This window comes from Lithobates pipiens, unplaced genomic scaffold, assembly GCF_037356315.1.
Source record: "Lithobates pipiens isolate NorthernLeopardFrog02 unplaced genomic scaffold, aLitPip1_a1.2 Scaffold_30, whole genome shotgun sequence".
Taxonomy (NCBI): domain Eukaryota; kingdom Metazoa; phylum Chordata; class Amphibia; order Anura; family Ranidae; genus Lithobates; species Lithobates pipiens.
In genome coordinates, this window is record NW_027507791.1 from 48,611,734 (window position 1) to 48,735,055 (window position 123,322).

At 44.6% G+C, this 123,322-nt stretch overlaps 2 protein-coding genes across 5 annotated transcripts; one reads left to right on the top strand and one right to left on the bottom strand.

Annotated features, from left to right (window-relative positions):
* Positions 1–14,237: 14,237 nt before the first annotated feature.
* Positions 14,238–32,213, top strand: HAPLN2 (hyaluronan and proteoglycan link protein 2). Of its 2 annotated transcripts, none has more exons than XM_077464189.1 (6): positions 14,238–14,418; positions 22,804–22,921; positions 23,795–24,148; positions 28,645–28,761; positions 28,851–29,033; positions 30,668–32,213. In XM_077464189.1, the coding sequence occupies exons 2-6, from the start codon at positions 22,831–22,833 to the stop codon at positions 30,949–30,951; spliced, it is 1,029 nt and encodes a 342-aa protein (XP_077320315.1). In that variant the 5' UTR covers positions 14,238–14,418; positions 22,804–22,830; the 3' UTR covers positions 30,952–32,213. The 2 variants fall into 2 exon arrangements, with proteins under 2 accessions (XP_077320315.1, XP_077320314.1); XM_077464188.1 differs by having other exon boundaries at positions 14,239–14,455.
* Positions 32,214–37,863: 5,650 nt separating this feature from the next.
* Positions 37,864–121,046, bottom strand: BCAN (brevican). 3 transcript variants are annotated; one of them, XM_077464191.1, is made up of 14 exons: positions 120,377–121,046; positions 93,236–93,314; positions 90,435–90,821; positions 77,701–77,875; positions 75,516–75,643; positions 72,643–72,936; positions 72,122–72,511; positions 70,542–71,729; positions 67,284–67,394; positions 61,290–61,448; positions 46,809–46,891; positions 42,502–42,646; positions 41,871–42,053; positions 37,864–41,237 (listed from the first exon to the last, which is right to left on the bottom strand). In XM_077464191.1, exons 2-14 carry the CDS (start codon positions 93,306–93,308, stop codon positions 41,227–41,229), a joined length of 3,327 nt encoding a protein of 1,108 aa, XP_077320317.1. In that variant the 5' UTR covers positions 93,309–93,314; positions 120,377–121,046; the 3' UTR covers positions 37,864–41,226. The 3 variants fall into 3 exon arrangements, with proteins under 3 accessions (XP_077320317.1, XP_077320316.1, XP_077320318.1); XM_077464190.1 differs by having other exon boundaries at positions 93,227–93,314; positions 120,377–121,045; XM_077464192.1 differs by having other exon boundaries at positions 71,661–71,729; positions 93,227–93,314; positions 120,377–121,041.
* Between the last annotated feature and the right edge of the window lie 2,276 nt (positions 121,047–123,322).

Here is a 123,322-nt window from a genome sequence, read left to right on the forward strand (position 1 = left end):
CAGCAGACTGTAACGCACTCAGGCCTATGTACCGTAGCACCCTATACCAAGTTACCAGTCCTTATAAGAACTTTTGTGGACCAAGCAGGTTGTGTGTTAGTGATTAGCAGACTGTACGTCAGTCCCTATACCAATGAAGGACTGCTGCAGTATAGGGCAGCGGTCAGCAGTAGTGCACGGCAACCCTATGTATTGTGGACCGATAGCGGTCCTTACAGAACAGCAGACTGTAACGCACTCAGGCCTATGTACCGTAGCACCCTATACCAAGTTACCAGTCCTTATAAGAACTTTTGTGGACCAAGCAGGTTGTGTGTTAGTGATTAGCAGACTGTACGTCAGTCCCTATACCAATGAAGGACTGCTGCAGTATAGGGCAGCGGTCAGCAGTAGTGCACGGCAACCCTATGTATTGTGGACCGATAGCGGTCCTTACAGAACAGCAGACTGTAACGCACTCAGGCCTATGTACCGTAGCACCCTATACCAAGTTACCAGTCCTTATAAGAACTTTTGTGGAACAAGCAGGTTGTGTGTTAGTGATTAGCAGACTGTACGTCAGTCCCTATACCGCTGAAGGACTGCTGCAGTATAGGTGAGCGGTCAGCAGTGGTGCACGTCAACCCTATCTATTGTGGACCGATAGCGGTCCTTACAGAACAGCAGACTGTACCGCACTCAAGCCTATGTACCGTAGCACCCTATACCAAGTTACCAGTCCTTATAAGAACTTTTGTGGACCAAGCAGGTTGTGTATTAGTGTTTAGCAGACTGTACGTCAGTCCCTATACCGCTGAAGGACTGCTGCAGTATAGGGCAGCGGTCAGCAGTAGTGCACGGCAACCCTATGTATTGTGGACCGATAGCGGTCCTTACAGAACAGCAGACTGTAACGCACTCAGGCCTATGTACCGTAGCACCCTATACCAAGTTACCAGTCCTTATAAGAACTTTTGTGGACCAAGCAGGTTGTGTGTTAGTGATTAGCAGACTGTACGTCAGTCCCTATACCAATGAAGGACTGCTGCAGTATAGGGCAGCGGTCAGCAGTAGTGCACGGCAACCCTATGTATTGTGGACCGATAGCGGTCCTTACAGAACAGCAGACTGTACTGCACTCAGGCCTATGTACCGTAGCACCCTATACCAAGTTACCAGTCCTTATAAAAACTTTTGTGGACCAAGCAGGTTGTGTGTTAGTGTTTAGCAGACTGTGCGTCAGTCCCTATACCGCTGAAGGACTGCTGCAGTATAGGGCAGCGGTCAGCAGTAGTGCACGGCAACCCTATGTATTGTGGACCGATAGCGGTCCTTACAGAACAGCAGACTGTAACGCACTCAGGCCTATGTACCGTAGCACCCTATACCAAGTTACCAGTCCTTATAAGAACTTTTGTGGACCAAGCAGGTTGTGTGTTAGTGATTAGCAGACTGTACGTCAGTCCCTATACCAATGAAGGACTGCTGCAGTATAGGGCAGCGGTCAGCAGTAGTGCACGGCAACCCTATGTATTGTGGACCGATAGCGGTCCTTACAGAACAGCAGACTGTAACGCACTCAGGCCTATGTACCGTAGCACCCTATACCAAGTTACCAGTCCTTATAAGAACTTTTGTGGACCAAGCAGGTTGTGTGTTAGTGATTAGCAGACTGTACGTCAGTCCCTATACCAATGAAGGACTGCTGCAGTATAGGGCAGCGGTCAGCAGTAGTGCACGGCAACCCTATGTATTGTGGACCGATAGCGGTCCTTACAGAACAGCAGACTGTACTGCACTCAGGCCTATGTACCGTAGCACCCTATACCAAGTTACCAGTCCTTATAAAAACTTTTGTGGACCAAGCAGGTTGTGTGTTAGTGTTTAGCAGACTGTGCGTCAGTCCCTATACCGCTGAAGGACTGCTGCAGTATAGGGCAGCGGTCAGCAGTAGTGCACGGCAACCCTATGTATTGTGGACCGATAGCGGTCCTTACAGAACAGCAGACTGTAACGCACTCAGGCCTATGTACCGTAGCACCCTATACCAAGTTACCAGTCCTTATAAGAACTTTTGTGGACCAAGCAGGTTGTGTGTTAGTGATTAGCAGACTGTACGTCAGTCCCTATACCAATGAAGGACTGCTGCAGTATAGGGCAGCGGTCAGCAGTAGTGCACGGCAACCCTATGTATTGTGGACCGATAGCGGTCCTTACAGAACAGCAGACTGTACTGCACTCAGGCCTATGTACCGTAGCACCCTATACCAAGTTACCAGTCCTTATAAGAACTTTTGTGGACCAAGCAGGTTGTGTGTTAGTGATTAGCAGACTGTACGTCAGTCCCTATACCAATGAAGGACTGCTGCAGTATAGGGCAGCGGTCAGCAGTAGTGCACGGCAACCCTATGTATTGTGGACCGATAGCGGTCCTTACAGAACAGCAGACTGTACTGCACTCAGGCCTATGTACCGTAGCACCCTATACCAAGTTACCAGTCCTTATAAGAACTTTTGTGGACCAAGCAGGTTGTGTATTAGTGTTTAGCAGACTGTGCGTCAGTCCCTATACCGCTGAAGGACTGCTGCAGTATAGGGCAGCGGTCAGCAGTAGTGCACGGCAACCCTATGTATTGTGGACCGATAGCGGTCCTTACAGAACAGCAGACTGTACCGCACCCAAGCCTATGTACCGTAGCACCCTAGACAGACCAAGTTACCAGTCCTGATAAAGAGCTTTGTGGAACAAGTGAGTTGTGAATGATTAGCAGACTGCAGCAGAAGGGCAGCAGTCAAGTATAATATTCTTTCTATATTTGGAAGAAAGAATATTATACGTGTACAAGCCTATTACCGTACCACTGATACCAGTCCTGAAAAGAACCTTTGTGGAACTAATAGTAACAGCAAGTCTTTAAAATTATCCTCACTGCCTGACACACTGCTTCCTGCCTGTCCCTATACAAATTGGCAAAAAAGAGTAGGCTGGAACGATTAGCTGGAACAGCTCTTTTGTGGACCTGATAGTAACAGCTAATGATGATGATGATGATGATGATGAAGAAAGACTAATCTGGCTGAGCTGTCCCTAAAATAGCAGCATACAGCGCTCTGTCCCTTTATCTAAACTGACAAAAGAAACTCAGGCTGCTGACCTAACACCTATACCAGTCCTGAAAAGAACTTTTGTGTACCAAATAGCTAGCGTTTTCTCTGTCCCTACTCCACACAGGATCCTTTCCCTACAGTGACAGAAGAAAGAATGTAAAATGGCCACCGGATCGGGTGTATTTATAGGTTAGGGGGAATGTCCAAGTGTCCATGAGCTGTCATGTCTCAATTGGTTGTCCTGTAACACATGATAAACGTGTCACGAAAGGTTAAAGTTCTTGTATACATTAAACACGTAAGTCCGCCGGGGCGAACGACGGAAAAAGGCGTTCGAACCCGCGGACGGCGAAAGTCGGAAATTCGCCGCGAAACGACCGCCGGGCGAACCGTTCGGCCATCACTATATACAGATGTATACTGTGCTGTGCTGGAAGCACACACAACTTCCAATAACTCCAGCAGATGCCAATCGGGCCCAAATACAGAACAGCTATGTAGGTGGATAATAGCGGTATGTACTGGGTACAGAGCAGGCACACAGCACGCACTATCTCCTGAGTGACACTGCTGACTGCAAGCTCTATTGTTAAAGATGGACCACTAGCTATATAGGTGAGGTGAATATCACGGTGTATACTGCGGTCAGGGCACGCAGACAATAACAAGAAAACAGCAGAGTTAAAGGGGTATATACAGCTGTATACTGTGCTGTGCTGGAGGCACACACAACTTCCAATAACTCCAGCAGATGTCAATCGGGCCCAAATAGAGAACAGCTATGTAGGTGGATAATAGCGGTATGTACTGGGTACAGAGCAGGCACACAGCACGCACTATCTCCTGAGTGACACTGCTGACTGCAAGCTCTATTGTTAAAGATGGACCACTAGCTATATAGGTGAGGTGAATATCACGGTGTATACTGCGGTCAGGGCACGCAGACAATAACAAGAAAACAGCAGAGTTAAAGGGGCATATACAGCTGTATACTGTGCTGTGCTGGAGGCACACACAACTTCCAATAACTCCAGCAAATGACAATCGGGCTCAAATAGAGAACAGCTATGTAGGTGTATATAGTGGTATGTACTGGGTACAGAGCACGCAGACAGCACGCACTAACACTACTGACTGCAAGCTCTATTATTAAAGCTAGATCACTAGCTATATAGGTGAGGTGAATATAGTGGTGTATACTGCGGTCAGGGCACAGACAGTAACCACTACACAAGAGCAAAATAGTAAATCAGCCAAAAACGATTGGTGTGTAACTGTGTTGAAGGTACACAGAACACCCACTGCTTCAGATGCTAACAAACACTACACGAGGCCGCCTGAAAGGCAGCTTTATATAGTGTGGGGCGTGCACTACACTGTCTGAGCTATGATTGGCCACAGGCAGGATGCCTGTGACCAACCATTGCTCTTCCCGCTACTGGCGCTGCGATTGGCCAAGCATGCGGGGTCACAGTGCATGCTTGGCCAATCGTGAGACAGCAATGCATTGCGCCATCGCAGTGCATTGTGGGCCACACGAATTTTGCCGCGAACGGCCCAAACGTTCGGAATTCGGCGAACGCACGAACGACCGATGTTCGAGTCGAACATGCGTTCGACTCGAACATGAAGCTCATCCCTACTCATGATCCACCAGCGGCAACCAAAAATCAGATGTCCATTTCATCCACCTTCTTTTTCAAACTTTTATTGCTTCAGTGTCCAAGGGAGAGAATGATAGGGGTACCCAAAACCAGCAACAAAAGTCCCCACCCCTCGAATCTTTGTTTATGTCACAGGCACATAACTAAGACCACCAGAATCTACCTTGAAATATCTTCAGCCCATCTCACAGACTAGTAGTGGACCTTTGGCCGAGACTAGCAATGGACTGAGCAGAACTTTTCTGAATGTGCTTTCTGACATTCTCCCCAGGCAAGCCCCTCTAGAAGGTCTCCCTAAAAATGTATCTCTTTCCCCATTTCATATCAAATGCATAAAAATCTCAGTGATCGGCCAGCGTGAAATAAAAGTATGTCTGTACATCTGTGCACAAAGTGAGCACATGGTTTGACCAGATGTTGTGGAGGAACTCAAGTTGCTCTGACCTCAACTCTATTGAACACCTTTGGGATGAATTGAATACAGATTGATCGCCAAGTCTTCTCATCCAACATCAGTACCTGACCTTATATATGGTGGCCAACTCCATGAAGACATGTTTTGATGAATTTGGTGTGGAGGAATTCAAGTGGACTCCATAGAGTCCTGACCTCAACCCTACTGAACATATTCATACAGAAAAGATCATAAGGAAAAGTGTCCTGACTCCATGGCAATTGCTAGAATTTATGGGCCTTTCCATCTGTGATTTGGCCTACAGCTACCCCAAAACACTCACCATACACGAGCAGCAACCAAAAGCCAGATATACATTCCATTCCCCTTCTTCTTCAAAGTGTTATAGCTTCAGTGTCAATGGGAGAGTAGGATAGGGGTAAATCATACCAAAAAATAGCAACACAAGTTCCTTCCTACAAATCTTTGCCTTTGCCACAGATATAAAACTGGGTAGACCAGATGGACAACTACCTTAAAATATCTTTGGTCCCACAGTAGAAGTAGAAGTGGACCTTTAATTTGAGACTGGCAATGGACTGGGCAGGACTGTGCTGAATTTTCTCACCTTTTGTAGACATATTCCTGTTTTCTCAGGCCCTGGCATAGGCCAACTTACATTCCTTGAGCTGTTGGCTTTGGAGTAGGCCTGGGAAGCTATGGCTGGATCCCTCTCACACATACACATTTTCCCCTGGCAAAGCCCCTCTAGAAGATCTTTCCAAAAATGTTCCAAGCTCCCCATCTCACATCAAAGGCATTACCCCTCAGTGATTGGCCAGGGTGAAATAAATATTCATAACATGTATGTTCTTGCTGTACCTACTGGAGAATAGTGATGAACAGTTGCTGGCTCTGTGTTCAAATTCTGCTGATTCGGAGGTTCAGCAAATGGCCAAACAAAATTGGTGTTCTGCCGAACTGAATCTCCAGTGACAGTGGGAAGTGATACTTTTAGCAGTGGTATTACAACCATTGCTAAATGAGATAGCTTCCCTTCTGGCTGGTTGTTAGGAAGCCTCTAGGGCAGTGATGGCGAACCTTGGCACCCCTGATGTTTTGGAACTACATTTCCCATGATGCTCAAGGACTCTGCAGTGTGGTGGAGCATCATGGGAAATGTAGTTCCAACACATCTGGAGTGCCAAGGTTCGCCATCACTGCTCTAGGGTAAGGATTTGTAAATAAATAAAAAAAATGGTGGTGCCACCCCCAATATTCATACCAAACCCTGGTCCAAGTATGCAGCCTGGCTGTACGGGAAAGGATGGGGCGAGTATGTGCCCACCATTGCCCCTAAACCATACCAGGTCATCAGTGCAGGACTTAGGGTGGTGGGGGCCCCTGGGCTTGAGTCACTTTCGGGCCCTACCTTCTATACACTACCGTATTTATCAGCATATAACACGCGTCGGCGTATAACACGCACCCCAAGTTTAGGAGGGAATAAGACATATGTTGCAAATAGCAGCGGTGCGATCTGATGCACTCGTCTCAAAAAAGGCCCACACCAAAGAACTTTTAGAATAACGTGCAGAGGCAGCGCCCTGCACAGGCGGAGCTCTGCGGTGTGATTCAGTCGGTGTGCTGCCCCTAAGCTGGCCCCCGGACGGCATCCTGCCTCATTGGACATGTGCCTCCTCCTCCTCTCTCCTACCAGGCACCCACGTGGAGTCAGTGCCCTCATCATCCCCTCCCTCTTCATCGCTGTAGCAAACCTGGCAGTATGCTGCAGCTTGTGGAACATGACTGCCAGATTGCGGTCCTTCTTGAGCATCCCCTCTCTCTGCATTCACGCTACTGCCTTCCTCTAGCTGAGTGTCATCATCAGAGCCTACAAAACACTGGGCATCCTCCTGGAGCATGTACCCAACACTGTGCTCAAAGAGTTCAGGAGACTCCTCAGGAGGACGTGGTGGGTCTAGGGAATGAGTCACTGATGATGACATTGAGAGGAGGGAAGACGATGTGTTGGCAGCTGCTTTGCTAGTACCCTGAGACTGGGTGAGAGAGGATGAGGAGGATGAAGAGGGCTTGGTCATCCACTCTACCAAGTCGTTGGCATGTTGCGGCTCAACATGTCCAGCTGCCGAAAAGAAGGACAAGCGTGTCCCATGGCCACCTGCTGATGACAATGCACCGCGTCCACGACCAGCACTGTTGTCTCTAGACACAGAGCCTGATTGCCCTCTTTTATCGGCTCGCGCCTGTCTGCCTCTCCTTGCTGGCCTTCCAGACATGGTAATGGCCTGAGGGGAGTTGGGTAAAACAGCAGTTGGGTAGTGTATATTGTGCTGGAGACACACAACACCCACTAACTCCTGCTGATGCCTTTATTATAGAACACCAGAGATAAAGGGGTATACTGTACTGGAGGCACACAACACCCACTAAGCCCTGCAGATGGCTCTATTAGAGAACAGCAATAAAGGGTAGATACAGGTGTATATTGTGCTGGAGGCACACAACACCCATTAACTCCTGCAGATGCCTTTATTATAGAACACCAGAGATAAAGGGGTATACTGTACTGGAGGCACACAACACCCACTAAGCCCTGCAGATGGCTCTATTAGAGAACAGCAATAAAGGGTAGATACAGGTGTATATTGTGCTGGAGGCACACAACACCCATTAACTCCTGCAGATAAAGGGTAGATACAGGTGTATATTGTGCTGGAGGCACAAAACACCCACTAACTGCTGCAGATGCCTTTATTATAGAACACCAGAGATAAAGAGGTATATACAGATGTATACTGTGCTGTGCTGGAGGCACACACAACTTCCAATAACTCCTGCAGATGGCTCAAATAGAGAAGAGCTATGTAGGTGGATATAGCGGTATGTACTGGGTACAGAGCACGCAGACAGCACGCACAAGCTCCTAACACTACTGACTGCAAGCTCTATTATAAAAGATAGATCACTAGCTATATAGGTGAGGTGAATATAGCGGTGTATACTGCGGTCAGGGCACGCAGACAACAACCACTACAGAAGAGCAAGATCGAAAATCGGCCGATAACGATCGGTGTATACTGTGTTGAAGGTACACAGAACACCCACTAACTGCTTCAGACGCCTACACACTACACAAGGCTTCCGCGCTGGCGGCCTTATATAGTGTGGGGCGTGTACTACACAGCCTGAGCTATGATTGGCCACAGGCATCCTGCCTGTGGCCAATCATGGCTCTCCTCGCTGCTGGCGCTGTGATTGGCCAAGCATGCGGGGTCACAGTGCATGCTTGGCCAATCATGAGCCAGCAATGCACTGCGCCATCGCAGTGCATTGTGGGCCGTGAGCGCCACACGAATTTGGCGCGAACGGCCCATAACGTTCGGAATTCGCCGAACGGGCGAACAGCCGATGTTCGAGTCGAACGTATGTTCGACTCGAACACGAAGCTCATCCCTAGTCAGCATCTGCATTGGATTTTCATAGAGGTATAACAATGAATCTTGCAGGGCTATTAACCACTTGCCGCCCGCCCTATAGGCAATTGACGGTGGCAAAGTGGTTTCATAATCCTGATCGGACATCATATGACGTCCTCAGGATTATGAGCCGCTGCGCGCCCCCGGGGGCGCGCATCGCGGCGATCGTTGTTGCGGGGTGTCAGTCTGACACCCGGCAACTACGATCTCGGTAAAGAGTCTCCAACGGAGACTCTTTACCACGTGATCAGCCGTGTCCAATCACGGCTGATCACAGTGTAAATGGGAAGAGCCGGTGATTGGCTTTTCCTCACTCGCGTCTGACAGCACAGCCCCCCCGAGGATGCCCACACTGGACCACCAGGGACGCCACCAGACCACCAGGGAAAAGGTAATCCTCCCTAGACCACCAGGGATGCCAGTCAGCACAATGGATGCCAATCAGTGCCCATAATGGATGCCAATTAGTGCCCACAATGGGCATCACTGATTGGCATGCATTATTGTTTGGCACTGATTGGCATCCATTAGTACAGTATAAAACCAATGCCGCCTATGAATGCCCACCTGTGCCCCCTATGAGTGCCCACCTGTGCCGCCTATGAGTGCCCACCTGTGCCGCCTATTAGTGCCCACCTGTGCCGCCTATCAGTGCCCATCTGTGCCGCCTATCCATGCCCATCTGTGCCGCCTATCCATGCCCATCTGTGCCGCCCATCCATGCCAATCCGTGCCAGCTATCAGTGCCAATTTGTGCCACCTATCAGTGTCCATCCGTGTTGCCCATCCGTGTCGCCCATCCGTATCGCCCATCCGTGCCGCCTATCAGCGCCGCCTATCAGTGCCACATATCAGTGTCCATCAATGCCACCTCATCAGTGCCACTTCATTGGTGCCACATCATTGGTGCCCATCAGTGCCGCCTTATCAGTGCCCATCAGTGTAGCCCCATCAGTGCCCATCAGTGAAGGAGAAAACGTACTTATTTACAAAGTTTTGAAACTGAAACAAAAAATTTTTTTTTTTTTCAAAATTTTCGGTATTTTTTTATTTGTAGCGCAAAAAATAAAAACCGTAGAGGTGATCAAATACCACCAAAAGAAAGCTCTATTTGTGGGAAAAAAATGATAAAAATTTCATTTGGGTACAGTGTAGCATGACCGCGCAATTGTCATTCAAAGTGCGACAGCGCTGAAAGCTCAAAATTGGTCTGGGCAGGAAGGTGTTTAAGTGCCCTGTATTAAAGTGGTTAAGGTAAAAGTGGCCTGCTGTTCATTTCCCATATAAGTTTGTGCTTTGAAAGCCTTAGCACAGGTTTTCTTTAAGAGTGGGTGGCCGTCAAGGTTCTAATCTACTGCATCACATAGTTCTGCCAGTGTGGAGAGGTGTAGGCAGCTTGCAGGAGGACAGCACAGGTAGGTCCTCAGCAGTGTGAGCATGCTCAATAAATGTCCAATGAGGGGATGAACACTGAGGGCTGACAGAGAAAGCTGCAGTGTGGCAGAGGTGCCTGGATCACAAGGCTAGCTGGACAGAACTGCAAAACCTCCAGCAGGTAAAGCATCTCTCCTATCTGTATTTCAACTGTGCAGCCTTTTTGGCCTGGAGTTCCTCTTTAAGGTATCTTGCAGCATAACCGAGATTGTGGCATTTGCAAATTTCAGCAATGTGACTGTAATGCAGCAGAATGAGTCAGCTGTGTCTATCAGCGTGTTTGTGAGAACAGCTGAATGGAAACATTATTTGAGGAGAAAAAATACAAAATCTGCAAAAAAAAAAAAAAAGCCTAAATGCTTTGCTCCATCTATTAATAAGAAAAAGAAAAATACGCATTTGTTATAATGCACATTGCTAGAACACACAATGTAATTTTTCTACATTAGGATAAAATGAAAAATATTTTAAATTATTATATTTATTATAATTGTATTTTTCTTTAAATTATTCTAATTAAAAATAAAAACGTAAAGTAAAAATGAAATATTTAATACGCTGTACCTATTTCACATTTACCATCTCTAGCAAGCAGGGGGAGCTATAGTCAGCCAATTGCTCCCTGATGGCTCTTATTCAGGGATGTTCCTCCAAGAAAAGGTCAAAAAGACTCAGAGGAATAACATTCTCCTCTCTGACTTTTCTAGAAGAAATTGGAAAGGAGACCGTCCACACTGTTCCGCTGCGGTAATAGACGGGGCCGATTCACACTGGGCGAGGCCAATTCACACTGTTCTGCAGCGGTAATGGGCAGGGTCGGTTCCAGGGGCAGACTGACCATTCAGCCACTCAGGCACTGCCCGAGGGCCCCCGGGCCACTAGGGGGCCCCATCAGGGTTGCCAGCCTCAGTAAAACCAGGGACAGTATGTAAAAAAATCTGTGATTTTTTTTACATCTGTCTCTGAAATGTCCCTTACCGACATCCTTTTGGTCTAAAAATCCTGAGATTATAGCTCCCCCACCTCTCCAGTACCTTCTCAGCCAATAGGAACATATCTGTGTATACTGTGTGTACATGTATGTGTAACCTGTGTGATTGTATACTGTGTGTGTGTTTGTGTATACTGTGTGGCCCCATAATCTCTGCTTGCCTGGGGGCCCCATAATCTCCTATTGCCCGGGGGCCCCATGAGTTGTCAGTCCGCCCCTGGTCGGTTCACACTGTTCTCCTGTGGTAATGGGTGAGGTCGATTTACACTGGGCAGGACCGATTCACACTGTTCTGCTGCGGTAATGGGTGGGGCCGGTTCACACTGTCCTGCTGCGGTAATGGACAGGGCCGGTTCACACCGTTGTTCTTCTGCGGTAATGGGTGGGGGTGGTTTACACTGTTCTGCTGGGGTTATAAGCAAGGCCATTTGCAGTAAGCAGGGGAGCTATAGTCAGCTGATTGCTTCCTGATGGCTCTTATTTGGGGATGTTGCCCAACGAAAGGGTCAGAATGACTCAGAAAAATAACATTTCCCCCTCTGATTTTTCCTAAAGAAATGGGAAACCTTTCCAGAAGAAATGGGAAACGGGATGGTTCACATTGTTCTACTGCGGTAATGAGCAGGGTCGGTTCACACTGTTCTGCTGTGGTAATGGGTGGGGCAAATTTACAATGGGCAGGGCCGATTCACACTATTCTTCTGCGGCAATGGGCGTGGCCGATCCACACCGTTCTACTGCGGTAATGGGTGGGTCCGGTACACACTGCTGTTCTGCTGCGGTAATGAGCAGGGCCGGGTCACATTGTTCTGCTGTGGTAATGGGCAGGGCCAGTTCACACTGTTCTACTGTGGTAATAGCCGGGGCCAGTTCACAACGTATTTGTTGTGGTTATAGGCAAGGCCAGTTCACATTGTTCTGCTGTTGTAATGGGCTGCGCCAGTTCACACTGTTCTACTGCGGTAATGGGCGGGGCGGTTCACACTGTTCTGCTGTGATAATGGGTGGGGCCGGTTCACACTCTATTTGTTGTTGGTATAGGAAAGGCCGGTTCACATTGTTCTGTTTCGGTAATGGGTGGGGCCGGTTCACATTGTTCTGCTGTGGTAAAGGGCGGTGCCAATTAACACTGCCCTGCTGCGGTAATGGGTGGACCAGTTCACACTGTTCTGCTGCGGTAATGGGTGGGGCCGGTTAACATTATTCTTCTGCGGTAATGGGTGGGCCGGCTCACATGGTTCTGTTGTGGTAATGGGTGGGGCTGTTTCACATTGTTCTGCTGTGGTAATGGGAGAGGCCTGTTGGGACTGTTCTGCTATGGTTATTGGCAAGGCTATTTGCAACAAGCAGGGGGTTCTATAATCTCCCGATTGCTTCATGATGGCTCTTATTTAGGGAGGTTGCCCCAAGAAAAGGTCCGAAGGACTCGGAGGGATAACATTCTCCCCTCTGACTTTTCTAGAAGAATTGGGAAAGGGGACGGCTCACGCTGTTCTGTTGGGGTAATGGGAGGGGCCAGTCCACACTGTTCTGCTGCGGTAATGGGTGGGGCCAGTTCACACTGTTCTGCTGTGGTAATGGGCCGGCCAGGTCACACTGTCCTGCTGCAGTAATGGGCAAGGCTAGTTCACACTGTTCTGCTGCAGTAACAGGTGGAATACCTGATTCCGAGCATCAGAGGTCAGCCAGGTAGCTAGCATTTTCAGAAGGTGGCAACCTACATGTTCAGTCCTTACATTTGTCCTTTTGTTAGTCAGTTGACAGATATGGCCCAAAAGAATGCAGGTAGTGATGGGCTTTTTGGATTTTTTTCCAAATAGAATGTCATCGACGTATCCTCTACTAAATCAATATTTTATTAAATAAATAAATTGTACAAGTATTTAAAAAAAATTATATTCATTTATTTATATATGTGAAAAACAAAATAGAATGGACAACAAAAGTTTCCTTTTATAATGAACCTGTGGTTTAAAAATTAATGACAGAGCAAGGGGTACTTTTGTTTGCCTTACCCCACCCCCAAGCTGCTTATACTCCCATTTATTGCATTGGTATAATTCACAGTATTTCCAGATATGGGGGAGCGTGCGATCCTTTCCTCCCATTAGACATCGCTGCCTGAGAAGCCTATCACCACACCCAATTGCTGGTACATGGGGCGGGGCCTGAGTCCTTAGCCCTGTGTAAGCTCCAACCAAACATACATGAAGCTTACACAGGGTTCCACCAGACTAACATGAAGCTTACACAGAGTTTCTTCTCATTACTTTTACAGGTGAACAAAGTGATGGTGAATATAAGTAGGGATGGGGGTGGATTCAGCAATAAAGTGAACCGCTTGCTTTGAGGATCTGCCCTTAGTTACTCAAAGTCTACCATAAATTGATTCCTGATGGTGTCTGAAGGTAGCAGAACATTAAAGCCCAACTGAACCTTCAGATTGGGGCATTAAGTCTTTCTTCAGAAAGCAGTCACGGCCTGAGTAGGAAAGCCTATCACCTGCCAGCATCTTGCAAAGAGGGACCCTTGCTCTCTGTATGGAAGCAGTGGTCTCTCTGCAGAGGTCTGATTAGCCCTCTGCTGAGTCAGAGCTAGAGCGTTCCAATCAGCAAGCAGCATTATATGTTCTGATTTCAGAGCGCTAGCCCTGTGCTGGCAAGGGACAGGCTTTTCTTCTCAGGCTGTGAATGCTTTAGTCAGAAAATTACTTTGCACACCTTTGCTTTGATGTACCTGGGGTCTATTTCATTGACTTAAACTGAAAGTTCAGTTGGGCTTTAACAAATAATAATAGGAGCTAATTGCTTTCATCGGGTGGCTAAGTTGCTGACCGATGCATTTTGAAATGACACGATTGTTGCCAGTTCCAAGTAGGTGGGCACATCTCGCAGGTGCCTACAATAAATTATAGCCTCGGAAAATGAGAGTCACAGTGCTTCGTGAAGACCGGGTTTGTTTTCGTCTGGTGGTGTGGGACAGAAAGTTGGACCAGAGCTAAATCCCCAGAGGTGTCTCGATCTTCCATCCACATGTTGACATTTTCTTCCCATTGCTTTGCGTCTGCTTTAGCCGGGTTCAGACAGACAAGGCATTGACAAGACGTCCCCGCCGCAGAACAATGGCGCATTGTGTCCCCGGCCATTCTTGTCAGTTCAGAGGGGAAGTGACCGACAGGCACACAAACTGTTTACTGACTTCGCGGCAGAAGGGCACCCAGAGTACCAGACCTCGCTATCTGGGGGCAAGAGGTGTCACCTCCCGTCGGACTGACAGGACCAGGCCAGGGCCGAGGCGACGGCGGAGATGGCCATGGAAGTTTGAGGGTGGCCGCTGCTTCATGGCGATGTAAGTGGAGGTCAGGAATTGGGTTCCGTCTCTGAAGGTGAGATCACCCATGCATCATAATGGATAGATAGATAGATAGATAGATAGATAGATAGATAGATAGATAGATAGATAGATAGATAGATAGATAGATAGATAGATAGAGATTGATGTGTTATGCGTAAGACATATGCTGCCCCTGCTTTACAATACTAACATTAGTAGAAGTTATGCTTTATTATGCAATTGTTTCCTTAACTTTTATCATAGATAGAATGATAGATAGATAGATAGATAGATAGATAGATAGATAGATAGATAGATAGATAGATAGATAGATAGATAGATAGATAGATAGATCATACCTCCCAACATTTTGAAATGGGAATGAGGGACACCTACTAGCAAATGTATGTAGGCATAGGACACACCCCATGTCATGCCCCTTAAAGGGGAAAAAACCCACCAAAAAAGGTTAATTAAATCCACAAGTGCTTTTATTACCAATAATATTCCTTTATATAGGCTTTTAAAATTGACAAATGCAGCAATTTAGATCTTGGATGAAAGGTTTAGCTCTGGGAAACACTTTCACAAACTATATAGGTCAGACCAAAATGAGGGACAAATGAGGAAAAAGGGACAGAGGGACATTGCTCCATATCAGGGACAGTCCCTCAAAATCTGGGACAGTTGGGAGCTATGGATAGATAGATAGATAGATAGATAGATAGATAGATAGATAGATAGATAGATAGATAGATAGATAGATAGATAGATACAGTAGATATAAAGGCTCTACAATACTAACATATTCTACGTCATCATCATAAAATAATATTCAACGCTCAAACCTACGACCAAAATAATATTACAAATCTGAATTGAACAAAAATAAAACAAGTAAAGGGTTAATCAACCCTGCAGTAATAATATCACCAACGTGAAAATACAGTGTTCAGTAAGTGATAGACATGTGCATTCGTTTTCGTCCGAATGCATTTTCGTCCGAATTTCAGCTATTTTCGTTTTCGTTTTGACAAACGATAACGAAAGCACAAAATCCGAAAAACGAAAGATCCGACATAAATAAATGCTTTATTTTCGTTTTCATTGTTACAACAGTTCGATATAGAATAGGAGATTCGACATGACTCTGACGATAACAATCTGTCTATAGAACCTGTGGTCGAATGTGCTTAACCTTACCTCTATTAGTCCAAGATTATATAGAGAAAATATTCGACAGAGAGAAAAGATTCTGCAAGTTACTGTCCTAAAAAGTGTTTGGGGACCCGTGTCCTGCCCCAGGGGACATGTATCAATGCAAAAAAAAGTTTTAAAAACGGCCGTTTTTTCGGGAGCAGTGATTTTAATAATGATTAAAGTGAAACAATAAAAGTGTAATATTCCTTTAAATTTCGTAGGGGGGGGTTGTCTATAGTATGCCTGTGAAGGGGCGCATGTTTCCCGTGCTTAGAATTGTCCCTGCACAAAGTGTCATTTATGCAGGAAAAAAAGTCCTTTAAAATCACTCGCAGCTATAATGAATTGTCGGCTCCCGTAATACAGAGAACACTCATTGAAAGTCATTGATAAAAAAATAAATAAATAAATAAAAAAAAAAGCGTGGGGGTCCCCCAAATTCAATTTCCAGGCCCTTCAGGTCTGGTATGGATATTAAGGGGAACCCTGCCTCAAATTTAAGAAAAAATTTGACGTGGGGTTCCCCCTAAATATCCATAACCAGACCCTTCAGGTCTGGTATGGATATTAAGGGGAACCCCGCATCAAATTTAAAAAAAATTTGACATGGGGTTCCCCCTAAAAATCCATACCAGACCCTTTATCCGAGCACGCAACCTGGCAGGCCGCAGGAAAAGAGGGGGGGACGAGAGAGCGGCCCCCCCTCCCTCCTGAACCGTACCAGGCCACATGCCCTCAACATTGGGAGGATGCTTTGGGGGTCCGTGACCCCTCAAAGCACCTTGTCCCCATGTTGATGAGGACAAGGGCCTCATCCCCACAACCCTGGCCGGTGGTTGTGGAGGTCTACGGGCGGGGGCTTATCAGAATCTGGAAGCCCCCTTTAACAAGGGGACCCCCAGATCCCGGCCCCCCCCTGTTTGAAATGGTAAGGGGGTACAAAAGTACCCCTACCATTTCACAAAGAAAGTGTAAAAAATGGTTAAATAAAACAAACACACTTTTGAAAAATTCCTTTATTAAAAATAAAAAAAAGATTCCAGCGGCGGTAATCCACTCTTGCTATCCAGCGACGGACGGTCAGCTCTCCATCGATGTCTAATGTCATCCAGCGCAGAGCAGCATCCTTCTTCTGTCTCCGTGGAGGAGACACTACAGACATTCCGGCGGCTTGACGTTTCTTATATAGGGTGGGCGGGGCCACCCGTCACCTGACCCCGCCCCCCTCTGACGCAAGGGGAAACCCGGGGTTCCCTGTGACGTAGGGGTGACCCGCACCCCTCTGATGTAACACAGGCAGGTTTCCGTTACATCAGAGGGGGGCGGGGTCACCCATACGTCACGGGGAACCCCGGGTTTCCCCTTGCGTCAGAGGGGGCGGGGTCAGGTGACGGGTGGCCCCGCCCTCCGTATATAAGAAACGTCAGCGCCGGAATGCCTCCAGTGTCTCCGTGGAGGAGACAGAAGAAGGATGCTGCGCTGCGCTGGATGACATTAGACATCGATGGAGAGCTGACCGTCCGTCGCTGGATAGCAAGAGTGGATTACCGCCGCTGGAATCTTTTTTTATTTTTAATAAAGGAATTTTTAAAAAGTGTGTTTGTTTTATTTAAACATTTTTTACACTTTCTTTGTGAAATGGTAGGGGTACATTTGTACCCCCTTACCATTTCAAACAGGGGGGGGGCCGGGATCTGGGGGTCCCCTTGTTAAAGGGGGCTTCCAGATTCTGATAAGCCCCCCGCCCGCAGACCTCCACAACCACCGGCCAGGGTTGTGGGGATGAGGCCCTTGTCCTCATCAACATGGGGACAAGGTGCTTTGAGGGGTCACGGACCCCCAAAGCATCCTCCCAATGTTGAGGGCATGTGGCCTGGTACGGTTCAGGAGGGAGGGGGGGCCGCTTTCTCGTCCCCCCCTCTTTTCCTGCGGCCTGCCAGGTTGCGTGCTCGGATAAAGGGTCTGGTATGGATTTTTAGGGGGAACCCCACGTCAATTTTTTTTTTAATTTGACGCGGGGTTCCCCTTAATATCCATACCAGACCTGAAGGGTCTGGTTATGGATATTTAGGGGGAACCCCACGTCAAATTTTTTCTTAAATTTGAGGCAGGGTTCTCCTTAATATCCATACCAGACCTGAAGGGCCTGGTAATTGAATTTGGGGGACCCCCACGCTTTTTTTTTTATTTATTTATTTATTTATTTTTTTATCAATGACTTTCAATGAGTGTTCTCTGTATTACGGGAGCCGACAATTCATTATAGCTGCGAGTGATTTTAAAGGACTTTTTTTCCTGCATAAATGACACTTTGTGCAGGGACAATTCTAAGCACGGGAAACATGCGCCCCTTCACAGGCATACTATAGACAACCCCCCCCCTACGAAATTTAAAGGAATATTACACTTTTATTGTTTCACTTTAATCATTATTAAAATCACTGCTCCCGAAAAAACGGCCGTTTTTAAAACTTTTTTTTGCATTGATACATGTCCCCTGGGGCAGGACCCGGGTCCCCAAACACTTTTTAGGACAGTAACTTGCAAATTAGCCTTTAAAATTAGCACTTTAGATTTTGAACGTTGGAGTCCCATAGACTTTAATAGGGTTCTAAAGTATGCTATATAGTTAGCTCCGTCGAATCTTCTTTATACATTCGACAGACACCATAAGCCTTCCAAGACAGATTCGACCGTAATTCATGTGGATTTTCGGACGAATGCAATTTTTGAACGAAAAACGAAATAAATAAAAACGAATTTCGGGAGTAACTAAATAAATTAAGTTTTCAGACGAAAACGAAATTCCGAAACAAAATATTTTACTCTGCACATGTCTAGTAAGTGAATACAAAGCAAATCATGTGCTAGACATAAAGGTCCTGTGATAAAAGCAAACAAGAATCCATAAAATATTGTTAATGAAAGTGCAAAGATCAGCTGAATGATTCCCACTGAAAACACACTGGAAAACCGCTGAAGATATATATTGCAATCAACCACCGCCACCGACTGTGCAGAGGCTTACCGGAATCGGAATGTATGGACTTAAAGGGGTATACACCTCTTAAGTCCTAAAGGCTTGTGGTGTTGAACACCGTATCCACGGGGATGTGACATCTATGATCTTTAGCCCGGATCAAGATCGAACACTCCTCCTCAACGAATTCCCAATATGATGTACAGAAATATATTCCATAGGTGGAGAGAGGACCACAACGAATCTCGGCATTCACGTGGTGTAACCAAAAATTAAGAAAAGGTTCCACATAGTTGGATATCGTTGGTAAAATTTAATTTATTTAAATGAAGTAAAAACAGAAATACACTCGCACTTCATCTGTCGATGAAATGCGTGCACAAGGATGATAAGAATTGGCGTAATGGCGTTAGCAGGACTCGACCCTACATGCTATTTTGAAAGTAATGTCTTTCTTCTGGCCACTCTGCCATAAAGCCCAACTCTATGGAGCGTACGGCTTATTGTCGTCCTATGTACAGATACTCCAGTCTCTGCTGTGGAACTCTGCAGCTCCTCCAGGGTTACCTTAGGTCTCTGTGCTGCCTCTCTGATTAATGCCCTCCTTGCCCGGTCCATACGTTTTGGCATGCGGCTGTCTCTCGGCAGGTTTGCTGTGGTGCCATGTTCCAATTGGTTATGATAGATTTGATGGAGCTCCTAGGGATCATCAAAGATTTGGATATTTTTTTTTATAACCTAACCCTGACTTGTACTTCTCAACAGCAATGTCCCTTACTTGTTTGGGGAGTTCCTTGGTTTTCATGGCAGTGTTTGGTTAGTGGTGCCTCTTGCTTAGGTGTTGCAGCCTCTGGGGCCTTTCAGAAAGGTGTGTCTATGTAATGACAGATCATGTGACACTGAAGCCCCATACACACTCATCAGTTTTTCTGCTGAGTTTTTCCTTCAGGTTTACCAAAACCATGTAGTGCAAGGGCCTGCCTGATTGCATACAAATTGAAACTCCTAAGGTTTGACCTCATATGATATGGTTTTGGTAACTCTGAAGGAAAAACTTAGCAGAAAAACTGATAGTGTGTATGGGGCTTTAGATTGCACACAGGTGGACAGCATTTCACTAATTATGTGGCTTATGGAGGTAATTGGTTGCACCAGAGCTTTTTATGGGCTTCATAACAAAGGGGGTGAATACATACGCACATGCCAATTATCTGTTTTTTTTTTATTTCTGAAAAATAGTTTTATGTATATATTTTTCAAATTTTACTTCACCAACTTAGACTATTGTGTTCTGATCCATCACTTATCATTCCGATTTAAAAAAAAACCATTGAACTAAAGGCTGTAATGTAACAAAATAGGTAAAAAGCCAAGGGGGGGGGGGGGGGGGGGTGAATACTTTTGCAAGGAGGCACTGTACCCCTTTAAGTCCATACATTCCGGTAAGCCCCAGCACAGTCGGTGGTTGATTGCAATATATATCTTCGCCGGTTTTCCAGTGTGTTTTCAATGGAATCATTCAGCTGATCTTTGCACTTTCATCGACAATATTTTATGGATTCTTGTTTCCTTTTATCACAGGACCTTTATGTCTAGCACATGATTTGCTTTGTATTCACTTACTGCACTCTGTATTTACATGTTGGTGATATTATTACCGCAGGGTTGAGTAACCCTTTACTTGTTTTATTTTTGGTCATTCAGATTTGTAATATTATTTTGGTCATTTGTTTGAGCGCTGCATATTGTTTTATGATTCGTTGTTCACAAATTGTCCTTTGTTGTCCTGGCTCCTCTGCATACCATTTTTTGAGCGTCAGCGCGGTATAATTTTTTTAAATTATTCTATGCTTTAAGACTTTAATTAAGTTGAATTTACCTTGAGATCGATAGATAGAAAGATAGATAGCTAGATAGATTATGGATATACAGTAAAACCTTGGTTTGAGAGCGTTTTGCAAGACAAGCAACATTTTTTAATACATTTTGACTTGATATACAAGCGATGTCTTGATATACAAGTAGCGTCACGTCACAACTGAGTATAAAAGAGAAGAGAGGCGCCTCTAAGCCCTTGTACACTCGGTCAGAGATTCCGACAACCAAATCTGTCGGATTTTGTCCGAAACTGTTGCATACGCACGGTCGGACAAAGTTGTCGGAAAATCCGATGTGATGACGTTATTTCGTTGTTCACCCTAGTAACCAATAGCTTTGGTGTAGGAATTTGATCTGAGCATGCGTGGCACTTTGTCCGATCGGAATTCTCTACACATGATCGGAGTATGTCCGATCGGAGCATTTTGTCGGAAAATTTTACCAACAAGTTGGAAAACTTGGTCCGTCGGATACTCCAACGGAAACAGTCCGATGTAGACCACACACAGTCGGAATATCCGACAAAACGGTCCGATCGGACACATTCCGTCGGAATCTCCGACTGTGTATACAAGGGCTAAGTGTAGCAATATGGTTACATTCCATGAAGGTGCAACATTTAGCAACATATTGCTACACTAGTGCCCCGTACACACGATCGGACATTGATCGGACACTACGACAACAAAATCAATGGTAATTTTTTTCCGATGGATTTTGGCTCAAACTTGTCTTGCATACACACGGTCACACAAATCTTGTTTGAAATTCCGAACGTCAAGAACGCAATGACGTACAACACGTACGACGAGCCGAGCCGAGAAAAAATGGAAGTCCACTAGTTCGGTGCTGCTCTTCTGCTTGATTCCGAGCATGTGTGGCACTTTGTACGTCGGAATTGTGTACATGCGATCCAAATTTGCGCGAACGGATTTTGTTGTCGGAAAATTTGAGAACCAGATCTCAAATTTTGTGCGGCGGAAATTCCGATGCAAACTGTCCGGTAGGAATTTCTGACAACAAGCTCCGATCGCACACTTTACGCCGGAAAGTCCGATGGTGTGTACGGGGCATTGGAGTTATTATGGGAAAAAGGTACCTCTGCTGATGATTTATCAACAATCCTTGTTTCCAAAACAACCCAAAATTTTCAAAATCCAATGGTCATAGGGACAGAAAGTGAGGTGAAATCTTCTGAACAGGGGCACAGACAGAAAAACAAACATTACAGGGGTGTTAACCCTTCCCCAGGGGTGGACTGACAACTCATGGGGCCCCCGGGCAATAGGAGAAGATTATGGGGCCCCCAGGCAATAGGAGATTATGGGTCCCCCAGGCAATAGATTATAGGGCCACACAGTATACACACACACACACACACACACACACACACACACACACACACATATATACAGTATACACACACAGACACACAATATACACACACAAACACAGAATACACATACACACACTGAAAAGGTACTGGAGAAGCGGAGCAGCCATAACTTTGGGATTTAAAAAAAAAAACACAGATTCTTACATACTGGTTTTATTGAGGCTAGCAACCCTGATGGGGCCCCTTAGTGGCACGGGGTGTCCTCTGGCATTGCCCGAGTGCCTGAATGGTCAGTCCACCCCTGCCCTTCCCTATGTTATCCAAAAAGCTTAAAATCTTTTTTTTTTTTTGGGCTGGAGCTACACTTACAAAATGTACCTGTTCCGACAAACAGATTCAACTTAAGAACAAACCTCAAGTCCCTATCTTGTTTGTAACCCGGGGACCGCCTGTATTGATAAATAGATAGATAATGGATAGATAGACAGACAGACATGATATAGATAGAAAGGCTCTACAATATTAACATATTCTATGCTTTAAGACTTTATTAAGTTGAATTTACCTTGAAACAGATAGATTAGAGAGATAGATAGATAGATAGATAGATAGATAGATAGATAGATAGATAGATAGATAGATAGATAGATTGGTCAATTATTATTATTATTATACAGGATTTATATAGCATCAACAGATTATAATGGATATATAGATATATTGATAGATAGATAGATAGATAGATAGATAGATAGATAGATAGATAGATAGATAGATAGATAGATAGATAGATAGATAGATACCATAGATACCATAGATGGATAAATAATATAGACAATTATACTACACAAATAAATTGTTGGTAAAGCTCTTTGGATGGATATCTAGATGTCTGGTGTCTATGGGTGAGGTAAATGTCATGTATGAGGTCATTGTGGAAAGTCAGTGTAAAATCTTATGTCATTGGTAATTTCTGCACTGACTGAGTCCTTCTTGTGTCTCCCAGACAGATCACCAGCTGTTCTATCCAAAGATGAAAGGAATCGTCCTTCTTCTGCTTTTGTTGTTCTCTTCCGTCTCCATTGAAGATCCTGCGGTCTATCGCAACGCGGACCGGAATCAAGGTCTACCAAATTGCGGGGTTATGAGTTGGCGGCACAGAAAAAAATTCCCATGATATGAGTGAAATAATATGGGCATATCTGTTTTAAACAGAATGTAATTCATACAGGGTCAAAGGTTGTGTGTTTGGATACAAATCTCCTACCCACAGTTCTGCCCCTTTGGTTCCATGAAACACAATCGTACTTTAGAGCTGCTGTAAATTAATTAGAACAAGACCAGATCTTGTGGCAAAGGGCAGGTGGGAGTGGCGGGCCAACTTCGTCTTCCAAAAATCTAAATTTGCATATTGGGGCACTCAAGCAGATATTTCAATATTTTCAGTAAGCAGTGGGTATGTCAGTGTAGTTCTCCTGGTTGATCAAAATATGTCTTCAATGCAAATAATCAACCTTGGCTTCTGGAGCCGCATTGGGTGACATGGTAACCCTGCCGGTAGAGAGGCACCTTGGGTTGCATAGGATATACAGGAAGACTAGAGGTTTCCTGTGCTGGTTGTCAGAATTGAGCATCATGTAAGACAGCACCACATAACTTCCCCTTTAAGGGGAAGCCATAGGACTTTTACAATTGAGAGCCTCTGGATCTCTTACTGGGCGATGCCAAGATCTTAGGACAGACCCTGGACAGAGAATACAGTAACACTTTCCCCATCCATGGACAACCAACCGAAGAAACCCTTTCACCTTCTGATATGTAGCCCATGCCTTCCCAAGGTGCGCCTCCAATGGCAGGGCCATGGATACAACGTCCCACATGCAGCTCTAGAAGCCAATGTTCACTATATGCAATGGGGACAACCAAGAAAATGACACAAGTGCCATAACCTACAGCTGTATACTAAGATGTAATCAAACTTCTTTTCCCCTTTTCAGATCACAGCCATGGCTCCCATTACCTCCTGGATCCCATTCACAATGTGATTCAAAGCACCAGAGGCGCCAACGTCACTCTACCTTGTATCATGAGACTTCGGCCCAGGAGCTACAAGGTGAAATGGAGTAAGATCAACCCTTTAGACCCCATGGAGAACCTCATCATCATCACCAACGGCAAGTACCACAAGAATTACGACAAGCTGAAAGGACGGGCCAGAATGAGGAGAAGCCACCGACTTGATGCCTCTCTGGTCATCACCAATGTAACACTGGAGGATGAGGGTCGGTACAAGTGTGAGCTGGTGAACGGCCTGGAGGACCAGAGCCTGACGTTGTCCCTACAGCTAGAAGGTAATTTAATACAATATTAGAGTAAGTTTCTAATTAAGTGTCTGTGTTGGGTTGAATGTGTATATGTAATGGCTAGTAGCATGGAACACAGAGATGATATTGAAGAGCGAACCAGTTTTCATGACTCTAGTTTGGCCTGGAGCATGTTGCTTTGCTTGGTAATTATTAATGATAATCTGAAACTTTAGAAGGCTTCAAAAGCTCTGCAACATCTTCAGTTCCAGGTGTACAAGCATCTTTAAAGGGCTCTTGATGGGCAAATCTTTTGAGGTCCCTCAACCAAAAATCCAAAAGATCTGCAATCCAGCATTGACATGAACTGGTAAAAAGGTCCTAAGCTTTGGTCAATGAGTAAATAGGTACAGATGTACACCAAATATATTAAAATGGTGTAATGTAGAACCTAAGGGATCATTTAAACCATGCTTCAAAATGTGGCATTGGACACACTTATTTTTAAAGAACTCTGAATGCCAACCAAAGCTCCTGTCACTAAATAAAATGATTACCCTACAGTCCTGTTAAAACTATGTGTATTCTTAGCTTCAAAAATGATACACCATGTGCTTCAAAGTGTCTCCAAAGCCTCCATAGAAGTCTATGACAATGCTCCAGGGGCATTGCTAGGTCTACAGAAGATCTGGGGCTAGAGCCCATAGCAGCCTAGTAAAGAAAGTCATATGCTTAGGCGGGCATACAGATGTATATAATATACGTGTGTGTGTATATATCCCCAGAGAGCTTCCCCCTTAAATCAGGGTCCCCAGGGAGCCTCTCCCTTAAATCAGGGTCCCCAGAGAGCCTCCCCCTTAAATCAAGGTCCCAGAGAGCCTCCCCTCCCCTTGGTGACCCCTGCAGAGACTCGGGGCTATGGGCCCCAGATTCGGGGCTATAGCCCCAAAAGCCACCCCCTAGCGACGCCACTGCAATTCTCGCTTATAGCTCCAGCAGCTTTTGAGGGGCTTTTATTCAGTGTTAGCTTTGCTGTGTTTTTTCTGAGGTATAGCAGGTATGAGATATCCCAGAAGGCATGGGAAACCAACAACTGAACCAGGAAGACGTCACATCAGTAGTCCCTTCCGGGCTATGTGTATATATTCTGGGAGTGCCTGGTGCAGACGTCACATCTGGTTGTACATGTGTGCAATGCGCTGCACACGTGGAACAGCAGGAAGGCAGGTGGCGTCTGGACTGGAATGGAGCATCTAGCAGACGACACACATGGTGTGCAACATGGGAACGCTATCGTAGAAGGTGGGCAGGTAGAGGAGAGAGAGGACCGAGCGGCAGAGGATCAAAGAAGCTGGGGGACCGGAGCAGGAGAAACTAGCACTATCACTTGTGGTGTGCAGCATGGAAGCAATATAGTGGGAGGTGAGCGGGGACCAGAGAGAGGGGAGGATCAGCAAACCAAAGGATTATCAGAGCTGGGGGTTACTACTAAGTGGGGGATCATTGGAGCTAGGAGTATTACTGAGTGGGGGATCAGAAGAGCGAGGGGTACTACTGAATGGGGGATCAGCAGAGCTGGGAGTACTATCGAGTGAGGGATCACAAGAGCTGGTGGTACTACCAAGTGGGAGATCAGCAGAGCTGGGGGTAGTACTGAGCAGAGGATCGGCAGAGCTGGAGGTTACTACTAAGATGGGGGTTACTACTGAGCAGGGGATTGGCAAACTGGGGGCACTACTGATAAGGTGATCTGCTGAACGAGGGTACTAATAAGTTGGGGGATCTGCTGAGCTCCTTTAAAACAAATAAAAAATGAACACATACACACACAGGGCATTTGCCATGCTTCATTAAAGCTTCAAAAAAGCATCACAGAAGCATCAAAAACACATAAAAAAGCACACTGAAGTGGTAGGCGCTTTAATGTGTGTTAAATTGGAAGTGAGTGTAAATGAGCCCTTATGGATGTGCTGCATCCCAAAGTTGTACTCTCTTTATTTGGACCACACGGGGGCCTAATATAGACCAAACAAGGTCATTATGATGGAGTGAAAGTTCTCCAAAACCAAAATTAGATTGGTAAGGTATCTAAAGGCCCATATCAAGGAGGAGCTTGGTCTCCCCATAGCGAAATGACCGCTGAAGGTCAACCAAATCCAAGACCAATCCAGGGTTATGTGGATCGTCAGCTTGGACCTGCCGCCATATTGTATAAGAACATACAGGACACCTTTTATACTGTAAATACATCATTTATATATACCTCTTCCCTGGGCCAGTAGTTGATAACCTCCCATGGCTTCCAATACCACCTCTACGCCGATGACACCCAGATCTATCTCTTCACTCCTCAACTTCCCCCCTCCATCTCCTCACGGATCTCAAACTTATTAAATGACATTTCGGTATGGATGTCCCACCACTTTCTCAAACTCAATCTTTCTAAAATTGAGCTTGTTAGATTTCCTTCTTCCCGGTCCCCCCCCCCATGACTTTTCCATTAAGATCAACAGTAGGGATGGGCTGTGTGTTCGGCTTGAACATTTGCTGTTCGCCCGTTCGCCGAATAGCGAACAATTTGGGGTGTCCGTGACAAATTCATTCGAAAGCCGCAGAACACCCTTTAAAAGTCTATGGGAGAAATCAAAAGTGCTAATTTTAAAGGCTAATATGCAAGTTATCGTCATAAAAAGTGTTTGGGGACCTGGGTCCTGCCCCAGGGGACATGTATCAATGCAAAAAATTTTTTTTTCGGGACCAGTGATTTTAATAATGCTTAAAGTGAAACAATAAAAGTGAAATATTCCTTAAAATTTCGTACCTGTGAGGTGTCTATAGTATGCCTGTAATGTGGCGCATGTTTCCACATGTTTAGAAAAGTCCCTGCACAAAATGTAATTTCTAAAGGAAAAAAAAGTAATTTAAAAGTACTTGCGGCCATAATGAATTGTCGGGTCTTGGCAATGCAGATGAAAGTCATTGAAAAAAAACGGCATAGGGATTCCTCCAAGTCCATTACCAGGCCCTTTGGGTCTGGTATGAATATTAAGGGGAACCCCGAACCAAAGTTTAAAAAAAAAAAATTGCGTGGGGGTCCCCCCAAATTCCATTACCAGGCCCTTTAGGTCTGGTATGAATATTAAGGGGAACCCTGCACCAATTTTTTAAAAAAAATGGCTTAGGGGTCCCCCTCAAAAGGGTCTGGTATGGATTTTAAAGTGGTTGTAAAACCTTAAAAACCACTTTGACCTACAGGTAAGCCTAGATTAAGGCTTACCTGTAGGTCCAAGAAATATCTCCTAAACCTATACGGTTTAGGAGATATTTGCCCGAAGACAGGCACCGTTGTCTACGGCGCATGCGCCGTAGACAGCGGCGCTCAGGCGCACTGAGCGCGGCATCGTCAATGACGAAGATGCGGCGCGATGCCGCGCGTGTCGGCTCCCGTGCGCATGCGCGGGAGTGGCGTCATCGCGGCTTCGTCGAATGATAGCGGCGGAGCTGCGAGACCCCACCGAGAAGATGGATGCGCCGGACTACAGGGGACAGCGGTGACATCGCTGGCTCCTGTGTCAGGTAAGTGACACATAATGGGCTACTATGCAATGCATTATTAAGCCATTATGCTTTGCCTTTGCAGGGAATGAAAGAGGAAGTAAACCCATCAGGGTTTACTTCCTCTTTAAGGGGAACCCTGTGCCAAAATTTGGCGTGGGGTTCCCCCGAAAAATCCATACCAGATCCTTATCCGAACCTGGCAGGCTGCAGGAAAAGAGGGGGGACGAGAGAGCGCCCGCCCCCCCCCCCACCTGAACCGTACCAGGCCACATGCTCTCAACATCGGGAGGGTGCTTTGAGGTAGCCCCCCCAAAAGCACCTTGTCCCCATGTTGATGGGGAGAAGGGCCTCATCCCCACAACCCTTGCCCGGTGGTTGTGGGGGTCTGCGGGCGGGGGGGCTTATCAGAATCTTGAAACCCTCTTTAACATGACGGACTCCCAGATACCACCCCCCTGTGTGAAATGGTACATTGTACTCTTTCCATTTCACCCAAAAAAAAGTGTTAAAGAAGGTAACAAAACACACACACAGCTTGGCACAAGTCCTTTAATAAAGACAAAACAAAAAAAAAATTCCAGCGATGCATCTATTACCTTTTGTACCACCACCCCTTCCCTTTAGAATGTAAGCTCTACGAGCCGGGCCCTCCTGTCCCTTCTGTGTTGAACTGTACTGTAATTGTGCTGTCCCCCCTCTACATTGTAAAGCACTGTGTAAACTGTTGGTGCTATATAAATCGTGTATAATAATAATAATAATAATAATAATAATTGATCACAGACCAGGTATTTCCTAGTTTCCAGAGTTTATTGCTAGCCGTCATAAATAAAAAAATGTTGTCAGACCACTTCCCACCCGCTACGCAAATAGCAGGTGTCAGGCAGGGTAAGTTTAATGGTCTGTAAGAGGCTAAGTGAATGAAGTAGATGGGAGGTAAGTGATGTCAAATGAAGTTTAATAGAACTTTCTTTCCTATGTTCTAGGAGTAGTGTTTCCATACCAGTCCAGAGAAGGGCGCTATCATTTTAATTACATTGCAGCACGACAAGCTTGTGAGGAACAAGATGGAAGACTGGCGACTTACGCCCAACTTTACCAAGGTGAGTCTACATTGTCCACTTATGAGATGTAATGCCATAGCACAACCTGAACCAGAAATACCCAATGCAGTCTCCCTCCTTATTGTCAGCTTGGACAGATGGCCTTGACTGGTGCAATGCCGGATGGCTCCTCGAGGGCGGAGTTCATTACCCAGTTATTGTCCCGCGGCATCCGTGCGGTGGGGACCTTCCTCCTGGAATACGAAGCTATGGTCCCAAAGATCAACTGAAGGACAAATTCGATGCCTTCTGCTTCACATCGGCTCTAAATGGTACTGTGATTATTATTATTATTATAAAAACAACAGTTGCTTGTGATCATTTCCACCATAATCATCATCAGTGCCAACTCTAAAGGAGCTTACAGTCCCTGGCCACAAAACATATACCCTTTAGGACAAAAATATCTCAAGGCTCCTTGTTTACCACGTGTACCTGACTATTATTAGCTGCTCTGTTGAAAAAAAAAAAAAAGTAAATTAGTTGGACCATGGGGAATGTGACCACTTAATAGGAACCTATTTTTTCTATACATTTCCTTCTTTATTATGGCCTGGGTAAAATAAAGAATAATTAAATTAAAAAATAATTGGGCAAATATGAAGTGTTACTTAATCGTATTAGTATTGTATATTTTGAAATCCTAATTAGATGGGGGATATATGCTTGTAGTACCTGTCTATTAGTAGCTGCTCTGCTGATTATTATATATTATTATATATTATATATTTAACATTTTTATTAGATGGGGGAATCTCAAGATGCCTTGTTTACCAGGTGTACCTGACTATTATTAGCTGCTCTGTTGTAAAAAAAAAAAAAGTAAATTAGTAGAACCTTGAAGTAGTACCTGTCTATTAGTAGCTGCTCTGCTGATTATATTTTAAAATCTATTTAGATGGGGGAATCTCACGAATCTCAAGATGCCTTGTTTACCAGGTGTATCTGACTATTATTAGCTGCTCTGTTGAAAAAAAAAGTAAATTAGTAGAACTTTGGGGCACGTAACCACTTAATGGTCAGCTCTCCCTTAGTCAGCTCTCAAAAGGCAAGACCCATAAAGCCGATGACATCTTAATTAGAACTTAAAAGTTCATATTGGAAAGTGCCAAAATGCGCCAGTCCGGGATACATTTTAATAAGAAGACAAGCACTATAAAAACACTTTACTTTTTTCTTGGAGACTACAGCAGGCCCAGGGCCAACTTTAACACAGGGCAAAATGGGAAGCTGCCCCGGGCCCAGTCATTGCTGCGGGGGCCCAAAGCAGCTGCCCCCTGAGCCAGCACTGCCCACAAATAGTTGATAAGTGAATTCGGGAGGGCCCAAGAAAATGTTTGCCCAGGGTCCAATCAATATTAAAGATGACCCTGAGGGGGCCTGTTTCTATGCGAAATCTAAAACTCCCTCTGTATTTACAGCATAGCCGGATGGCCTTGACTGGTGCAATGTCAGATGGCTCCTCAAGGGCGGGGCTCATTACCCAGTTATTGTCCTGCAGCTGGGGCCTTCTTCCAAGAATACAAAGCTATGGCCCCCCCCAAAGATCAACTGAAGGACTTAAAGTTATTCCTCAAAGATACATTTCAGTTTTGTTGTCCAGAATATACTTCCTTAATCAATACTAAGCCCTGATGAAGCGGGGACTCCTTTGAATGCCTGAAAAGCGTTGGCTATTTTTACTGTATATGTCTTCTGAATAAAATGTAGTTTGGGGATAAAGGTTGTGTGAGTGGACAGGTGACTATCCATTTTTGATGGGGGGGGGTATAGTTATCCTTTAAACTGTATTTTACACGTGTGGCACCAGGTTTTTGGGTGCGAGATGTGCCTTCAAGCTTTGAAGAACTAAGTTCTACCTCTTCTTTTTACTTATACAATTTAGTATGCTTCCTTTTTTTTCCAGGTCGAGTTTTCTTCATCCAAGGCCCAATGAACTTCACGGAAGCCCTGGACACCTGCCTGGTCCGCAAGGCCCAGTTGGCCAAGGTTGGCCACTTATACGCCGCATGGAGGTTTTTTGGCTTGGACCACTGCGATGGAGGCTGGTTGGTGGACGGCAGCGTCCGCTTTCCCATCACCGATCCTCGGGAGAGGTGTGGCGGTCTCCCCGACCCGGGCGTGAGGAGCTTTGGTTTCCCCGGGCATAAAGAACGACTTTATGGAGCGTATTGTTACGCCCCATTTTAGGGAGAGCGTCTGTCCATCATCGTCTTTGCGAAGAAGTCCGGACTTCAACAAGATGGAGTCTACTTACTGACCAAAGCAGGCAAGAGATAGGACTAAAGAAAAGGACTTGTAACTGAGTTCAGCCAGCATAGCCGGGTCGCTGACCGTACTTTCCTTAAGCAATACAACTTGGTCACCGACCCGCCCCCTAGCCTGGATAATGCAGGAGAGGCAGACCACCGATGACTTCCTTACTTTCCCCTTCTCCTTCCGAAAGCATGTTCAACACTTTTGACTGTGCACGGCGACAGAGCTCTGATTGGCTCCTAGTGTTGACCCTCCCCCAGTTAGTCTAAGAGCTCTGATTGGCTCCTAGTGTTGACCCATCCCCCAGTTAGTCTAAGAGCTCTGATTGGCTCCTAGTGTTGACCCATCCCCCAGTTAGTCTAAGAGCTCTGATTGGCTCCTAGTGTTGACCCATCCCCCAGTTAGTCTAAGAGCTCTGATTGGCTCCTAGTGTTGACCCATCCCCCAGTTAGTCTAAGAGCTCTGATTGGCTCCTAGTGTTGACCCTCCCCCAGTTAGTCTAAGAGCTCTGATTGGCTCCTAGTGTTGACCCTCCCCCAGTTAGTCTAAGAGCTGCAGTGCAGGGGGGGGGGGGGGGTTCCAGAACACATTCACATACTGTATGTCTTAACGTTTCTGAAAATTAACCCATAACGTTATTAAGTGTTGCTTTTTTTATAGGATGCCCGGAGTTACGCTTTAATGGAGAACTCCAGCAGATAACTTCATTTTAATATTTTCTTGTTTCCCCCAGTTAGAGAAGGCAAACATGGACCCTATGTGTGCCAGTGAGTGCTTCTTCCTTTCAGGAAATGATGATTGGCAGCATGTTGTTGCTGAGACTGTGATCCTTATCTCACCAATAACATTAGCTGCAGCACACACAGTAGTTTCTACCTATCCCAAGCAGGCAGGGGTTGGGGTAACTAGAACTACTGAACGTGTTGCCCCCCCCCCCCCCCTCCCCAGAGCATCATTGGACTTGATTTTCCTTCTTGTCACTACCCGGGAATGGGCAGAGGGGGGCAGCAGTCTCATATAATGTAAGTTTGAATTACTTTGATGAGTTGTGCAGATGTGGCCCCCGAATGTACAGTAATATTCAACTATTTAGTTGTTCATCACCATCAAATGCCTTATGTGTTAGTACACCCAGTGCATACAATACTGTAACTCTACAATAGGATCAACTATTTATTAAAATATTGTCAAATATGCTAGCTGTCTATTTCTCAAACATTCGTTGGTTTTATGTCAAACGCATTCATGCATGCTACATTCATTTTGGCTGTAATTTATCTATTAGAGCAATCCCTAGTATTGTTAGCTCCATCTAGTGGCCAAAATGTGGTATATATTCTCATTTCAGGATTTCAGAAAACTACACTGCATTTTGGCCACTGGATGGAGCTGGTGATCATAGGGATTACTCTACTGCATTGGTCTCAGAACAGAGGCTAGTGGGCTCTTTGTTAACCTTTATCTGTCCCCTGGGAGCTCTATTCCGTCCAAGGACACCAATGATAGGGCACTATTCCTCCCACTGACACCAATGATGGGGCACTATTCTTTCCACTGATACCAATGATGGGGCACTATTCCTTCCACTGATATCGATTGGGCACTATTCCTTCCACTGATATTGATGGGGCATTGTTCCTCCCACTGACACCAATGATGGGGCACTATTCCTCCCCCTGATACCAATGATGGGACACTATTCCTTCCACTGATACTAATGATGGGGCACTATTCCTCCCACTGACACCAATGATGGGGCACTATTCCTCCCTCTGATACCAATGGTGGGGCACTATTCCTCCCACTGACACCAATGGTGGGGCACTATTCATCCCACTGACACCAATGATGGGGCATTATTCCTCCCACTGATATCAATAATGGGGCACTATTCCTTGCACTGATACCAATAATGTGGCACTATTCCTCCCACTGATACCAATGATGGAGCAATATTCTTCCCACTGACACCAATGATGGGGCAAAATTGCTCCCACTGATACCAGTGATGGGGCACTATTCCTCCCCCTGATACCAATAATGTGGCACTATTCCTCCCACTGATACCAATGATGAGGCACTATTCTTCCCACTGGCACCAATGATGAGGCACTATTCTTCCCACTGGCACCAATGATGGGGCACTATTCTTCCCACTGGCACCAATGATGGGGCACTATTCCCCCCACTGACACCAATGAAGGGGCACTATTCCCCCCACTGATACCAATGATGAGGCACTATTCTTCCCACTGGCACCAATGATGGGGCACTATTCCCCCCACTGATACCAATGATGAGGCACTATTCTTCCCACTGGCACCAATGATGGGGCACTATTCCCCCCACTGACACCAATGAAGGGGCACTATTCCTCCCACTGATACCAATGATGGGGCACTATTCCTCCCACTGGCACCAATGATGGGGCACTATTCCTCCCACTGACACCAATGATGGGGCAATTCTTATGCCTTGTACACACGGTCAGACATTCCGACCACAAAATCCGTCTGATTTTTTTCCGATGGATTTTGTCCGAAACTTGTCTTGCATACACACGGTCGCACAAAGTTGTCGGAAAATCCGATCGTTCCGAACGAGGTGACATACAAAACGTACAACGGGACTATGTAGAGGCCAGTAGCCAATAGCTTTCGTCCCCAAATTTATTCTGAGCACGCGTGGCACTTTGTACGTTGGAATTCTATACACACGATCGGAAAAAGTCTGATCGGATTTTGTTGTCGGAAAATTTTAGGTCCTGCTCGGAAATTCTGACCGAAAAAGCCCGCTAGAGCCCACACACGATCGGATTTTACGACAACATGATCGGATCGGACTTTTCCCCATCTGAATTTACGACCGTGTGTACAAGAAATGACTCTGCAAAGATTTCCTGTCACTTCCTGTTGCATCTTCAGGACAGGAAGTGAAGGGAGATCTCCCCAGTGAACAGGGACATAGACAAGACAAAATATAATTACGAATAAAAAGTACAATGAGAGCATCAGACCAAAAAATAAAAATAAAAGAGTTCAAAGTCTTTTAACAATGGTGTTAGTTGGTTACAAGAAAACATGGATTCTTTGACACTCTCTTTTTTTTTTTTTTTATAATAAACAGCCATAGTAATTAGGAGTTGTAAAATTTTAATAAAATTGATTAACATAAGAATTTATGTTTGCAGCCATTTTTATATCTGTCTTACAGCCCTGAAGAAGAAACAGAGCTGTGAGCGACGAAACGCGTTGGTTATTTTGTGTTTTCTGGTTTTCTTAGATCTTTGGTCTGGCCCTCCCATATGACTTTTTTTCCAAACTCTGGGTCCCCTAGGTAAGGGGTACCTTGTTTTTCTTGAGAGCGTCCTCACATGTGGGGTTTGCCATGCACGCAAAGACTCGCAACAGGGAACTCAGGACAGAGTGAGACTGATGTTCTGCTTTAAATAATGAACTATCAATAAACTGATATCACGTACCGGGTGCTGGAAGTCAATGGAGAGAGGGCTTCCCCTTGCATCTAAGTTTGAGACTCCCCTGAAGGTGGAAACAGGAGGAGTCGGGCTCAAAGTAGCACAGGTTGCCTGTGAGGTTGCTTGCAGAAGGACTCTGGAATACGGCTGGAGTGCTGAGTGGTGGCTGCAGGCAGATGGCACCTATGAGACGTAACAGGTCTGTGGTACCACAGAGACAAGAGGATAGTCGGTTCAAAGCCAGGATCCAGAGCCAGGTGGGTAACAGAGCAGACAAGGTCAGGTGAGTAGCTGAGGTCAAACACTGGAGAGCAAGAGAGGAGATCCGTAAGACAAGCTGAGGTCAAGGTCAGGAGACGGTCGGTAGCGCCAGAATCACGGAAACAAGGAATCGCTGGAACACAGGTAGAAAGCTGAAGATCAATCAGCAACTTCAGCCATTGACTGGCTTTCTTATAAAGGTGCACCTGCGCACGCTCTTGTGCGCCAGCACGCCAATGTGCATATGCGCATTCCAGTGCCCATATAAAGTACTTGCAGGAGTGCCAGGTCTTCGAGCACCCTGGATGGTGCCCTGACAACTGAGTCCAGTGCCTTGGTTATAGACGTCTCAGCCAAAAATACTATGACGGGTTTTACTCTACTCTATTTTGAAATTTTAATAAAATTACTATAATTGGAGGCACCAAGGGAGAGATTCCTTCATTTACTGTCTGGTAAGCTGTACACTCACTACTTTACATTGTAGCAAAGTGTCATTTCTTCAGTGCTGTCACATTCTTACATACGTGTGAGGGGTGTACTCACTTTTGTGAGATTATATATATATATATATATATATATATATCCTATATTACCAAAAGTATTGGGACACCTGCCATTACATGCACATGAATTTTAAAGGCACCCCATTAGGATAGTGAGGTCAGGCACTGATGGTGGACAAGAAAGCCTGGCTCGCAGTCACTGCTCTAATTCATCCCAAAGATGTTCTATCGGGTTGAGGTCAGGACTCTGTGAAGGCCAGTCAAGTTCCTTCACCCAAAACGCGCTCATCCATGTTTTCATGTACCTTGCTTTGTGCACTGGTGTGCAGTCATGTTGGAACTGGAAGGGGCCATCCCCAAACTGTTCCCACAAAGCCGGGAGCATGAAATTGTCCAAAATGTCTTGGTCTGCTGACGCTTTAAGCCTTGTACACACGGTCGGAGATTCCGACAGAATGTGTCCGATCGGACCGTTTTGTCGGATATTCCGCCTGTGTGTGGTCTCCATCGGACTGTTTCTGTCAGAGTATCCGACGGACCAACTTTTCCAACTTGTTGGTAAAATTTTCCAACAAAATGCTCCGATCCGACATACTCTGATCATGTGTAGAGAATTCCGATCGGACAAAGTGCCACGCATGCTCAGATCAAATTCCTACATCAAAGCTATTGGCTACTAGCCTGAACATAGTCCCGTCGTAACGAAATAACGTCATCACATTCTGAACGATCGGACATTCCGACAACTTTGTCCGACCGTGTGTATGCAACAGTTTCTGACGAAATCCATCGGACAAAATCCGACGGATTTGGTTGTCGGAATGTCCGACCGTGTGTACAAGGACTAAGAGTTCCCTTCACTGGAACTAAGGGGTCAAGCCCAACCCCTGAAAAACAACCCCGTACCATAATTCCCCCTCCACCAAATGATTTGGACCAGTGCACAAAGCAAGGTCCATAAAGACATGGATGAGCGAGTTTGGGGTGGAGGAACTTGACCGGCTTGCAAAGAGTCCTGACCTCAAGCTGGTAGAAGAATGGTCTTCTGGAAGAATGGTCAAACATGCCCATACACACACTCCTAAACCTTGTGGATAGCCATCCTAGAAGAGTTGAAGCTGTTATAGCTGCAAAGGGTTGGCCAACTCAAGATTGAACCCTATGGACTAAGACTGGGATGCCATTAAAGTTCAAGTCGTATAAAGGCAGGTGTCCCAATACTTTTGGTATTATAGTGCATATGTATATATATATATATATATATATATATATATATATATATATGGTTGCTCCTCACAAATTTACTTGCCAGGAATAGCTATCCTGGTTGATTGTTAGAGATCTATTGATTTCTCCCTAAGTTTGGCCTTGTTGCATTTTTCTCTACCACCACTAGGTGGCCGGGTGCTTGGTGGTACTAGGTATGAGAAGGGCAATGGAAGGTCAGATTATGGGTATATGGGGTATCTCAGCCAATGAGCAGGTGTTTTATTGATCCCTTGGCCTGCTGGGAGAACCTCTATATTTGGATGGAGTCAGATGATCGATAGTCTGTGCCACCTGGACGGCTGTCTGGGTGGACATGTGTTGTACTGCCCGGGCTGCTAGGCCAGAGATTGGGCCTATTCCGGGCACATCAGCTGCTAGGCTGTCTGAGGGCCTATCCAGAAGCAAGAGAAGCAGCGCAGGGTTGGGATTGCAGCTTGCAGTCCAACCAACCAAGTGACGGTTCTGCTGACCTAAGAACCTGTCGTGGTCGGAGGTAAAGGGGAAGCTGTCGCCAGTAATGGACTCTCCGCCTAATTACCAGGGACACCAGTGAGTAACTGAAGCAAGTACCGGAGCAGTGTTCTCACCAACCGGGGACGGTGAAGAATCGGGAAACTTCAGTGGGTATCAAGCCAGGGATCCAGCCAGCAGAGGTGACGATTGCAGAGTAGACTTGTGTGTCAAGCCAGGGACTGAGCAGGCCAGTGGGGTGAAGCTTGAGAGGTATCTTGAGTGCCAAGCTAGGGACCCAGCAGAGAGACGGGGGTGACGCTTGAGGAAGATACCACCATGAAGATTGGAGGAGCTCAAGGAATTCTGTACAAGGAGTGATTGTGGTGGAAGTGAAAGAACTGTTACGTTTTGTGTTAGGAACTGTTAAAGACTGTTGCCGTAGGAGACAGCATCTCTGCACGTGCAGATGTGGCATCTTGCTGGATGGCCATCCTCCTATTGAAGTCTCAGACGTGCAACTACTTAAGGGTGTCCTGACCCTAACACTCTCTCCCCCAAAAAACTTGGTTAAGAGAAATAAAAATCTCTTTTGCATTCAAGAAGTGTCTGGCGCCCAATGACTTTAATCACTTTGCACCCACCATGCCTCACAACCCACTACAGAATGATGTCAGCTATTTCTGGCCTTGGAGGTTCTCATTCGACCGAAGGAGGCCTGGGACCTTGCTACATATGTATATTTATATATGTATATATACACACACATGCACATATATATATAATATGTAATATGGTGCCCCACGTATTTATCCCTAGGCAGCTGCCACTGCTGCCCAACCCTTTTTTTACTTCACTGGTAAACAAAATGCACCCAGCTTGCACTGCTTTTTATATAATTGGCTTTATTTCTTTATTTTACAGGCTTATAATCATCTGTAAAAGAAATGGTTCAAGTGTCAGAAGATTTATCATGTATAATTACTAATAATGTTATTCCCATGATGCACTGCACATTAAAAAAAAAAAAAACATAAAACACAACATAGCACCTATACAAAACTGGCAGAGAACATTATACCAAGTGATGACCAAGTGTGCCTCCCTAAATAAGAGAAGGCAGACATGTTTGGGGCTGAAAAGTCATTTATAAGAAGGCAGTCTAACTATTCATTGAGATTCAATGAATGCGTATATATAAATATATATAAATAGTATATATATATATAGATATATATATACACATAACAGGCACTCATAGGTTCTCCAAAGGAAAATGAAGATAGTTATACATTTGTTATATTAGATATGTGTTACCGATACTCTGTCTAATTTACAGAGTTTTAGATGATATTCTGATACTCCATAGCCCTTGTACACACGATCGGAGATTCCGGCAGAATGTTTCCGATCGGAGCGTTTTGTCGGATAATCCGACTGTGTGTGGTCTGCATCAGACTGTTTCCGTGGGAAAATATCCGTCGGACCAAATTTTCCAACTTGCCGGAAATATTTTCCGACAAAATGCTCCGATCGGACATACTCCGATCATGTGTAGAGAATTCCGATCGGACAAAGTGCCACGCATGCTCAGATCAAATTCCTAAATCAAAGCTATTGGCTACTAGCCTGAAATTAGTGCCGTCGTAACGAAATTACATCATCACGTTCTGAACGATCGGATTTTCCTACAACTTCGTCCGACCGTGTGTATGCAACAGTTTCGGACAAAATCCGTCGGACAAAATCCGACGGATTTGGTTGTCGGAATCTCTGATCGTGTGTACAAGGGCATACACTTCCAGAGTAACATATGAGGAACAAGACATGCTGGACTTTCTAGATGCTATCACCTTCCCTCAACGCCACAGATAGAAAAGCCCTTAACGCACTTATTACCCTAGAAACAGTGATGGCGAACCTCGGGAACCCCAGATGTTTTGGAACTACATTTCCCATGATGCTCATGCACTCTGCAGTGTGGTTCAGCATCATGGGGAAATGTAGTTCCAAAACATCTGGGGTGCCAAGGTTCCACCATCACTGCCCTAGAAGAACTAGAACTAGCGGTGTCGGCTTTTACCAACGCAAAGGCCCCTGGGAGCGATGGGCTTCCTGACAAAATATATAAAACTTTTGCTGAGGTTCTCCACCCAGGAACTACTCTCCACTATTTTGAAAGCCAAAGAACTGAGCAACCTCCCCTAATCTATGTACGAAGCTAAATTTTGTCGTTTTAGTGAAACCAGGAAAAGTCCTGACCATGGTGGACTCCTAAAGTCCTGGCTACATATCTGTCCGAGGTTTTATTAGACAAGTGTTTTGGCGGGTCAACGCTTTCTCATGGCCTTGGAAAAGGCCGGCTGTGGCCCGCCGAAACATCAGTCAATGTTATTATTTTCTTCATTCTCCGTTGGAAGCCCCATGTGCGCCTATTACAGTATATCTTTGTTGTAGATTACTATATTCATGTGAAGTACCAAATCACCAAATCATTGTCGTGGATTGAGTTGCTGGTCCCTCTATACTATATTATCATATATATATTCTAAATTGAACCAGCAAACAACCACTGCATGCATTTTTATGAAGGGCCAACACTGAGGTATGTTGTGGGCAGCCAACTTGGAACCAGAGATCTGAAAGAATCAAAATGTAAGAATCAGTGTGTTGCAGAAACCTTACAGTGATAAGGCACGGGCAGCCGTAATGGGACAAACCTACAGATGAGGGCAGTCAAAAAATTTTATGAACAGCAGGATCATTGACCGACATAGTCTAAAAGCAGGATTACATACTTGGATGACCAATATTAAAGAAAACTGGTTCACTATAAGCTAAGACATCACCTAAGCAAGGTGATCCTTTCCATTTCGAGACAAGAGCAATAGTCCAGTATTGATTTTAGGTCCAACTATAGCCATAGCTTTCGGTTTAGAGTAAGAAGGGGTGGAAAATTTAGTCAGGTAAGTCATTTGCATAGATCAAATACCATTATTATGTTACATTGTTTGATGTTATAAGAGCTTCCCCATTGATTCCAAGGTATTTAGCCAAATTGACAAAATGTCACATAAATCTCCATATTATGTCTATAAATATAGGACAGGATGTCCTACAAGCTCATATAAGTATAAAGGTCATCTAAGATTGGATGTCTTACAAGCTCACATAAGTACGAAGATCAGGTATCTACAAAGGTTTTTGGTCCCCTTTTTTTGGTTTTTTGATATGACCTACAAGCTCATATAAGTTTGAAGGTTACCTAGGATGGGATGTCCTACAAACTCATATAAGTTTGAAGGTCATCTAGGACGGGATGTCCTACAAACTCATATAAGTTTGAAGGTTACCTAGGACGGGATGTCCTACAAGCTGATAATGGTATAAAGGTCATATAGGATTGGATGTTTTACAAGCTCAAGTATGAAGATCATGTATCTACAAAGATTTTTGGTGCACGGCATAACCTCAGAACAACAGCAATCTATGGATGGGTTGGAACTGTGAACAGCTCTTCCTACACCTAATTTAGACTGTCCAGCTACAACCTGTAAGTATTCAGTTACACAGTGACCATCAGTGTGAAAAGGTATAAATAGGACCCCTATAGAAGTGCACTGTTGGCTGTCCACCTCTGATCATAAACTTGTAATGGGTCTAAATAGGCAATCTAACACTGATATGGGCTCCATCATCATTTTGCTAAGAGGTCCACGTGATTGGCCTTTTGCTGAAACCCATGACTGCCAACCAATAAACTAGTGGTTTCTGGCCCTTCTTGTACGGTAATCAGTCAAGGATGCTTAGCTGCCACCTATATAGTCCTTGGCTCATTTGAAGTCAGACTAAGGATGTGGTCAAACTTGGGTGGCAAATAGAAAGTGAGGTGGGGTTCAGTGGATTGTAGCGATCATTTGAGGCCCAGCTTTAATGTCTCTAGCAATATTCACAATAATTTTCTAACCTCATTACCCAGGAACCAGTTTAAATAAGTGGTTGTATCAATAGGCACAATGTATCACGTCTTCTTCATTGATAGACTTGCCATGGCCTTTCAGTGAAAGAGTTGAAGGTACTTGTGGTGTGGGTGAGAGTGGTCTTAGTCAAATGCACATAAAACATCCCTGGTTGAGCAAGGCCTGCCTTTTCTGCAGCAACAGGGCCTGGGGTAACGTCACGTCCCATTGGCTACCAGGGTAACAATTCCTAACAGAGAGGCAAGAGGAGTCCCCGAATAAGGTCACATCATTGGAGAGCTGTAGAAAAAAAAATCAGCAGTCAAGAACTTGAATCCCATTATATACTGTATCAAGTCAAAAGAATGCATTTGTAAATATTCCAAAGTTCCAGAAGGATAATTTAAGATAGGACATCATAGGGCAATGGTCTTGGGGGGGGCTTTGCTTGCCTTTATCTGGTCTTGGGGCAATATTCCTCCCACTGATACAGGACACTATTCTACCAACTGACAGTGGCAATGGGGAACCATTTCTCCCATTGACACCAACTGTGGGACATTATTATTCCCAATGATGCCAACGATAGGGCACTGTTCCTCCACCTAATACCATATGTGATGTTTACTCCCACTCAGGCCAGGAAAGTTTCCACTCCCGCTGGCCTAGTCTGGCCCCCTAAAGCCTAAAGGACAAAAAAAAATGGCCCTTTGTTTAGACAGTTTGGAGACCCCTGTCATACACTAACACTGCCACTGGGGTAAGATTTGAACACGGAAGACCCTTTCGAGGAACTGTGGCATACTGAAAAGGAAAATGTAAGGATATTTTTATGAGTGACCAAAAAACATTTTTTTTTTAGAAGAGCAGATTGAAAGATATAGATACATAACGCTATAGTAATTCCCTTTGAAATGGTTATGTTCTACTTACACGATAGACAGCTTATCTGGGGTTCTTCCCACACTCCATCTGACTGGCACCTAATGACTGGAGAATTGCGCTGAAGGAAACCATTGTCACAGCGATATCCTATCACAGAGTAGATCTGGTATCGGGTTTTGGGTCGGCCATATGTAGATGCATTGAACACCTCAGGGGGAGGTCCACAGGTCACTAGAAGACATAGCCAGGGCACATTGTGAACAAACCTTACATGTGAGTAAAAATAATCATTTTGGGTGCAATATATTTCACACCTCGAATGAAAGATATTGAGCATTGCCCATCAGTTGGCCAAATGCAACCATGACAGTGGTGTCACTTCTGAAAGAGCACATCAGAACCTGCTTTCAGAATGTCTCTTTCTAATTGAAACTTGAAATGGCCCATTTGAAAAAAAAGCAGACAGGGAGGATGGGGTAGGAGAGAGAAGTCAGACTTTTGGTAAAGACTTAAAGGTCATAAACAGTAGGGCTCATAGGATCTTCATAGACAGGACACTTGGAATGAAGTTCAGTTATTTCTTAAACTGAAAATATATTCTTCTGAAGAAAATTAAAAGTAAATGCTTTTTAATAGAACTTAGTGTTTTTTCACAGATATCTACCATGAATCTCCTTACCCAGACCCATCTTGCAGGTGTATGGAAGGTGGTAGTTGCACGGCACATCACTCCATTGGCCATTATCATGCCACCCTGTTACCACACAGTCCTCACCAGAGAGGAAGTAGCTGTCAGGCTGCCCTTTATTCCAGTTTTCAAAGAGCTGTAACAGAAATGTGGAGAAATTAAAAAGACAATAATATTTCAAACTAGGGCATGGTTCAGCAATTCTCAACCAGGGTTCCATGGAACCTTAGGGCTCCTCCAGCGGTTACTAAGGGTACCTTGAGCTGTGGCTGATTGACCTCCCATTTGATAGTTCCTGCATAGTTCCAGGGCCAACGCCACTGTACGGGTCAGGGGTATGACACGAATGATCTTTTTAGCTATAGATAAGGATGGCATTTTAACCACCATGATAAGGGGGGGGGGGGGGATGGCATTATTCCATTCAACCAGTTCAAAGTTGTTTATGGATTTTGTCTTCTAGAGTCTTCTGGTGGGATCCCACAAGGCAAACTCCTTACGTAATTGTATCTTACCCCCATGTTTCAGTGGGTTTTCTCCCTAGTGAATGCCTACGACATCTCAAAAACATTCTAGTAGGTTAATTGGGATCTGACCAACATGGCTTAGGAGTGTCTATGCCTGTGTAATGTATGTATGAAGTAAAGATTTTAGAGCTGCAACTAACAATTCATTTGTCTGTCGACTAATCTATAGATAATTTTTTGATTAGTCAACGACTATTCGATTATTTTTTATTTTTTTAATGAATCTAGTGGGTTTTTTTGATTAGCTAATTAATCCTTTGGATAACCTTGAGAGTGTTGTATTGCAGAGTATTGTATTGTATTGCAGAGTATTGTATTGTATTGGCTGGCAGAGTATTGGCTGGCAGAGTATTGTATTGTATTGGCTGGCAGAGTATTGTACGGTATTGGCTGGAAGAGTATTTTATTGCAGAGTATTGTATTGCGGAGTATTGTATTGTATTGTATTGCAGAGTATTGTATTGCAGAGTATTGTATTGTATTGGCTGGCAGAGTATTGTATTGTATTGGCTGGCAGAGTATTGTATTGTATTGCAGAGTATTGTTTTGCAGAGTATTGTATTGCGGAGTATTGTATTGTATTGGCTGGCAGAGTATCGGGCTGGCAGAGTATTGGCTGGGTATGAAGGGATGGCTGCTTCCATCCGACCTCTCCCCTCCACTGCACAGATCAGTACAGAGAGGGGAGAGAGAAACCGGCGGAGCGATCACATTGTAAACGCCTGGGTGTAGAAAGATGGCCACCTCTTCGGAGCTAGGCCGAAGCCGTGGCCTCTCCTAAGGCCGAGGCCGCAGAGCGCTCCGCAGGTCGCGGGAGGCATGTGCGCTCGGATCACGGATCGGTGACGATCAGTTGCACCCCTAGGGACGGCAACACGGAGGGGGAGAAGAGAGGGGGACGGCGGCACGGAGGGGGAGAAGAGAGGGGGATGGCGGCACGGAGGGGGAGAAGAGAGGGGACGGCGGCACAGAGGGGGAGAAGAGAGGGGGACAGCGGCACGGAGGGCAGCGGTAGATACTAAGAACTGCCACCACTGTGACGCATCGACGCCCTGCACGCACGTCGACGTATTTTTGTAGTCGACGTAATCGATTACGCCGACTCGTCGTGGCAGCTCTAAAAGATTTGTCTTGTAGAGTCTTGTGGTGGGATCCCACAAGGCAAACTTACCATGGAATTATATCTTACCCCCATGTTTCTGTGGCTTTTCTTCCCAATGAATGCCAACCACATCCCAAAAACATTGTAGTAGGTTAATTGGGATCTGTCGGTGTAATGCATGTATGGAATAGGGATAAAAAATTCTAAGCTCTTTGGGAGACAAACGCTGGAGATAATGGATCAATGTACAACATTAAGACCTACAGTATGCAATGTGATGGCACTACCTAAATCAATAAATTTGTTTCACTAGATTAATGGAGGTGTGACCTGTAGCAACCAATCCATTTTCAGGTACTTTTTGGTTGCTTTAGGCAACATCACCATTTAAAGTATTGATAAAGACAAAACATTTTTATTTTATTTATTTTATTTTATGAGAACTTCTATCAGAATACATTTAAGAGGCGCTAGGATTTCAATGGTACAAATGGTACTAACGCAAGATAATTTTTAAACAAGCTCATTGGTTCTGGTGAGGCTTGCCCAAATACACAGACCATGGATATCTGGAAGCATCAGATATCAAGGGCACCAAACCACAAATTAAATTAATTCAACGTAACTTTTCCGTGTAACTGCCACAAAAAAAAATAAAAGCCAATGCGCTTCGAGGCAACAAAACTCCATCTTCATCAGGGCCAGAAGAATGGAATAAGGCCTTGTAGAGACTCAAGGGAATCTATAGCAAACTGGAACTATATTTGATCTGGTGGAAAAATTTGAATTGGCATTTTAACAATTGTACCATTGTAGTCAGTGTAATCTAATTACATTGTTATAATTTGAATAATTCCTATTGGAAAGGGAGCTTCACACCAAATCAAATATAGTTCTATTTGGGTATATTTTCTTTTGAGCCCATTCAAGTCCGTTTTCCATTCTTCTAAGCCCCGATGAAGATGGAGTTTTGTAGCCCCCGAAGCATATTGACTGTTTTTATGTGACGGTATTATGAACAACTAAAGTTACTTGGAACTCTTTCACTTTGTGGTTTCGTGCTCATTCGTATACTTTGAGTTGCTTCCGGGTAACCATTGAGGGAGGCTTGTGTACTTGAGAGATGCCCCTCCAGATTATTATTCCATTCTTGTAAGCCCCAACGGAAGGGGAATCTTGTTGCCCCTGAAACCCATTCTTCTAATCCCCAATGGAGGGGGATTTTTGTTGCCCCTAAACCCCCGTCCTTCTAATCCCCAATGAAGGGGGACTTTTGTTGCCCCTGAAACCAATTCTGCTAAGCCCCAACAAGGGGGCACTTTTTTTGCCTCTGAAACTTATTTTCCTAAGCCCCAATGGAGGAGGACTTTTGTTGCCCCTGAAGCCCATTCTTCTAAGCCCCAATGAAGGCAGATTTTTGTTGCCCCCGAAACTCATTCTTCTCAGCCCCAACAGAGGAGGACTTTTGTAGCCCGAAACAAATTGGCTATTTTATGTGATGGTGTTACAAGCAATCAAAGTTGCTTTGGACTCTTTCACTTTGTGTTTTTTCCACTTATTGTATACATTGAGGTTTTATAGTAGCTTTGTCCCTTATAGCGAAATCCGTCCGCCCCATTCGTCCTGGTGACCAATGTTACCGGGACAGGGAGTCACCAAAAATTCTAAATTGTTGTGGCCGGAACAGGAATCATGCAGAAATCTTCCAATGGGGTCATCCGTTAAAGTGACAATTGCCTAAGAGGATATTTCCCTCACTTCCTGTTGCATTTACAGGGCAGGAAGTGAAGGGAAATATCCCTAACTGGACACAGATGACAAAAATAATTGTCAGGGACTTATTATTCCCTACTCTAGCCAAAATTAGAAAAGATGCTTTGGCTTTTGCCCCTGAAATCCAGAAAAATATTGAAATTCCAACAGTTCCCTAAGACCTTGTGACATCATTGGGTAACATTATCAATCTGGGATACAAAATGGTGGACTCCAAACTACCGAAAGCTGAACACCGAGCAGACGTAAAAGACAAAACTAAGGCAGGCCTGTATTCTTTAATGCACTATTAAAATGATTTTCAATACGTGGAGTAGATGTATCCAAAGTGCCCCTTGCAGCCCCTACAGCAGGGCTCCGAGTGGCAGAGGGAGAAACAGCACAGGGAGCCAATCAATTGTGCAGTAGTGCAAGGAGCATGCTGATAGGAGGAGGGAATAGAGTGACAATGAGATGAGCTCAGCAGTCTGCTGCTTATTTCACAGGCCAATCACAGGCTGGGGGAGGGGCAAGACCTGTAAGTGTTACTGAACCGCAGCAAAGAAAAATCAGGTCTTCTGCCCTGCCAGACAGGAGTTGTGCTGTGGAGCAGAGCTATTTATTTGGTGCGACCTTATCTTTTATATTTTACCAAAAAATTTGGTAATTTATTACACTTGTGTGCCTTAAAATTAACTTAAGTGTATTTTTACAGATTTTTTGCAATTCCTAGATCCTTGTGGTAATATCATTTTGAGAAAAAAAAAATTAAAACTATTACTATTTTATTCTCTAGGGTGTCTGCATTCAGAAAATATACCATGTTTCGGGGACTTTTAGGTAATCTTAAAGTCCAAAAATGACTTTTGTTACATTTACAGTATATAACATTTATGTTTCAGTTGCCGGCATCTTACCACAGTATTTCCATCTGACCATTGGAAATCGCCCTCTATGGTGCGGTCATTCAGACCCGTCCATTGGTAGTCTTTGTACTGGTCTGAGAGAACATTGAAAATTATTATTATTACTGTAATATCTACCTTGTTAAGAAAAGCAAGCTTGCATAGTGTGAGTGACAACATGAAAACCTGAACCCTGCAGGTAACATCAGGTATTACATTTGTTGGTAAAAGTGACCTGAAAGTAGATATGAACCCCCCAACTGGATGACATTGAATTAACTATTGTCATGCCTTATTTTTTCATAAAATATTATTATTATTTTTTTTTAATATCAGTTCTGCTGATTTCCTGCAGCCTCTTCAGCCGCTGCCTGTCTATATGCACCTGCTGGGCATCTTTGCTCTGGATCAATTATAGTGATAATGATGGCTATATAATGTGTTGCTTTTAGTCTCCACCAGGGGGCACATGTGACAACGCAGGAGCACAAGGACAGTTGTTACCCCCTAACAGGAAGTTCCTGAACTTTCATGGCATATTCACCAGGGATCATTTAAATGAAATCTGGAAATTGAAACAAGTATAAAGTATATATTGTACATATTTATTTAATAGGCACTCATTGCAAAACCTGGATGTAGCGTTAATTAGTAATGACAGTGTATCCATAAACCAGTGCCTATCGAAGAATTAGAGGAAAATTTTGGAAGCTGCTATGTCTGAAAATGTTAGTTGTCCGATTGTATCTGGCTTTTGAAGTCATTGACCCAAAACCAATATACAGCCAGTGAAGGGGAGCGCGACGAACGTTGGGGAGTTGGCCAAAGTGTTAGCCCCTGTACACACGGTCGGAGATTTCGACAACCAAATCCGTCGGATTTTGTCCGTCAGATTTTGTCCATCGGATCTTGTCCGAAACTGTTGCATACACACGGTCGGACTAAGTTGTCAAAAAATCCAATCTTTCAGAACGTGATGACGTAATTTCGTTACGACGGGACTACGTTCACGCTAGTAGCCAATAGCTTTGATATAGGAATTTGATCTGAGCATGCGTGGCACTTGGTCTGATCAAAATTCTCTACACATGATCGGAGTATGTCTGATCGGACCAGTTGGTCGGGAAATATTTCCAACAAGTTGGAAATTTGGGTCCGACGGATATTCCGACGGAAACATTCCGATGCATACCACACACAGTCGGATTATCCGAAAACGCGGTCCGATAGGACACATTTTGACGGATTCTCTGATCGTGTGTACAAGGCTTTAGATGTCTCTTTAAAGGATTAGCCCACTTAAAAGTGACTTTCGTAATATAGATGGAGTTTGATGGCTTGAGTAACCCAATGGCTTCTAATATGTCTTGGGCACCCCAGCAGAAAGATCTCTTTTGCCTCCAAGCCTGAACTTGGGTCACCCTCCCACAGACTGGTAGCAAGCGGTTCGTCCTCTGCCCCACATATTGCACAGATGCCAAGAAGAAGAAGAAATCTGGTTACGTTCTGAAATATTCAAAACCCGCTAAAGTTTATCGATTTGGAGAAAGCTAACAGACAGTAGACATGTGTAATTCGTTTAGTTACTAATTTGTTTTCTGTTAAAATTCGTTATATTCTTTAATTCGTAAGCATACCAATGAACGAACGGTTTACTAAAATTTTGAACGAAAAACAAACTATCGAAATAGAAACAACGAAAAAATATGAAAGAATGAATATCCGAAAAACAGAAACAACGAAAATACCAAAGATTCAAAATAACGAAAATCAAAATGAACGAAAAATCTAAATTACGAATATTCGGAAAACGTAAATCAAAACAACGAAAATACGAAATAACGAAAATTCTGCTGATCGAGAATTCGAAAAAGAACTAATTTGTTAGTTCTGATTCTGAAATATTTCATCCATAGTCCAGATAGGGTATGGTTGGGTCGGAGGCACTGTTTTGGTGGATTTGTGAGTTAAGTTCTGACTTGTGAGAGAGAAATTCTTTGCTTCGTAAACATATAAATAGCATGCACATTACGTCAAATTACGAATTATGCTCCGATTACGAATCTACGAAAACAATGTTATGAAAGTACGAATAAATGAGGCCGTCAATCTCACGAAAGTACGAATGTAATTAAATCTACGAAAATACGAATTTCGAATCAACAGAAATTAGACTCACGGAAATACGAATCATTTCAAATCAACGAAAATATAGCTCTTCCAAAAATACAAACGCGTCCGAATATGAAATATAATGAAAATACGAATTTCGAATCAACGAAAAAATAACTCTTACGAAAATACGAGAGTCCGAATACGAAAACCCACGTCTTACGAAATTAAGAATTGTTACAAGTCAACGAAAACGAACAGAAACAAAACTAAACGAAACTAATTTTTCTGTTGTGAACATGTCTAACAGACAGTCTCTGCTTGGGATCTCCTCCTCTAACATGTTTCTCCCAAGTCCAGGTTAGTGGGTGAAATGCCTCAATGGAAGGTCTCGGGTGGGGACTCTCTGTTTGCTTTGTCCAGATAAATTTCAGCTTTGGAATCAGCTTCCTTCTGTTTGGTATTTGTATAGTGGGACCTCCACATCACAGTTCCTGGTTCTGTATTAGATCCCCTTGGAGTTTTAGGTGTCCCTGCCCACCTTGTCAGGAGTCTTGGAGTTTTAGGTGTCCCTGCCCACCTTGGGATGTTCTTATTCTTAGCATTACATGTAATACAATATTCAATAATTTTTAAATTCTGCATGGAGAGTGGGACTCTCCATCACGGGAAATTTTACCACCAGTGGGAAATAAAAAAGGTGATTAAACTCTCTACCATTTACCAAAAACTGACTCCTCAACCAGGTTTCCCCCAGAGGTTGCTAGGGGATCTTTTGAGAAATTAGTAATTTCTTCCTCTCAGATAACATCCCACTGACACTGTTGATCTTTTTAGCAATCTGTAAGAGGATAATTCTTCCAAATGACCAAAAGTGCAAGGAGCATTCTTCCAACCTATTACCCTTATCTTTAAACTTTAACCCCCCCCCCCCTCCCACACCAGGAGGAGGAGGTTCCAGGTAAAGGCAGCTCTAACCCCGAAAAAGAAAATTCATTACCACCTTTGTTTTTCACTTTATTTTGGTTTTAGCACTTATATGGTGGGTAGTCCGTAGCGCGACTTTACTTATTTACTTATATTCTTCCCACTGACCATCACACTAATGTATCATGAGTTGTAGATATAGAAATTTTTAACAGAGGTTCCGTGAAACCAAAAAGTCATTTCAAGGGTTCATCTGTGTTGAAAAGGTTGAGAATGTCTGGTCTAGTGGATCATGCATTATTATAGAAGTATTGTGGCTTCATGATCAGAGAAGTAAAGTCTTGTATTGCATTATCGAAGCTAAGTTATATTTTCTTGGTTCAGCACTAAAGAGTGGGTGCAAGGGAGCACAAGAAATTAACCATATTTATCGGGCAGCTTGGCGCTGAAGGACGTTGCCATAAATCCATTCCTGATGTAGAAAAACTACTCGGTGGAAATATTTAAAGTGCATCTAAACTTTTCTTTATTCGTTTTTGGGGAACAAAGGGAAGGTTTTGATTTAGAACCCCTCTCATTTTTTAATGGAAGATCACCAGTAGAATACGAAAGCCAACGCCTTTCGTGGGGGTTCATTAATTCCTTTTTAACATGGCAACTTTTTAATTCTACAATCTAATAAAATACATATCTTGTTGGTCTTTTTGACCATTGGTGTGGGGTCCTACTGCTTCTTACATAGTTGTATATTTTAAAAATCCCCCCCCCCCCTCCAACCCTTGGGGATGCTTTGGAACAAGTGAGCAGTCTCACCGAACCAAGTGGGTGCGATGGTCTTCAACAGTGGTGTTGATGGGGGAAGCAGGGGGAGCGGGGAGCAGAATGCAATGGTTTACTTTACATAGTTTGAATCTAGGCCGGTCCCTGCTGAACCGAGATTCGAACCGGCTATGGCCAGCATAAATAAATTCTCCACAGAATGTGGAAACCTTGCAAAAAGATCTGAACAAATTAATGGGGTGGGCAACTAGTGATGGCCGAACGGTTCGCCCGGCGGTCGTTTCGCGGCGAATTTCCGACTTTCGCCGTCCGCGGGTTCGAACGCCTTTTTCCGTCGTTCGCCCCGGCGGACTTACGTGTTTAATGTATACAAGAACTTTAACCTTTCGTGACACGTTTATCATGTGTTACAGGACAACCAATTGAGACATGACAGCTCATGGACACTTGGACATTCCCCCTAACCTATAAATACACCCGATCCGGTGGCCATTTTACATTCTTTCTTCTGTCACTGTAGGGAAAGGATCCTGTGTGGAGTAGGGACAGAGAAAACGCTAGCTATTTGGTACACAAAAGTTCTTTTCAGGACTGGTATAGGTGTTAGGTCAGCAGCCTGAGTTTCTTTTGTCAGTTTAGATAAAGGGACAGAGCGCTGTATGCTGCTATTTTAGGGACAGCTCAGCCAGATTAGTCTTTCTTCATCATCATCATCATCATCATCATTAGCTGTTACTATCAGGTCCACAAAAGAGCTGTTCCAGCTAATCGTTCCAGCCTACTCTTTTTTGCCAATTTGTATAGGGACAGGCAGGAAGCAGTGTGTCAGGCAGTGAGGATAATTTTAAAGACTTGCTGTTACTATTAGTTCCACAAAGGTTCTTTTCAGGACTGGTATCAGTGGTACGGTAATAGGCTTGTACACGTATAATATTCTTTCTTCCAAATATAGAAAGAATATTATACTTGACTGCTGCCCTTCTGCTGCAGTCTGCTAATCATTCACAACTCACTTGTTCCACAAAAGTTCTTATAAGGACTGGTAACTTGGTCTGTCTAGGGTGCTACGGTACATAGGCTTGGGTGCGGTACAGTCTGCTGTTCTGTAAGGACCGCTATCGGTCCACAATAGATAGGGTTGCCGTGCACTACTGCTGACCGCTGCCCTATACTGCAGCAGTCCTTCAGCGGTATAGGGACTGACGCACAGTCTGCTAAACACTAATACACAACCTGCTTGGTCCACAAAAGTTCTTATAAGGACTGGTAACTTGGTATAGGGTGCTACGGTACATAGGCCTGAGTGCGTTACAGTCTGCTGTTCTGTAAGGACCGCTATCGGTCCACAATACATAGGGTTGACGTGCACTACTGCTGACCGCTGCCCTATACTGCAGCAGTCCTTCAGCGGTATAGGGACTGACGCACAGTCTGCTAAACACTAACACACAACCTGCTTGGTCCACAAAAGTTCTTATAAGGACTGGTAACTTGGTATAGGGTGCTACGGTACATAGGCCTGAGTGCAGTACAGTCTGCTGTTCTGTAAGGACTGCTATCGGTCCACAATACATAGGGTTGCCGTGCACTACTGCTGACCGCTGCCCTATACTGCAGCAGTCCTTCAGCGGTATAGGGACTGACGCACAGTCTGCTAAACACTAATACACAACCTGCTTGGTCCACAAAAGTTCTTATAAGGACTGGTAACTTGGTATAGGGTGCTACGGTACATAGGCCTGAGTGCGTTACAGTCTGCTGTTCTGTAAGGACCGCTATCGGTCCACAATACATAGGGTTGCCGTGCACTACTGCTGACCGCTGCCCTATACTGCAGCAGTCCTTCATTGGTATAGGGACTGACGTACAGTCTGCTAATCACTAACACACAACCTGCTTGGTCCACAAAAGTTCTTATAAGGACTGGTAACTTGGTATAGGGTGCTACGGTACATAGGCCTGAGTGCGTTACAGTCTGCTGTTCTGTAAGGACCGCTATCGGTCCACAATACATAGGGTTGCCGTGCACTACTGCTGACCGCTGCCCTATACTGCAGCAGTCCTTCATTGGTATAGGGACTGACGTACAGTCTGCTAATCACTAACACACAACCTGCTTGGTCCACAAAAGTTCTTATAAGGACTGGTAACTTGGTATAGGGTGCTACGGTACATAGGCCTGAGTGCGTTACAGTCTGCTGTTCTGTAAGGACCGCTATCGGTCCACAATACATAGGGTTGCCGTGCACTACTGCTGACCGCTGCCCTATACTGCAGCAGTCCTTCATTGGTATAGGGACTGACGTACAGTCTGCTAATCACTAACACACAACCTGCTTGGTCCACAAAAGTTCTTATAAGGACTGGTAACTTGGTATAGGGTGCTACGGTACATAGGCCTGAGTGCGTTACAGTCTGCTGTTCTGTAAGGACCGCTATCGGTCCACAATACATAGGGTTGCCGTGCACTACTGCTGACCGCTGCCCTATACTGCAGCAGTCCTTCATTGGTATAGGGACTGACGTACAGTCTGCTAATCACTAACACACAACCTGCTTGGTCCACAAAAGTTCTTATAAGGACTGGTAACTTGGTATAGGGTGCTACGGTACATAGGCCTGAGTGCGTTACAGTCTGCTGTTCTGTAAGGACCGCTATCGGTCCACAATAGATAGGGTTGCCGTGCACTACTGCTGACCGCTGCCCTATACTGCAGCAGTCCTTCAGCGGTATAGGGACTGACGCACAGTCTGCTAAACACTAATACACAACCTGCTTGGTCCACAAAAGTTCTTATAAGGACTGGTAACTTGGTATAGGGTGCTACGGTACATAGGCCTGAGTGCGTTACAGTCTGCTGTTCTGTAAGGACCGCTATCGGTCCACAATACATAGGGTTGACGTGCACTACTGCTGACCGCTGCCCTATACTGCAGCAGTCCTTCAGCGGTATAGGGACTGACGCACAGTCTGCTAAACACTAACACACAACCTGCTTGGTCCACAAAAGTTCTTATAAGGACTGGTAACTTGGTATAGGGTGCTACGGTACATAGGCCTGAGTGCAGTACAGTCTGCTGTTCTGTAAGGACTGCTATCGGTCCACAATACATAGGGTTGCCGTGCACTACTGCTGACCGCTGCCCTATACTGCAGCAGTCCTTCAGCGGTATAGGGACTGACGCACAGTCTGCTAAACACTAATACACAACCTGCTTGGTCCACAAAAGTTCTTATAAGGACTGGTAACTTGGTATAGGGTGCTACGGTACATAGGCCTGAGTGCGTTACAGTCTGCTGTTCTGTAAGGACCGCTATCGGTCCACAATACATAGGGTTGCCGTGCACTACTGCTGACCGCTGCCCTATACTGCAGCAGTCCTTCATTGGTATAGGGACTGACGTACAGTCTGCTAATCACTAACACACAACCTGCTTGGTCCACAAAAGTTCTTATAAGGACTGGTAACTTGGTATAGGGTGCTACGGTACATAGGCCTGAGTGCGTTACAGTCTGCTGTTCTGTAAGGACCGCTATCGGTCCACAATACATAGGGTTGCCGTGCACTACTGCTGACCGCTGCCCTATACTGCAGCAGTCCTTCATTGGTATAGGGACTGACGTACAGTCTGCTAATCACTAACACACAACCTGCTTGGTCCACAAAAGTTCTTATAAGGACTGGTAACTTGGTATAGGGTGCTACGGTACATAGGCCTGAGTGCGTTACAGTCTGCTGTTCTGTAAGGACCGCTATCGGTCCACAATACATAGGGTTGCCGTGCACTACTGCTGACCGCTGCCCTATACTGCAGCAGTCCTTCATTGGTATAGGGACTGACGTACAGTCTGCTAATCACTAACACACAACCTGCTTGGTCCACAAAAGTTCTTATAAGGACTGGTAACTTGGTATAGGGTGCTACGGTACATAGGCCTGAGTGCGTTACAGTCTGCTGTTCTGTAAGGACCGCTATCGGTCCACAATACATAGGGTTGCCGTGCACTACTGCTGACCGCTGCCCTATACTGCAGCAGTCCTTCATTGGTATAGGGACTGACGTACAGTCTGCTAATCACTAACACACAACCTGCTTGGTCCACAAAAGTTCTTATAAGGACTGGTAACTTGGTATAGGGTGCTACGGTACATAGGCCTGAGTGCGTTACAGTCTGCTGTTCTGTAAGGACCGCTATCGGTCCACAATAGATAGGGTTGCCGTGCACTACTGCTGACCGCTGCCCTATACTGCAGCAGTCCTTCAGCGGTATAGGGACTGACGCACAGTCTGCTAAACACTAATACACAACCTGCTTGGTCCACAAAAGTTCTTATAAGGACTGGTAACTTGGTATAGGGTGCTACGGTACATAGGCCTGAGTGCGTTACAGTCTGCTGTTCTGTAAGGACCGCTATCGGTCCACAATAGATAGGGTTGCCGTGCACTACTGCTGACCGCTGCCCTATACTGCAGCAGTCCTTCAGCGGTATAGGGACTGACGCACAGTCTGCTAAACACTAATACACAACCTGCTTGGTCCACAAAAGTTCTTATAAGGACTGGTAACTTGGTATAGGGTGCTACGGTACATAGGCCTGAGTGCGTTACAGTCTGCTGTTCTGTAAGGACCGCTATCGGTCCACAATACATAGGGTTGACGTGCACTACTGCTGACCGCTGCCCTATACTGCAGCAGTCCTTCAGCGGTATAGGGACTGACGCACAGTCTGCTAAACACTAACACACAACCTGCTTGGTCCACAAAAGTTCTTATAAGGACTGGTAACTTGGTATAGGGTGCTACGGTACATAGGCCTGAGTGCAGTACAGTCTGCTGTTCTGTAAGGACTGCTATCGGTCCACAATACATAGGGTTGCCGTGCACTACTGCTGACCGCTGCCCTATACTGCAGCAGTCCTTCAGCGGTATAGGGACTGACGCACAGTCTGCTAAACACTAATACACAACCTGCTTGGTCCACAAAAGTTCTTATAAGGACTGGTAACTTGGTATAGGGTGCTACGGTACATAGGCCTGAGTGCGTTACAGTCTGCTGTTCTGTAAGGACCGCTATCGGTCCACAATACATAGGGTTGCCGTGCACTACTGCTGACCGCTGCCCTATACTGCAGCAGTCCTTCATTGGTATAGGGACTGACGTACAGTCTGCTAATCACTAACACACAACCTGCTTGGTCCACAAAAGTTCTTATAAGGACTGGTAACTTGGTATAGGGTGCTACGGTACATAGGCCTGAGTGCGTTACAGTCTGCTGTTCTGTAAGGACCGCTATCGGTCCACAATACATAGGGTTGCCGTGCACTACTGCTGACCGCTGCCCTATACTGCAGCAGTCCTTCATTGGTATAGGGACTGACGTACAGTCTGCTAATCACTAACACACAACCTGCTTGGTCCACAAAAGTTCTTATAAGGACTGGTAACTTGGTATAGGGTGCTACGGTACATAGGCCTGAGTGCGTTACAGTCTGCTGTTCTGTAAGGACCGCTATCGGTCCACAATACATAGGGTTGCCGTGCACTACTGCTGACCGCTGCCCTATACTGCAGCAGTCCTTCATTGGTATAGGGACTGACGTACAGTCTGCTAATCACTAACACACAACCTGCTTGGTCCACAAAAGTTCTTATAAGGACTGGTAACTTGGTATAGGGTGCTACGGTACATAGGCCTGAGTGCGTTACAGTCTGCTGTTCTGTAAGGACCGCTATCGGTCCACAATACATAGGGTTGCCGTGCACTACTGCTGACCGCTGCCCTATACTGCAGCAGTCCTTCATTGGTATAGGGACTGACGTACAGTCTGCTAATCACTAACACACAACCTGCTTGGTCCACAAAAGTTCTTATAAGGACTGGTAACTTGGTATAGGGTGCTACGGTACATAGGCCTGAGTGCGTTACAGTCTGCTGTTCTGTAAGGACTGCTATCGGTCCACAATAGATAGGGTTGCCGTGCACTACTGCTGACCGCTGCCCTATACTGCAGCAGTCCTTCAGCGGTATAGGGACTGACGCACAGTCTGCTAAACACTAATACACAACCTGCTTGGTCCACAAAAGTTCTTATAAGGACTGGTAACTTGGTATAGGGTGCTACGGTACATAGGCCTGAGTGCGTTACAGTCTGCTGTTCTGTAAGGACCGCTATCGGTCCACAATACATAGGGTTGACGTGCACTACTGCTGACCGCTGCCCTATACTGCAGCAGTCCTTCAGCGGTATAGGGACTGACGCACAGTCTGCTAAACACTAACACACAACCTGCTTGGTCCACAAAAGTTCTTATAAGGACTGGTAACTTGGTATAGGGTGCTACGGTACATAGGCCTGAGTGCAGTACAGTCTGCTGTTCTGTAAGGACTGCTATCGGTCCACAATACATAGGGTTGCCGTGCACTACTGCTGACCGCTGCCCTATACTGCAGCAGTCCTTCAGCGGTATAGGGACTGACGCACAGTCTGCTAAACACTAATACACAACCTGCTTGGTCCACAAAAGTTCTTATAAGGACTGGTAACTTGGTATAGGGTGCTACGGTACATAGGCCTGAGTGCGTTACAGTCTGCTGTTCTGTAAGGACCGCTATCGGTCCACAATACATAGGGTTGCCGTGCACTACTGCTGACCGCTGCCCTATACTGCAGCAGTCCTTCATTGGTATAGGGACTGACGTACAGTCTGCTAATCACTAACACACAACCTGCTTGGTCCACAAAAGTTCTTATAAGGACTGGTAACTTGGTATAGGGTGCTACGGTACATAGGCCTGAGTGCGTTACAGTCTGCTGTTCTGTAAGGACCGCTATCGGTCCACAATACATAGGGTTGCCGTGCACTACTGCTGACCGCTGCCCTATACTGCAGCAGTCCTTCATTGGTATAGGGACTGACGTACAGTCTGCTAATCACTAACACACAACCTGCTTGGTCCACAAAAGTTCTTATAAGGACTGGTAACTTGGTATAGGGTGCTACGGTACATAGGCCTGAGTGCAGTACAGTCTGCTGTTCTGTAAGGACCGCTATCGGTCCACAATACATAGGGTTGACGTGCACTACTGCTGACCGCTGCCCTATACTGCAGCAGTCCTTCATTGGTATAGGGACTGACGTACAGTCTGCTAATCACTAACACACAACCTGCTTGGTCCACAAAAGTTCTTATAAGGACTGGTAACTTGGTATAGGGTGCTACGGTACATAGGCCTGAGTGCAGTACAGTCTGCTGTTCTGTAAGGACCGCTATCGGTCCACAATACATAGGGTTGACGTGCACTACTGCTGACCGCTGCCCTATACTGCAGCAGTCCTTCAGCGGTATAGGGACTAAGAGTTTTGTCACAGGGTGATTTAAAAAATGACAGGCAGAGGAAGAGGCAGGCCCTTCCGCAGGGGTGGTAGGGGTAGGGCAGGAGCAACAGCCTTGAGCCAAAGTGGGAAGTTGCAGAAGGTGCGTTCAATTACTTTAAAGGACGCACCAGACTTGGTTGAGTGGCTCACTCAGCCTTATTCTTCTGCACCCTCCTCATCCTCTCGATCTGCACCCTCTTCTTCACTCTCTGCTATGTGCACCCCCAAAGACACTACCACCAACAACACCACCACCACCACATACCTTCCGCTTGAGTGCAAATGGGGGCCTTCATGCTCCAGTGTTTTAATAGGGACCCCCGTATAAAAAGCATGAGGGTCAAGGACCAGTACTGGGTGGCAACGTACTTAGATCCCCGGTACAAACACAAAATGGCGGAAATGTTACCGCCGTCGCAGAGGGCTGTCAGAATGCAGCACTTCCAGGCCTTGCTTCGAGAAATGCTGCATTCTGCTTTTGCGTGCGCTGGCAGAGGAGCAATTCCCACTCCCAGAGAAGGATTTGCGGGTACCAATCCAACAGCGCCTGCAAGAAGAGGCCGGTTTGAAGATGTGTTGGTGACTTCGGATATGAGGTCATTCTTTCAGCCGACCCATCGACAGGTGTCATCCGGATCCAGCATCAGGGAACGCCTAGACCGTCAGGTGTCCGACTACATTGGGTTAACGGCCGATGTGGACGCTCTGAGGAGTGATGAACCCCTAGACTACTGGGTGGGCAGGCTTGACCTCTGGCCAGAGCTTGCCCAATTTGCAATCGAACTGTTGGCTTGCCCCTCATCCAGTGTCCTGTCCGAAAGGACGTTCAGCGCAGCAGGGGGGATTGTGACCGATAAGCGTACTCGCCTAGCTCACGACAGTGTTAACTACCTCACATTTCTAAAAATGAATGAGGCATGGATCTCGGAGGAATTCAACACATGTGATCAGTAGACCATGTATATGTCTATAAACAATTTTTGGAATCAAGCACACAGACCTTCTTAATTCATTTGGCTCACTTCCCTGACCCAAAAAAGCACACCGTACTATATGCCCCTACCCTCCTCTTTGAAGAGGTTGAGCGGTGTCATATTTCTACTGGGGCTGCTTATTATGAGGGGTTCCCACCATCCCTGTGCTGTGCTGACTTCCTCCTGGGTGTTCTTATTATGAGGGGCTCCCACCATCCCTGTGCTGTGCTGACTTCCTCCTGGGGGTTCTTATTATGAGGGGCTCCCACCATCCCTGTGCTGTGCTGACTTCCTCCTGGGGGTTCTTATTATGAGGGGATCACACCATCCCTGTGCTGTGCTGACTTCCTCCTGGGGCTGCTTACGGTGCTGCTGTCAGCGCTGTATGTCACGGAGCTGCTGTCAGCGCTGTATGTCACGGAGCTGCTGTCAGCGCTGTATGTCACGGAGCTGCTGTCAGCGCTGTATGTCACGGAGCTGCTGTCAGCGCTGTATGTCACGGAGCTGCTGTCAGCGCTGTATGTCACGGAGCTGCTGTCAGCGCTGTATGTCACGGAGCTGCTGTCAGCGCTGTATGTCACGGAGCTGCTGTCAGCGCTGTATGTCACGGTGCTGCTGTCAGCGCTGTATGTCACGGAGCTGCTGTCAGTGCTGTATGTCACGGAGCTGCTGTCAGCGCTGTATGTCACGGAGCTGCTGTCAGCGCTGTATGTCACGGAGCTGCTGTCAGCGCTGTATGTCACGGTGCTGCTGTCAGCGCTGTATGTCACGGAGCTGCTGTCAGCGCTGTATGTCACGGAGCTGCTGTCAGCGCTGTATGTCACGGAGCTGCTGTCAGCGCTGTATGTCACGGAGCTGCTGTCAGCGCTGTATGTCACGGAGCTGCTGTCAGCGCTGTATGTCACGGTGCTGATGTCAGTGCTCTGTATTACGGTGCTGCTGTCAGTGCTCTGTATCTCCTGCACCCTCTTGTTTGCCTACCCTGGTCCCTGACCTTCCCTCTCCTCCATTGCCTTCATTAGCTCCATAGTCCTGAATTGTCAGAACAATTTCCCAAATAAAAAAAAAATGCTTGTAGTTATCGATCCCAAATTCACCTCATACATGTATTATGCTATTGTCCAGGTGGTGGGACTACGTGCTACCCCCTAATAATTACCCCGTGGCCGCAAATTCGACCTAAAGGTTTGCGAAATTCGCCTCCCATTGAAGTCAATGGAGCCCGCGGCGAACGGTCGTTTTCGCGAACGTTTGTGCCCGTTCGCGTTTCGCGTTCGCGAAACGTCCCGTCGGAAGTTCGTCCATCACTATGGGCAACTACATGGCAAATGAGGTTTAATGTAGACAAATGTAAAATAATGCATTTGGGTGGCAAAAATATTAATGCAATCCATACACTGGGGGAAGAACCTCTGGGGGAATATAGGATGGAAAATGACCTGGGGGTCCTAGTAGATGATGGGCTCAATAATGGCATGTAATGCCAAGTTGCTGCTAACAAAGTAAACAGAATATTGGCATTAAAAAGGGGATCAACTCCAGAGATAAAACAATAATTCTCCCGCTCTACAAGACTCTGGCCCAGCTTCACCTGGAGTATACTGTCCAGTTCTGGGCACTAGTCCTCAGGAAGGATGTACTGGAAATGAAGCGAGTACAAAGAAGGGCAACAAAGCTAATAAAGGGTCTAAAGGATGTTAGTTATGAGGAAAGGTTGAGAGCATTGAACTTATTCTCTCTGGAAAAGAGACACTTGAGAGGGGATATGATTTGAATTTACAAATACTGTACTGGTGACCCCACAATAGAGATAAACTTTTTTGCAGAAGGGAGTTTAACAAGACACGTGACCACTCATTAAGATTAGAAGAAAAGAGGTTTAACCTTAAACTACGTAGAGGGTTCTTTACTGTAAGAGTAGCAAGGATGTGGAATTCCCTTCCACAGGTGGTGGTCTCAGCAGGGAGCATCGATAATTTAAAAAAACTATTAGATAAGCACCTGAACGACCACAATATACAAGGATATACAATACAGTAATACTGACATATAACCACACACATAGGTTGGACTTGATGGACTTGTGTCTTTTTTCAACCTCATCTACTACGTAAAGAGAAAAATTTGGGCTTTAGATACACTTTGACTTTTAGAAAGTTAAGAAGAAACTTTAAGTCAGTGGGAAGAGAGCAGGACATTGTGGTCACTCAAGCAAAGATAGGATGTATAATATTCATTTTATAGCTTAACATCCTTAAATCTACCAGATTTTTATTCGAACTGCTAACCGTTTGGCGTGCTAGCCTTCACCACTTACTGTTCACAAAGTCTTGCTCCTCCGGGGTTATGATGCTGACAAGATGGCCTCCGAAGTCTCTGCAGTGGGTTTCTGCCTCCTCCCAGCTTTTCCGTTCATAAAAATGCTTGTAGCAGAATCCCTGGAATGAGTCCCACTCATCTGGACACTTTTCTACATCTATCCAGAAACAGTTACATTCGGCAGGTAAGAAGGATGAGCAGGGTTCCACCCTTAAATATCTGGGCATTCTATATGAAAACCAATGGTATACAACTACATATATAAAGCAGGTTAACATAACATCCATAGTGCCGATAGCCTCCAGCCAGATTCTCACTTTGATTTTCTCAAACAGTACAAGATATTAGTGTAGTGTATGGGCTTCCCAAATTGTATTATGGAAAATATTTCAAACTGGGAACTTCACATTTTGGGGTCTAAAAACAATAGCAATGGGTATCCCAAAGTAAAGTCATGAAATAAATACTTAGGGTCCTGTTGGAAGTCAACATGATTTAATATCATATTTATGGTATTTCATTCCCTGGCTGATACAGGCAGGTGGCCCCAAGTTGGAATGTATCCAGTAAGACATCAAAGCTCTGTAGCATATCAGAATAACAAGGCCTTGGCTCAAGCCCACCTGGTGTGATATGTGTGATTACAGGCTTCAAAGAGAATAAGGGCTAGCTAAAATGGCCCCAAGCTCATAGAGATTATATACAGACAATGCTGCCCCCAGAGGCCAATATAATATATTACAAGTACTACCTCTTGGCAATATCTATAGGACAGGTGGCAAGTGGGGGTGGTTACAAGTGGGTGTGAATGAGTAAAAAGGGCACACAAAAGTGAAAGAGCTCCCTTTTTTCCTTTGAATCCTGACTTGGGACTAAGCCTCATGGCTATGGCACTCTCTTTAACACCTGAGCTTAGCCCAATGATACAAAGCCTCAGGCCGCGTACACACGGGCGGACTGTTCGCCCAACCTTGTCCGCTGAACAGTGTTTGGGCGGACAGTCCGCTCGTGTGTGGGCTTTCAGCGGACAGTTTCAGCGGACAGTTGGACGGACAAGGTCTTTCGGAAATTCCGAAAAACTGTCCGCTGAAACTGTGTTTGAGCGAACAGTCCGCCCGTGTGTGGGCCTGTCCGCTGTACTTTCGAAATGAGCGGACTGTTCCCGCTCGGAAAGCCCGCCCATTTCGAGCGCGTGTACAGGTAGGCGGGGCCCGCGAAGGAGACGTCGCGGGCTCCGCCGCCTGGAATGGGCTTAAAGGGGAACCCCAACGCCGAAAAAAATCGGCGTGGGGGTTCCCCCCCAAGTCCACACCAGACCCTTGTCCGAGCACGCTACCCGGCCGGCCAGGAAAGGGGGGCGAGCGAGCGCGCCCCCCCTCCTGAGCCGTACCAGGCCGCGTGCCCTCAACATGGGGGGTGCCTTGGGGAAGGGGGGGCCGCGCGGCCCCCCCCACCCCAAAGCACCTTGTCCCCATGTTGATGAGGACAAGGGCCTCTTCCCGACAACCCTGGCCGTTGGTTGTCGGGGTCTGCGGGCGGGGGGCTTATCGGAATCCGGGAGCCCCCTTTAAGAAGGGGGCCCCCGGATACCGGCCCCCCCACCCTATGTGAATGAGTATGGGGTACAATGTACCCCTACCCATTCACCTGTGAAATAAAGTACAAATAAAAACACAACACAGGGGGAAAAAATATTTTATTGCACAGCCGGGGGTCTTCCGTCTTCGGGGGTCTTCTCGCCGGACTCCTCCGCTATGTGTGTGTAGCTCTTTTGCCAGCGGAGGAGTCCGGCTTTCTTCCTCCCCGCCGCCGGCCTCTTCTCCCGACTTCGGGGGTCTTGTCCCCCTCTTCGATTCTTCTGCCGGGCCACCGCGCCTGGTCCGGTGGCCCGGTCTTCTGTCGCCGTCTTCCGTTCTTCGGTCGCCGCCTTCGGTTCTTCTGCCGGGCCACCGCGCCTTCTTGTAGCTCTTTTACAGGCGGTGGCCCGGTCTTCTGTCGCCGTCGCCGCCTTCCGTTCGTGTTCTTCTTCTTGTTCTTCTTGTTCTTCTCCAGGCGATGTTGACACGTCGCTCCCTCCGGCCGGAATGCCAGAGCCGCCCTGTGCTGTGACTTATATAGTGACAATGGGGCGGGGTCACATGGTATATGTCACATGGGTTGGTCACATGGGTTGATGTCACATGGGGACTATGACATCGTAAGGGGGCGGGGTCACCATGTGACCAACCCATGTGACATATACCATGTGACCCCGCCCCATTGTCACTATATAAGTCACAGCACAGGGCGGCTCTGGCATTCCGGCCGGAGGGAGCGACGTGTCAACATCGCCTGGAGAAGAACAAGAAGAACAAGAAGAAGAACACGAACGGAAGGCGGCGACGGCGACAGAAGACCGGGCCACCGCCTGTAAAAGAGCTACAAGAAGGCGCGGTGGCCCGGCAGAAGAACCGAAGGCGGCGACAGAAGAACGGAAGACGGCGACAGAAGACCGGGCCACCGGACCAGGCGCGGTGGCCCGGCAGAAGAATCGAAGAGGGGGACAAGACCCCCGAAGTCGGGAGAAGAGGCCGGCGGCGGGGAGGAAGAAAGCCGGACTCCTCCGCTGGCAAAAGAGCTACACACACATAGCGGAGGAGTCCGGCGAGAAGACCCCCGAAGACGGAAGACCCCCGGCTGTGCAATAAAATATTTTTTCCCCCTGTGTTGTGTTTTTATTTGTACTTTATTTCACAGGTGAATGGGTAGGGGTACATTGTACCCCATACTCATTCACATAGGGTGGGGGGCCGGTATCCGGGGGCCCCCTTCTTAAAGGGGGCTCCCGGATTCCGATAAGCCCCCCGCCCGCAGACCCCGACAACCAACGGCCAGGGTTGTCGGGAAGAGGCCCTTGTCCTCATCAACATGGGGACAAGGTGCTTTGGGGTGGGGGGGGCCGCGCGGCCCCCCCTTCCCCAAGGCACCCCCCATGTTGAGGGCACGCGGCCTGGTACGGCTCAGGAGGGGGGGCGCGCTCGCTCGCCCCCCTTTCCTGGCCGGCCGGGTAGCGTGCTCGGACAAGGGTCTGGTGTGGACTTGGGGGGAACCCCCACGCCGGTTTTTTTCGGCGTTGGGGTTCCCCTTTAAGCCCATTCCAGGCGGCGGAGCCCGCGACGTCTCCTTCGCGGGCCCCGCCTACCTGTACACGCGCTCGAAATGGGCGGGCTTGCCTCCGCCTTACGTGGGCGAGTCCGTTCATTTCAAAAGTTGAGCGAAATGTTTGCCCAACCTTGTTCGTCAAACAGTCCGCTCGTGTGTGGGCAAGTCCGCTCATGCAAATTTTGAGCGGACTGTTTGCCCAAACTGTTTGACGAACAAGGTTGGGCAAACAGTCCGCGCGTGTGTACGCGGCCTCACGGAGAATCTTGCGATAAGTATCTTTGATATTCTTGTATTATATATATTCTGATTATATTATTTGTAATACTGTAATCTCATGTTAACGTTTTCCTATTTTCTTGGGAAATAAATAAGACTTTGTTTGATTAAGCCGTGTGCTTGATTTCATAGCGAACCTTGTATTATAGTGATATCAACAGTAGAGTGTTAATAGACTAGCTAACTAGGGGAATAGACAAGTTAATACATAGGTACAATAATATTTATTTTACCATTTACTTCAGGTCCTAACTAAGCTTGAATGACATAGCTGAACATACATTGGCATTCCATGGGCATGGCTGCATGTCCACAGTATACCTATAGTATAGTAACACAGGTTGTGATTTCTGCACACTTTTTTTATTTTTAAATAATGATACCAATTATTTTCTTTGCAAGTCAGTAAAAGTAGGCAAAAACAACAGACGGGTTCAAATATGTTTTTACATATGTGAGTTGTGCCCCTTCCAACCTACACTTATGAATACAACCTAACCATATTCAACTTTTTTTTGTTGCTTTTAGAGTGTCAAGTAGTTTGAGTTGCATAAAAAAAATAGAAGGTGCGTGGCGTAGCGCATTATCCTCAGTTAAAATTTTATTGCGTAACAAAAATAGAAAAACTTCAATAAAAGCACGTATTATTCCTCCATAAGAGTCCATGTGAAGCTGTCCCCATCCCCTGGGGCTATCATGCAATGGCATAGGCTGACGTGTTTCAAGGAGTTCCTCTTCCTCAGAGCTATGATTTTGAGTTGCATGTTTATGATCCTACCTTTTTTTTTTAACTAATACCCATCAAGTTAGTAGTATTTTACACTGGGACAGGGGATCCCTAGATCTCCATTCTTGCTTTCAGCACCACCTACAGTTTTACAGGCTTCTCTCCTGCATTTATCCTGATTGCATTTATCCTGATCCCTCATTGCACACTGTGAACTTTTCACAGTGTGCATTAGAAGCTGCAGCAAGTTAGATAGTTAGATAGAGCCCATCTCATTTCCTGTCTGGAAGAAGTCCAGCATTATCTAGTCCTTTCCTTTCCATCCTGACTGTCTCTGGCCCATCCCTTTCGTTCATTAAATTTTATCAGCATCACGTGTAGGTGTTACCTAGGGTTGGCTGCATAAAAATACAGCCTACTTAGGAACGCCCACTCCTCCAGACTAACCTCCACTCATCAAGGCATTTTGATGTTTGCATAAGTCCTCCCAAGAGCTAGACCACTGCTTGCATGGGCTGAGGGCTCATGAGAGGAGTAGTGGAGCAGGGTGATGATGTAACTGGATCCAAAATATAATAAAAATGGAATGGTTTTGTTTAACCACTTGCCGACCAGCCACCGTCATTATACTGCGGCAGGTCGGCACATTCCCGCAAAAATCGCTGTAGCTGTATGTCGGCCCTTTTTAAACAGCTCTAGCAGGTGCGTGCGTGTGCCCTCTGCATGGTGGGGGACACTGTATGCCGTATGCGAGCTAGAATGGGGATGTGTGTGTGTAAACACACACACATCCCCATTCTTTTAGGAGAGGAGAGACAGATCGTGTGTTCCTACTAAGTAAGTCACATCACCATACAGTTGTAAACACCTAGCAGGGAACACATTTAACCCCTTGATTGCCCCCTAGTGTTAACCCCTTCCCTACCAGTGACATTTACACTGTAATCAGTGCATTTTTATAGCACTGATCACCGTATAAATGTCAATGATTCCAAAAATGTGTCAAAAGTGTCCGATCTGTCCACCGCAATGTCGCAGTCCTGCTAAAAATCGCAGATCGCCGCCATTACTAGTATAAATAAATGATAATGAAAATGCCATAAAAATGCCATAAATCTATTCCCTATTTTGTAGATGCTATAACTTTTGCGGACACCAATCAATATATGCTTATTGCGGGTTTTTTTAACCAAAAATATGTATAATAATATATTGGCCTAAACTGAGGAAGAAATTAGTTTTTTTTATATTTTCGGGGGGGGATATTTATTATAGAAAAAAGTAAATAACATTGCTTTAGTTTCAAAATACCACCAAAAGAAAGCTCTATTTGTGGGAAAAAAGGACGTCAATTTTGTCTGGGTACAGCGGCGCATGACCGTGCAATAGTCAGTTAAATCGACGCAGTGCCTTATCGCAAAACAATGGCCTGGTCATTAAGGGGCAAATTCTTCCGGTCCTTAAGATGTTAAAAATTGTAATAAGCTTGTTGATGGTAGGTGAAACCAGGGAAGACAACGTATAAACAGATTAAACTTCAGCTTTAATAACTGCAGGAGTGTTGTAAGCCCCCCATTGCAGTTCCTTAAAACAACATTTGTGATGATGATGTTACTGGGTTAAAAAAAAGTACATTGCTGGCAGGAGGAACCAGGGTAAGAAAAGCATAAACAGATTAAACTTCAGCATTAATACCTGTAGGGCTATTGTAAGACCCCATCGCTGTTCCTTCAAACAATATCACCATGTGCTAGGCTACCTTGTCACTGGTGTTAAAATTTTAATATTACATACCAACAGGTAACATGATTTGACCACATAACTAGAATATACTTTTTGACTCACTTATTTCACAGATTTTTCCAAAATAGCCTGGCAAACACAAACAATGGAAGTCGTCATCATCTTCCTCAATGCAGGTGCCTCCGTTCTCACAGGGGTTGGGGAAGCAGACATCTACAATACAAGGTACAAAGGGAAGCTGCAGGTGTGCCCAAAATTGAGGGGTACAGTACATTAAGTCTCAGTTATCTATGAGAACTATTTATCTCTCAGTTATCTATGAAGAATTATACTTGTTCAGCATCCAATCAAACGTAAGTTATGTTTTTGCCAGCTGTAATTTGCAGGTTTGAATTCACCAGATGTGATTCAAACATGACAGGAACAATTTAGGAAAGTATCTATTTTGTAAATGTGGGGTTGAGCATATCAATGTAAGCAGATGCTAGTTTTGATAAATCACAACTGGAACCTATATAATAACTAGATCATTAAGACATCTTGAATAATCTGTTCAGTAATATGAAACTACATTTAAATATTTTTTTTAAAATGACCAAATTAATTATATAAGGAACAAAATTATTATTCATATAGTTGGTGGATCAGAGTAGAGCAAATCAATTGGCTATAATTGTCTAATGCATTTATAAAAGATACATTTATACTAACTTTAAAAAAAAAAAAATTCTAGATTTTTCATATAATTTTAGATCTATACCAAGATTAAACCCTCTATTCTGAACTTTTTCACCATAATTATGAAAAAGGGTATAAACTTATAGTCCTGCAGAGAGTGATAACATGACCAAAGCCTAGATATTGGCGATGGAATCATATGCCAGTTGGGGGCCCTTCCCAAGCAATGACTGTAGCCTCCAGCTAAAATCACATTGCCAGCATCCTTTTATTTTGGTATAGAGTAGGGAATAACTAAACCCTATCAGAAGATAACAAAGTGAGCTAAAATCCCTCCAAACTGAGGACCAACCCAACCTTAAAGTGGTCTCACATGTATGGATATGATCATTCAATGTTACCAAAACGATCAAAATGATCAAATTGAATACAATTCGTAAAACCAGGAGCCTCTATTTAATCAATTTAGTGAGCTTTCAATAATTTTCGATACTGGCCATTTGATCAGTTGTGGTAGAATTGTTTTCGATCATCTCTGCATATTTGTTAGACAAATGATCCTTATACAGTTTGCTTAAATAATCTTCAATAGATTGAAAATACAATCAATCAGAAACAATCAATATCATATGTGTTGCATCATTGGATATTTTAGTCAAACTTGTACCTAGATCAATCACAAATCGATATTTTATGGCCACCTTTAAAAAGTTGCTGCTGCAATAGGTATCCCCATTGTAAGATTTTCTCTTACCTCTACTTCTGATGACAACTGACATTTTAGATTTTTTTCCTCACTTTCTTTTCCAGGAACAACCCTTCCATACTCTATCTGTTTCATTATCTGTTGAAATATATCTTTAACTTGTTGAAATATTATTTGGAGTGAAATTTGGAATTACACAATATTAATTGATCTGATTTAGGTACATTTTAACCCTACTGCTATTTAAGTAGAGGAAGACATGTGAACATTTTACAGGAATTGGTAATCAGATTTTGTCTTGCCTTTTTTATCCTGTGTTAGAGACAAGAAAACTTGTTGGTAATTATATAGTACATTATATTTTTAATGATATTTAATAATCAAATGTATCCACTGTGTTTATAATCATTGGTATGTCCTATTTAAAATTAGCCATTATTTTATTTATTTCATTATTATATTATATTCTTAAATCATTACTTTTGTTATAAAACCCAAGATTAAATAATTTTCATGTCAAACGATGATGTCAAAATATTCTGTAGACTAGACCTCCTAGACGGGACTATGCTGTGTGGAAGAAGTTTGTAAATCTCAGGACTGGATGGACAGAAATACAAATCCTTTGGCGTATAAAACAGCTCCAGTGTATGTATTTCATAAGTGTAATTAACTGTTTGCCTGAGGGTCAACTTTCATGTTAACTGTTTAATTTTTGAATGAAATAATTCATAGTGTACACAAAAATTCAGGGCCTGACTGGAACAAACAGAATTGGTGCCAAACTGGAGCACTTACCAATAACTAACCAATTGAATTCCATGGTCTGTTGAAAGATGAAACCAGACTGGTTGGTATTGGCCACTGCTCCAGGTTTGCTCTGGTTTTCTTGGCAAATTAAGTCCTTTGGTTACATTTTAACTCATTTTAACTAACCATAACTAACCAACTGGATTCCATAGTTAGTTGGAAGGTGAAACCAGACTGGTTGGTATTGGCCTCTGCTCCAAGACTGCTTTGGTTTTCTTTGTAAATGAGGTCCTTTGGTTACATTTTAACTAAATTTAATTACCAGTAACTAACCAAATGGATAACATGGTTAGTTGTAAGATGAAACCAGACTGGTTAGTATTGGCCACTGCTCACAGTTTGCTCTGGTTTTCTTTGTAAATTAGGTCCTTTGATTACATTTTAACAAATTTTAACTATGAATATCTAAACTATTGGATTACATGGTTAGATGGAAGATGAAATCAGACTGGTTGGTATTGGTCATGGTTCCAAGTTTGCTGTGGTTTTCTTTGTAAATTAGGTCCTTTGGTTAGATTTTAGAAACCATATAATCAAATATGGCAAACTTTCTACAAGTGGAGCAATTAAATTTACTTTTACATAAGAACAATTGAAGAAGTGGAAGCAGTTGCTTGGTTAGTTTCTATATGCATAAAAACCTTTTCTTTGTACATTAGCCTTTACTCACATGAACATTAAAGAACTTGGAAAACTTCTGCCTATACAGTTGTTGGCCAACATTTCCTAACACTTTTAAACATTGTCTTTGCCATAGGTTAAATGTTAATGTAAAGCAAGGATTTTTAGAGGAAATACTCTTGGTTAGTGAAAGAATCAGACACACACATAGAGAAGACACAGAAAAGGAACAGGGAAATGAAAGAAAGTTTAGACCTAAAACCACTGCTTTAATTCTAAAAAGGATTTAATCTGCTTTATTTTATTTTTTTCATGGAAACAATCGTAAAAATACTTCACAGAAGTAAAAAGAAACAAGGCGTGCTCTTGAATGGTCAGAGTGGTAGGTTCGGCACTGGCCAAGCTGCAGATTACAGGTGTTATCCCGAATTTGAATGAGAGAATGAAGAGGAAAGCACAGGTAGAGAAGAAGAGTATTCATTGCAAGCCTTTGAAGGAGAAAACCGTTGACAGAACAACGGCTGTGTAGACATGTAGATTGTTACCTGAAAAGTTCACTGAGGATCCCACAATGGCCTTTTCTGTTGGGACAGCGGGCAAGGGACCGGTAGGATTCGGGGAAGTCATGGTTGGTGGAAAAATCTTCTCCAAAAACTGTCTTGTGGAATTCCTGTGACTGTTGGGTGGTGGAGTGAAACCTATATGAGCAGGAAAGACTAGATCTGGGTGACTCTCTACTGTTCCCATTAAAGATGTTGGAAAAGGGGTTTTCTCTTGAACATATGGGTCTACACCAACATCTTTTATTGTAGATGGACCAGGAGACACATTAGGGCTTATCAGGTGGGAAATTTGGGCTGTTGATGATTCGTCATCCTCATATAAATTCTGTCCAGAGGGTATAGTCGTATTTGTCACATTGTTTAGAAATTCTTGAAGTTCACTTTCGTTTCTTTCTAGTTTTTGAGTATTATTGACATCTGAAATTGAAGCACCGCCTAAGGTAAGCCATGTAGAATCTGGAACTTCTCCACTTCCTTCTTCCCAAGATAATTTAGGGCTACTAAAATTTTGAGGCCCAGAAGAAAATGACAGAGGTGTTGTAAGGACAAGGCTTGATTCGAATATCTGTGAGCTTTTTGTAGGATCTGGTGTCCCACTTGCATGGTCTCCAGAAGCCAGTTCCTCCACCAAACTTTTCAGACTATGTGGTTCTTCTGTAAGGGTCAAGTGACTGTCATGTCCAGATGCCTCAAAATCATCTTGAGGTGGATGGCTAGTGGATATTGGTTGAGTGACTGAGGTGTCTAAGGAAGAGTTAGGGGGCTCATTATCAACAATCACGCTTGGTAATGGTTTATCGGCTCCGCTATACTCTACATCACTGTCTAAAATAGAGGAAGCTATAGTTGGGACAATGTGACTAAAATTGGTATATGCTATTGTCATGGTAAAGGTATTTCCTTGACTGGTTCTTTCCTGAGTGAGTACATCCGCAACATGTTCTGTGTTTGAAAATTGTGTTGGGTTGGGGGATCCGGCATTTGGAATGTGGCTTGCTGATTCTGACACAGTAACTCCAAGTTCCTGTGTCGAGTCAGTAAAGTTGTCATAATCATTCTCTGCAAGTACATTCACAAATGATACATCTAAGATGGAGTCACCTGCAGTGGGCAGAGCTTCTCCTTCCAATGTTGCTTGGGTGGACTCTGGGACTAAGCCAGGTGTATCCCCTGCCAAAATAAAAAAAAGCATCAAGCCTTAGCTAAAATTACATTAAAGAATCAGTTATTGCTTTAAAGTGATTGTAAAGTCAAACATTAAAAAACAAAAAAACAAACATGATATCCTTACCTGCTCTGTGCAATGAAATTGCACAAAGCGGCCATGATCATCCTCTTCTCAGGTCCCCCGCCATTCTGGCCCCTCCTCTTCTCAGTGTGCCACCAAAAGGCTCGATAACTAAAATATCACTTTTGACTAAACTGACCCTTTAAATAGATACACCAGTCAAACATGAAGATTTTTTTTAAAACTGACTCAGGGGCAACATCCTATCTAACGGACTAAATTTCATGCTTGGTAAATTAGTAGGACCCTAGTATTTATTATTTGCTCGGCTTACCTTGAGCATGTCTGAAAATAGCTGTGGTTTTGTAATCCATTGTTGTAGACTCTTCACTGTCATCAGAATGGTCTTCATAGGGAGGAAAGCTTGCAACGCCAGGAGAAAGGTCTTCATCACCATTGACGTTTTCATCAACTAGAGCTGTAGGCTGCGGTGGTAACTCTTGAAGGTCTTTGACGGTAGAAAGGTTCTCTACATCTGCAAGCTTAGTTGCATCGGTCTTGTTTAGTGGGATGGTATCTACAAAACCTTGAGCTTCATTCTCAGCTTTCACTTCTGGCAACTTCAGCTCTTCAAAGCTTTCGGTAACTGTAATGACGCCTTCAACTCGCTCGGCTGGAGGTGAAGGGCTCTCACCATGGTCCTCTATTTGAACAGGGCCTTCACCTAAAGCAAAAGAGGACTTATCATCTATCTAGTTAAAATGTGCTGTAGCTAAAATCTGGAACTAATGACACATGACCACAAGGATGTCAAGAAGACTATCTATCATCTACTTTATCTACGGACAAACTTACCTCTGAAACAGTAGACATCATATCTGGCCTGAGGGTCTGGAAAGCCTGTCTGGTTGCGGAACTGAAAGACCGTCTTGACCCCCGGTGAGTTCCCTCCACACTTTTCTCTCGGTGTGACAATGGGATACCGGACACTTCCATCAGCAAGCCAGCCGGGATTGCACTGGTCAACCCCTTCATTCCATGCAGCATAGAGTTGGCCAGTGTTTGCCATTTCAGCTCCCAATGTTCTGCAATAGTCTCTGGCTTCACTTAGAGTGAATTTGTTTGGTGCAGAACCTAGAACAACTTCACCTAAACAAGAGAGACAGAGAATTACCAAGCTGCTAACAAGTCAGTGAGGTGGTTACAAGAGTTGATGACTTTAATGAAGATCTATTTCTTCTCTATTCACGGTGGCCTGAGTCCACCATAACAAAATCTTCCAACACAAAAAGACACTGTAAGTAAAAACAGTTTAAGCCTTTGCATGATTGTGGAGGGGATTTTTTTTTTCTTCTACTAGGTTCTATGATGACAAGGGGATGATAGTAGTAACGTCAATTTTATCAAGAGATTGCTTTCTTTGATGGGGTATTATTTCTGGTCTAACCAAGATGTTTCACATATCATGTTTTATGCCCAGAATTAATTGGCTAAAGGTGTTTCCATCAAACCACTATTGTGAAAGACAGTATCAAATCTATCTTATAAATCTATTTAGTTTTGAAAACCGTGAAGACCCATGTTATCTGTCTTATACTATTTTCTGAGGCCCCTTCAAGGAAAACTGCATTTTTAACACTATTTTCCACAAGCAATCACATATATTTTCCAAAATAATTGTAAGATTCTGGTCATTTGTGAAAATGCATCCTTTTTTTTTCATGTGGTGTCCCACTCTGCCTTTTATTGAAAAAGAAGTGAGATCAAACATGATATATATATATATATATATATATATATATATATATATATATATATATATATATATATATATATATACGCTTTATTAATGTTAGCCCTTGTACACACGGTCGGAGATTTCGACAACCAAATCCGTCGGATTTTGTCTGTCGGATCTTGTCCGAAACTGTTGCATACACACGGTCGGACAAAGTTGTCGAAAAATCCGATCATTCTGAACGTGATGACGTAATTTCGTTACGATGGGACTACTTTCAGGCCAATAGCTTTGATGTAGGAATTTGATCTGAGCATGCGTGGCACTTTGTCCGATCAAAATTCTCTACACATGATCGGAGTATGTCCGATCGAACCAGTTGGTGAATTGGGTCCGACGGATATTCCGACGGAATCAGTCCGATGCATACCACACACAGTCGGATTATCCGACAACACAGTCCGATGGGACGCATTCCGACGGATTCTCCGACCGTGTGACAAGGCTTAAGAGATATAGTACCATTTGTACAAAAACATCATCAAAATGTCTCAGCACTTATAAAAACAGAGGGTGAATAAAACATTAAAACATAAAAAAACTCTCTCTGGTGGAGAAGCAAAAAATACTTTGGGAATCCAAAGATATATAATGGAGTTGGCAGGATCTTAGGGCAAATCGTGTACATATAATGTAAGAGATATTAACCAGAGTAATTCTCAAAAATATATTACACATTGGCTTTTTAGAAGAAAATCTTAATAAAGCTTATAGAAACTCAGTGGGGATTATGGATTTAGTAGGTTCTGAGTACTGCAGAAGGTCTTTCGATACTGCCCATAAGAAGAAGAGGGCCACCAGTATTACGGAAAACGTTTCATGAAGGTGAGACCATAAATGGAGGGAAACAAGCAAATTGGAAAAATGGGAAATTAGTAAAGGGGACGATGCAACAGGAGAGAAAAGAAGTAGCATAGGGGTACAGGATAAGAAAGGAAGGCAGTGGGGGTTACCACAGAGGCCCACTATGACCAAAACATGCTCAACAACTGTCAAATTACTGGTCCAAAAAGTGGCTTAGAGGATGGAAACAGTTCAAGCCAAGGCTGCCAGGTACAAAGAACTTTCATTGTTTTTATTGTTTGTGTCCTGTTAGGGAAATGTACCCTCTATAATTTTCTTTGGCGACCATTATCAGTGGGACTAAATGTAAAGGAAATAGGAACATTTGTTCTGATGACAATTGTCTAAGCCCTTGTACACACGGTCGGAGAATCCGTCGGAATGTGTCCTATCGGACCGCGTCGTCGGATAATCCGACTGTGTGTGGTATGCATCGGACTGATTCGTCGGACCCAATTTTCCAACTTGTTGGAAATATTTTCCGACCAACTGGTTCGATCGGACATACTCCGATCATGTGTAGAGAATTTTGATCGGACCAAGTGCCACGCATGCTCAGATCAAATTCCTACATCAAAGCTATTGGCTACTAGCCTGAACGTAGTCCCATCGTAACGAAATTACGTCATCACGTTCTGAATGATCGGATTTTTCGACAACTTAGTCCGACCGTGTGTATGCAACAGTTTCGGACAAGATCCGACGGACAAAATCCGACGGATTTGGTTGTCGAAATCTCCGACCGTGTGTACAGGGGCTCAGAGAGGGCTTCCCTCATTTTGGAGAGATTTCCTTTCACTTCCTGTTATGTTCCAAGACAATTGGATACTGTACATGCAACAGATAAAAACAAAAACATTTCTTAACCTAGTCAAAACTAAAAAAAAAAAAAAAAATTGGGGCTTTAGATATATTTTAAGTCCAGCAACAAATTGTTTCAGTAACCACCAAGAGCAAACCTACACAATCACAGTGAGAAGCCATGACAATTCCTAAAACTGGACAAAAGTAAATGGGTTTCCATGTTTTCAAGTGGGCAAGGTGGCAACCTTAATACAATGACTGGGAATTAAAACAATAGAATTACCATTAAGTTCTTCCACATAGCAGTAGACATCATACATGTCATCTGGGTCCAAGACTCCATAGTTCCTCACTCCAGGAAATCCATCCATATCTCCATAGCAACCTTCCCGGGGTGTCTGGATAGGGTACCTGCAAAGGAATGGGACCAAGAAGGGTGGACATGAGGACCCTTGGGGCGGATGGTGAGCTTACATGATCTCATATTTTGAACTAATTACAAAATTGCTCAGTTTTGTGTGTTTTGATTTTTTGTTAAGAGTGAAAAGATGTTTTTCAAATGCATACCTGCTTAATAAATAGTTTAGGGAACACTAAGGCCGTGTACACACGGGCGGATTGTCTGCCCAACTAAGTTCGGCAGACAATCCGACAGACAGTCCGTTCAAAATTAGCATGAACGGACTTGACCACACACGATGAGCAGACAGTCCGCTGAAAGCCTGCGTGATGACGTGTACAGCACGTACGACGGGACTAGAAAAACGACGTCCTATACACTGCAATGCAACCTTCGGCCGTGTAAACCCTTTCTGAGCATGCGCCATACTTAGTCCATCCAACTTGCCTACACACGAGCGGACTGTCTGCTGAAACCAAGTTTGGACGGACAAAACCAAGTTTGAACGGACTGTCTTACGGAAATTCCGTAAGACTTTGTTCGTCAGACTGTGCGCTGAAAAAGTCCGCTGAAGCCCACACACGAGCGGATTGTCCGCTGAAACACTGTTCAGCGGACTAAGTTGGGCAGACAGTCCGCCCGTGTGTACGCGGCCTAAGAGGCTGCTTACAATTATTTTGCATTCACACTTGAATTTCCTGTTTCTTGTATTTTTAGTTTGCTATTAGCAAATAAAGGGTTACCTGGGTGTGCTTTGGGACCAAGCTCAGGTAACCCTTAACAAGTTTTTGTTATTGTACTCTAAGCCCTTGTACACACGGTCGGAGATTCCGACAACCAAATCCGACGGATTTTGTCCGAAACTGGAATTTGATCTGAGCATGCGTGGCACTTTGTCCAATCGGAATTCTCTACACATGATCGGAGTATGTCCGATCGGACCAGTTTGTCGGAAAATATTTCTAGCAAGTTGGAAAACTTGGTCCGACGGATATTCCGACGGAAACAGTCCGATGCATACCACACACAGTCGGATTATCCGACAACACGGTCCGATAGGACACATTCCGACGGATTCTCCAACTGTGTGTACAAGGGCTAAGAGCCGGTTCACACTGGGGCAGCACGACTTGCAGCGCGTCTGCCTCAGGCGACCTGCACACGACTTCAGCGGGATCTTGTGAAATCGCCTGACGCCACCCAAAAGTAGTACAGGAACCTTTTTCTAAGTCATAGAGACTTGAGTCTCTCCTGTTAGAAAGGTTCCATAGTACAGAACGGGACGTGACTTGTCAGGCGGCTAAGTCGCCTGACAAGTCTCCCCTGTGTGAACCGGCTCTAAAGCAGCCTTTCTCAACTTGGGTTCTTCCAGAGGTTTATAAGGGTTCCTTCATCAATGAGACATGTTTGCCTCCCATATATAGTACCACTGTATATATAATAATTATATGCAGGGGTTTCCTGAGTCCCAAAAATTTTTAAGAGTTCCTCTGTGTTAAAAAAAGTTGACAAAGGATGCCCTAGACCAGTGGTCTCCAAACTGTGGCCCTTGGGGCAGATGCGGCCCTTTGCTTGCTTTTAGCTGGTCCTCCAGGAACTGTTTCTCCCACTGATATAAATCACTATTCCTCCCACTGACAGCAACAATGGGGCACCATTCCTTCTTCTGACACCAATGATGGGGCCTTATTTCTCCCACTGACACCAGTGATGGGGCACTATTCCTCCTACTGACACCAGTGAAGGGGCACTATTCATCCAACTGACACCAATGATGGGGCACTATTCCTATCACTGACACCAACGATGAGGACAATTCCTCCCACTGACACCAATGACGAGGGGCAATTTCTCCCAATGATACTAAAAATTAGGCGCTATTCTTCAAATGACACCAAAGATGGGGCACTATTCCTTCCACTGACACCATTTTCACAGTCCGGGCCTCCTAAAGTCTGAGGGGCATTAAACTGGCTTTTTGTTTAGAAAGTTTGGAGACCTCTGCCCTAGACCTTGGTTTTCTGTTTGAAAACATGCAACTAACCCAACATTAATATAATCTTCTAACCTGACAGTTTGGTCAGCGATCCAGCCGGCATCACACTGTTCATATCCACCATGGTAGGCAGCCAAAAGTTGGTCTGCTGTGGCTATGTGTGCCTTAATCCTATTGCAGGCTTCTTGGGCCATGGGGAAAGTATAAGTGTAACGTGAGATTCCTTCTCGATACAGGAACACAACACCTAAAGGACACAGATGGACAGGGTAAATTATTGGGAACCATTGTAACCGTATGTAAACCAGCTGTCAAGCTGTTATGGCATTTACCAGAAGAGAAGGCAAGCACTAGAGTATTTGAGGGAACTGGCAAATGTATGTATAACACAAAGAACTGCAAGATTTACATTAGCATCTTGGATGTGTACTGAGGAGTGCCTAGTACAAACGTTCATATTACGTGAAGGTCATTTTGAATCAGTTATTGATTGAGTATCAAATACAAACAACGCTTTAGGGTCAAAAAGCCTTTTTCTTCAGGTCTTGAGCAGTGAATGTCATTAGAATCCCAATGGAATGCACTAGACCAGTGGTTCTCAGACTTATTGAGACCAGGGCCTGGTAAATTCTTCCAAAACCTTCCATACCCCAACAGTAAAAAAAAAAAAGAATACTAACATAGTAAAAGCACGGGAATACAAAATATGTGATACAATTCTGGAAGGCTGGGTGTCACTGTGGGGGGATGGGACTCTGGACAAAGCTGTGTGTCTCTCCAGGAGGCTTTGCAGGGGCACTGTGATAGACGGGAGTTCACTGGGGGGCACTGTTGGAGGTTGAGAGCACTGTGAGATGCTGGAGGCTCTGCAGAAAGCTAGAGGGGCTTGGGAGTCTGGGGGTACTCTGGGAGGTTGTAGAGGCAAGGTGGACCACTATGGGAGGTTGGGTGGTAATATCGGAGCTGGGAGGCACTGTGAGAATTTAGGGAATCTTCAGGTGGCTGAAGGCCCAGGAGAAGGGAGCCTGTGTCCTGACAGTGGGCCGCAGCCCAGTGGTTGGGATAGAGGACTTATGTTAACACTTGATGATGAAGCCTTAACATAGGCCCTCTAGTGCATTCCATTGCAATTATCAAGACTTAACATAGATCCTCTAGTGCATTCCATCATGATTCTTTGAATGAAATGCAGTAGACCAGTGGTTCTCATACTTACTGACATCAGGGCCTGGAAAATTCTCCTAAAATCTTCCATGCCCCAATAGTACAAAAAAGATTATACAAACACAATTAAAGCATGGGAATACATATATGAATTAAAATGTTGGAAGGCTCCGAATGTGTCTGAGCGTTGCTGTGGGGAGATGGGTATTCTGAAGGGAGTGTGGGGACTCTGTAGAAGACATGGTGGCCGTGTAGGGGATTTGGGAGAAAGCTGGGGACAACTGTGGGAGTTGAGGTCTCTGGAGGGTACTGTGAGTCTCTCCAGGAGGCTTTAAAGGGGCACTGTGATTGACTGGAGTACACTGTGGGGCACTGTGGGGCTCTGTAAGGAACTGTTAAGTGCACTGTGGAGCACTGTTGGAGCACTGTTGGAGCTGAAGGGCACTGTCGAGCTCTGTTGGAGGTTGAGGGCACTGTGGGGCACTGTTGGAGTTTGAGGGCACTGGAGGCTCTGCAGAAATCTAGGGGGCACTGCAGGAGGTTGGGGCACCGTGGGGATCTGAGGATACTGTAGGAGGTTTTAGAGGTATGGTGGACAACTATGGGAGTTTGGGTGGCAATATGTGAGCTTGGAGGCACTGTGGGAGTTTGGGGGATCTTCAAGTGACTGAAGGCCCAGAAGAAGAGAGCCTGTGGCTTGAAGGCTGAGAACCACTCTATTAGAGGACCTGTGTTAAGGCTTGATAATAAAGCCTTAACATAACCCCCCCTGTGCATTCCATTGTTATTATCAAGCCTTATCAAGCCTTAACATAGGTCCTCTAATGCATTCTATCATGATTGTGATAACTACTGCTCAAGCCTTCAAGAAGTGGGAAGATTTCCCCTGAAATGCATTGGTGTTATTTGATGCACTTAACCAATAAATGTTTCAAAAACACCTTAAAGTGATATGAACATTTGAACATTTGTACTAGGTGCCCCTTACATACACGTGAATGAGTTTATCATCTGCTGATCGACCCCTTTGTCGTGATCAGAGAGGTAGCAGTCCAGAACCAAAACAGGGTCCACATGCAATATACTTTACAGGTCTGCATCCTCAAAGAAAAATGTTGTATAACCATCAGAGCCAATTCTCACTTCTATCAGTCCAGCACTATCACATACGCATCAGACATTTATGTTAGCATATCCTCTTGAGAGGCAGAATGGAAAAAAAACATACATTGTTACCATAGTAATGCCAACCTTGTTTGCACGTACTTCTTTTTTTAACTGTCATTTTGCAGGACTTGGCAGGCGAACAAGAACAAGAAAAAGACTGAGTCAGATGTCTTAACAACTGGCACCCAATTTGAAAAATGTGAAAAAATACCATAATCTAACATAGGTTTATTTGCCAGCTTGTTCATGAAATAATTATGGGTACACTCACTGCTAACGCACTCCTTTACAGAGATGAGCAGAAATCTTCAATTCTACACATTGAACGGCTTTGTTCAATGAGTGAAAAAAGATTTACTTTTTAACTTAACTAGTTTTTTTAAGTGCATTTAACTTTATTTCATTGAGTTTACTTCATTTATAGTGTCCGTTATAATTGTGTGGGTTTTGTTTAATTTATTTGTGTATTTTTGTGTATTGTCACTTCACATTTTTTTTTCTTTTTTTTTCTTTTTTTCTCTAAAAAAAAAATGAGGCTAATAATTTATGTTCAAATACCCAATATTCCATATTGAAAAAAATGAGGCTAATAAGTTAAAAAGCGCACCCCAAAGGCCAACAAAAAAAATTTTTTTTTTGCCATTGCCATCAATATCTTTAGCCAAAATGGTGACCTTTTGCAGAAATCTAACGGAAGTGAAAATCCTCAATTTTACTCATTGAACTACTTAGTTCAAGGAGTGGAAAAAAAACATCCACTGTTTTAAATATATATATATATATATATATATATATATATATATATATATATATATATATATATATTGTAATATTAATGTGATACCTACATAATCATGTGTATAAAAACCATAATAAAGCAGAACAGTTATTTGGAAAGATGCGGAGTGTATCTTTTGTGTTTGTTCCCCCCCTACTGGAGTAGTTATTATTAATTTGGAACCGCTAATCAATATGAGAATAGGTATCTATACATTTCCATGTCAATATAGATATATATTATAATTATATATATATAATTTACTTTACATCATGATAGTGTTCTTTGCTTTTGTATGGTATAGCAGGGGATTAATACAGTAAGGGAAAGAACCCTTGTCAACTTTGTATATCTGTCTGTATGGGGTACTGTACCCCATATACTGTACTGTGCTTTATTATAGCACCTTGGTCACAGCACCCTTGCTGCTTCTTTCCACACTTGCTCCTGGGCAGGGCCTTTTGAATGGGACTGGAAGAACCTTTATACCGTCCAGAGGGCCTGCTATTGTCTTGTACTTTGGCATCCCATAGCACCTAATTTTTTTTTTCTTTTCACAGGACATAAGAACTTCACTCACTCCTGAATAGTAGGGTATTGGGATCTGGATAACCTGCTGGTGGCACTGTGCTTTCCAGAGTGGAAGGATGTAGTTATGGTGTCTACCAGTGGGTGTCTCCCAGTAGCCAGCAGATACCAGTAATTAGTTTCCACCTAATGTTGGCTGCTGGGAGGTTATTTAGGTCCTCCCATGTCTGTGCCTTTTGCTCCAGTGTTTTGCTCTCCATGCCATTTATTCTGATTCTGATCCAGATCTTGCTCCTGCCTGCATCCTGTGCCCTAGTACTGCCTCTTATTTGCTTCTCTTGTTCCTGATCCCAGTACTGGCTCCCCCTTCCCATCTGTTCCCTGCATCTCCAGTTTACCTGGTTGATTTGTGTCACCCATTGTGGATATATATTGTATATACTTAATTTGTTAGTTAGGTTTTCTGTTACTCTGTTAGGTTGCTAGTTATATTTTTGTCATTAGGATATGGTTTGCTTATATATCTGCATGTTTTCTGTCTGATGGTGCTTGGGTGGGTTATGTTTCACTGTAAATAAATCTCACTTAGGCTCCATGCACACTAGCTTAAAAAAACGACAGTAAAAATGCCAACCAGTGTTTGCAGCAGTGCTTATGAGCGGTATCGTTTTTGCCAAGGAGAGAGCACCTTTTTTTGGGGGGGATGGGGTCCCCTCGATCCATACCAGGTCCTTCGTACCAGACTTTAGCATGCAGGAAAAGGGAGGATGACCAAACATCCCTCCCCCCTACCCCGCTCCTGAACCATATAGGGGGGTTTGCTCTCCATCAAAAAGCACCGTGTCCTCAACCTTGGCCTGGTGGTTGTGGGTGTCTTATCGAAATATGGAAGCCCCCTTTAAAAAGAGGGACCCCAGATCCCGGCCCCCTATGCGAATGAGTATGGAGTATATTGTATCCGGTGTTTAGTTTAGCTTGTGCACATTGCTCTTCATGTAGGCGGGTGCAATTAGCTAGTCTGCCACTAGGTGACTCCAGAATAGTGTCTGGTTACAGACATCAAGTGTCATCAAGTGTTAGGCCCCTTTTAGTTAGAGCACTCCTGTTGTGATGTCATGGGTGAGATATAAGCCAGATATAAGCCAGGTTGGGAGCCCTAGTACTAGGGATGAGCCGAACACCCCCCGGTTCGGTTCGCACCAGAACTTGCGAACGACCCCCGCGTTCGGTACGAACGTTAGAACCCCATTGAAGTCTATGGGACTCGAACGTTCGAATTGGAAAGTGCTAATTTTAACGGCTAATATGCAAGATAGTGTCCTAAAAAGGGTTTGGCGACCTGCCTCCTGCCTCAGGGGACATGGGTCACTGCAAAAAAAAGTTTTAAAAACTACCGTTTTGGTGGGAGTACTGATTTTAATGACGATTAAAGTGAAAAAAAAAAGTGAAATATTCCTTTAAATATGGTGCCTGGTGGGTGTCTGTAGTATGCCTGTGAAGTGCCACGTGTTTCCCGTGTTTAGAACAGTCCCTGCACAAAATGACATTAAGCGGAATATAACACCATTTAAAACTGCTTGCGGTTTTAATGTTATATCTGGTTCCTGCAATATGGTTGAAAATCATTCAGAAAAATGGCATGGGTAGCCCTCCCTGCCCATTACCAGCCTATTTGGGTCTTGTACGCATATTAAGGGGAACCCTGTACCCATATTAAAAAAAGGAAATGCGTGTGGCCCCCAGGCCCTATATACTCAGAACAGCAGTATACAGGCGGTGCAAACAAGACAGGGACTGTGTAGGTTTGTTGTGTTAAGTTGAATCTGTTTGTAATTTTCAACTGGTACATTTTTAAAGTGTAGCTCCAGTCAAAAAAAATATTTTTAAGCTTTTTGGAAAACATAGGGAAGGGTTATCACCCCTGTATAATTTGTTTTGTCGTCCATCTTTTTTCATCTCACTTGCTGTTGTCTCCTTCCGTTTGCAAGTAGGAGATGTTTGTAAGTTGGATGTTTGAAAGTAGGGGCCTGCCCTATATGCTCTGCAGAAATGGCGGAACAAGGTGTTGGTTTTGCAACAACATTGTAAGCCCTCAAAGTGACTCTTGGTGGGCGCTGGAGCGCCCTGCTGTGAACGATTATATCAAGAATTGTAATTACATGCCATTGTTGAACAGTGGTAGAAAAATTGACCTTTGGTGGTTGTGGTGCTGGTGCCACAACACTATAAGTCCTCACAGTTACTCTGGGTGGGCACAGGAAGGGGCCCTCCTGTGAAATATTATATCAAGAATTGTAATTACATGTCCCTGTTAAACAGGGGCAGAAAAATTGGGCCTTAGGCACTGGTGCCATCACACTGCAACCTCTGCCATACACTATAGTTTTATTGCAGGAATTAGCCCTGCTGCAAAGCATTGCATCAAAAATTTTACTTAAACGCCCCTGTTAAACAGGGGCAGAAAAATTGGGCCTTAGGCACTGGTGCCATCACACTGCAACCTCAGCCATACACTCTAGTTTTATTGCAGGAATTAGCCCTGCTGCAAAGCATTGCATCAAAAATTGTACTTAAACGCCCCTGTTAAACAGGGGCAGAAAAATTGGGCCTTAGGCACTGGTGCCATCACACTGCAACCTCTGCCATATACTCTAGTTTTTTTGCAGGAATTAGCCCTGCTGCAAAGCATTGCATCAAAAATTTTACTTAAACGCCCCTGTTAAACAGGGGCAGAAAAATTGGGCCTTAGGCACTGGTGCCATCACACTGCAACCTCTGCCATACACTCTAGTTTTATTGCAGGAATTAGCCCTGCTGCAAAGCATTGCATCAAAAATTGTACTTAAACGCCCCTGTTAAACAGGGGCAGAAAAATTGGGCCTTAGGCACTGGTGCCATCACACTGCAACCTCTGCCATACACTCTAGTTTTATTGCAGGAATTAGCCCTGCTGCAAAGCATTGCATCAAAAATTGTACTTAAACGCCCCTGTTAAACAGGGGCAGAAAAATTGGGCCTTAGGCACTGGTGCCATCACACTGCAACCTCTGCCATACACTCTAGTTTTTTTGCAGGAATTAGCCCTGCTGCAAAGCATTGCATCAAAAATTGTACTTAAACGCCCCTGTTAAACAGGGGCAGAAAAATTGGGCTGCTGGCATCACCCAGAACCAAAAATGTTCTTCCAACATATCAGCGGAGGAGGAAGAGGATAGACAATCAACATAACAGGACAGTCACTCAGCATCAGCATAGGCAGTCTTGAAGGGATGTGGTATTTCAAAAAAAATTATTCGGTTACATCAGCTTCAGGTGCTTGGTAGCTGTGGGTGATCCAAGACTGATTCATCTTGATGAAGGTCAGTCGATCAACTGATTCGGTGGACAGGCGCACCCTGTGATCGGTAACGAAGCCACCAGCAGCACTGAAGGTGCGTTCCGAAAGAACGCTGGATGCAGGACAGGCCAGTAGCTCAATTGCATACTGTGCAAGCTCTGGCCAGTGATCCATCCTCAAGACCCAGTAAGCCAGAGGATTTTCAGTGGGAAAGGTGTCCAAGTCTGACCTTGCCCCTAGGTATTCCTGCACCATGTAAATTAGACGCTGGCGATGGGTGCTGGAACCAATCATACCTTGGGGCTGCGGACTAAAAAATTGTCTGAAAGCATCAGTCAGACGGCCACCTTCTCCACCGCTCCTTCTGGCTGATGCCTCAGCAACACGTTGTCCAGGACCAGGAGTTTGTGACCTCCCAGTCTATGGGAACGCGTTGCACAGAGCTTTCTGCAAGGCCTCCCGGAGATGTCTCATCCTCTGCTCCCTCTGCGATGGCAAGATAAGGTCGGCAACCTTACCCTTGTACCGTGGATCAAGGAGAGTGGCCAGCCAGTAATGGTCCCTCTCCTTGATCCGAAGAATACGAGGATCCTTCCGCAGGCTTTGCAGGATCAGGGAGGCCATGCAGCGTAGGTTAGCTGAGGCATTCGGTCCGGAGTCCTCTGGGTCACTAAGGACAACATGATCCGCAGCTACCTCCTCCCAGCCACGTACAAGTCCACGTGTTTCTTGGGACTGTAAATCATCCCTATAAGACTGCTGCTGCTGCTGCTGATGCTGAGTGCCAGCCTCCACCTCCATGCTGACACAATCATCCTCCTCCTCCTCTTCCTCCTCCTCACCCTCTTCCTGTGTGATGGGTGGCACAGCAGGAACACTGTCTGGATAAAGGGGGCCTTGAGAGGCAAGGAAGTCCTCCTCTTCCTGCCTCTGTTCTGCCTCAAGTGCCCTGTCCATTATTCCACGCAGCGTATGCTCCAAGAGGTGGACAAGAGGTACAGTGTCACTGATGCATGCACTGTCACTGCTCACCATCCTTGTGGCCTCCTCAAACGGTGACAGGACAGTGCATGCATCCCTGATCATGCCCCACTGGCGTGGTGAGAAAAAACCAAGCTCTCCTGACCCTGTCCTGGTGCCGTAGTCGCACAGGTACTCATTGATGGCCCTCTGCTGCGTGTGCAGCCGCTGCAGCATGGCCAATGTTGAGTTCCATCTGGTGGGCATGTCACATATAAGGCGGTTCTTGGGCAGGTTCAACTCCTTTTGGAGCTCAGCCAGCCGAGCACAGGCATTAAATGATCGGCGGAAATGCACACAGACTCTCCTGGCCTGTTTCAGGACATCCTGTAAGCCGGGGTACCTGCCCAAGAACCGCTGCACCACCAGGTTAAGGACGTGAGCTACACAGGGCACATGGGTCAGTTGTCCCTGTCGGAGGGCGGAGAGGAGGTTGGTGCCATTGTCGCAAACCACCATTCCTGGCTTAAGCTGGCGTGGCGTCAACCACCTCTCGGCCTGCCCCTGCAGAGCTGACAAAACATCCGCCCCAGTGTGGCTCCTGTCCCCCAAACAAACCAGCGCAAGCACGGCATGGCATCGTTTTGCCTGCGTACTTGCGTAGCCCCTGCAACGCCTACGGAGCACCGCTGGTTCTGAGGACAGAGCACTGGAAGAGGCCATGGAGGAAGAAGAAGAGGAGGGGGTGGAGGAGAGAGGTGTGTCACAACCAATAGTAGCATTTTGGAGGCGTGGTGGCGGAACAACCTCCAATACTACTGCACCTTGTCCTGCATCCTTCTCAGCAGCCAGAAGAGTGACCTAATGGGCCGTGAAAGACAGGTAACGTCCCTGTCCATGCCTGCTGGACCATGAGTCAGCGGTAATATGCACCTTACCGCTGACCGCCCTGTCCAGCGAGGCAAGGACATTGCCTTCCACATGCCGGTAGAGAGCCGGAATTGCCTTCCGTGAGAAAAAGTGGCGTTTGGGGACCTGCCACTGAGGAACCGCACATTGTACGAACTCACGGAAGGGGGCCGAGTCTACCAACTGAAAAGGCAGCAGTTGAAGTGCTAGCAATTTAGCCAAGCTAGCATTCAACCGCTGGGCATGTGGATGGCTGGGAGTAAATTTCTTCCGCCGGTCCAGCAGCTGGGGCAGGGACATTTGTCTGCTATAATCGGACGTGGATGTACCACTAGCAGAGTTCCCGGAAGCACTTGGCTGTGACACACCTAATTCTACACCTTCATTCCTCTCAGAGCAGGTTTCAGAGAGGACTGAAGGTCTAGTGGGGTTGGAGATGCCAGCTGATGAGGAGCAAGGAGAGGTCCGCTTTGTTCTTTGGTGTGGGTCTTTGAGGTATGCTTGCCAACGAGCTGCATGGCAGGTCAACATATGTCTGGTCAAGCATGTGGTGCCCAAGCGGCTGATGTTTTGGCCACGTGAGATACGCTTGAGACATATGTTGCAAATAGCAGCGGTGCGATCTGATGCACTCGTCTCAAAAAAGGCCCACACCAAAGAACTTTTAGAATAACGCGCAGAGGAAGCGCTCTGTGCAGAGGAAGCGCTCTGCGCAGGCGGAGCTCTGCGGTGTGATTCAGTCGGTGTGCTGCCCCTAAGCTGGCCCCCGGAGGGCATCCTGCCTCGTTGGACATGTGCCTCCTCCTCCTCCTCCTCCTACTCCCTCCTTCCAGGCACCCACGTGGAGTCAGTGCCCTCATCATCCCCTCCCTCTTCATCGCTGTAGCAAACCTGGCAGTATGCTGCAGCTTGTGGAACATGACTGCCAGATTGCTGTCCTTCTTGAGCATCCCCTCTCTCTGCACTCACGCTACTGCCTTCCTCTAGCTGAGTGTCATCATCAGAGCCCACCAAACACTGGGCATCCTCCTGGAGCATGTACCCAACACTGTGCTCAAAGAGTTCAGGAGACTCCTCAGGAGGACGTGGTGGGTCTAGGGAAGGAGTCACTGATGATGACATTGAGAGGAGGGACGACGATGTGTTGGCAGCTGCTTTTCTACTACCCTGAGACTGGGTGAGAGAGGATGAGGAGGATGAAGAGGGCTTGGTCATCCACTCTACCAAGTCGTTGGCATGTTGCGGTTCAACATGTCCAGCTGCAGAAAAGAAGGACAAGCATGTCCCATGGCCACGTGCTGATGACAATGCACCGCGTCCACGACCAGCACTGTTGTCTCTAGACACAGAGCCTGCTTGCCCTCTTTTATCGGCTCGCGCCTGTCTGCCTCTCCTTGCTGGCCTTCCAGACATGGTAATGGCCTGAAGGGAGTTGGGTAAAACAGTAGTTGGGTAGTTTATATTGTGCTGGAGGCACACAACACCCACTAACTCCTGCAGATGCCTTTTTTATAGAACAGCAGAGTTAAAGGGGTATATACAGATGTATACTGTGCTGTGCTGGAAGCACACACAACTTCCAATAACTCCAGCAGATGTCAATCGGGCCCAAATAGAGAACAGCTATGTAGGTGGATAATAGCGGTATGTACTGGGTACAGAGCAGGCACACAGCACGCACTATCTCCTGAGTGACACTGCTGACTGCAAGCTCTATTGTTAAAGATGGACCACTAGCTATATAGGTGAGGTGAATATCACGGTGTATACTGCGGTCAGGGCACGCAGACAATAACAAGAAAACAGCAGAGTTAAAGGGGTATATACAGATGTATACTGTGCTGTGCTGGAAGCACACACAACTTCCAATAACTCCAGCAGATGTCAATCGGGCCCAAATAGAGAACAGCTATGTAGGTGGATAATAGCGGTATGTACTGGGTACAGAGCAGGCACACAGCACGCACTATCTCCTGAGTGACACTACTGACTGCAAGCTCTATTGTTAAAGATGGACCACTAGCTATATAGGTGAGGTGAATATCACGGTGTATACTGCGGTCAGGGCACGCAGACAATAACAAGAAAACAGCAGAGTTAAAGGGGTATATACAGATGTATACTGTGCTGTGCTGGAGGCACACACAACTTCCAATAACTCCAGCAAATGACAATCGGGCTCAAATAGAGAACAGCTTTGTAGGTGTATATAGTGGTATGTACTGGGTACAGAGCACGCAGACAGCACGCACTAACACTACTGACTGCAAGCTCTATTATTAAAGCTAGATCACTAGCTATATAGGTGAGGTGAATATAGTGGTGTATACTGCGGTCAGGGCACAGACAGTAACCACTACACAAGAGCAAAATAGTAAATCAGCCAAAAACGATTGGTGTGTAACTGTGTTGAAGGTACACAGAACACCCACTGCTTCAGATGCTAACAAACACTACACGAGGCCGCCTGAAAGGCAGCTTTATATAGTGTGGGGCGTGCACTACACAGTCTGAGCTATGATTGGCCACAGGCAGGATGCCTGTGGCCAACCATTGCTCTCCTCGCTACTGGCGCTGCGATTGGCCAAGCATGCGGGGTCACAGTGCATGCTTGGCCAATCGTGAGACAGCAATGCATTGCGCCATCGCAGTGCATTGTGGGACACACGAATTTTGCCGCGAACGGCCCAAACGTTCGGAATTCGGCGAACGCACGAACGACCGATGTTCGAGTCGAACATGCGTTCGACTCGAACACGAAGCTCATCCCTACCTAGTACAGTTGGGAGCATAGGAGCCAAACACCCCACAGATGTAGCCAACAAGTGAAGGCCCTGAACAGGGCTGGAGTCCGAGGAGAGATAGACCTGCACCAAGAAGAGCCAGCTGTAGACTTTCTGACCCTTATAGAGGTGGGGGCTTGGGTGGGTTGTGAAAAGCATTTTAGGCTTTTTAGGCCAGGCCAAGAGTCCCCTGCGTAAGCTTATACCCCTGGGAATCCGGGGAGAGGTGATTGCAGAGATCCTATTCAGTGAGTACCAAGCATTCCCCGAGTGGCCAGCGGCACGTGGTACCCCCCCGCCCTCGCGCCTGTTGTCTGCTGGTTGGTCCGGCACTTACCCCATCTAGGTGGCAGTCATCGGGTAGCGGCTGCTTTGTCCTCTCCTCCATCATGGTGGCTTCCACCATGCGTCTCCTCCTAGACATCCAATATGGTGGCTTCCACCGTGCGTCTCCTCCCCTCCTTCTAGACATCCAATAGGATTGCCTGTCCTTTCAGCAAATCGGGTGACAGCCTTAAGACTCGCTTTCTGCAATAGCGAATATCCATTTGCCATTGTAACACACCTGGGTGGGCTCGGTTCACAGTGCTCTGCGCCCAAAGCCCACCCTATTTTGAAGCCTATTAGAGATTTTGGCTCTAATCAGGTGCTTCAAATCCCCCCCCCCCCCCCACCCCATTGGAATCCATGTGTCCGGCGTCCTGCAAGGGGCCAGACATATGGATGGGGGCAGCACTTAATGGACAGGCTGCCCCTGGTGAGTACTAATGACCCCAGGTGGAGAGAGGCTAAGTAGGGAAGATAGCTTATTTTAATGATTGCACTATGCTTTGACGTGTGACTACTGTGGCCCATCCATTAAATGTGATTGACTATGTACTGTCACGAAACCCCAGATAGTATGTCAATGTGATGTGACGGTTGTGCCATTTTCCAAGTACCACCTACTTATGTAAGGGCATTCCTTCCTTGGGATATAAAGGTCAACGATGGTGAATGCTGTGTTGAGGTCCCTGGCACAGAGTGGGGCACAATATGGCGGAGGGTATAACCTCAGCGGAATAGTCGCAAGGCAGGGACTTGTGCTTTTGGCACCAATATCCAGGTAATTGCAGAGCTTAAAACAAAATTTAAAATGTCTGCCTATATCCCTAATAAAAACGGCCTCCCAGTGGCTTACCTTTGACCTTCACCTCCAACATCTCATGGTCATCTTCAATGCCATGCTGGACATGGCACTTGTAAATCCCTGAATCGTTGCTTATCAGCTCTTTGAGGACCAGCGTGACGTCATATGCAGAAGTCGTGTAGTGCGGGAGAGAGGCCCGTAGTCTGTAAGCCTCATTGATCTTGACCTTGTGGCCCCGAGCCACCAATATTTCAACTTCTTTACCATTGGAAATGAAGGTCCATTTCACCCGAGGTGTGGCCAGCACAGCCCGGCGGCCCACAGTCACCTCTTCCGCTGGTGACTGGTACGTGATGTGGCAAGGGATGGTCAACGTGCCCGACAACACAGCTTTCGTTGAAGAGTTTCCAATCCTCACCCTTAAGCTCTTGTAATCTTCTGGAAAGGGAAAGAACATTAATGAAAAACCAGGCTTAGGCAGGGCATGGCGCCAAACCACATCTGTCCGACCACAGAATATTTCATGTTTTACAGGAAATTAACACTCTTCATTTTTTTCAGTGTTGACTTTTAGAAAGGAAATATGGAAACCATCGATCAGGACACTCTTTGAACTAACGGCTATCATTATTGGAGGAGCAGATACTTTACATAAAACCACAGATTAGAGCTTAAAGCCAACATTACCTTGACAAACTCTGAGACTAAAAAGCCGGCTAAATAGTCAACTCTGCAATGCTTTCTTAAGGCTCTTGTAGAACCATCTAGGTCAGTCTTTCTCAACCTTTTCAACATGGAGGAAGCCTTGAAATATCTTTCCGGGCTCAGGAAAACCCTGCTAATAATCGCTATATCTAAAACTAAGGGCACATCAGTGTAATGGTCAGTGGGAGGATGTCACCTATATGTCACCTACATTAATGGTCAGTGGGAGGAATGCCTCTTACATCGGTGGTCAGTGGCAGGAATGCCTCTTACATTGGTGGTCAGTGGCAGGAATGCCTCTTACATTGGTGGTCAGTGAGAAGAATGCTCCTTACATTGGTGGTCAGTGGGAGGAATGTCTCTTACATTGGTGGGCAGTGGGAAGAATGTTCCTTACATTGGTGGTCAGTGAGAAGAATACTCCTTGTATTGATGGTCAGTGGGAGGAATGCCTCTTACATTGGTGGTCAGTGGGAAGAATGCCCCTTGCATTGGTGGTCATTGAGAAGAATGTCTTTTACTTTGCTGGCCAGTGGGAAGAATGCCCCTTACATGAAATATCTTTCCGGTCTCAGGAAACCCCTGCTAATAATCACTATATGTAAAGCTGAGAGTACATCAGTGTAACTGTGAGTGGGAAGAATGCCCCTTGCATTGGTGGTCATTGGGAATAATGCTCCTTGCATTGGTGGTCAGTGGTAAGAATGTCTCATACATTGGTGGTCAGCGGCAAGAATACTTCTTTACATTGGTGGTCTGTGGGAAGAATGCCGCTTACACTTGGGTGATTGGTGATCAGCGGGAGGAATGCTCCTTACATTGGTAGTCAGTGGGAGAAATGCTCCTTACATTGGTGATCAGTGAGAAGAATGCTCCTTACATTAGTGATCAGTGGGAAGAATTCTCCATACTCTGGTGGTCAGTAGGAAGAATGCTCCTTACATTAGTGGTAAGTTTGAAGAATACTCCTAACATTGGTGGTCAGTGGGAAGAATGTTCCTTACATTGGTGGTCAGTGGGAAGAATGTTCCTTACATTGGTGATCAGTGGGAAGAATGTTCCTTACATTGGTGGTCAGTGGGAAGAATGTTCCTTACATTGGTGATCAGTGGGAAGAATGTCCCTTACATTGGTGATCAGTGGGAAGAATGTTCCTTACATTGGTGATCAGTGGGAAGAATGTTCCTTACATTGGTGGTCAGTGAGAAGAATGTTCCTTACATTGGTGATCAGTGGGAAGAATGTTCCTTACATTGGTGGTCAGTGAGAAGAATGTTCCTTACATTGGTGGTCAGTGGGAAGAATGTTCCTTACATTGGTGATCAGTGAGAAGAATGTTCCTTACATTGGTGATCAGTGAGAAGAATGTTCCTTACATTGGTGGTCAGTGAGAAGAATGTTCCTTACATTGGTGATCAGTGGGAAGAATGCTCCTTACATTGGTGGTCAGTGGGAGGAATGCTCCTTACATTGGTGGTCAGTGGGAGGAATGTTCCTTACATTGGTGGTCATTTGGAAGAATCCACTTACAGATAGCTAAAAAGTTCAGTGGCATCAGTGGTTACTTATCTGAGAAGCAGAAATGACTCATTGATCGAGGAACACTTAGCAGCCTCTGGAGGAACCCTTCCATGGAACCCTGTTTGAGAATGACTGATCTAGGTCTTTTGATACATGTCCAAACTGTGCTTCCTGCTATGGAGCAACTGTGCAAATTACTTATCAGACTAGACTTGATAGACCTACAGGCAATTAGAGCGGCAAAACCTTCCAAGAATAAGATCACCATTCAGCCAATCAGAGCTTAAGCATCCTCACAGGACTAGGATAACCAAAAGCCAAAGAGGGCCTTAGACTGTTCATTAAACTAGATCAATCTTTAGCCAATCAAAGCATCAGCCTGGGCTGCTAAGTCATAATTTTTTTTTTCTTTCACAGACACTCGCCATCAAAATATTTCAGAATTGTTGTAGAAAACGGTAGAAAGCTCTCTATTCTTAAAGACGGGAAGCCACCCGAATTCAGAAAAAAAGCCAGCAATTTTTAAGACTCATACCCCCTTCATTAGGGCTAAACATGGTAAAAACATTGTAAATAAAAGGAAAACTATCAGTTCTGAAGGGAAGATGACACTTAACTTGACATGCCTTCTGCTTCTGGGATTAAAGCGGAGGAGCTCAGTGCCATGGCAAGCAAAAGGAAAAGTAGACTTGACTTCATATTGTCCTGGTGAGGAAAACAAAATATAAAACATTATATCACAAAAAGACAAAAAACAGTGGTGTATATTTTTGAATTTGATATAAAACACATATCAGTTACTATATATTTCAATTATTCGTATTTTTGAATATCCTATAAGGGAGTAAAGGGTGTAATGGTCATCTTTCTTGATATAGGGGGCCTTAAATGTGATCCCTGACATCACCAAAGGGCTACATATCATATTCAGTGACTGTAATGCTACATAAAGCTGTCAGAGAAAGGCAGATTTGCAGCAGGAGATAGCCAATGGCCCGACCGGCTATACCCATCAAGAAGACTGCGCCTTGCTGTTATGAGTGTAATCAAATGGGACACCAACAAGCTAATTGTCCTCAAAATGTCAACGTCACTTCTTGGAACCGTGCTGCCCCTGGCCCAACCCGAGCGGCTGCTCATTACCTGGAAGCCACCCCACCATCTACCTCAACTGGCTGGGGTGAAGAGGAATTTGGGCTACTCCATGAGGTGAACCCGATACAAGCTGCTGCCGATGACAATCTCAGGCATCACTGACAGGCCGGTTGGGTGAATGGGCGACCCGCCCAAGGACTCAGGGACAGCAGAGCTACTATTACTTTGGTGCAACTCAGGAGGGTTATAATGACTGGGAAAACCAGGAGGTCCATAGCTGTGCGAGTAGCTGAAGGCAAAGTTTTACGCATCCCTACTGCCCAAGTGCATATGGATTGAGGCTCGGGATACAGAGATGTGGAAGTTGGAGTTATGAGAGATATACCTGCAGATGTTCTACTTGGAAATGATTTGGGACATCTTTCTTCATCTTTCCTATGTGAATTTATCCCCCGAAGCCTTCCCTGTGATGGCACATGGCAGCAAGCAAGACGAGCAGAGGAGGCACTCAATGATGGGACCCAGTTGAGGCCTAACTTCCCTAACCCCCGACCAGACTGTACCACCCTTTAGCTGGGCTACCCCGGCTGACTTTACCCAGGAATTACTATCTGACTCAATGTTAGCTAGTTACCGGGAGAGGGCAGGTATGGATCCCGGGGGATTAGAAAGGGAATGGATAGAGTGGGATCGGGAATTACTTTATCAGGTGACCAAAGCGAAGGGATCTCATCCAGAGCCCAAGCGACAGCTGGTCGTGCCGCAGAAATATAAGCGTGACATTCCCCTAGCTGGTCACTTTGGAGTGACCAAAACTGTTCACCGTTTGATTCAGCTATTCTTCTGGCCAGGGATATCTGGGGATATTAGACAGTATTGCCGCACCTGTGATACTTGTCAGCGTGTGGGAAAGAAGGGCAACCAAACTAAAGCTCCTATGTACCCCCTACCGATCATAGCTGAGCCCTTTAGCCCGATAGCCGTAGACCTGGTAGGACCATTACCCCGACCCAGTCCTTCTGGGAAGAGATACATCTTGACGGTGGTGGATTATGCTACTCATTACCAGGAGGCAGTTCCTCTGACAAACATTCATGCAGAGACAGTAGTGTAGGCCCTGCTCCGAATCTTTGCCAGGGTGGGTTTCCCTCAGGAGATTATCTCAGAAAAAGGGATTCAGTTTACTGCAGACCTAACCCACCAGTTGTGGAAGCTCTGTGGATTTAAGCCTATACACAGCTCTCCCTACCACCCCCAGACTAATGGACTATGTGAGTGGTTCAATGGAACGCTAAAGCAATTTCTGCAGATGTTTGTAACTCCCATCATCCCTAGATTTTCCATTCCCATGTCTTCATTAGTCAACGATAGTTGATTCCAAAGTACTTTACCAAAACTCACAGTTTCCACCAGAATTTCTGAGCAATGAAAACTTCCAGTTCCGCTCATCCCTAGATGTTCAATTCTTAGTGTCTTCATATTAGTCAACGTTGACTATGTTAGTCAACGTTAGTTGACTCTAAAGTGTTTTACCAAAAACTCCAAGTTTCCACCAGATTTTCTGGGCAATCCTGGTTCCATTCCCTGTGTCTTCACTATAGTCAGCAAAAGTTGACCCTAAAGCATTTTACCAAAATCTCCCAGTTTCCACCAGAATTTCTGGGCAAGGAAAACTCCCAGCTCCCATTGTCCCTAGATATTCCATTCCCAGGGTTTTGATTTTAGTCTACATTTGCTACTGTCATCGACCCAACTTCCAGTTTACTGAATCTAAAGAAAAGTTGGTTGTTTCTCTAGAGCTCCATTTTAAAGCCTCTTGATAGATTTTGAAGACTGGGCCTGTTAGCCATTTAAGAAGCAATGGATGCAGCACTTTGTCCCCTTGTTGTCTCAGATCTTTTGAAAACAATTTTTTTTCCTCCCTGTTCCCATAGCCCTGCCCCGCTTAATGAATAGGCTCAGGGCGAGGAGGTTTGGCTGCCCTACAATAGAGAGCCGGTTCCCAATACAGGCCAAATCCGTGGAGGGATAATAGAGGGGACTACTGGTCTCTTAGTATTCTGGGCATGCCGGTAACTATGCAAGCCTCTACAGGAGCCATTATGTCTCCCGGCGGCCCCCCAATGCCTATGATCACAAAGACGCTTTCTCCAACGGATGAAAAGAGAAGCGGACTTGGACCTTGTTGTTTAGTTAGGCCCCCTCCTTGGCTGAGCAGTAAAACTTTATAGGCATGGTTAGTCCTTTGATAGCGTTGTGTGTCTTCAGAAACACTTGTACCTAATACCTTCCTGTGTATCTTAGTATGCTGTAACTCCAAGAGAAGACCGGGAATAAAATAAAGAATATATAAAAACATCAGTTCATGAACTAAAACAATTCAAGGCTTATTTTTAAATGTGATACTTTGAACATATATGAAAGCTTGGAGAAGACACGTACAATGACCGCCCCACTTACTCTCCCCTACTTTATAAGGAACTATGGTCGAACTTTTTAATAAAATAGTCAGACCAGCTTTATGTACAGTACATAATCTTATCAATCTAAATTCATTTTGTAAAAAATCTTTGCTTCTATCTATAGTTTATAATTATATATATGTACATGTGGGCAGCCATATTTGTTTATTACATAGGCAGGTTCTGCTTCCTGCTTAGTAGTGCTTAGTAGTCAACTAGTGACATTATAGGTTCTCTTTGCTCTTTTCCTCCTTCAAAGGTGGGTGGATCCTAAATACTACAGTCACTGGTGCATTCTTTTATGGGTCCAAGGAAGGGGGCGGGGCCTTGACACCCTGAGCTCACAGGAATTGGGTTGAGTGATACTGGGCATCATTCAACCTGGAAGAAGATTGGTGCCGGATTGGTGAGCAGGCAAGTTGGCAGAGGAAAGATCCAGAGAGGAGGTAGCAGTTGCTCTCTCTATTTTGAACTTGTGCCAGGGAATCAGTATTTCAACCTTTTGCCCAAGCTGGACTAAGCCCTTGTGCACACGGTCGGACATTCCGACAACAAAATCGGATTTTGCCTGATGGATTTTATCCGAAACTGGTGTTGCATACACACGGTCGGACAAAGTTGTCGGAAAATCCGATCGTTCGTAACGTGATGACTTTCTTAGTTACGACGGGACTACGTTCAGGCTAGTAGCCAATATCTTTGGTCTAGGAATTTGATCTGAGCATGCGTGGCACTTTGTCCGATCGGAATTCTCTACAAACGATCGGACAAAGTCCGATCGGATCATGTTGTCGGAAATTTTTTATATCCAGCTCTCAAACTTTGTTGGTGGGACATTCCGACGGAAAAAGTCAGATGAAGCCCATACACGGTCGGATTATCCGACAACACGGTCCGATCGGACATTTTCTGTCGGAATGTCCGACCGTGTGTACAAGGGCTTAGGCTTTAATGCTAGTTCCACCTATATGTATTTTTTTCTGTTATGGCATTGAATTGTTCTGGTGAATTCTGACATCTTTTGATGGTTTATTTATGTGATTTGGTATCTCACCCAGTTTTCCCCTCCTGTTTAGTACTATTATTATACAGGATTTATATAGCATCAACAGTTTGCGCAGCGCTTTACAACATGAGGGCAGACAGTACCCTTACAATACAAATGAATACAGGAGGGACTAGAGGGCCCTGCTCGTTAGAGCTTACAATCTAGAAGTACGAACTAGTTTACTCCTAGTTAGACCTTCACCGTTTCTTTCATGTTCTCTCAGTCAGTGTTAGCCCTTGTACACACGGTCGGAGAATCCGTCGGAATGTGTCCTATCGGACCGTGTTGTCGGATAATCCGACTGTGTGTGGTATGCATCGTACTGATTCCGTCGGAATATCCGTCGGACCCAATTTTCCAACTTGTTGGAAATATTTTCCGACAAACTGGTCCGATCGGACATACTCCGATCATGTGTAGAGAATTCCGATCGGACAAAGTGCCACGCATGCTCAGATCAAATTCCTACACCAAAGCTATTGGCTACTAGCCTGAACGTAGTCCCGTCGTAACAAAATAACGTCATCACGTTCTGAATGATCGGATTTTCCGACAACTTGGTCCGACCGTGTGTATACAACAGTTTCGGACACAATCCGTCGGACAAAATCCAACAGATTTGGTTGGCAGAATGTCCGACCGTGTGTACAGGGGCTTAGATAAAATGAAAACTGGGATACTCAGAATCTGGTGCAGCTGTGCAAGGTAGCCAATCAGTTTCTAACTTCAGCTTGTTCAGTTAAGCTTTGACAAAATAAAAAAACTGGAAGCTGATTGGTTTCTGTGCAGAGCTGCACCAGATATTGCGCTCTCCAGTTTTGGTAAATCAACCTATATTGTCTTCTTACACCTCAAAAGACTAGAAAAACACCCTCTGTACTTGCCTAAAGTAAAACTGCATTGGATTCAGCTTCTTGGTTGTATGAAGAGTTACGCTGCCTGTGGATTCTGCCAGACCAGCAAATTACCATACTGTCTGGACAGCCTGAGTCTATGGAGGGATGTTGATGCCTAAAACAGCATTTAGAAACAGAACAATAGTAATAATGTGATCTGGTAATGCTAAGGTGCCCTTTTAAATAAAATATGAATTTTAATGACAGGTCCACTTTTAATACAGGCGTGCTTTAACGAGAGGAGATTTTTTTCAGCAGCAACGTGGCAGAGAATTAAATAATTGTAACATCTAGCTAGAGACAAAAAAAGTATTTTCTTTCCATCAGTATTAAGCGGTTTCCTTTTCTTGCTAGCGCCAGGAGCTCTGGAATGACGCAGCTTTACCGAGGAACTGTTTTATCCAAGATAACCGCCGACGGCAAACTTCTATAGCTACCATCGCCTAATCTGTCCTCTGCCACATGCTAATCCTGCAAATTTTATTGAGGCTAAAATTAACTTGTCTAAAGCCCCACAATTTTTTCCCATGTGCATGCTGGGAGGCTGAAAATTCTGCCAGAACAGATGTAATTGATTGTGACAGCATGCAAAAGTGCCGGAGGATAAGTGGTTTAGTCACCCCATTATCCTCTGCCGTAAAGGTCAAGTGGTGACCACTTTGTAATCCATGCCAGGGAGGTTTGAGGACCCTTAAGGTGGAGAGCTACTCTTGATCAACGACACCGGTTTAAGGAATCGGGTGGAGGGCTACTCTTGACCAACAGCACCGGATTCAGGATTTTGGTGGAAGGCTACTCTTGACCAACAGCACCGGATTCAGGATTCCGGTGGAAGGCTACTCCTTACCTACAGCACTTCTTTCAGGAATAGGGTAGATAGCTACTCTTCTTGACCAACAGCACAATTTTTATGGGTCTGGTCCAGGACTACTCTTTACCAAAAGCACAGTTTCCAGGAATCCGGTGGTAGGCTACACTTGACTAAAAGCACCTGTTTCAGGAATCCGGTGGATGGCTACTCCAGTGGTGCTAGCCCTCCACTGGATCAGTGGAAGGCTACGCCTGACCTACAGCACCAGTTTTAGGAATCCAGGTGGAGGGCTACTCTTGACGAACTCTACCAGTTTCATGAACAATGAGAGAGGAGTCATCCATAATGATTCACCAGCTTCATCTTTTTGCAGCTTTGTTGTTCAGATCAAAGAACATAAGGTTGAACTTTAGGGAAAGTTAAAAAATACCCTTGCAGTAGGGCTTCACCTATGCTGCAAGAGTTAAATGCAAATTTTTTCGAGGGTACAAATGTGGTTTCGCTTACCTTAACCTTTCACTCATGCTGGCTTACTCCTCTCCATGCAATCTTTTCCTTAAAGCCACTTCTCTTCCTCACTGCCTCTACTGGTCACACTCTGATGTCATCATGTACAATGCAGCACCAACAGTCCTGCACTGTAAGCAAGGGCACCGAGGGCCCACCCCCAACCTTCAGAATCAGAAAGAAGAAGTGACTGCCAGCTGCATGGGGGAGCAAGGGATATGGTAAAATAAGGTGGAGAGGTACTCTTGCCCAACAGCACCATTTTCGGGAATCTGGTAAGTTAACAATAGAGCACCAAAAGCCCTGAATTGCAAGCAAGGGTGCTGAGGGCCTGCCCACAAGCTTGTGAGTTGGAGAGAATAAGTGAGTGCCAGCTGCCAGTGGAGCAATGGATAAAGTAAGATAAAGTGGAGGGTTACTCTTGACAGACAAGAACGGTTTTGGGAATCTGGTAAGGGAACAATGGAGCACCAACAATTCTGCATTGCAAGCATGGGCACTGAGGGCCTACCCACAACCTTTAGCATCGGAGAGAAGAAGTACATGCCAGCTGCATGGGGGAGCAAGGGATAAGGTAAAATAAGGTGGAGAGGTACTCTTGCCCAACAGCACCATTTTCGGGAATCTGGTAAGTTAACAATAGAGCACCAAAAGCCCTGAATTGCAAGCAAGGGTGCTGAGGGACTGCCCACAAGCTTGTGAGTTGGAGAGAATAAGTGAGTGCCAGCTGCCAGTGGAGCAATGGATAAAGTAAGATAAAGTGGAGGGTTATTCTTGACAGACAAGACCGGTTTTGGGAATCTGGTAAGGGAACAATGGAGCACCAACAATTCTGCATTGCAAGCATGGGCACTGAGGGCCTACCCACAACCTTTAGCATCGGAGAGAAGAAGTACATGCCAGCTGCCATTGGAGCAGGGGATAAGGTAAGATAAGGTAGAGGGGTACTCTTGACCAACAGTATCGGTTTCAGGAATCCAGTAAAGGAACAATGGAGCACCAACAGTCCTGCATTGCAAGCAAGGGCGCCGAGGGCCCGCCTACAACCTTGAGAGTCAGAGAGAAGAAGTGTCAGCTGCCAGTGGAGCAATGGATAAAGTAAGGTGGAGGGTCACTCTTGACCAACAGTACTGGTTTTGAGACTCCGGTAAGGGACCAATGGAGCACAAACGATCCTGCATTGCAAGTGAGGGCACCGAGGGCCTGCCCACAACTGGAGAGTCGGAGGGAAGAAATGAATGCCAACTGCCAGGGGACCCAGAGATAAGGTAAGTAAAACCGCTTTTAAATAGTACCCTAAGCAAAAACAAGCAATGAAGCTGGCAAAGTCATGGTTGAATTAGAAAAGGGCCTTCACCGATTTGTTGCTACAAGGTTGGAAGATCACAGTTGCTTAAAATTCAGCGGCTTGTTTTGAGAGAGCAAAAGAAAACCTGGCAAGGTGAAAATCCTTTCACAATCACTTAAAAGTAAAAAAAGTATTGGCTTTAGATACATTTCATGTCACACAATAAAAATGAGGAACTCCGGGTCATAGCACAAAACAACTCAACATCCTATTGCCGACAGATATGCTATCCTTTGTAAAGTCGACTCTTTTTTTCAGCAGTGAAATAGTGAAAGAGAAGGAAAGTACAATGTATTTTATGGTCCTGCCCACTTCAGCTCCCGAGAAATATGTTGTAGCAGGAATGAGATCATGAATGGACACGGCGGTGCAATGGCTGCCAGCCAACGAGCCATCATGGCTGTCTTGTGGGTAACTTCTTGGCAGATACTACCGATGGATCGCTACCAAAATTATGTCTCCAACAGATGCTATCGGTTAAATCCGAGACAACGAAGTAACATTGGGAACAGCTATAGATAATTCTGAATGAATGACAGCAGTGTGTGGGAGGGCCCTTCTGTCTTCTAAAGAGCACCTGTACGTCAGTAGTAAATATAAACCTTGGAAGGGAGAGGGAAGTGGATGTGCTATTGTCTATTAGTGATAAGGGTTTTCCTCCAAACTAATTTCTTTATTAATCATGAAGATTATAGCAGTATGGGAGAACAAAATTGTGAGGTTACGCTTTGGTGAAAAATAGGACATTCTGGCAAAATTTCGCATTTAGATGAAAATAAATTTAATGGTGAAATGAACATACAAATGAAGAATAGCGATGACAAAAAAAGATCAGGTGGTCTATCGAGGCTGCGCCTTTTTTACATTGGGTTTTCTATTTTTTTTTTTACCTATTTGAGTATAGATCCTTTGTTGCCTGACTCACTACCTCTGCTGGAATTTAATTACAAGTATCAACTACTCTTTTGGTAAAAATAAACATTTATAAGGTTAATTGCTAGTTTGAGGTCTCCATGTTCTTCATCTTAGCTACATATTGAAAATACTGCCATTGTTTTAACCATCCTGAACCTGTCCCAAAATGCTGCTCCCTACCTGTAGCTCTAATGCTAAACCTAACCCTAACCTTAGCCCTAATCCTACAAATACATGACACTCTCAGATCCCACCTATGGAGATCACCTCTGGAGATACCTTTGGAGACCTATAAGGACCACCTCTGCAGATGCCTCTGGAGACCACCTCTGTAGATACCTTTGAAGACCTATGGAGATCACCTCTGGAAATCTCTGAGGAGGTCTCTGAGACCACCTCTGGAAATCTATGAGGAGGTCTCTGAGACCACCTCTGGAGATACCTTTGGAGACCTATGGAGACCACCTCTGGATATGCCTCTGGAGATCTCTGACAAGATCTCTGAGACCATCTCTGAGCCCACCTCTGCAGATGCCTCTGGAGATCACCTCTGGAGATCTCTGAGATCTTCTCTGGAGATACCTTTGGAGACCTATGAAGACCACCTCTGGATATGCCTCTGGAGATCTCTGACAAGATCTCTGAGACCATCTCTGAGACCACCTCTGCAGATGCCTCTGGAGATCACCTCTGGAGATCTCTGGGACCACCTCTGGGGATACCTTTGCAGACCTATGGAGACCACCTCTGGATATGCCTCTGGAGATCTCTGACAAGATCTCTGAGACCACCTCTGCAGATGCCTCTGGAGATCACCTCTGGAGATCTCTGAGACCTCCCCTGGAGATACCTTTGGAGACCACCTCTGGAGATCTCTGAGGAGGTCTCTGAGACCACCTCTGGAGATACCTTTGGAGACCTCTGGAGATGCCTCTGAGACCACCTCCGGAGACACTTTGGGAGACCTCTGGAGATATATCTGTACATACATCTGAAGACCAGAATGTGACTTATTGCACACTCAGCCTTACCCTGTAAAGACATTTTCCTGCTCTGGGGCAACAATTTAAGCACTAGTAGCATGATCGTCACTGGCGCACGTTAACTACGTAGTTACCCTTTACACACACACGGTACCTACCACCATATGTTTCAACAGAAACACACACCATTCAGAGCATGACAAAGGTCTGTATCACTTGCTTCCATGCCCAGACAAGAAATTAACAGAGTTTACAAAAAAAAGGAGCTCTCAATATTGATAAAAAAAATTACATTTATAATTAGAGCATTTGGAGATATAGCTTAACTATGTTTAAATATCATTTTCTTGAAAGAAAAGAAAAACAGTGCAAGAAAATATTTACAGAAAAAAAAAAATTACAAAGCACTTGCAGAGTAGTCCAATCTGATATATCAGAGTCACTGGCTCTCATAAATGACTGTTAAGCCTCATACACATGACATGAGAATATCATACGAATGATCGTTCTTTTTTTTTTTTTTTGCATGCTAGTCTCATATCGAAAACAAATAGTTTTTTTTGAGTTACGAAAATTCTCATAAGACATGTATTGTCTTCTTTTTTTTCTGAGCATGCGCGGTCTTGGTCACTCAATTTTTTACGGACAAATACTGAACTGATTAAACAAAAATAGTTTGTTCTGTTATCGTAGGTGAAAAATTTTCCCTTTGGATCATTTTGCATGGACTGCCGTGGTCATCTCTCAAAAAGCTGTGTAATAACGATCAGATTATCAGATGATCACTCCGAAAGCGCTATTTTTCAGCCCGTTTTCTCACTGCGTGCCCTAGGCATTAGCCTTCCTCCATCGCTTTAATAGTGAACAAAAAGTGGTGATCAACCTTAATCTGCTTAGATTGGTTTCACAAAGCAGGAAAATCTCTGCACAAGGTGAGATTTGAAGGCTCATTTACACAGGTGGCCGTGCAGGAGTCAGGGGTGTCTAAAGCGCAAAGGCGCAGGAGTCAGGAGTTTATAATGCACAGATTACAGGGGTCAGGAGTGTGCAACGCAAGAGACAAGGATGTGAAAGGCAGGGGTCAGGGGTATGTAATACACAGAGTGCAAGGGTCAGGGGTATATAACAAACAGAGTGCAGGGGTCAGGAGTATGTAATACACAGAGTGCAGGGGTCAGGAGTGTGCAATGCACAGAGTGCATGGGTCAGGAGTATGTAATACACAGAGTGATTACCATGACATCGATGAGAAAACCAAAATTTTACGCTTGTCACCAAAGCAGGTGGTCAGAAACTCCCAGGAGGACAGAAACACAGCTGGGAATTACGGCAGGGAGGTCTGACTTGGTTTATGCTTATAAACAAAGCCATGTGATTACCATAATAGCGATGGAAAAGCCAACATTTTACGCTTGTCAGGAGAGCAGGTGATCAGAAACTCCCAGGAGGACAGGAACACAGCTGGGAATTATGGCAGGGAGGTCTGACTTGGTTTATGCTTATAACCAAAGCCATGTGAGTACCATGACATTGATGGGAAAACCAAAATTCTTGTCACCAAAGCAGGTGGTCGGAAACACCCAAAACTCCCTGGTGGACAGGAACACAGCTGGGAAATATGGCAGGGAGGTCTGACTTGGTTTATTCTTATAAACAAAGTCATGTGATTAGTTACTATGTAACTATGCAACCATGACATTGATGGGAAAACCAAAAGTTTACACTTGTCACCAAAGCAGATGGTCAGAAACTCCAAAAACTCCCAGGTGGACAGAAGCACAGCTGAGAATTACGGGAGGGAGGTCTGACTCGGTTTATGCTTATAAACAAAGCCATGTGATGACCATGACAGCAATGGGAAAGTCAACATTTTACGCTTGTCACCAAAGCAGATGATCAGAAACTGCCAGGAGGACATGTGATCACTATGACATCACTGGGAATTACGGAAGGGAGGTCTGACCCAACTAGAGTTGCCACCTCATCCCTTTAAACCCGAACACCTTTGAACTATACGGGTTCTGAGGCTAATTAAATCCAGATAAGCCACAGAGTGAGTTTAATTACCACCTTAATCAGCCACAGAACCCGTGTAATTAATGAGTTTGGGTTTAAAGGGATGAGGTGGCAACCATAGCCTGCTCCACCTATAGCTACCCTATCAATTTTGGGTGGAATTGACCTTTTAAAAGTGAATTTTCCCTATAAGCAAGCTGATTTTTTTTTAGCAGAACTCCCTAGCTAATATTTTATGAACCTAACCACAAAAAAAAAACCATCACCGGGCATAATTCTGCCATCTGACTTCAACCAATTACCGCCGCGGGCATGAGTCTGTCTAGGATCTGCGAAGACGGAAACTTTCTGACTTTTGGCATCGGAAAGTTACTTGAAAACTTTTTTTTTTCTTTTTCTTTTACAGTAAAATGAAATAAATTAAGGGGCAGCGAAGCGGAACGTCGGTCATAACCAGCGGCCGCAGACGTCTTCTAAACGCTTTCATTTTTCTTTCCTCCCGTTGCGGCTGAGTCAGGAGTTTTTTTTTTTTTTTTGCCCCCGCCGCTCTTAATAACATATTAACCAGCAATGAAAACACGGTGTGTGAGGTCAGCCCGCCGGTGATTCACGAGCGCGGACTGAACCACGTAATGGGTTGAAATTTATGGGCTTCAATTCGGGAGAGCAATCGCCCGAACCACCCCCCCCGCGCGTTATCAGAACATCATTACCGAAACGTACAGCGGGGTCGCGAAAAGGCGTCATTCGCTAATTGGAAACGATTGTACGGCGCACGTGTGAAGGAACGTGAACACACTTAGGGGATAAAAATAAACTTAGAGGACTTTTAAAGGTGGAATCCTTTCCTTTTATATAAATAAAGCTAGTTAAAAACAAAAAAAAAAAAAAAAAGGTTTTAACCACTTCAGCCCCGGAAGATTTTACCCCCTTAATGACCATTTTTTCGTGATTCGGCACTGCGTCGTTTTAACTGACAATTGCGCGGTTGTGCGATGTTTTAGCCAAACAAAATTGACGTCCTTTTTTTCCCACAAATAGAGCTTTCTTTTGGTGGTATTTGATCACCTCTGCGTTTTTTATCTTTTTGCGCTATAAACATAAAAAGAGCGACAATTTTGAAAAAAAAGCAATATTTTTTACTTTTTGCTATAAAAAATATCCCCCAAAAAATATATTAAAAAATAATGTTTTTTCCTCAGTTTAGGCCGATATGTATTCTTCTACATATGTTTGGTAAAAACAAAAATCGCAATAAGTGTATACTGATTGGTTTGTGCAAAAGTTATAGCGTCTACAAAATAGAGGATAGATTTATGGCATTTTTATTATTATTATTTATTTTTTTATTAGTAATGGAGGTGTAAAGGGGGACCCTTTTGGGGGCACCTGATGTAAAGGGGGATGCTATTGGAGACACCTGATGTAAAGGGGGACACTATTGGATACACCTGATGTACAGGAGGACTCTATTGGGGACACCTGATTAAAGGGGGACTCTTTTAGGGACACCTGATGTAAAGGGGGACTCTATTGAAGACACCTGATGTAAAGGGGGACACTATTGGGGTCACCTGATGTGAAGTGGGGCCCTATTGGGGACACCTGGTGTAAAGGGGGACTCTGTTGGGGACACCTGATGTAAAGGGGGACTCTATGGGGGACACCTGGTGTAAAGGGGGACTCTTATGGGGACACCTAACGTAAGAAGGGGCTTTACTGGGAACATCTGATGTAGACGGGACATCTGATGCAAAGAGGAACTCTGATGGGGACACCTGATTTAATGGGGGACTCTACTGAGGACACCTGATGTAAAGGGGGACTTTACTGGGGACCCCTGACATATGGGGGGACTATCCTGGGGACACCTGACATATGGGGGACTTTACTGGGGACAACTGATGTAAAGAGGGACTCTGATGGGGACACCTGATGTAAGAGGGGACTTTACTGGGTGACACCTGATTTAAAGGGGGACGCTGATGGGGACACCTGATGTAAAGGGGGGCTCTATTGGGGACACCTGATGTACAGAGGAACTATACTAGGGACACCTGATGTACAGAGGGACTCTATTGGGGACACCTAATTAAAGGGGGATTCTATTGGGGACACCTGATGTAGAGGGGGACTCTGTTGGGGACACCTGATGTATAGGGGGACTCTATTGGAGACACTTGATGTAAAGGGGAATTCTATTGGAGACACCTGATGTAAAGGGGGATTCTACTGGGGACAGCTGGTGCAAAGGGGGTCTCTGTTGGAGATGCCTGCTGCAAGGGGGGACTCTATTGGGGACACCTGATGTACAGGGGAACTCTATTGGGAACTCCTGATGTACAGGGAAACTCTATTGGGGACACCTAATGTAAAGGGGGACTCTATTGGGGACACCTGATGTAGAGGGGGACTCTATTGGGGACACCTGATGTAAAGGGGAATTCTATTGGAGACACCTGATGTAAAGGAGGATTCTACTGGGGACAGCTCATGTAAAGGGGGACTCTGTTGGGGATGCCTGATGCAAGGTGGGGACTCTATGAGGGACACCTGATGTAAAAGGACACTGTACTGGGGACACCTGATGTAAAGGGGGACTCTTGGGGACACCTGATGTAAAGAGAGACTCTATTGGGGACCCGTGTTATAAAAGGAGACTCTATGGGGGACACATGATGTAAAGGAACACTCTACTGAGGACACCTAATGTAAAGGGGGATTCTACAGGGGACATCTGATTTAAAGGGGGACTCTACTGGGGACACCTGATGTAAAGGGGGACACTCTTGGGATACACCTGATGTAAAGGAGGACTCTATTGGGAAAACCTAACCTAATAAGGTGAAATGCCTTGTCTCCTAGTTGGCCAGTTCACACCACCATGCATCACATTGTCATGTTCCATGATCGGTGCATCGGCACTGCTGTGATCCAACCACACTCTGGTGGCTGGGTTCTAACCGAACAGAATGCATGTTGGGTTCTAACCCATCTGCTGGTGTGAACCAGCCCCCAATCTAAAAAAAAAAATGGATATATTTATTATTTTATTATTGGGAAGCTGGGCACATGCGCTTTAGTGCATTGCAATGCACCCATTATAACGCAGCAATGTAAAAGGGCCCTAAAGGTTTTTGTGAGAGGTACACTTTATGTAAATTTGATTTGGTTCTTTACAATTCATCTAAAACCAAAAATATCTATTCTACTTGAATTTTTTTTTTCCGCCCATTTTTTACATAGGTTTTATTTTTATTCAAACAATCGTCCGTCAGAGAGGGTCTGTTGCCGAAATGTTCCTTCCGTTACACACTTTCCCACTCACAAGCTGTAGAGTGCCGGCATTCAGGAACGCCACGTTAAGGAAGGAGCTGGTGCCATGGCAACGCAATAAAAAGATTGATGAAAAACACTGCCAAGTCTACTTCAACATCCCGACGCATAACGGAAACATGTTCATAAAGTGGGTCAATTTAGTCATCAGATAGAACTGGAATTTCATCCAGGTCTGATCCTTTGAGAGCCCGTCACTCGTCAATGTTCCCACTCTGTTACAAATATTAAAGGCACGTTAACCCCAAAAATGTCCGTTGCTTTACCACGTCTAATGCAGAGGGTGAACTTACTGGAAACGGTTTTATATGACTCTTTTGTCCAACTTAATTACGAAACCAGAGCCAAGACCATCTCCTTCTGCTCTGCTCTCCACCATGATTCATGGAAGCCAAAAAGTCTAGGCCACACCCAACAAAAAGATGTAGACAGGTATAGATATTCTTTTGTCCCGTAAGTGGCACTGTGCCAATGCTACGGGCGAAGGGCAGTTCCCTTAGGGACTCCATTAGTCCTCCTCCCTGAGAAGGTAGGTATCAGATTTGATGCCAAATTACAAAAAGGGTTCAGGTGGACATCTTAACAAGAAAGAGAGCGCACAATATTACCGATGTGCACTCGGCTCTCCACCATGATTCATGGAAGCCAAAGAGTCTATGGCACACCCAACAAAAAGATGCACACAGGTGTAGATATTCTTCTTTTGCTGTAGGTGGCACTGTGTCGAAGCTACAGGCAAAAGGGCAGTTTGCTAAGGGAAATTGTTCCCTTAGGGACTCCGATAGTCCTCTCTGGGAAGGTAGGTATCTGATTTGATGCCAAATACACAAGAGATTTCAGGTGGCTATCTTATCGAGAAAGGGGAAGGACAATATTCCCAACGTACACTTGGCTCTCCACCATGATTCACGGACGCCAAAGAGTCAAGGCCACAGCCAACAAAAAGGGTGTAGGCAAGTGTAGACATGCTTCTTTCCTGTAGGTGGCACTGTGCTGATGCTACAGGGGAGGGGGAGTTTGCTAGAGGGAAATTGTTCCCTTAGGAACTCCATTAGTCCTCTCTGGGAAGGTAGGTATCTTATTTGATAGAAAATTCCTGCAAGACTTTAGATAGTCGTCTAAATAAGGGAGCCTTTAAAAAAAGGGTATTCCACCTCATTTGGGTACTTTTGGAGAAAGTGGTAGGTTAGGGAGAGGAACCCACTATTTATGGACAGTCCTTAGCAATGGAAAGGTTCCTAGAGAATAGGGACAGTGCAGTGAGCACCGTCTGATGCTGAAGAACCTTCCAAGGATTCCTTTAGTGGTCCAGTACAGGTTTACTATACAGAATACCGCCACCCCTCCAGATGAGACTATCCTCCAGTAACATTACCGTAACTCATACTAAAGTGGGCTGCACTGATACTATCTTGATCACCAGTCTGCCACAACATTCTTCCACACTATTAGAGTGCTGAGCCCTGATGTGTGGTCCCTCACGAGCCGGTACCTTGACTGAGGCCACGCCTACAAGGCAGTATCCTGTACTTCTGGATATGGGATCATGTGACCTACCCCTCTCTGTGACAGCGCTAGTGTTTGGTGATTCCAGTGCTGTCACTAAGTGCAATGGTCAAAGGACATAACCTGCAGGGTGCAGGGGTCAGGAGTATGTGATGCACTTATTGCAGGGGCTAGGAGTAGGTAACAAAGAAAATAAAAGCAGATTGCAGGACAGGGGTGTATAATGCACAGAATGCGGGGATCAGGAATGTGTAACACAAGAGTGCAATTGTCAAGGATGTGTATCGCACAGTGTGCAGGAGCCAGGGGTGTGTAAAGCATTGAGTGCAGGGGCCAGGAGTGTATAATGCACAGAATACAGGAGTCAGGGGTGTGTAACAACTAGGCGCTAGATTTGCAAGGGCCAAGGGAGAGCAAAATTCCCCCAAAAGCAATATTCTCCTCCACTTTCCTCTTTCAGCAAAAATCCCCCCAAAAAATCCAACACTTATTTGGAAACTCACCCCACAAAGCCCAAATACCCTCTGCAAGCTAAAATTGTTCCCATAACAAAAATACAGAAATCATCCACTTCCAAATGTTCCCCCTCTCCTGAAATGTTTTCTTTCAGCACAAATCTTTACCCTTCAACCCCCCCCCCCCCCCACAAGCACAAATCTTCACCCCCTCCCTCCAAACTCCAGTTCTCAGCACAATTCTTCCACTCCCCCATCTCTCCTCCAAGCAGAAGTCTTCCATCCCCAAAATCACTCCTTCCATCACAAATTTTCAATTCCCTTCCCAAAAATCTGTCCTCTCAGCTTGTCTTCCCCCCTAAAATCTCACCTTTGTCCAACTCCCAGTACTAATGTCTCTCCTATGGTGTTTGTTATATTAGGTTCACCCCTCCCTGAACTTGACAGACCTCAAACTTCTCCATGTACTGTACAAACAATGCCTCAACTTGTATCATGTGACAAGTCAGAGCCACGGAGGAGCTTAGGGAAGCTTTCCTCGGCTCTGAATTATAGTATGCTGGCTGCTCCCGTGGCAAGCTGTTATGGCGGAGTGACCTGGGGCACCCGGCAGGAGATGTGGGGCAGTTGGCCTGGACACCTGATGCTAGTGACACTAAAAGCCACAACAGGGGTCCCTCATTTTAATACTGGCAGTAGGGGTACAAAGGAAAGGTGTATGTGTGCTAGGGATGGCAGCATATACATTGACCCTTATCGTAACCTTATCAATCTACCAGGGGCGGACTGATAATTCATGGGGCCCCCGGGCAATAGGAGATTATGGGGCCCCCAGGCAATCAGAGATTATAGGGCCACACAGTATACACAAACACACACACACACAGTATACAATCACACAGTATACACAGACATGTACACACAGTATACACAGACATGTTTCTATTGGCTGAGAAGGTACTAGAGAGGTGGGGCAGCTATAATCTCAGTATTTTTAGACCAAAAGGATGTTGTTAAGGGACATTTCAGAGACGGATGTAAAAAAAAAATAATAATAATTTTTACATACTGTCCCTGGTTTTACTGAGGCTGGCAACCCTGATGGGGCCCCTAGTGGCATGGGGCCCTCGGGCAGTGCCCGAGTGGCCCAATGGTCAGTCCGCCCCTGCAATCTACATGAACACATTCTTAACATGTCAAAATTAAGAATGAGCTCAGTAATAGCTTGGAAGGGAGCTGTTACTCCCACCCTGTGCCACCCATTGAACTGTGGCCAGGGTAGTCCCCACCCAGTAGCTATACATAGACAAAGGAGCAGAAATGCTTGTGACATCATTCACCCGTGACTTCACGTTCTATTTAAAGAAAAAAACAGCACCAGAATTTAAATGACTGTGCCATTACTGAAACCGACATTTCAGTCCTGAAAGTAGATGCTGACATTGCATAGTGCCTGAACCAAGATGGCCCTATCCTTCTAGAAAGCAAAGCAGATAAAGGCATTGTCAGGGGGAGTACTGTGATCTCCATGAGAGGTTATAAATATATGGAAGTGTTGCACTTACACATCAGTTAGCATTAATTTGTAGGCAGGTGGTAGAATGGGTTCCCCTTTAAGGTGCCTCCTACCCCTGGGAGAAAGGTTGGGAGACTAGGCAGAACCTAAGAGGTGGGTCAGATAGTGGAGGAAGAGAGAGCAGAAACATCAATCTGCTGTGCTCTTGCTCTCCCCCTCTTGAGGGAGGGCAGGATGCCCTGAAGTTCCCCATTATAGTTCCAAAAGAGAGAAGAGAGTGCCATGGAGTCAGTTTACCCTTTCCGTTTCCCCCATCCTGGGTCAGGAAGAACATAGGCCCAGCTAACTGCAGGGACAACAGCAGCCACCGGCAGGGCTTGGGACCAAGAGTCTGTTACATGACTGAACTGTGTTTTTCTATTGGAGCCATGATTGGCTAAGGCAGTGGTGGAGAACCTTGGCACCCCAGATGTTTTGGAACTACATTTCCCACGATGCTTATACACTCTGCAGTGTAGATGAGCATCATGGGAAATGTAGTTCCAAAACATCAAGGTTCACCATCACTGGACTAAGGCTTTCAATAAACGAACATTACCACATCCTTCTTTGTGGTGCCTTTATTTGGTCAGAATGCTACTCCGAATAATGTGAGTGTGAGTTACAAACATAGTTAGTCTGGTCGAAAACAAAATCCATCTAGTTCAACCAATAAAGTGGAAAAAGAAAAGAAAAGTTCTATTGGAGTCCCCTGCATATCGGGCCTGGAGAAAGTGCCCAGAGTCTGGAACCCCTGGGAGGGAAGGGCAGGAAGCACACAGCCAGGAGGGAGAATGGGGGGGTTGGTCCACCTTTGCCACCCACCACACAACGGGGAGAGTTGGCCAAAATCCTGTGTTGCTCAGAAACTCAGTGTTACCCACCAATAAATTCACTTGAATAAGTATATATGGCTGAGTCCACTTTAGCTGAACCTGTTGCTTTGTCTTTCATGGGCACAACACAGATATACTTTAAGCCTCAAGCCATGGTCATAGCATGGTACCAGCTAACACACCATGCCAAAAACTATTGTACTGTATCAAACAACAGGAAGCTGAGGGAGATAATGAAGGGAAGTTGAGTGGATGATAAAGGCAGAAGCTTCGAGTACTTGTGGTAGTCCTATAAGGCCCAGTAGAAGAGTCAGTCCACCCAAAACCTATACTTCAGGTTTTGAAAGATCCTGGACACCTAAACCGCTTTTTTATTGGGACTTATCCTACTGGATATTTCAATTTGCATTAGGGAGCACAAGAGCTGAAGTGCAAACACCCCAAAAGTGGATGGGAACACCAAGAACCCCAAGGTGGACAACAAAAGAGCCAGGAAACATGGCTGGTGTGCTCAAGCAACCTCAACATTCAAAAGGGACCAGGAGATGGCTCCTTCCACCCTGCTCCATTGCACATGAAACATCACTTTTGCATTGACTGACCCTTAAAAGTAATTAAGGTGACCATCACCTATGAAAGACTGTGATGACAACCAAAAAGTGGAAATTCTAAACTTCAAAAGTGCTCATCGCAGACAGCAGTTTTCCAACATGTAAAGTAATATCTGTGCGTCTAAGAACAGCTTTCTCTGAAGAAAAGGGGGCAGATCTTCTACTCTTGGTGCACTGCATTAGTCTATTGGCCACATAAAAAATAATACAGGGTAGAAGTGTCTAGGCCCAATTTTTGGGCATGCCACCTTTGTAGGAACTTTGAGGCACCTAAAGGCATTCTACAGTTTTCCTTTCGGAAATGTTTTGGACTATGTATGGGCAATATTTGACTTACAAGGCCAACAACTTAGAATGAAAATACCACATCCCTGGGAGCTGTATTGGTGCAAGTATGTGGTTCCTATCACTTCCATAGCCCTCTTTATGATAAGGGTGTTCGGCACTATCCCTGCCCACCCATATCTGAAGGGTTTGGCCAAATCAGTTGTAGTCTTCTGCTGCTGAGATGGAAAAGTGTTGGACGATGTCCTGCCCGCGTATTGCCTACTAGACATGTGCAAAAGGAAAAAATGTGTTTAGTTTCGTTTCGTTTTAATTCGCTAATTAATTAATTTCGTTTAGTTATATTCGTTAAATTCGTTAAATTCGTTTTCGAATTTCGTTTCGTTTCGTTTTCTACTGAATTCGAAAAATCGGTCACATTCGAAAATATTTCAACCAAATTCGAAAATATTTCTACCGGATTCTAAATGATTTCAACGTGATTCGAAATTATTTCAACCGCATTGGAAACTATTTCAACAGGATTCGAAAATATTTTGCGACCCGAATTTAGGGCCATGTATCTCGGGGTCACTTGGTGCTAGAAACCCCAAATTTGAAGATGTTGTAGTGCTAGTTCTATTGTGTTTGTATACCAAATTTGTTTTTTTTAGCTATAAGTGACCCCGAGATACGTGGCCCCAAATTCGGGTTGCAAAATGTAATTTTTGGAATTTGATTTGAATTTGGTTTGAATTCGTTAGCATTGTAATTCGGTAATTCGGATCCATCCGAATGTCCGAATAATGAAAATTAGTCCGAATTTCTATTTGGAAAGAAACAAAATGCACATGTCTATTGTATGCTTCCCCTTGAAGGAAACCTATCATGACAGAAATTTGTTGGCTAAACCTGCTGACCTCCTTCTGAAAATGCTCATCTCTTGACTGTTTCCTGATCCTTTTCTGGGTTTCTGACCTGGTATGTGCAGGCAGACAAGATTAGCATCAGAGGACACACATGTTCTTGGGACTCAACAAATTTGATAACAATGGATCATACTGAACTCCAGGCAACCAACATTTTCAGAGCATGTGGTCAGCAATCACACCTATATCACTTTGTTGCTTGTATGTTATCATGATTGCCCAATTGTTACCCATGTATTTTCAAAATGCTCAGTTGTTGCCCACATACCCATATATGGTCACAATTGCCTGTTTGTTGTCCATTTATGACCAGAGTTGGCCATATATTATCAAAATTGCCCTGTTGTTGTCCATATATGGTCACAATTGCCTGTTTGTTGCCCATGTATGGTCATAGTTGGCCAAATATTGTCAAACTTGGTAAGTTGTTGCCCATATATGGACACAATTGGCTGTTTGTTGACTATGTATGGTCACAATCACCAATATATTGTTAAAATTGCCCAGTAGTTGCCCATATATGGTCACAATTGCCTGACTGTCACCCGTGTATTTTCAGAGTTGCCCATATATTGTCAAAATTGCCCAGCTGTTGCCCATATATGGTCACAACTGCCTGTTTGTTGCCCATGTATGGTTAGAGTTGCCCAATGCCCATATATTGTCATAATTGCACAGTTGTTGCCCATATATGGTCACAATTGCCTGTTGTTGCCCATGGATGCTCACAGTAACCCATATATTGTCATATTTGCCCAGTTGTCCATATATGGTCACAATTACCTGTTTGTTGCCCCTGTAAGGTCAGAGTTGCCCATATATTGTCAAAATTGCCAAGTTGTTGCCCATATATGGTAACAGTTGCCTTTTTTGTTGCCTGTGTATTTTCACAATTGCCTGTTTATTGCCAATGTATTGTCCCAACAGTCTATTTAAAGTTTGTGTATAGTTTCAGTTTCCCATTTATTGTCTACGAATGGTCACAGTTGCCTGTTTTTTTTTGTCCATGTAGTGTCAAAATTGCCTGTTTACTACCCATGAGTTGTCTGTTTGTTGCCCACCAATTTTCACAATTGCCAGTGTGTTGCCTATTTGCTCTTATATCACCACAGTTCCATTCTATGGTTACATCTGCCTGAATGTGTGATTATGTCAGACCTGTTTGGTTTGGGTATCAAAAGGTCCTTTCTGTAACGGCCCATCGTTATCAAACTATGCCCTCTAAGAAATGACAATGCCTTCAACACTGGTCCTATCATGGCACTATACCCTTTGAAGAATCTCAGGTTTGTGGGGTTACATATGATCCAAAGTATGTTATATCTTCTGTGCATAAAGTAATGGCCACCAATCCAACATTTTTTCTCTCCAGAAGGACAGAACTATTTTGTTTAGGCATCATACAGAATCACACTTTACTTCCTTGACTGACTTGTTAGATCAGAGATGACACAATCATGTAAATCTTGGTGCCTGTGCAGTTCTTGGCTATGTTAAAAAAATGTCTGACACAATCAGTCTTTCTTTGGCTTCTCAGCTTGTGACTTGCTACAAAGTTACAATATACAGTTTGAGGAATCACTGGTGGAGAGGAGACTGAGGAAATGCTCCCTCCTACCTGCGGCAAACTAATGACATAATCTCAGCCCAAGCAAAATCACTAAACTGGATTTCAGGAGCTCATTTATTAATAAAAGGTTGAGCTTTTTCAGCGTGGGAGTAGACCACCAACTTGGGAATCTGTAGGTTGTAAATCAAGGAACTAGCAACAACAGCCTAATCTCACGCCTCTAAGCCCTTGTACACACGGTCGGAGAATCCGTCGGAATGTGTCCTATCGGACCGTTTTGTCGGATAATCCAACTGTGTGTGGTATGCATCGGAATGATTCCGTCGGAATATCCGTCGGACCCAATTTTCCAACATGTTGGAAATATTTCCCGACCAACTGGTTCGATCGGACATACTCCGATCATGTGTAGAGAATTTTGATCGGATGAAGTGCCACGCATACTCAGATCAAATTCCTACATCAAAGCTATTGGCTACTAGCCTGAACGTAGTCCCGTCGTAACAAAATGATGTCATCACTTTCTGAATGATCGGATTTTTCGACAACTTAGTCCAACCGTGTGTATGCAACAGTTTCGGACAAGATCCGACGGACAAAATCCGACGGGCAAAATCTGACGGATTTGGTTGTGGAAATCTCCGACCGTGTGTACAGGAGCTAAGAGGAATAAAAATTCACATGCTGTTCAGCCCTTTAAGAGCAACTTGAACGCTATGGATGGATCCATCATCTAATCTCCATTGCTAACCAGGACCACAATATAAAGCTTTGCCACCCCAACCTACCCAAGAACATTATCACCCTCATACATGTCGCTATGAACAGTAAATGCACCTGTTTACCATATCTACAGGTGTCTTCAGCTTGGTGCTTATGGTTATGTACAAGTGTCCACAGAATGGTGTCTACAGATATGTTCAGGTGTCTACAGCATGGTGTCTATGGATATGTACAAGTGTCTACAGAATAGTGTCTACAGATATGTTCAGGTGTCTATGTAATGAGTTCTACAATATGTACAGCCAGATGTCTGCAGAATGGCATCTACCATTACCTACAGGTGTCTACTGAATGGTTTCTATGATTATCTACAGTGGTCTACTGAAAGGTCTAAACGGTTATGTACAGCTGTCTACAGAATGGTGTTTACAGTTATGTACAGGGGTCTACTGAATAGTATATACAGTTCTGTACTGGTGTCTATAGAATGATGTCTATGGATATGTACAGAATGGTGTCTATGGTTATTTACAGGGGTATACTTAATAGTGTATACAGTTCTGTACAGGTGTCTACAGAATGGTATCAACGGGTATGTATTGGTGTAAATAGAAAGGTGTCTACATTTATGTACAGGTGTCTACAGAATGGTATCAACGGTTATGTACAGGTGTCTACTGATATTGTATAAAGTTCTGTACAGGTGTCTACAGAATGGTGACTACCTTTAGTCATAGGTGTTTGCTGAATAGTATCTAGGGTTATGTACAAGGGTCTACAGAATGGTGTCTACGGTTTTCTACTGTTTTTTTACAGAATGGTGTCTACAGCTATGTATAGGTGTCTCTAGACTGGTGTCTATTGGTATTTATAGGTGTCTACACAATGGTGTCTACCATTATCTAGAGGTGTCTACTGAATGATTGTCTACAGGGGTCTACTGAAAGGTCTATACAGTTATATATAGGTGTCTACGGAATGGTGTCTACAGGTGCTTACTGAATAGTGTCTACGGCTATATACAAAGGTCTACTGAATAGTGTCTACAGTTACTTTTACAGGGGTCTACTGAATAGTATCTACTGTTATCTACATGGTCTACTGAATGGGCTATATGGCTTTGTACAGTTTTCTACAGAATGGTGTCTACAGTTATGTACATGTGTCTATTGAATAGTGTCTACAGTTATCTACAAGAGTCTACTGAATAGTGTCTATGGTTATCTACAGGTGTCTACTGAATAGTGTCTATGGTTATCTATGGGTGTCTACTGAATAGTGTATACGGTTCTGTACAAGTGTCTACAGAATGGTGTCTACAGTTTGTACAGGTATCTATGGTATATAACCATAGACCGTAGACAATGGTGTCTACGGTTATCGAATGGTGTCTACAAAAATTGTGTCTATGGTTATCGAATGGTGTCTACAGAATGGTGTCTATGGTTATGTTCAGGTGTCTATGGAATGGTGTCTATGGTTATATTCGGGTCTCTATGGAATGGTGTCTATGGTTATGTTCGGGTGTCTATGGAATGGTGTCTATGGTTATATTCAGGTGTCTATGGAATGGTGTCTACGTTTAGGTACAAGTGTCTCCAGAATGCCTACATAGACACAGCTTAGTGTGTATAGTTTGGTTCCTACCATTACTTTGCCCAGATCACTAAAGGACATTCTTTCAGACAAAACTCAACATGACTTTCTAAAAATCCTTGACAATGGAATTCTTTCTTCTTTCCTTCTTCCTTTTAGCCAGTAAAAACCAACTGCCAAATCCTAGAGGTCTGTTACAGCAGAATTCAGTTTACCTAAGCGGAAATTTCATTGAATTCGAATGAATGAGAAGTTACCTGGCAGATGTTCAAATAAAACAATTCACCTCTTAGTTTTATAACTTGTTGGGCGTTGACCCCCAGACACTGGAAGGACTTGAAACTGCAAAGGGTTAAAAACACGAGGAGGGTGTGTGCAGTGACCGATCGTCAGATGTTTCAGCAACTCTGAATATGGGAATCCGGCAAACATGTGACATTTTTAGAAGGACAGAAGATAGATAGATAGATAGATAGATAGATAGATAGATAGATAGATAGATAGATAGATAGATAGAAATATTGATTTACAGACAGATGGAGAAAGACAGACAGATAGATAATCTATCTATCTATCTATCTATCTATCTATCTATCTATCTATCTATCTATCTATCTATCTATCTGTCTGTCTATTTGTCTATCCCATATGTATCTATCTATTTAGATAATATACAGAAATCTAGAAGGACAGAGATATATGATACATAGATGATAAAGACAATGACAAGAGGATAGATAGATAGATAGATAGATAGATAGATAGATAGATAGATAGATAGATAGATAGATTGATAGATTGATAGATTGAGAGAGATCTGTCTCGCTCTATCTTTCGTAGAGGAAAGATAAATAGATATCAAGATAGATAGATAGATAGAGCGAGATAGATCGGTCTATCTATCTATATATATCTAAATATCTATTTATCTATCTATCTATGAATCCATCTATCTGTTTGTCTATCCCATATGTGTCTATGTATTTAGATAATAGACAGAAAGTTAGAAAGGCAGTGATATAAGATACATAGATGATTAAGAGAATGACAAGAGTGGATAGATAGCTAGCTAGCTAGATAGATAGATAGATAGATAGATAGATAGATAGATAGATAGAGATAGATCTATCTATCTATCTTTCCTCTACCCCATAAGAATGTATCTATTTAAGCTATAGAAAGTTAGACAGAGATATAAGATACATAGATGAGAAAAAGAATGTCAAAAGTAGATAGGTAGATAGATAGATAGATAGATAGATAGATAGATAGATAGATAGATAGATAAAGTGAGATAGATAGATAGATAGATAGATAGATAGATAGATAGATAGATAGATAGATAAAGTGAGATAGATCAATCTATCTATCTATTTAGCTAACTATCCATCCACTCATGCCGTTCTCTTTAATCATCTATGTATCTTATATCACTGCCTTTCTAACTTTCTACCTACTGTCTATATACATAGACACATATGGGATAGACAAATAGATAGGTAGATAGATAGATAGATAGATAGATAGATAGATAGATAGATAGATAGATAGATAGATAGATAGATCTCGCTCTATCTATCTATCTATCTATCTATCTATCTATTTATCTCTCCTCTATGAGAGATAGAGTGAAACAGATTACCTATCTATCTATCTATCTATCTATCTATCTATCTATCTATCTATCTATCTTTCCTCTACCCCATAATTATGTATCTATTAAGGTAATAGAATGTTAGACAGAGATATAAGATACATAGATGAGAAAAAAGAATGTCAAAAGTAGATAGATAGATAGATAGATAGATAAAGCGAGATCTATCTATCTACCTATCTATCTAGCTATCTATCTATCTATCTATCTAGCTATCCATCCACTCTTGTCATTCTCGTAATCATCTATGTATCTTATATCACTGCCTTTCTAACTTTGTGTCTATTGTCTATATTCATAGACACAAATGGGATAGGTGGATTCATAGATAGATAGATAAATAGGTAGATAGATTGATCTATCTATCTATCTATCTATCTATCTATCTATCTATCTATCTATCTAACAGAAAGTTAGGAAGACAGATATAAAATGCATGGATCAGATAGCTAGATACACCAATGTCTAATTGTCTATCTATCTATCTATCTATCTATCTATCTATCTATCTATCTATGGTTGGATGAAAATGTGAGTGAATGTTTCCCCCCCTGCATTAGTCAGTATCCCCCCCAGGGATTGCTCCTGCTGCTGTGTAGTATTGCACAGGTCCGGGGATATGGGATGACAGTGATGAGAAGGAATAATTACCTATGCAGTGCAGAATGCAGATGAAGGATGGTGGAGCAATCCGTCTCTCTGTCCCCGGTGTCCTGGCTACGTCCGTCTGTCCTGGTTGGGATGAGGACAGGGAAAGAGAAGTTTAGCGGAGCTCCTCTGCAGACTTCAGTGGATGTTGCAGTAGGGCAATGCAGAGGTGAATTGCAGTTTTCCTCAGTATCCCGGATCCTCTGCCAGGATCTAGTGTTACACCGAGAGCTCAGCAGTCTGCTCCTCTCCCCACCCCAACCTTCTCCTCTTCTTCTCTGTCTGCTCCTTATTTCCTTCTGTCTATCTCTCTTTCTTTCTATCTCTCTGATGTACACTTTTCTCCTTTTGTGTAAAGAGCTCAAATCTCAATTCTCATTTTTTTTTTCTGTTTTTTTATTTCTATTTGATCTATCTATTTATCTTTCTATTTATGTTATCTTCTTCTCTTCTCTTTTCTTTTCTCATTCATTTCTTTCTTTCTTTCTTTCTTTCTTCCTCCCTTCCTCCTCTATCTATCTATCTATCTATCTATCTATCTATCTATCTATCTATCTATCTATCTATCTATCTCTCTTTCTTTTTCTTTCTCTTTCTCTCTCTTTTTCTTCTCTATCTCTTCTCTGCTCTCAGTCTCTGCTGTCAGCATTACACTGAAGTCTGTACTGGAAGGGACTTAGCAAAGCTTATGGGGGGGCTCATCCCACAAAGACGGCCCCTTCTCTCCCCCCTCCCAGAGATATTTCCCAGACACGGGGTAGCTGGACAAGGGTGGATAGGGATGACATTATTAAAGGTTGGGGGGGGGGGGTAATGGGTTATTTTGTTATGGGGGGGGGGGGCAATGGTGGTGGCCACACACAGAAATTAGCATTTGTGTGGAATCAATACCTTCCCTGCTGATTCATTAGCTGTAAAACAAACTGCGGACTTTGTGGAAAGGGACAGAGAGGAGGAGGTGATGGATGACCCCGCTCTTCGCTCTTCTCCGCTTTGCTGGACGGGCCCGACATGGGCGATGTACCGGCTAAATGAGATCTCAGAACTAATTATAAATCTGGAGATTGCTTAAAAAAAAAAAAATAGGGGAGACAGGGAAATTGCGGCACGCGGCCAACAAAAAAAAAAAAAAAGACTTTTTAGGTCTTTTCCTTGAAATGGGAATAAGCAGTTTGGATGCCTGCCACCCTTAGAAACTATGTGCCTGAACTCCTCTTTCCATCCACAACCTCTAGCTCTCATAGTAGGTAAGCTAAAGGTAATGGAAGTTCTGCTTTCATGTGAATTATTTAATCAATATGTGTTTATGATTTAAAATATTTGGTTAATGCAGATTAGAAGACTGCATTATATATTAAAATTAAATAATAATAATTAAAAATAATAATTAATCTTAAAATAATAATTAATAATTAAAAAAATAGATATATACAGTATATAAAGTATCTCACAAAAGTGAGTACACCCCTCACATTTTTGTAAATATTTTATTCTATCTTTTCAGTTTTTTTTTACAGAAATTAGGGGAATACTAGAACCACTGTCATCTTTTTTGTTTGCTTGTTTCCACCGCTGGCAACAAAAGTGAGTACACCCCTAAGTGAAAATTTCAAAATTGGGCCCAATTAGCCATTTTCCCTCCCCCCCGGTGTCATGTGACTCGTTGGTGTTACAAGGTCTCAGGTCAGGTGTGAATGGGGAGCATGTGTGTTAGATGTGGTGCTATCGCTCTCACTCTCTCATACTGATCACTGGAAGTTCAACATGGCACCTCATGGCAAAGAACTCTCTGAGGATCTGAAAAAAAAAAAAAAGAATTGTTGCTCTACATAAAGATGGCCTAGGCTATAAGAAGATTGCCAAGACCCTGAAACTGAGCTTCAGCACGGTGGTCAAGACCATACAGCGGTATAACAGGGCGGATTACACTCAGAACAGGCCTCGCCATGGTCAACCAAAGAAGTTGAGGTCACGTGCTCAGCGTCATATCCAGAGGTTGTCTTTTGGAAATAAACTTATGATTGCTGCCAGCATTGCTGCAGAGGTTGAAGGGGTGGGGGGTCAGCCTGTCAGTGCTCAGACCATACGCCGCACACTGCATCAAATTGGTCTGCATGGCTGTCGTCCCAGAAGGAAGCCTCTTCTAAAGATGACGCACAAGAAAGCCCACAAACAGTTTGCTGAAGACAAGCAGACTAAGGACATGGATTACTGGAACCATGTCCTGTGGTCTGATGAGACCAAGATAAATGTATTTGGTGTCAGATGGTGACAAGCGTGTGTGGGGGCAACCAGGTGAGGAGGACAAATACAAGTGTGTCTTGTCTACAGTCAGGCATGGTGGGTGGGAGTGTCATGGTCTGGGGCTACATGAGTGCTGCCGGCACTGGGGGGGCTACAGATCATTGAGGGGACCATGAATGCCAACATGTACTGTGACATACTGAAGCAGAGCAGATCCCCTCCCTTCAGAGATTGGACTGCAGGGCAGTATTCCAACATGATATCAACCCCAAACACACCTCCAAGATGACCACTGCCTCGCTAAAGAAGCTGAGGGTAAAGATGGACTGGCCAAGCATGTCTCCAGACCTAAACCCTATTGAGCATCTGTGGGGAATCCTCAAAACGGAAGATGGAGGAGTGCAAGGTCTCCAACATCCACCAGCTCCGTGATGTCATCATGGAGGAGGAGAAGAGGACTCCAGTGACAACCTGTGAAGCTCTGGTGAACTCCATACCCAAGAGGGTGAAGGCAGTGCTGGAAAATAATGGTGACCACACAAAATATTGACACTTTGGGCCCAATTAGGACACTTTCACTTAGGGTGTACTGACTTTTGTTTCCAGCGGTTTAGACATTAATGGCTGTGTGTTGAGTTATTTTGAGGGGACGGCAAATTTAAACTGTTATACAAGCTGTACACTCACTACTTTACATTGTAGACA

Coding starts and splice junctions, on each gene's coding strand:
- HAPLN2 (XM_077464189.1), top strand. CDS start 22,831: ATGAAAGGAATCGTCCTTCTTCTGCTTTTGTTGTTCTCTTCCGTCTCC. Junction 22,922..23,794: donor CAACGCGGACCGGAATCAAG/GTCTACCAAATT, acceptor TCCCCTTTTCAG/ATCACAGCCATGGCTCCCAT. Junction 28,762..28,850: donor TTACGCCCAACTTTACCAAG/GTGAGTCTACAT, acceptor CCTTATTGTCAG/CTTGGACAGATGGCCTTGAC.
- BCAN (XM_077464190.1), bottom strand. CDS start 93,308: ATGAAGTCAAGTCTACTTTTCCTTTTGCTTGCCATGGCACTGAGCTCC. Junction 75,644..77,700: donor ATCGCTGACCAAACTGTCAG/GTTAGAAGATTA, acceptor ATTCCTTTGCAG/GTACCCTATCCAGACACCCC. Junction 67,395..70,541: donor ATCCTCAGTGAACTTTTCAG/GTAACAATCTAC, acceptor CTTGTATTGTAG/ATGTCTGCTTCCCCAACCCC.